At 28.5% G+C, this 134,264-nt stretch overlaps 10 protein-coding genes across 10 annotated transcripts; all 10 read left to right on the forward strand.

Moving 5' to 3' along the window:
- Positions 1 to 7,092: 7,092 nt before the first annotated feature.
- On the forward strand, positions 7,093 to 8,214 carry LOC129966304 (cuticle protein 14-like). The gene is made up of 3 exons (XM_056080723.1): positions 7,093 to 7,146; positions 7,286 to 7,339; positions 7,750 to 8,214. The coding sequence occupies exons 1-3, from the start codon at positions 7,093 to 7,095 to the stop codon at positions 8,212 to 8,214; spliced, it is 573 nt and encodes a 190-aa protein (XP_055936698.1).
- Positions 8,215 to 13,119: 4,905 nt separating this feature from the next.
- On the forward strand, positions 13,120 to 15,265 carry LOC129966305 (cuticle protein 16.8-like). Its single transcript, XM_056080724.1, has 3 exons — positions 13,120 to 13,131; positions 14,394 to 14,447; positions 14,855 to 15,265. The coding sequence occupies exons 1-3, from the start codon at positions 13,120 to 13,122 to the stop codon at positions 15,263 to 15,265; spliced, it is 477 nt and encodes a 158-aa protein (XP_055936699.1).
- Positions 15,266 to 20,985: 5,720 nt separating this feature from the next.
- Positions 20,986 to 23,231, forward strand: LOC129966306 (cuticle protein 14-like). The gene is made up of 3 exons (XM_056080726.1): positions 20,986 to 20,997; positions 22,309 to 22,362; positions 22,767 to 23,231. Exons 1-3 carry the CDS (start codon positions 20,986 to 20,988, stop codon positions 23,229 to 23,231), a joined length of 531 nt encoding a protein of 176 aa, XP_055936701.1.
- Positions 23,232 to 28,171: 4,940 nt separating this feature from the next.
- LOC129966307 (adult-specific rigid cuticular protein 15.5-like) lies at positions 28,172 to 31,154 on the forward strand. Its single transcript, XM_056080727.1, has 3 exons — positions 28,172 to 28,183; positions 30,233 to 30,286; positions 30,690 to 31,154. Exons 1-3 carry the CDS (start codon positions 28,172 to 28,174, stop codon positions 31,152 to 31,154), a joined length of 531 nt encoding a protein of 176 aa, XP_055936702.1.
- A 4,548-nt stretch (positions 31,155 to 35,702) lies between these two features.
- On the forward strand, positions 35,703 to 38,326 carry LOC129966308 (cuticle protein 14-like). Its single transcript, XM_056080728.1, has 3 exons — positions 35,703 to 35,714; positions 37,393 to 37,446; positions 37,865 to 38,326. Exons 1-3 carry the CDS (start codon positions 35,703 to 35,705, stop codon positions 38,324 to 38,326), a joined length of 528 nt encoding a protein of 175 aa, XP_055936703.1.
- Positions 38,327 to 45,023: 6,697 nt separating this feature from the next.
- On the forward strand, positions 45,024 to 46,410 carry LOC129966309 (cuticle protein 16.8-like). Its single transcript, XM_056080729.1, has 3 exons — positions 45,024 to 45,029; positions 45,552 to 45,605; positions 46,015 to 46,410. Exons 1-3 carry the CDS (start codon positions 45,024 to 45,026, stop codon positions 46,408 to 46,410), a joined length of 456 nt encoding a protein of 151 aa, XP_055936704.1.
- A 5,846-nt stretch (positions 46,411 to 52,256) lies between these two features.
- On the forward strand, positions 52,257 to 55,301 carry LOC129966310 (cuticle protein 14-like). The gene is made up of 3 exons (XM_056080730.1): positions 52,257 to 52,268; positions 53,466 to 53,519; positions 54,840 to 55,301. The coding sequence occupies exons 1-3, from the start codon at positions 52,257 to 52,259 to the stop codon at positions 55,299 to 55,301; spliced, it is 528 nt and encodes a 175-aa protein (XP_055936705.1).
- A 5,097-nt stretch (positions 55,302 to 60,398) lies between these two features.
- LOC129966311 (cuticle protein 14-like) lies at positions 60,399 to 63,148 on the forward strand. Its single transcript, XM_056080731.1, has 3 exons — positions 60,399 to 60,410; positions 61,596 to 61,649; positions 62,681 to 63,148. The coding sequence occupies exons 1-3, from the start codon at positions 60,399 to 60,401 to the stop codon at positions 63,146 to 63,148; spliced, it is 534 nt and encodes a 177-aa protein (XP_055936706.1).
- A 7,386-nt stretch (positions 63,149 to 70,534) lies between these two features.
- LOC129966312 (cuticle protein 14-like) lies at positions 70,535 to 74,231 on the forward strand. Its single transcript, XM_056080732.1, has 3 exons — positions 70,535 to 70,546; positions 72,311 to 72,364; positions 73,764 to 74,231. Exons 1-3 carry the CDS (start codon positions 70,535 to 70,537, stop codon positions 74,229 to 74,231), a joined length of 534 nt encoding a protein of 177 aa, XP_055936707.1.
- A 2,879-nt stretch (positions 74,232 to 77,110) lies between these two features.
- LOC129965410 (collagen alpha-1(II) chain-like) lies at positions 77,111 to 87,336 on the forward strand. Its single transcript, XM_056079262.1, has 3 exons — positions 77,111 to 77,235; positions 80,487 to 80,540; positions 84,936 to 87,336. The coding sequence occupies exons 1-3, from the start codon at positions 77,224 to 77,226 to the stop codon at positions 87,255 to 87,257; spliced, it is 2,388 nt and encodes a 795-aa protein (XP_055935237.1). The 5' UTR covers positions 77,111 to 77,223; the 3' UTR covers positions 87,258 to 87,336.
- Positions 87,337 to 134,264: the final 46,928 nt, after the last annotated feature.

The following is a 134,264-nucleotide window of genomic DNA, read 5'->3' on the forward strand; positions in this document are numbered from 1 at the left end:
TCTCAGATTCATCATGAACAGATCAATTAATTAATAATGTTTAATTTTAAATACGTCAAACACTAAGAAAATAAACAGAATCATTTAAAATAATCGGTCGAAAACAGGTTAAAAAAAAACTACTTAAAAAACAATGTACTTACTATAAGCATATGCAAAAAATATATAACTAACATAAATACAATTTAATTACAAAAGCATACAACTAACCTAAAAATAATTTAAATCAAATCCACATCCATTGAAAATAGTTGTCAACACAATGCGATTGCTTGAATTTTCAACTCCAGTTATGGTAACGCAAATGCTTGAATTTTTCTACGCCAGTTGGGGTAACGCTATGCAGATTAGAAATTTTTAATTTCCTTTATTCTGTTGTATTTTAATTAAAAAAATACTTTAGAATGAATCTGAAAGATCGATTCATTAACAATGTTTAATTTTAAATGCATCAAAAATTAAGAAAATAAACAAAATCGTTTGAAATTATAGGTCAAAAAATGTTAAGCCTAACCTCATTAGAGTGGGAAAAAATTGAAGCCTTACTCATTTGGCGATGGCGAAATGAAGTTTTTTGAATTAAAAATTAAAAGTCTGATTAAAAATTGAAAAAAAAGGGACCCCAGGTGCGCATTCCCGACCTCCAAGATATACATGTACCAAATTTGGTAGCTGTAGGTCAATGGTCTGGACTGTAGAGCGCCAACACACACACACACACACATTGAGCTTTATTATAAGTATATAGATTGCGAATAAACTGAGGATTAGGGATTGCAATACCGGACCAAAATTTCAATACCGGTATTCGGTATTTTTAAAATCTTAATACCGGGATACCGGTTTTAATACCGGTATTAGAAATTTTAGAAAAAGAAAGAAAACACAGATGATTCTTTTTTTTTTGCCAGTTTTGTTAGAGAGTGTAAATATCACAAAAAATAATTTTTAACTTATAAATTATAACAGTATATAATCACAAAAAAGTAAAGAAACATCTTATTTATTTAAATCACAAAAAAGTGTAAATATCACTATTCAGTCTGTGGTACTATTACAAATTTTGGAAATGTGATCTTATAAAACATAATGCATTCATTGTACTGTCATAAGCCTGAAAAATAATTTTGTGTAAAAATTACAAACTGTAGAAAACGCTCTTTCGGCATCTACGCTAGTTGGTGGTACTGTTAGCAATGCGCAATATACTTTTTCCAAGTATTTACCTCTAAATTCCTCATCTTCAAATAAATCGATTTCTCATCGGATGGTTTTGGATATAGCTAATTTTTGTATTGAATTTTGGTTCGTTTAAATTTTTTTTTATTTATCGCTTATTCTAATTTTTGTTCAAGAGACAATTCCTTTTCATTATCGACAGTAGTGACCTAATCTTCGATAATTAAACCGAATTCTTCTGAATGGGGATAGGTTTGTGGGTAAAGAATTTTAAGAAAATTTACTCTAAATTTAATCAGATTTGAATTGGTTCTTTTCTTTTCTTCTTTTTCATTTTCATTTTTAAAATCACTATAATTATGTAATACCATAAGACATTTTCTATTTCGGTATGCCTTTCTTCTGTGCGATTTTTTAATGTAATATATAATTCTTCAGATAGGGATGTGTGCTGTTCTTTCAGTGACTGCAACATGAAATTTATTGTTGCATAGCTGTTAATAAATTAGAATCTCTCCGACATAATGCCTCAGTAGTCAGTTTTATTGGAAGTAGAGCTGATATAGTTCTGGATATTAAGTCGAATTCACTATCTGAAAAATTAATTTACAGGTTTAAGTCGATTATTGCTTTTTTGATTGGATTTCTCAGTTTCAAAAATCGTTCCATCATTAGGAGTAAACGTTCCAACGTGTTTTAGAATCTAATATTAACATATATTCTGTTTTATTTTCCCTTTGTATATATTTAAGTAACATATCCATCTTATAGGGGAACGTTTAAATATCTTAACAATTTTTCGAACTTTATAAATTATAGAAAGCAATTCTTGATAGGTTAATATTTCATCCTCATTAGCAATATCTTCTTCAACAATTACATTGTCATTATCTTCATTGTCAATATCATTCTCACTCTTTTCAAAGTTGGAATCCGAAGTTTGTATATCCACAGTATTTGGATTCTTCTGTTCTTTATTTTTTTGGTATAATACATCTATTACTCCTAATTCAATTCCATGTGCATAGCACAACTGCTGATTTGCACCAATCACCTTTCCAACTTTTTTCATAATTGTTGCTCCATCAGTCGTTATGGATACAATATTTTCTTTCAGGGATAATCCATGTTTCGCTAATTTAGATTTAAGCAATTAATTAAGCCATTAATTAGCTAATTAATTTCTCCCGTTAGGCAGACATAAAAAAAACGTATACTATTTTGCTATGTTCGCAATACCTTAACATATAATGGAGACAATTTAAAAAATTTCTAGTAAATACCAAAAAACCGGTATTTAAACTTGTGAATACCGGTATTACAAAATTGTACAAATGTCTTCAAATACCGGTATTCGGTATCCCGGTATACCGGTATTGCAATCCCTACTGAGGATGCTAAACTTCTATAGCTTTAATATATATATATATATATATATATATATATATATATATATATATATATATATATATATATATATATATATATATATATATATATATATATATATATATATATATATATATATATATATATATATATATATATATATATATATATATATATATATATATATATATATATATATATATTGTATCTAATTAAAGCCCAAAATTTTCTTTAACATTGACTTATTTAAATTTTATAGTATTGCCATTTTTTTAAGAGATATAATTGAACAAATATAACAGAATTGGAGATATAATTCATAAGATGGTTTTGTTCTTAACTAAGAGTTATTTAAAACCTAAGAATTCAAGAAACTCTTATGGGCAAATTTTTTGAAAACTGTAAAAGCTTTTCCCTAATGTATCTTTCATATAAAAGAAAGTAAATAAAGAAATTCGAGAGAAATATATTTGGTAGAATGTAATTCCTACCACAGATTTTCAATGTGAAGTCCATAAACATTATAGCAGAGCCCATACAATCTAATAAAACATTCTTTGTGAGAACAATAAAGATTCAACTACGCAGACCTTCAATGCCGTCTTCAATTGGTTCATACTTTACGTTTCTTCAAACGAAGAATCAAACTTAGCGCATGCAAAAACCAGGCTTTTATCAATATATCCAGTCTTACTTTAGAGATGTCTCTCATTTAACAAATTATGTTTTATAATTCCAAGTCGCATCCGCACTCTTTATGGTGAACAGAAGACTTTTATAACAAATAAAGCAATACATTCTACAGAACATCATTACACAACAATCCTTAAGCTTCAATCAAAATACGAAATCTTTACTAAAAGCTATTTTGCTAGAAAGTGCTCAGATTAATTTCAGAATAAAAATATTCAACCTTTATTCTTAATTTAATCTATATTGTTTCTGATAATGTAAGTAAATAAATTTAACATGTGGCATCATAGTCACTTCATAGTCTCATGACCATTGTAACTACTGGGGCACCTAGATGCATAGCAAAATACTGCACTGTGTGACGCACTACACTTGAACGTTCGTCTAAAAATTTGAGCTGTGTAAAACTGTTGTTTACAATTTATACAATGAGTAGAAAATATATGCTATTGTTGAGCTTTTGCCAATTAAAATGCAAAAAAAAAGACAATTACTGAAAAGAATTTTTTCAAATTCACAATTAATATCCTGAATCTTTAAAGATATCGACTAAAAGATTTGAAAATCTTGAACATATTAGTTTGATAAGCATGTAGTTGTTTAAATGAACAAATATAAACACTCATAAGTAGTCAAAAGTAAAGAAATTATCAAAAATATTAATTAATTAAATTTCAACTTGAATGTAACTTCTACTGCACATCGCATCGATTTTAAATAACCATACCATATTACTTAAAAAAGATTTTATTCCTATCCCCTCCCCCTCGCACAAAATTATAAACCTTGGACAAAGCCGCGAAATCCAAAAGTTTTAGATTTTTACATGAGCATTTCGTGCTTTGTAATATGCTGGGGGGAAAACTTAAGACATGAAATGCCGTTTTTCCTTCTTTCCGGTTGAAAACAAATTTGATGTAGACTTACAATTGCAATAACAAGATCACAGCCATATTTCATTGATCTAAGTTGTGTTTTTGAGCTATTGCTTTTGCATGTTTGAGAAAGTACATACAGACAGATGATCAATACCTTTACAGATATGATATATCATTTGATACCGATAAACGCTTTAGATATTAAATCTATGCATTAAATAGTATTCATCTAATTTTTTACAATTTGAAGTTAAACGTGTTCCCTTGTAGAGGGACAGCCAGACAAACTTCCTGTTAAGTGTGTTTGCACTTCCTGTTAAGTGATTTTCATCAAAATTTTATCGAAACTAATAAGTTTATGGGAGAAAAAAAAACCTAAATAAATTCTAATCTAACCTAATTCACCTAACTATTTTGTATTATTGTGTTCACAGACAAGCATAATCCCAAAAATGTGTTTTCGGATCAAAAAAGGTCTGAAAGTGGAGGTTCCTCAAAATCTCAAGTTCAAATTCTTTAATGTTTACAGTATGTACTTTATTTTGCATACTTCGTAAAAGTAAACTTTACTTCGCATAAAAAAAGAAAGCAATTATTTCAGATCATAAATGAATTATTCTTATCTTTATAAGCAATTATTAATATTTGTTGGGTATTATTTTGTTATTTAATGCTCTCTCTGAGAGGGGATTGTTTATTTAGAATTTCCTCCAGCTTCAGAAAATCCAGCTTCAGACCAATAAGTGTATTACTAAACTGGGGTATAATAAATAGAAGAATATTGAAATTTTAGGATATAAAAAAATGGACGATTTGATTTTAAAAATTATTGTTTTCACTAATTTCAGATATCTTGAAATTATTTCAAAAACTGCAATTCCTTAGAAGTTAAAGTTGAAAAAAATAAATATCTCTTTTCTCAATTACATTTAACCTATGCTAGAAAGATCTCGTCGATTGTATTTTCTTCCATGTCTATCGTCCACAAAGCTTAAACTCATTTAAAAACCTGGTGGAATGGAAGGAATGAGATAAAATTTTCTTTTTATTTAATCACCGAAAACTTCTTTTAAAGCAATAATCTCTAAGGAGTTGCAGTTAACGAAGAATTTTAAAAACAGATGTTAATTGTTATGATGGGATTCCTATCCTTCCTACACTGTATATAAATAATCAAACAAAATTATAATAAAATAGAATCAAAATTACTGCAATTATCGTGTCCATGAATATGCTTTTCGTTGAGTCACTTTAAATTATGACATTGTTGACATGATGAATTAAAGAAGAACACTACTCTATCGATCTTATAAAAATTTTGCCTCGGAACACTTTCTTTTTTTTTCAAATCGAGTCAAATTATTTATACACTGAATCGATGGCAACTGTTCTTACAATTTTCTCCAAATGTTTCAGGTGCTAAATTTGTAATATTTTCAAGTATATCCAAAAGAGTATCACAATAGACCTATCACAATAGATTGATTCAGGCTTCCAAACTTTAAAAATATTTATTGAATGTAATTTATTTTGTTTCAAAGTTGATTAAAATTACATTTCATAAGATGTTATAGTGACCTTAATATAAAATATCTTTGAATCAACTCTTTAAAATAACCAAGAAAAAAATATGAATATTTTTTTTAAATATAATAATTAGATCACGATAACTCGTTATATTTTAAAATGTTCTAAAATAGCAATTCATTCATGCAGAAAGCAATGTGACCTTTCAATGTAATTAAAAAGTTTCATTCCATTCATGTTGTTGACATATAAATACTCCTGAAATCATGCATAATATCAGTTTGCTTTTACTTTCTTGGCAAATAAACATCACAATGATATCTCAGGTAAGATTTTGAATATCAAATTCTTAGAAATATATCTTTCTTTGTTTAATTTTAATTACAATTATTTTATTATAAAAATATATTTAAAAAGGATTTTTTTAAATATTTCATTATTATAACAAAAGAAATATTTCTTATTATAATGATTTTTTTTCTATTTTAATCCTTAATATAAAATTCCTTATAATAAATATTATTGAATCCTTAAATATATTATTATTATTTTTTCGAATTTACAAGATTATAATATAAAATGTTATTGAAATTTATTTGAATTTGTCGATTTGACAAATAAGCCCTGAAAATATTAAAACAGCGTAATGTTATTGCGAGTGTGCAAAGCTTCAAATTCTCGCATATCAGAAAAGGAGAGGAAAATTGATTACAATTTTCTATAACTTTAAACATGAAAAAATTAAATAAGATTGAAATGTAACAAGTTCAATTGCATTATACACATTTTCTCAACATAATTTTAAAATAAATTTTTAATATTTTATTACAATAGCTTAATTTGAACGAAATCTAGCTGCATTAATTGATAACATTAATCTGGCAATATCAATCAATTTGCATGATTTACATATAATCAGAGCAAAAAAAAACCCTCTTATTTTAAATTAAAGTTGAGCAATAAATAAACAGCATTTTGAATGCCATACAACAACAGCAAGATAATAAATTAGTTGGCGAAATTGGTGTTGAGGCGAGGAGTTAAAAGTTTCTTTTGTTATACTTTCTGAAAACCCTGAACAAAGGAGAGCAAATGGCCAATGATGACATATCTAAATTTTCAAGAGCTTTCAAATGAAATAAAAATTGACCAAATCGATGCAGCTGATGAGGCTGGGGGGGGGGGGTTCTGATGCAGTTTCCTCCTTAGAGAACTTACAGTGAAATAAAAAATATAAAATTCTACTCTACATCTATATAGTGGCTTAACGAGCAGGACAAAGGCGCAAGTCATACCGGAATTTACAGGAGAAAAATTTACTGCTTTTATTTCAATGTTAGCATCTTGAAGGGCTTAAAAATTAATGTTATACCCCCTTTTCGCTAAACCATTGATAAAGAATGCGGGAAGGAAGGAAAATCATAACATGTCCTCAGGAAACTCTTACAAAGCCATACGAATGAAAGTGAAGATCAGTCAGGTATCTGTATCTAGAAGTCATGAGCATTCAGAAGGAAATCAGAAAAATATTTGGGAATTGATTCCTTGGTTTTACAGCTTATTTTAACTATATACATGCATTTTAAATATTCTGAATGTTTTTTTTTCGTTCATAACAGGCTTTTATCTTGGCTGCCTTGGCAGTGGCTGCTTTTGCCAGCTTACATCATGAGGTAAGTGCCAAAACCATGAACTTTTTTTGCATTTTATCTCGCTCGTTCCTACAACTTAAAAGAAAATGTAATGTGGTCATATAAAAAGAAATTATATTAATGTCTTAAAAATATGATATCTTCAATAAAAATTTCATGCAAATTTTCTATTTCAGGTAAGAATATAATATTCAAAAGAAATAGCTGTTTGCTAAAAGTTTTATTGGTATAAACTTATTAGAAATGTATTCTGCAGCTATCAATATTTATTTTTATCAAATGACACTTTTTCCATTGTCGATAGTCAGTAAATAAAACTAAAACGATTGACTACAGATCTCATAAAAATACTGTAATTGCAAAAAAATTATAATCGGAAGAACATACTTATCTTAAATAAAAATTCTCACACATTTTCTTTTTCCTTTTAGCCTATCCACCATCCCCAACCCTTCAAGTTCGGCTACAGTGTAAAGGACAAGCACGGTGAACAGCATCGTGAAGAAGTCGGCGACGGAAAGAACGTGAAAGGAAGCTACGGATTCACCGATGCCAGGGGAATCAAGCGACAGGTCAACTACGTCGCTGACCATGCTGGATTCAGAGCTCAAGTCAAGACCAATGAACCCGGAACTGCCAACCAAAACCCTGCAGCCGTTCACATCATTTCTGATGCCCCCTACGGACATAGTGGATACGCCGGAGTTGGAGGTGCAGGATATGGATACGCCGGAGTTGGAGCAGCTGGATTGGGCTACGGATACGGTGGTCTTGGAGCAGCTGGTTTAGGATACGGATATGCTGGAGTTGGAGGATATGGTGGCCTCGGCTATGGAGGATATGGTCTTGGCAATGGACGCCTTGCAGGTTTAGGATATGCTCGTTACGGGTTTTAAACGTATATTTGTTATGCTTCTTATCTAGTTGTCGAATAAATGTTTATTTGTCACATTTCAGAGACGTTTCTTCTTCTGTCAACTGAAAATCTTCACAATTGTAATACCAATGTAATTTGACTCTAAAATGAAATATAAAAAGTTAAAGCAAAATTATTGAAATTTTAAAAGAAAATAAATTTGAATATAGTTTTAATAAGGCTTGAAAAAGGATAATAATGTCACAAAATTCAATTTCCCTTTTGGTTTATACTGAACTCAGAATTGTTTAAAGTCCTCTAAAGTTCTCTTTTAACCTAAATCGGCTCTATTTCATTTTTACAAATGATAAGATCTCTAAAAATATATAATATGAAATCAATAAGAATATTCGATTTGTTTTCATAAATAGAACTTTCAGACAGTTTTAATTGTATTTGAAATATTTAAAAAAATGTTTCATTTAATTTTATATTGAATGCTCATAAAACTTAAACCTTTCTGAATACATAAGCTAAAGATAACTTATAAAACATAAAATTTGTTTTTCCAAAATAATAAGTATTTTTTTTAAATATCGAGTTCTAAAAATGTGTTTAAAACTATGTATATACATGGAGATATAATTTTAAGAGGATTTTTTAGGGGGAAAAACTAACTTAAAATTATATCTCATTGTATATGGGATCATCTTTAGATATCTCTCTGGGAGATATTTAAAGCATAAAAATTCGGGAAATTCTCTTAGTAATTTTTTTAAATAATTTTTAAAGTTTTTCTCAATTTATCTTTCATATACTAGAAAGACAAAAACTTCTAGAGAAAGATATATACTGGAAAGCAGAGATTTTTGAAAACGATTCTCAAAATGAAGTTCATAAACTTTATTTACAACCTAATTAAACATAATTACAATTTTTTGGATAGCAAAGCAAAAAAGATCTTCAACGGCGTCTACAAATTATTTGCACTTTATATTTCTTCAAAAGAGGAAGTAAAACATATACGAATATAACGAAACCGAGAAAACGAAATATCCGAATATAGCGAAAACCTATCATTTTCATCTATTTCATCCAGTCTGACCAAGTATCACATTCAACAAATCATATTTCATAAGTGTATCTCATAATTCCAGGTTTCCATAATTCCATGAGCAAGCTTTATGGCGAACATAAGACTCTTACCATAAATAAAGCGATACATTCTAAAGAATATATTACACAACAATCCTTAAGCGTGCATCAAAATGTGAAATCTCTACTAGGAGCAGTTTTATTAGAAAGCTCTCAGATAAATTTTGGAGTACAACCTTTATTCCTAATTTATTTTGCTTCTTATAAAGTGAATAAGTGGATTTAACCTGTGGTATCATAATCATGTGACAATCTTAACTACTCTGGCAAACATTGCAGCTCAACAACTAGATAAATGGCAAAATACTGTCCATCACACCGTACTTGCATGTTCGTCTGAAAACATGCACTGTGCAAAAATGTTGTCTACCATTTAAACAATGAGTAGAAATTGTGTGATATTGTTCAGCTTTTGCCAATTAAAATGCAAAAAGAAAGACGACTGCTGACAAGAAATTTTTTCAAATTCCCAATTATCATCCTGAAGCTTTAAAAATATCGAATAAAAAATTTGAAAGGAAATTTTTAAATTTTGATCATACTAGTTTGCTAAGCAGATAGGATTTAAAGTAAATAAATTTTAAAAACCATATGAAGTCAAAAGTAAATAACTGATAAAAGACATCAGTATGTTTAAAGTTAAACTTGAATACAACCGAAGAATACTTCTAATGCACATCGCATCGATTTTAAATAAATATTAAAAACTGATAAAAGACAATAAATTAATTCCTTGCAGTAATTATTAGTTATCTTATCACACAAACACAGTATAAATCAAAAACCAGAAGAAGTGGTCGTCCCGCATCATTCTGTCATATTATTAAAAAAAAAAAGATTTTATCTCAACATCCCTTCCGTGGGCAAAACCGTGAACACAAAGAGTTTTAGGTTTTTACATTTTATCCCACAATTTTCAGATTTTTGTTTTCAGAATCTTGGAGCATTTTAGCATGAGCATGAGCATTTTATGTTATATAGTATATTGAATAAAAGACTTTAAAGGCATAAGATGTCTTTATTCCGCTTTCCGATTGAAAACAAATTAGATGGAGACTTACAATTGTAATACCAAGATCACATATTATATTTCATTGTTCTAAGTTCTTGTGTTATTGAGTAATTATATTAACATGCTTTAGAAAGTGCAGACAAACAGATGATCAATTCATTTACAGATATAGTACAAAATTTGATAGAGATCGACTTTATATGCTAAATCTGAGCGTTAAATTATATTCATCTAACCTTTTACATTTTGAAATTATTGTATTTCCTTGTACCGTGGCAACCAGACAAGCGTATTTCCTGTGTTTATTCAAAATTTAATAAAGGTCTCCAAGTTCGGTGGGGGGAAAACCACATATCAAATTTAATCTATCTAACTCAAAACGTTTTAGTGTTATTGTGTTCATAGACAGAAATAATTCCAAAAATGTGTATTTCGGGCCCAGAGAGATTTGAAACGTGTAGGTTTGTCAAAATTACAAGATCAAATTCTTTAATGTTTACAATACTTTATCTTAGCATACTTCGTAAAAGTAAACTTTACTTCGCATAAAGAAAGCAATTATTTCAGACCATAAATGAATTATTCTTAATTTTATTAGTAACGATTAAGATTTTTTGAACATAATTGTGTTATTTTATGCTCTGTCTTTGAGTTGATAGTTTATTTAGAATTTTACCGAGATTAAGAAAATGCGTCAATAAGCTTATTACTGAATCTAGATATAATATTGCCGCATTGAAAAAAAGCAATAGACTTTCTATAGCCGAATGGTCATCACACTGGTCTTGTAAACAAGAGATCGCGAGTTCGAATCCCGATAGATGCAAATAAGATTCCAAAGTTGTGTAAATATTTTTTCTTGATTTATGTTCGTTATTTCGTGTTCCAGAAGATTCTGGACCTTTCTTACTGTCTCCAGAAAAGTATTCTGGAACCTTCCCTGCTAGTATAAAAACCGAAAATCTCTCAGACACGGTGTTGTGAATTCAAAGTTGAGTTAATAAATTGGCTTAGCTCTATTTCTTGTGTGTCATTGAGTTCCACACTAAAGTACCCACGTGACAATATAAATAAACAGATAAATACTGAAATTTTAGTATATTAAAGCAATGGAAGATTTGGTTTAATGAAGCAATAATAAGGTTGTAATTGTTTTTTTAATTTGACACATAAATTAATTCTTTGACAAATATTTATGGAAAAGAAATACGATAGTATCATCGTTTATCTATTGACCAATTCAAAAAGAAGAAAATGATTTAATGTGCCTTTTTTACACATATTTTTTGTAACAGGAAGAACTTTGCAAATCCATGTATGATTTGCAACTCCTCATTGGGATCCTTGGGAACATTGGTTTTATTTAATTTCGATTAAATAGATGTTTTTAACTTCCAAATTTTCAGTATTAAAGCCATATTATTTTGATTATGTTACATATCTTATCATCATTGTTTATGTCAACTTTTCTAATGAAGACCAGTGCCATGACATCATAGCGCTGCTTAAAATTTAAATGTGCTGTTTCTCTTTCTCTTAAATTTCGCTATATTGTAACCCTTTTTTTTTTCTTTTGTATTCATCTAATAAATTGCATAAATCTTAAAAAAGAAGCTTACATTTTTATTTTTCAGCAATGGGAGAAAATAAAGCGTTTGAATATTTGATGAAAGAATGAAAACGGTTAGAATTTCAGGACAACAAGGTAGTCTATTGTTGGAAATGCGACTAATTTTCTGAATTTTGGAAATGAAGCAAAAATGTTTTTTTTAAATTTCCAAAATTTTGGAAATTTTGCACAATTATTAAATTTTTATCATTAAAAGGACACATTTTTAAATTCTGGAAAGTGTCATTTATTCATTGTTGTTCAATGCTGTTTTCGAAAGTTATCTCAGGAAAATAGCAAAAAGTCCTTTATATTTAATTACTTAAAATTTCAAAAAATCTGTCCATCAGTTACTTTAAAAAAATAACATCTAGATTATGATCCAAATCAACTTTTGAAGATAATCTAACGATAAATGGACAGTCCATCGGTCTTCATTTACGCATACTTGTAAACGTGATATGTGTAAAGGAAAAACGAATGATTCAAATAAATGATATTTGGTACCATATCTTTTAATTGTAATTGTAGTTTTATATAAAATTTCGGTTCCAGTCAGCTGGGACATAAGCGTCTAAAATATATTTGATTTTCGGGTACTGCGTATTAACTGGATGCCAGTGATTCATTCGCCAATGTCATGTCAGGAAATTACGGTTTCATACAAAATCCACAATTTTTATGCGGGAAAAGGGAAAATACCTTCATTTGAAATTTTGCGAGACAGATTTAGGCAGACACTGCCACAAGTTTAAAATATTTTCAAATATATCCAACAGAGTTAAATATAAAAAGCAAAAAAAAAAAATCTTCCTTTAAATTGATTTTCCAAATCCTAAGAAAAATTCTGATGAATGTATCTGGTTTCGTTTCAAGGTTGATTAAAACTGCATTCCAAAATATGTGATAATGCCCTTAATAAAAAGTATTTGCATCTATGAATTAAAGCAACTAAGAAAAAAAAATTTTTTAATCTAATAATTAGATCACGATAACTCGTTAAATTTTAAAATGTTCTAAAATAGCAATTCAGTCATGCAGAAAGCAATTTGATCTTTCAATATTATTAAAGAAAATGTTTCATTCCGTTCATGTTCTTGATATATAAATACGCCTGAAAATATGGATAATATCAGTTTTCGTTTACTTCTTGGCAAATAAACATCACAATGATATCTCAGGTAAGAGTTTGAATATCAAATTATTAAAACTGATCTTTTTTCGCTAATTTTTAATTGCAATTTTTTTCTTATAAATATGATTTTTTTTAATTATTTTTTTAAATACATCTTTATTAGAATACCAAAGGACATATTCCTTATTTCAATCATTGTTTCTATTTTAATCTATAATCTGTAATTCATCATAATAAATATTATAGAATCCTTAAATCTTTTTTTTTTAATTTAGAGCGATTTAGTAGAGAATGTTATTAAAATTTATCTGCATATCAATATGGCAAAAAAAGCCCTAAAAATATTAAAATTGCATAATGTCATTGATAATTTACAAGTGTAGAAGGCTTCAAATTCTCGCATATTAGAAAATGAGAGAAAATTTTTTAAAAGATCATGTCTTTTTTTAAACATGAAAAAAGAATTGAAAAGAGTGAAATGGAAAACGTCAAATTAAATTGCATTATAGTCATTTTAGCGAATTTGTATTTTAATATCAATTTGTTATATTTAAGAAAAATAATTTAATTTTTACAGCGTATTTGAGCAAAAAAAATCTTTTTATTTTTAATTAAACTTGAGCTCTAAACAGAGAGCATTCTGAATACTATACAGTATCTGAAAAGTAATAAAATTTAGTAGGCGAAATCGGTGGGCGTCGGACATTTATTTTGTCATATTTCTTAAAACTCTTGAACAATGGGTGGGGAGACAAAGGCACTGTTTTATATCTAATTTTTAAGAGCTTTCAAATGAAATAAAAATTGACCAAATCGGAACAGTCATTTGGGTTTAGGGAATCTGATTCAGTTTTCTCCATAGAGAACTTACAGTGAAATTATAATTTTTGAAATGTTTTTTTCAAAGTGTATATAGTAACATAACTACCAGGGCAAAGAAGTAGGGTATAGATGATTTAAGCCCCAGTCTTAGTAGGCATCATAGTTATATTTATTAAATTAGTGCACTTATTATATATTTTTTAAGAAATGCACAATGAGGGGTGCCAAAAATAAAGTTATATCTAGGTTTGCTAAGCCATTGTTGACTAATGCGGGGAAATTCTATATTAAAGTTTTGCAAAACCATTGATGACCAATGAGGACCAATAAAAAGAAGGCAAAAATCACATGACATTTAAGTATTTACCATTCAGAAGGAAATCAGAAGTGTTTCGGATTACAGAACTGGTTTATTGGTTTAGCCAATTATTTTAACTTTATACGTGCTTTTCAAACATTCTGAGTAATTTTTTTCTCTTATAATAGGCTTTTATCTTGGCCGTCTTAGCAGTAGCTGCTTTTGCCAGCTTACATCACGAGGTAAGCGCTTCAACTATGAACTCTTCTGTCCTGTATTTTGTCCTTTTGTATTTCCCCAAAAAATGTTAAATTGTCGCAGCATAAAAAATCTTTTTATCAATATCTTTATTATTGTTCTCGTAATATTTAATAAATATTTTATGGCATATTTTCTATTTTAGGTAGGATTAGCCATTCAAAAAAAAATTGCCCGGTTATTAAGGAAAATTATTTATATAAATTTATCAGAAATGTATTCTACATCTATTAATAATTCTTTCCATGAAATGCCTTATTTGCGATTTTCATAATTCAGTAAATAAAACTAAAACGACTGACTACAGATCTCACAATAATATTTTAATTTATTATTGTGAGAACAATATTTTAATTAAAATCAATGTCCTTATAATTTTTATTCCTTCTAGCCTAACCACCATCCACAACCCTTCAAGTTCGGCTACAGTGTGAAGGACAAGCATGGTGAGCAACATCGTGAAGAAGTCGGCGACGGTAAGAACGTGAAGGGAAGCTACGGATTCACCGATGCCAGGGGAATCCATCGACAGGTCAACTATGTAGCTGACCATGCTGGATTCAGAGCTCAGGTCAAGACCAATGAACCCGGAACCGCCAACCAAAACCCCGCAGCCGTTGACATCATTTCTGATGCCCCCTACGGACATGGTGGATACGCCGGAGTTGGAGCAGCTGGATTGGGATACGGATACGGTGGTCTTGGAGCAGCTGGTTTAGGATACGGATACGCTGGAGTTGGAGGATATGGTCTTGGCAACGGACGCCTTGCAGGTGTAGGATATGCTCGTTACGGATTTTAAATGTATATTTGTTATGCTTCTCATCTAGTTGTCAAATAAATGTTTATTTGTCTCATTTCGGAGAAGTTTCTTCTTCTGTCAACTGAAAATCATCACAATTGTAATAAAGAAGCAAGCTCTAAAATGGAATATAAAAGGTTAAAGCAAAATTATTGAAATTTTTTTTAAAAATAAATTTGAATATAGTTTTGATAACACTAGGCAAAGGATAATAAGGTCACAAAATTTTATTTTGAGAATTTTATAACCGTTTCTAATTTTAACTTAAGTGTTGAAGTTTAGCATTTCATCTATGTTTGTTAATGTCTGATTTTCATTCATTCATTTCTTTTGGTTTATAATGAACTCAGAATTGTTTAAAGTCCTCTGAAGTTCTTTTTAAACCTAAAACGGTTTTATTTCATTTTTAAAAATGATAAGATCTCTAAAAATATATAATATGAAATCAATAAGAATATCCGATTTATTTTCATATATATAACATCCAGACAGTTTTAAATGAATTTGAAATATTTAAAAAAAATGTTTTATTTAATTTTATCTTGAATGCTCATAAAATTTAAACCTTTCTGAATATATAATCTAAAGATAACTTAGATTATATATTCAGAAGGAAAGAAATAAAATATTATATATTCAGAAATAAAAAACTGACATGTTTATAATAAATGCTTATTATAACTTCCAAAATAATAAGCATTTTTTTAATACTGAGTTCTAACTAAAACTAAAACAAGTTTATTTAAAACTATGTATATACATGGTGATATAATTTTAAGATGAATTTTAAGGAAAAAAAAACTAACTTAAATCTACATCTCATTGTATATGGGATCATCTTTAGGTATCTCTCTGGGTGATATTTAAAGCACAGAAATTCAGGAACTTCTCTTGTTAAATTTTTTAATAATTTTTAAAGTTTTTCTCGACTTATCTTTCTTATACTAGAAAGGAAAGACAAAAACTTCTAGAGAAAGATATATGCCGGAACGCAATACAGAGATTTTTAAAACGATTTTCAAAATAAAGTTCATAAACTTTATTTACAACCTTATTAAACATAATTACAATTTTTGTATAACAAAGCAAAAAAGATCTTCAACGGCGTCAACAAATTATTTGTACTTTATATTTCTTCAAAAGAGGAAGTCAAACATATCCGAATATAGCGAATCCGAGAAAACGAAATATCCAAATATAGTGAAAACAAAGCGTTTTCATCTATTTCATCTAGTTTGACTAAGTATCACATTCAACAAATCATATTTCATAAGTGTATCTCATAATTCCAGGTGTCCAAAATTCCATGGGCAAGCTTTATGGTGAACAGAAGACTCTTACCACAAATAAAGCGATACATTCTACAGAACATCATTACACAACAATCCTTAAATGTCCATCAAAATGTGAAATCTTTATTGGGAGCAGTTTTATTTGAAAGTTCTCAGATAAATTTTAGAGTACAAATGTTCAACCTTTATTCCTAATTTATTTTGTTTCTGATAAAGTGAATAAATGGATTTAACATGTGGCATCATAATCATGTGAAAATCATAACTTCTCGGGCAAACATTGCCGCTTAACACCTAGATAAGCGGCAAAATACTGCATTGTCCATCACACATACTTGCACGTTCATCTAAAAACATACAAAAATGCTGTTTACAATTTAAACAATGAGTAGAAAATGTGTGATATTGTTCAAATTTGCCAATTAAAATGCAAAAAGAAATACGATTGCTGACAAGAAAATTTTTCAAAATCCCAATTAACATCCTGAACTTTAAAGAATCGAATAAAACTATTTAAAAGGAAATTTTTAAATTTTGATCATACTAGTTTTCTAAGAATATAGGCTTTAAAGTGAATAAATTTTAAAAATCATAAGAAGTCGAGAGCAAATATATTATCAAAGACATCAGTATGATTAAAGTTAAACTTGAATATAACCGAAGAATACTCCTAATGCACATCGCATCAATTTTAAATAAATATTGAAAAAACAATAAAAGACAAAACATTCATTCTTTGGTGTAATTAATAGTTATCTTATCATACAAACACAATATAAATCAAAAACCAGCAGAAGTGGTCGACCCGAATCATTCTGTCATATTATTAAAAAAAAATAAGATTTTATTTCTACATCCCTTCCATTCTCCCACAAAATTATGGACCCTGGACAAAACCTTAACACAAACAGTTTTAGATTTTTACATTTAGTCCCAATATTTTCAGAGTTCTGCACATGAGCATTTTGTGCTATGTAGTATATTGGGAAAAAAACCTAAAGGCATAAAATGTCTTTCTTCCGTCTTTCCGGTTGAAAACAAATTGCAGACTTACAATTGTAATGCCAAGATCACATATCGTATTTCACTGATCTAAGTTCTTGTGTTATTGAATTATTATATTCACATGCTTTAGAAAGATCTTGTGTTATTGAAATATTATATTTACATACTTATTAATTCATCACACAAACAAATGATCAATTCATTTACAGATATAGTACAAAATTTGATAGAGATCGGCTTTATATGCTAAATCTGAGCGTTAAATTATATTCATCTAACCTTTTACATTTTGAAATTATTGTATTTCCTTGTACCGTGGCAACCAGACAAGCGTATTTCCTGTGTTTATTCAAAATTTAATAAAGGTCTCCAAGTTCGGTGGGGGAAAAACCACATATCAAATTTAATCTATCTAACTCAAAACGTTTTAGTGTTATTGTGTTCATAGACAGAAATAATTCCAAAAATGTGTATTTCGGGCCCAGAGAGATTTGAAACGTGTAGGTTTGTCAAAATTACAAGATCAAATTCTTTAATGTTTACAGTACTTTATCTTAGCATACTTCGTAAAAGTAAACTTTACTTCGCATAAAGAAAGCAATTATTTCAGACCATAAATGAATTATTCGTAATTTTATTAGTAACGATTAAGATTTTTTGAACATAATTGTGTTATTTTATGCTCTATCTTTGAGTTGATAGTTTATTTAGAATTTTACCAAAATTTAGAAGATGCACCAATAAACTTATTTCTGAATTGGGATATAGTATAAATAAACATAGAAATACTGAAATTGTAGCATATTAAAGCAATGAAAGATTAGGTTTTATGAAGCAATAATAAGGATGTAATTATCTTTAATTTGACACATAAATTAATTCTTTGACAAATCTTTATGGAAAAGAAATACGATCGGATCATCGTTCCTCTATCGTTCCGCTTTCCGATTGAAAACAAATTAGATGGAGACTTACAATTGTAATACCAAGATCACATATCATATTTCATTGTTCTAAGTTCTTGTGTTATTGAGTAATTATATTAACATGCTTTAGAAAGTGCAGACAAACAGATGATCAATTCATTTACAGATATAGTACAAAATTTGATAGAGATCGACTTTATATGCTAAATCTGAGCGTTAAATTATATTCATCTAACCTTTTACATGTTGTGTTTCCTTGTACCGTGGCATACAGACAAACGTATTCCCTGTGTTTGTTCAAAATTTAATAGAGGTCTCCAAATTTGGTGGTGGGTGGTGGGTGGGAAACCACATATTAAATTTAATCTATCTAAATCAAAACGTTTTAGCGTTATCGTGTTCATAGATAGAAATAATTCCAAAAATGTATATTTCGGGCCCAGAGAGATTTGAAAGGTGTAAGTTTGTCAAAATTACAAGATCAAATTCTTTAATGTTTACAATACTTTATCTTAGCATACTTTGTAAAAGTAAACTTTACTTCGCATAAAGAAAGAAAGCAATTATTTCATAAAGCATAAACGAATTATTCTTAATTTTATAAGTAACGATTAAGATTTGTTGAACATTACTGTGTTATTTAATGCTCGCTCAGCTAGTGAACAGTTTATTTAGAATTTTACCAAAATTTAGAAGATGCACCAATAAGCTTATTTCTGAATTGGGATATAGTATAAATAAACATAGAAATACTGAAATTGTAGCATATTAAAGCAATGAAAGATTAGGTTTTATGAAGCAATAATAAGGATGTAATTATCTTTAATTTGACACATAAATTAATTCTTTGACAAATATTTATGGAAAAGAAATACGATAGTATCATCGTTTATCTATTGACCAATTCAAAAAGAAGAAAATGATTTAATGTGCCTTTTTTACACATATTTTTTGTAACAGGAAGAACTTTGCAAATTCATGTATGATTTGCAACTCCTCATTGGGATCCTTGGGAACATTGGTTTTATTTAATTTCGATTAAATAGATGTTTTTAACTTCCAAATTTTCAGTATTAAAGCCATATTATTTTGATTATGTTACATATCTTATCATCATTGTTTATGTCAACTTTTCTAATGAAGACCAGTGCCATGACATCATAGCGCTGCTTAAAATTTAAATGTGCTGTTTCTCTTTCTCTTAAATTACACGGTATTGTAACCATTTTGTGTTTTTTTTGTATTCGTCTAATAAATTGCATAAATCTTTAAAAAAAAACTTTTTATTTTTATTTTTGAGCAATGGGAGAAAATCACGCGTTTGAATACTTGTTGAAAGAATGAAAACCCGCTAGAATTTCAGGACAACAATGTTGTTGAAAATTGACTACTTTTCTGAATTTTGGAAACTAAGCAAAAATGGTTTTTTTTAACTTTCAAAATTCTGGAACTTTTGCACAATTATTGAATTTTTATCATTAAAAGAACACATTTTTAAATTCTGAAAAGTATCATTTATTCATTGTTGTGCAATGCTGTTTTTGAAAATTATTGCAGGAAAAGAGCATACATTCGCTTATATTTTAATTACTTAAAATTTCAAAAAATCTATCAGCCAGTTACTTAAAAAAAAGATAAGATCTAAATTATGATCCACGTCAAATTTTGAAGATAATCTAATGAGAAATGGACTGTCTATCGGTCTTCATTTTCGCATACTTGTAAACGTGACACGTGTAAAGGAAAAACGATTGATTCAAATAAATGATATTTGGTACCATATCTTTTAACTATAATTGTAGTTTTATATCGAATTTCGGTTCCAGTCAGCTGGGACATAAGCGTATTTGATATTTGATTTATATTTGATTATTTGAAAATTTGATTATTTCATAATATATTTGATTTTCGGATACTGCGTATTTAACTGGATACCAGTTGATTCGCCAATGTCATGTCAGGAAATTACTGTTTCATACAAAATCCACAATTTTTATGCGGGAAAAGGAAAAATACCTTCATTAGAAATTTTGCGAGACAGATTTAGGCAGACACTGCCACAAGTTTAAAATATTTTCAAATATATCCAACAGAGTTAAATATAAAAAGCAAAAAAAAAAAAATCTTCCTTTAAATTGATTTTCCAAATCCTAAGAAAAATTCTGATGAATGTATTTGGTTTCGTTTCAAGGTTGATTAAAAATACATTACAAAATATGTGATAATGCCCTTAATAAAAAAATATCTTTGCATCAATGAGTTAATGCAACTAAAAAAAATATCGACAAAAAAAATTTTAAATCTAACAATTAGATCACGATTACTCGTTATATTTTAAAATGTTCTAAAATAGCAATTCAATCATGCAGAAAGCAATTTGACCTTTCAATATTACTAAAGAAAATGTTTCATTCCGTTCATGTTCTTGATATATAAATACGCCTGAAAGCCTGGATAATATCAGTTTGCTTTTGTTTCTTGGTAAATAAACGTCACAATGATATCTCAGGTAAGAGTTTGAATATCAAATTATAGGAAAAAGATCTTTCTTCTCTTATTTTTAATCGCAATTTTTTTTATATAAATATGATTTTTTTAGTATTGTTTTAAACACATCTTCATTTGAATACCAAAAGTCATATTTCTTATTTCAATTATTGTTTCTATTTTAATCTATAACTTGTAATTCATCATAATAAATATTATAGAATCTTTAATGTTTTTTTTTTTTTGTTTTTTTAATTTACAGCGGTCTAGTATAGAATGTTATTAAAAATTATCTGCATATGTCGATATGGCAAAAAAAAAAACGAAAATATTAAAAATGCATAATGTCATTAATGATTTACAAGTGTAGAAGGCTTTAAATTCTCGCATATTAGAAAATGAGAGAAAAATATATTACAAGATTGTGTCTTTTTAAACATGAAAAAAGTATTGAAAAGAGTGGAATACGTCAAATTAAATTGCATTATAGACATTTTCGTGAATTTGTATTTTAATATCAATTTGTTATATTTCAGTAAAATAACTTAATTTTTACAGCGTATCTGTGCAAAAAAAAATCTTCTTATTTTTTTTATTAAACTTGAGGTCTAAACAGAGAGCATTCTGAGAAGTATCTGAAAAGTAATAAAATTAGTATGCGAAATCAGTGGGTGTCGGATATTTACTTTGCTATACTTCTTAAAACTCTTGAATAAAGGGTGGGTGGTGGGTACAAAGGCAATGTTTTTATATTTAATTTTTAAGACCTTTCAAATGAAATAAAAATTGACTAATTCGGAGCAGCCATTGGGGTTTAGGGAATCTGATTTAGTTTTCTCCATACAGAACTTGCAGTGAAATAAAACTTTTAAAATGTTTTTCAAAGTACATATAGTAACATAACGACCATGGCAAAGGAGTAAGGTATAGATGATTTAGGCCCCAGTCTTAGTAGGCATCATAGTTATATTTATTAAATTAGTGCACTTATTATATTTTTTTAAAGAAATGCACCATGAGGGGGTCTCAAAAATAAAGTTATATCTAGGTTTGATAAGCCATTGCTGACGAATGCGGGGACATGCTATATTAAAATTTTGCAAAACCATTAATAACCAATGAGGAAGAAGGAAGGAAATTCACATTATGATCCCAGGGATCAATTTCTAGGTCAATAAAAAGAAGGCAAAATTCACACGACATTTAAGCATTTAGCATTCAGAAGGAAATCAGAAGTGTTTCGGATTAAAGAACTGGTTTATTGGTTTAGCCAATTGTTTTAACTTTATACGTGCTTTTCAAACATTCTCAATGATTTTTTTTCTTATAACAGGCTTTTATCTTGGCTGCCTTAGCAGTGGCTGCTTTTGCCAGCTTACATCATGAGGTAAGTGCTTAAACTATGAACTCTTCTGTCCTGTATTTTGTTCTTTTATATTTCCCCCAAAAATGTTACATTGTCATAGCATAAATAATCTTTTTATCAATATCTTCATAATTGTTCTCGCAATATTTAATAAAAATTTTATGGCATATTTTCTATTTCAGATTGGAATAGCCATTCAAAAAAATATAAAGTTACTAAGGAAAATCATTTATATATATTCATCAGAAATGTATTCTACATCTATTAATAATTCTTTTCATGAAATGCCTCATTTGCGATTTTCCTAATTCAGTAAATAAAACTAAAACGATTGACTAGAGATCTAACAATAATATATTAATTTATTATTGTGAGAACAATATTTTAATTTAAATAAATGTCTTTATAATTTTTATTCCTTCTAGCCTATCCACCATCCGCAACCCTTCAAGTTCGGCTACAGTGTAAAGGACAAGCATGGTGAGCAACATCGCGAAGAAGTCGGAGACGGCAAGAACGTGAAGGGAAGCTACGGATTCACCGATGCCAGGGGAATCCATAGACAGGTCAACTATGTTGCCGACCATGCGGGATTCAGAGCTCAGGTCAAAACCAATGAACCCGGAACTGCCAATCAAAACCCCGCAGCCGTTCACCTCATTTCTGATGCACCCTACGGACATGGAGGATACGCCGGAGTTGGAGGTGCAGGATATGGATATGGTGGTCTTGGAGCAGGTGGATTGGGATACGGATACGGTGGTCTTGGAGCAGCCGGCTTAGGATACGGATATGCTGGAGTTGGAGGATATGGTGGCCTCGGCTATGGAGGATATGGTCTTGGCAACGGACGCCTTGCAGGTTTAGGATATGCTCGTTACGGATTTTAAATGTATATTTGTCATGCTTCTTATCCAGTTGTCGAATAAATGTTTACTTGTCTCATTTCGAAGACGTTTTTTTTTTCTTCTATCAATTCAAAATCATCACAATTGTAATAACAAAGCAATTTGATTCTAAAATGAAATATAAAAAGTAGAAGCAAAATTATTGAAATTTTAAAAGAAAATAAATTTGAATATAGTTTTGATAACACTTTAAAAAGGTTAATAATACCACAAAATTTTATTTTCAGTATTTTATATCAGTTTCTAATTTTAATTTAAGTTTTGAAGTTTAGCATTTCATCTATGTTTGTTAATGTCTGATTTTTATTGAAATTTTGCAACTAATATTAATGTTTTTTCTTGGTAAAAATAGCATAAACAAGAACTATTTAAATCCTTTCTAGAAATAATTATTTCAATTTATTTCTAGATTAAATATATTTATTCGAATAATAATACTTTTTAAAATTTAGATTAAAATATCGTTGCATAAAAATGATATGCTTTTGAAATCAATATAATTTCAGATATCCTATAACATATTAATTATTAATCCTTTTTTCCCAATGATTCTTATAAATGGTAAAAGTTTGAGTAAAAGCTAAGATATGTTTAACTCTATCAATTACAATGGAAGGACTAATTTAAAAAATATTTATAGAATAATAACATATTCCACAAATTTCAACGGCTTTTAGCTCCATTTCATTCATTTTTTCACAAAAGTAACCATTATCAGTTTTATTTTATTTTTTAAATTCTGACTACACAGAATCTAAGACTGAAATAAATTATTAGATTCTTCTTTCCGGAAGTTTTCCAAAAGAGAATGGATTTACGAACTTGAAAACTTAGTACTTTGTATTCAGAATTAAATGCTGTGTTATATTAATTTCATCAAACAAATACCAAAGAAATAGTAAAATCTTTGTTTGTATCTTTCAAATATTTTAAATGAGAGAATTGCGTATTATTTATACATAAATTTTAGAACAAAAGTAAATGGCATCTACTTTTAAAGAAATGACTTCTATACAAATAAAAATAATTGATTACGAAAATGAAATTTCTAAATTTAAGAATAACAATATTTTCATATTTCTTCTTGCATGTAATACAGGATTCATTTAGAATTATTACTACTTCTGAATTCAAAAAAAAATCTTCTTAATAAAAGAGAACCTCATGAGCAATTTTATGATTGTTACTATTTGAAATAATCTTTTGTGGTAACATTGAAAATAGTATTGCAGAAATTTATTAAAAATGAAAATTTTCACTGATATAAATAATTGAAAAATTATTTGAAACAAAAATAAAACACATATCATTTTATATAACTCAAGGTAAGCAATCTACTATAAGATAGCAAGAAGGAATCATTATTTATAAAGTATACATTTAAAATGACAAAAATGACAAAAAGGTATTATTAAGTCAAAATAAAAAGGCGATAAAACATTTAATGAATTAAATGCAATCAAACTTCGTTGCATCTTGACTTTCATTAAACATAATCAAATTGGCATATTTTTAAATTGGCATTGGCATATTATTAAATTGTTGGTTATATTCAATTAAAATGAGCCATAATAATTTTGAACATTTGCAGAAAGTACTTTTTGCTCTGTTATTTTTTTTAATTAACTGATACTTTAATTTATCCATCTGCAACATTATTGAGCATTTAAAATATTAATTAAAATCATTAAAATAATAAATACTTATTTGAATTTATTTCATTCCGAAGACCAATTATTAATAATGATAAAAAACTTCTTTTAACTAATTTTTGAAAATAATTATAATAAAAAAAATTATGTTAAAATATTATGCCTTCATTAAAAAAATATTATTTTGAATTTAAAAATAAGATAATTTCTGTTTGATTAATTGTTCAAAAATGTTTAATGGCCAAACAGACTTATTTGCTGTGCAAGGATGTTGTTCAAAATTGATAAAAACCTGCAAATTTTTGGTGGGAAACTACAAACTAAAATTAATCCGCCTAATTCAAAATGCTTCAGTGTCATCGTGATCAGAAACAGACAGACATAACTCCAAAATCGTACATTTCAGATCCAGAGATATTTAAAACATGAAAGTTCGTCAAAGCATCAAGTTCAAATTTTTTAATACTTTTACTTTTGCATTGTAAAAGTAACTTTGCATAAAGTAAAAAAGCAATTACTTCAGACTATAAACGAATCATTCTTAACGTTACAAGCAACATATTACTAAGCTGGGAGAAAATATAAATAAATAGAAGAATACTGAAATTTTAGCATATAGAAAAGAAAATCCATATAAGATTTGGTTTTCTGAAGCAATAATAAAGTTATCATTTTCACTAATTTTACATATCTTGAAATTGTTTCGACAACTGCATTTTCTTAAAAACTAAGGGATAAAAAAAATGAATATCAATCTCTTTTCTCAACTACATTTAGCCTATGATTGAAAAATCTCATCAATTTTATCTTCTTCCTTGTCTATCATCCACAAAGCTCAAACTCTTTTAAAAATCACGGGTACAAGTGTAGGAGTGAAACTAAATTTTTTTTTATTTAATTATTGAAAATTTCTTTTTAACTAATAAATTTGGAATAGTCGCGGTTAGCGAAAAATTTTAAAATCAGATGTTAATTGTTACGTTCAGGTATTTATTCTATGAATTAGAATTTTCTATCTATTTACAAAAATACATGAGATGTTGTGAAATGAGAATTTCAACCCAACATCACCATCATACTCCATTCCTCTATGACTTAGAGAGGTCCAGTACGAAATCAACTGACATTTTCATCCTTCCTGTACCATATCCAAATAAACAAATAGAATTAAAATCTAATAGGATCAAAATTACTGTAATTATTATGTCCATATATATGCTTTTGGTCGAGTCACATGAAATTATGAAATAATTGTCCTAATATAGAAGAACACTTCATTGTCGAGCTCATAAAAATATTGCCATAAAACAATTTTTTCCAACTCAAGGCAAATTATTTATAGACAGAATTGGTGGTGTCGGTTCTGGCAATTTTTGCCCAAATGTGATAGACGCGAAATCATTTATGAATATAAAATGAAAAATTTCGTAAAATAGAAGCATTTCTTCATCACGTGACATAATTTAAAAGTGCCACGCAACTTTCATCTTAGAAGCTACTGAGCATCTTAAAAAAAAAAGCGCAGACCGTCACTTTAAAACACATAACAATTTTTGTTGGATTGTTCTATGATATGTATTGTCGTCGTGTTGCACAACATGAATACGCACCATGGTCACTCTTTGATGAAAAGAATAAGATTATAGCATCTATATGCTATTGATCAACCAAAAAGTAATAAAAATCGAAAATACCATTTTCGAACACCATTTATCTAACAGGAAGAACTTTGAAAATCCGTATAAAATTATTAAATACTAGCTGGGGTCGCTGTGAATATTAGATATATTTAATTTTAGTAATATATATATATATATATTCACGTCCATGATTTCCGCCAAACTGTCAGTATTAAAATCGTATTATTTAGATATCATATACATATCAACACTTTTAGACATATATACTACATATTTAGAAATCATATTACATATATCATGTTCATTGTGAATATATCATATATCATGTTCATCATCTAGTGAAGATCAGTTCTATGCCATCCCATCGCTACTAAAAAAATAAACGTGCGGTTCATCTTTCTTTTAAATTTCGCGGGATTGTGATTTCATTATTTTTATTCACCTATAAAATTACATAAATCCTCAATAGAATCTTTCATCTCTAGCTTTCGACAAAGTAAGAGAATCACGTGGTAAAATATTTTATGAAGGAATGAAAACGGCTTGAATTTCAGGGCAACAATATAATCTATTGTTGGAAATGTGGCCAGTTTCCTAAATTTCTGAAACTAAGCCAAAAAAAATATTTTTTAAAAATTTCTAAAATTTAGGAAAATTTGTGTCATTACAAGGACATTTTTTTTAATTTGTAAAAAGGTCACATATTAATTGCTGTGCGATAATTTTTTCTAAAATTATTGCAGAAAAAAAAAGAAGCGAAAATGTCTTAATTAACTAAAAATATGACAAAATCTCTACAATAATTATTTAAAACACGATAAATTTGATCTACATTACACATACACGACAGATTTTGAAAGCAATCTTTCAAGAAATAGCCTCTATGTCTGTCTATATTTTCGCATACATGCAAATGTGATGCATGCAACGCAAAAACGAAAGATTCAAATCAATGATACTTGGTAAGAGTTGTTTTGATTACAATTAAAATTTTATATCAAATTGAAAAAAAGGTTCTAAATACATAGTCAAGTTTCGGGTACTTGTGTATTAACCAGATGCTAGCGATTCGCCAATGCCATTCAAGGAATTTATGGTCCACAGTTTTTATGCGGTACGAAGAATATCACCTTTATTTAAAATATAACAACTTTATATAAAATATATGAGCGTTTTCCAAAAAATCCGAGAAAGGTTTAAGCAGACACTGCCACCAGTTTATAATATTTTGTAATACATCTAAAACAACACAACAAAAAAAATCTTCCCTTAATTCAGTTTTCCAAATTTAAAAAAAATTAATAAAAGCTATTTATTTTGTTCAGGTTAATTAAAATTGCATTACATAATATACGATATTGACCTTAATAAAGATATTTTTGAATCAATGCCTTACGTAACTGATAAAAAGAACTCGACAAAAAAAATTTTTAATCTTACAATTAGATCATGATAACTCGTTATATTTTAAAATGTTCTAAAATAGCAATTCAATCATGCAGAAAACAATTTGACCTTTTAATATTATTAAAATAAAGCTTCATTCCTTTCATGCTCTTGATATATAAATACGCCTGAGATCATACATAATATCACTTTGCTTTTACTTTCCTTGCAAATAAACATCAAAATGATATCTCAGGTAAGAGTTTGAATATCAAATTATTAAAACTGATTTTTCTTCGCTAATTTTTAATTGCAATTTTTTTTCTTATAGATATGGTTTTTATAAATATTTTTTAAGGTGTATATACACACTTGAAACTTCGAAAATCGTTCAAAATATCGAATATTTTTTTTATTGCTTAATAATGTTCTCTGATCCTTTAGCTTTCAAACGATACCAAGACGTTGCCAATATTCCAAATATTTCTGGAGTTATAATTATTTTTCTTGAGGTGCTTTCATTGAAAACTCTAGTTACGGTGTTTTCAAAACTCATTTTATGAAGAATGATATTTTTCCACTATTTTGCTTCATTCAAACAATCATAACTCAACAAGAAATGAACCAAATACAGTTATTTATATATCAAAATAATCTGTATGAAATAGCGGATGCTTTGTGCTTCAATCAAAGCTATATTTATGGAAACAAATTTTTAATAGTTGTTTAAAAGTTAAAATTACAGAAAAAATCTCGCTTTTCATCGTCGATGAAAAATATGTAAAAAAAAAAAAAAAAAAACTATATATTTTTATAACTTAATTGAGGCAGACAATATGAATACTAATATTAGGCATAATTTCCAACTAGAATTGTGTGTCTGTACAAATTAGAATTTAAGATATCATGTTTCAAAAAATAGGCTAATTAGCTCATTAAATATTATTTAATTAATTAATAATTAGTGTAATATGTTTTTTTCTCACTAAAATGAGTTTAAACATATATAAATAACCTACTATGAAAAAAATGGATTTTTAAAGTTAAAATTTGAAAAAAAATATTCAAGTGTGTACGTACACCTTAAACACATCTTTATTAGAATACCAAAGGTCATATTTCTTATTTCCATTATTGTTTCTATTTTAATCTATAACCTGTAATTCATCATAATAAATATTATAGAATCCTTAATGCTATTTTTAATTTACAGCGGTCTAGTATAGAATGTTATTAAAATTTATCTGCATATGTCAATATGGCAAAAAAAAAAAAACTGGAAATATTAAAATTGCATAATGTCATTAATAGTTTACAAGCGTAGAAGGCTTCAAATTCTCGCATAATAGAAAATGAGAGAAAAATTTATTGCAAGATTGTGTCTTTTTTAAACATGAAAAAAGAATTAAAAAGAGTGAAAGGGAAAACGTCAAATTAAATTGCATTATAGACATTTTCGTGAATTTTAATATCAATTTGTTATATTTAAGTAAAATAATTTAATTTTTACAGCGTATCTGAGTAAAACTAAATCCTCTTATTTTTAATTAAACTTGAGCTCTAAATAAAGAGCATTCTGAATACTATACAGTATCTAAAAAGTAATAAAATTAGTAGGCGAAATCGGTGGGTGTCGGATATTTATTTTGTTATACTTCTTAGAACTCTTGAACAATGGGTGGGGGGGACGAAGGCAATGTTTTTATATCTAATTTTTAAGAGCTTTCAAATGAAATAAAACATGACTAATTCGGAGCAGTCATTGGGGTTTAGGGAATCTGATTCAGTTTTCTCCATACAGAACTTGCAGTGAAATAAAATTTTTGAAATGTTTTTCAAAGTACATATAGTAACATAACGACCATGGCAAAGGAGTAAGGTATAGATGATTTAGGCCCCGGTCTTAGTAGGCATCATAGTTATATTTATTAAATTAGTGCACTTAATATATTTTTTTAAAGAGATGCACCATGAGGGGTCTCAAAAATAAAGTTATATCTGCGTTTGCTAAACCATTGCTGACGAATGTGGGGAATGCTATATTAAAGTTTTGCAAAACCATTGATGACCAATGAGGAGGAAAGAAGGAAATTCACATTATAACCCCAGGGATCACTTTCTAGGTCAATAAAAAGAAGGCAAAAATCACACGACATTTAAGCATTTAGCATTCAGAAGGTCATGAGCATTCAGAAGGAAATCAGAAGTGTTTCGGATTAAGGAACTGGTTTATTGGTTTAGCCAATTGTTTTAACTTTATACGTGCTTTTCAAACATTCTGAGTGATTTTTTTTTCTTATAACAGGCTTTTATCTTGGCTGCCTTAGCAGTGGCTGCTTTTGCCAGCTTACATCATGAGGTAAGTGCTTAAACTATGAACTCTTCTCTCTTGTATTTTGCTCTTTTATATTTCTCCAAAAATTGTTAAATTGTCATGGCATAAATAATCTTTTTATCAACATCTTCATAATTTTTCTCGCAATATTTAATAAAAATTTTATGGCATATTTTCTATTTCAGGTAGGAATAGCCATTCAAAAAAAATGCACTTTTACTAAGGAAAATTATTTTTATATATTCATCAGAAATGTATTCTCACCTATTAATAATTCTTTTCATGAAATGCCCATTTGCGATTTTAGTAATTCAGTAAATAAAACTAAAACGACTGACTACAGATATCGCAATAAAATTTTAATTTATTATTGTGAGAACAATATTTTAATTTAAATAAATGTCCTTATAATTTTTATTCCTTCTAGCCTATCCACCATCCGCAACCCTTCAAGTTCGGCTACAGTGTAAAGGACAAGCATGGTGAGCAACATCGTGAGGAAGTCGGCGACGGCAAGAACGTGAAGGGAAGTTACGGATTCACCGATGCCAGAGGTATTCATAGACAGGTCAATTATGTAGCTGACCATGCTGGATTTAGAGCTCAGGTCAAGACCAACGAACCTGGAACTGCCAATCAAAACCCCGCAGCCGTTCACATCATCTCTGATGCTCCTTACGGACACGGAGGATATGCCGGAGTTGGAGGTGCAGGATATGGATACGCCGGAGTTGGAGCAGCTGGATTGGGCTACGGATACGGTGGTCTTGGAGCAGCTGGTTTAGGATACGGATATGCTGGAGTTGGAGGATATGGTGGTCTTGGCTATGGAGGATATGGTCTTGGCAACGGACGCCTTGCAGGTTTAGGATATGCTCGTTACGGATTTTAAATGTATATTTGTTATGCTCCTTATCTAGTTGTCGAATAAATGTTTATTAGTCTCATTTCGAAGACGTTTCTTTTTCTATCAATTCAAAATCATCACAATTGTAATAACAAAGCAATTTCACTCTAAAATGGAATTTAAAAAGATGAAGCAAAATTATTTAAAGTTTAAAAGAAAATAAATTTGAATATAGTTTGGATAACACTAGAAAAATGATAATAAGACCACAAAATTTTATTTTCAGCATTTTATACCAGTTTCTAATTTTAATTTAAGTGTTGAAGTTTAGCATTTCATCTATGTTCGTTAATGTCTGATTTTTATTGAAATTTTGCAGCAAATATAAATGTTTTTCCTTGTAAAAATAGCATAAACAAGAACTATTTAAATCCCTTCTAGAAATTTAATTAATTTCTAGATTAAATATATTTATTCGATTAATAATACTTTTTAAAATTTAGATTATAAAATCGTTGCATAAAAATGATATGCTTTTGAAATCAATGTAATTTCATAGAAATGAGTGATCCTTATTTCCCAATGATTCTTATAAATGGTAAAAGTTTGAGCTAAAGCTAAAATATGTTTAACTCTATCGATTACAAAGGAAGGACTAATTTTTAAAAATATTTATAGAACAATAACATATTCTACAAATTTCAATGGCTTTTAGCTCCATTTCATTCATTTTTTCACAAAAGTAACCAAATCAGTTTTATTTTCTTTTTTAAATTCTGAGTACACAGAATCTAAGACTGAAATAAATTATTGGATTCTTCTTTCCGGAAGTTTTCCAAAAGAGAATGGATTTACGAATTTGAAAACTTAGCACTCGGTATTCAGAATTAAATGCTGTGTTATATTAATTTCATCAAACAAATACCAAAGAAATAGTAAAATCTTTGTTTGTATCTTTCAAATATTTTAAAGGAGAGAATTGCGTAATATTTATACATAAAATTTAGAACAAAAGTAAATGATATCTACTTTTAAAGAAATGATTTCTACACAAATAAAATAATTAATTGCAAAAATGAAATTTCTAAATTTAAGAGTAACAATCTTTTCATATTTCTTCTTGCATGTAATACAAGATACATTTAAAATTATTACTACTTCTGAATTCAGAAAAAAAAATCCTCTTAATAAGAGAGAACCTCATGAGCAATTTTATGTTTGCTACTATTTGAAATAATCTTTTTTGGTAACATTGAAAATAGTATTGCAGAAATTTATTAAAAATGAAAATTTTTACTGTAGTAAATAATGGATTAATTATTTGAAACAAGAATTAAACATATAGCATTTCATATAACTCAAGGTAAGCTACTACGAAATAGTAAAAACCCATCGTTATTTTTAAAGTATGCATTTAAAATGAAAAAAAATGTATTATTAAGTCAAAATAAATAGGCGATAAAACATTTAATGAATTAAATGCAATCTAACTTCGTCGTATCTTGACTTTCATTAAACATAATCAAATTTGCATATTCTTTATAAGGAAATTTATTAAATTGTTGGTTATATTCAATTAAAATGAGCCATAATAATTTTGAACATTTGCAGAAAGTGTTTTTTGCTATGTTAATTATTTTAAATAATTAACTGACACTTTAATTTGGCATCTATAACATTATTGAGCATTTATAATATTAATTAAAATTATTAAAATGATAAATATTTATATGAATTTATTTCATTTGGAAGACCTATTACTCATAATGATTTAAAACTTTTTTTAACTAATTTTTGAAAATAATTATAATAAAAAAAATTGTGTTAAAATGTTATGTCTTCATGAAAAAAAAATATTATTTTGAATTTAAAAATAAAATAATTTCTGTTTGATTAATTGTTCAAAAACTTTTAATGGCCAAACAGATTTATTTGAAAGGATTTTGTTCAAAATCAATAAAAACCTACAAATTTTTTGATGGGAAACTACGTACTAAAATTAATCCGCCTAATTCAAAATTCTTCGGTGTCATCGTGATCACAGACAGACAGACGTAATTCCAAAATTGTGCATTTCGGATCCAGAGATATCTAAAACATGGAAGTTCGTCAAAACATCAAGTTCAAATTTTTTAATGCTTACAGTATTTACTTTTGCATTGTAAAAGTAACTTTGCATAAAGTAAAAAAGCAATTATTTGTATAACGTAAAAAAGCAATTACTTCCAACCATAATTATTCTTAACGTTACAAGCAATGTAATACTAAACTGGGAGAAAATATAAATAAATAGAAGAATACTAAATTTTAGCATATAAAAAAGAAAATCCATGGAAGATTTGGTCTTCTGAAGCAATAATAAAGTTCTCATTTTTACTCATTTTACATATCTTGAAATTGTTTCAACAACTGCATTTTCTTAAAAACTAAGGGATAAAAAAAATGAATATCAATTTCTTTTCTCAACTACATATAGTCTATGCTTCAAAATTCTCATCAATTGTATCTTCTTCCATGTCTATCATCCACAAAGTTCAAACTCTTTTAAAAATCATGGGTACAGTTGTAGGTACAGTTGTTACAAAATTACTGTAATTATTATGTCCATGTATATGCTTTTGGCCGAGTCACATAAAATTAGGAAATAATTGTCTTGATATACGAGAAACTGTCGTCTGTCGAGCTCATAAAAATATTGCTTTAAAACAACTTTTTTCCAACTCAAGGCAAATTATTTATAGACAGAATTGGTGGTGTCGGTTCTGGCAATTTTTGCCCAAATGTGATAGACGCGAAATCATTTATGAATATAAAATGAAAAATTTCGTAAAATGGGAGCATTTCGTCATCACGTGACATAATTTAAAAGTTCCACGCAACTTTCATCTTAGAAGCTACTGAGCATCTTAAAGAAAAAAGCGCAGACTGTCACTTTGAAACACAAAGCAGTTTTCGTTGGATTGTTCTAAGATATGTATTGTGTTGCACAGCATGAATACGCACCATGATCGCTCTTTGATGAAAAGAATAAGATATCTATATGCCATTGATCAATTCAAAAAGTAACAAAAAAGCGAATGTGTCATTTTTGAACACCATTTATCTAATAAATAAGAAGAACTTTGAGAATCCATATATAATTATTAAATATTAGCTGGGCTCACAGTGATTATTAGATATATTTAATTTTATTTATATATATATATTTTCAAGTCCATGATTGCGCCAAACTGTCAGTATTAAAATCGTTATTTAGATTATCTTACATATATCATGTTCATTGTGAATATATCATATATCATGTTCATCATCTGGTGAAGACCAGTTCTATGCCATCACATCGCTACTAAAAACATAAACGTGCGGTTCATCTTTCTTTTAAATTCCGCGGGATTGTGATTTCATTATTTTTATTCACCTATAAAATTACATAAATCCTCAATAGAATATTTCATCTCTAGGTTTCAGCAAAGTAAGAAAGTCACGTGGTAAAATATTTGATGAAGGAATGAAAATGGCTTGAATTTCAGGACAAGAATATAATCTATTGTTGAAAATGTGGCCAATTTCCTAAATTTCTGAAACTAAGCCAAAAAAATATTCTTAAAAAAATTTCTAAAATTCAGTAAAATTTGTGTCATTACAAGGAAAATTTTTTTAATTTGTAAAAACGCCAAATATTTATTGTTGTGCAATAATATTTTCTAAAATTATAGCAGGAAAAAAAGCGAAAATTTCTTAATTTCTAATTAAATGAAATTTTAACTAAAAATATGACAAAATTGCTGCAGTAATTATTTAAAACACGATAAATTTGATCTAAATTATACATCCAAGGCAGATTTTGAAAGCAATCTTGCACGAAATAGTTTCTATGTCTGTCTATATTTTCGCATACACGTAAATGTGATGCATGTAACGCAAAAACGAAAGATTCAAATCAATGATACCTGGTAAGAGTTCTTTTGATCACAATTGTAATTTTACATTAAGTTGAAAAAAATCCTAAATACGAAATCGAGTTTCGGGTACTTGTGTATTAACCCGATGCTATCGATTCGCCATTGCCATTCAAAGAATTTATGGTCCACAGTTTTTATGCGGAAGTATAACACCTTTCTTTAAAGTGTGTGAGCGTATTCCAAAAAATCCAAGAAAGGTTTAAGCAAACACTGCCACCAGTTTATAATATTTTCAAATATATCTAAAAGAATAACAGAACAAAAAAAATCTTTCCTATATTCAGTTTTCCAATTAGAAGAATTAATAAAAGCAATTTATTTTGTTCAAGTTGATTAAAATTGCATTACACAATATACGATATTGACCTTAATCAAAATATTTATGAGTAAATGCATTAAGTAACTGATAAAAAGAACTCGACAAAAAAATTTTTAATCTTACAATTAGATCATGATAACTCGTTATATTTTAAAATGTTCTAAAATAGCAATTCAATCATGCAGAAAACAATTTGACCTTTTATATTATTAAAATAAAGCTTCATTCCGTTCATGCTCTTGATATATAAATACGCCTGAGATCATACATAATATCAATTTGCTTTTACTTTTCTTGCAAATAAACATCACAATGATATCTCAGGTAAGAGTTTGAATATCAAATTCTAGGAAAAAGATATTTCTTTATTTAATTTTAATTACAGTTTTTTTGTTTTAGAAAGAGTTATTTTTAAAATATATCTTCATTACCAAATCAAATTACATATTTTTTATTATAATTATTTTTTCTATTTTAATCCTTAATATATAATTCATCATAATAAATAATTTAGAATCAATCATTAAATATTTTTTTCAAACAATAGTATAATGAAAACTTTTATTAAATTTTATATGTCGATATGAAAATCTAGTTTAGCTTAACTATATTAACGTCCCGTTTTAAAGCAAAGCTAGAGTTATTTTGGGACGGACCTTGTAATTCTGGGCCGCGGTCAGATGACGAGAACGACACCTGAACTGGCAATCCTTCTCCTGGCTTTGGCATCACGCCAGCGGAAGGTCGTTTGGCCCCAACGTATTTAGGGTGCACCAGGCCCGCTTATACGACGGTTTCTTCGGTGGAATCGGGCTTCGAACTTGAAACCCTCCGGTTCTGAAGTCAAGATTTTACCACCAGACCACGACGACTCTGCCAATGTGTAAAATAAGTCCTGAAAATATAAAATAATGTAATGTCAATGCTAAATTAAAATTGTCGAAAGCTTAAAATTCCCGCATATAGAAAATGATAGAAAAATTTGTTACAAAATTCAACTTTTTACATTCATATAAAAAAAAATTTCTTTGAATGATGAGAAACGAGTCAAGTTAAATTACATTATATGCATTTGTGCAAAATAAATGTTAATATTAATTAGTAATATTTAAATAAAGTCGCTTGATTAAACAAAATGTGTCTGCATTCATCTACCAGTTGTTCGCTCACTCTGTTAATAGATGGCATTAATCTTGTTATGTCAACCAATTTTCATAAAATACTTCTTATCTCATACAAAATTTATTGTTTTAAATTAAACTTGAGCATTAAACAGAGAGCCTTCCAAATGCAATATAATATCTGAATAAGTAATAAAATTAATTTACGAAGTCGGTGTTTTGACAAGGAATCATAGATTTATTTTCTTACATTTCTTAAAACTGTTGGACAGTGTAGGACAGGTGGCCAAAAATGTATGTAAATTCAAGTTCATCTACATTCAGTATCTAACATTCAAGAAGCTTCAGATGAAACAAAAATTGGTCAAATTGGTGTAATGACTGCGGCAAGGCTGGTTCGGATGCCATTTTCTCCTTAGAGAACTTATAGTTAAATAAAAAAGTTAAAATATTTCTCTCAGTGTATACAGATGCTTAATGAGAGGGACAAAGACGACCGTTTTACAGCCAATCACGAGGTCAAAGTTTTAATTCATTTATTTCAATGTTTAATTAGTAGTATCATGAAAAGCTTAAAAAATAATTTAATATCCCAATTTTGCTAAACATTGATGAAGAATACGGTAAGGAAGGAAAATCACATTATGACCGCAGGAACCATTTATTAGGTCCTTAAAAGGATGGTAAATATTAGACGTCAATTGCTCAGATCTTTTAGATGTTCGTGACAATCTGGAGGTTATGAGCATTCAGAAGGAAATCAGAAGAGTGTTTGGGCTTGCAGAATTGGTTCACTGACTTTGCCATTATTTTAACTTTATATGTACTCTAAACATTTTGTTTCTTCTTTTTAAAAAAAAATTTTTTTTCATTCATAACAGGCTTTTATCTTGGCTGCCTTAACAGTTGCTGCTTTTGCCAGCTTACATCATGAGGTAAGTGCTCAAACTTTGAATTCTACTGTTCTGTGTCTTGCTCTTTCGTATTATTAAAAAAAATATTAAGCTGTTATATCATGAATACAATTTATGACAATATCTTTACAATTCTCTTGCAAGATTTAATAAAAGTCCCATGGCAAAATTTATATTTCAGGTAAAAATATAAATACAAAAGAAATACCAACTCACTAAGAAAAATTATTTCTATACGCTTATTAGAAATAAACTCTTCAACTGTTAATATTTCCTTTCATGAAATAACACTCTATCGATTGCCTTAAGTCGGTAAATAAAACTAAAAGAACTTACTAAAGATCTCACAATATTGCTGTAACTGTGTAAGCACATATAAACGGAAGTCCATTTGTTTTACTTTAAATAAAAATCCTTATTGTTTTTGTTTTCTTTTTAGCCTATCCATCATTTTCAACCTTTCAAGTTCGGCTACAGCGTGAAGGACAAGCACGGTGAACAGCATCGTGAAGAAGTCGGCGACGGCAAGAACGTGAAGGGAAGCTACGGATTCACCGATGCCAGAGGAATCAAGCGACAGGTCAACTACGTTGCTGACCACGGAGGTTTCAGAGCTGAGGTCAAGACCAACGAACCAGGAACCACCAACCAGAATCCAGCAGCCGTTCACATCATCTCCGATGCTCCCTACGGACACGGTGGATATGCCGGTCTCGGATACGCCGGAGTTGGAGGTGCAGGATATGGATATGCCGGTCTTGGAGCAGCTGGATTGGGCTACGGATATGGTGGCCTTGGACAGGCTGGCTTAGGATATGGATATGGTGGTCTTGGCTATGGAGGATATGGTCTTGGCAACGGACGCCTTGCAGGTTTAGGATATGCTCGTTACGGATTTTAAATGTATATTTGTTATGCTTCTCATCTAGTTGTCGAATAAATATTTGCTTTCATCATTTTGGAGACATTTCTTTATCAATTTAGCAAGTTTTCATTTTTTTTTCTTGTCTGTAATGCATGATACATTTGTTCAGAATCATTATTACTTCTGAATTCAGAAAAAACAAAATCATATTACTTAAAGGGAACCTCATGTACATTTTTCTGCTGACTGTTATTTGAAATAATCTATTTTGGTAAGACATAATTACAGAAATGTATTAAAAATGAAAAAGGTTATCAAAACAAATAATTGATTAATTATTTGAAACAGAATTAAAACACATGACATTTTATGTAACTCAAACCACTGAAATACGAGATATTTAAAAAACATTATTTATAGAGTATGCCTTTAAAATGAAAAAAAAATGCAGTATTAAGTAAAGAATAAAAAGGCAATAAAAATTTTAGTAAATTAAATACACTCAAAATTCGTCTTATATTGACTTTCATTAAAAATAATTGAACTTGAAAATTCTGTATAAAGAGATTTCACAAATTTTTGGTTATATTAAGTTAAAATAAACATGAACAACAATAATTTTGAGCATTTGTACTGAAAAAAAGAAATATCAAGCTCTTTTCGCAACTACATTTACGCTATTGTTGAAAAATCCCATCAGTCGTATTTTCTTTCATGTATTTCGTCCACAAATCACAAACTTTTTCAAAAATCATGTGTGCAGTTGTAAGGCTGAAATAAAATTTTCGTTTGAGGCAAATTTTAATTTTTAAGTTTCAAATTTCGTTTAATAGCAAATGTTAATTTTTACGTTGAGGCAAATATTCTATCAATTAAAATTATCTATTTTCAAAAATACAAAAGATGTGTTGAAATAAGAAGTTCAACCTACGATCACTATCATACACCATTCCTTATGATCTATATAGACCAAGTACAAAATCGAGCGAGATTTTCACCCTTTCAGCATCATATCCACACAATCAAACAGAATTAAAATCAAATATGAACAAAATTTCTGTAATTTCTAAAATTACTGTGTCTTATATGTACTGTTCGTTGAGTCACAAAATTATAGTTATATTGTGCTATAGAGCAATATAACTATCAATCTTGTAAAAAAGTTGTCTTAAAATAATTTTTTCAAATCAAATTAAATTATTTATAAACAGTATTGATAACTGCGGTTCTTACAATTTTTATTCATATGTGTTAGATGGGAAAATATTTATGAATATAAAATGAAAAACTTCATAAAATGAAGACATTTTGTCTTCATGTGACATAATTTAAAAGTGCAATGCTACTTAAATTTTAGAAGCAACTGTGCATCTTGAAGAAAAAAACGAACATGCCGTCATTATGAAGTCAATCCATTATGACGTCAGTTTTCATTAGATTGCTCTACGATATGTGTATTTGTGTTGCGTCTCGTGAATTCACTCCCTGTTCAGTCTGTCAGGAAACGAAATAACATTATATAATGAATATGTGATTGGCCCATTCAAAAAGCCGAAAAGGAGTTATATACCATTTTCCATCATATTTTCTGTAACAGGAAGAACTTTGTAAATTCATATATGATTAGTACAGCGTTTCTCAACCTTTCAGTATTCGAGACCCAGTTTTCAATCATAATTTTCATCGCGCACCCCGATTACAATAAAGTGTATACAACAATAATGTATATTGAGTATTCTGGATTCTGTTTTTAAATTATTTTTAACTAACTGCCAAAACAAGAGTAAAAGCAAGCCAAAGTTGGCGAGAAACCACATCTGGCATTTTGCGAAGCGGGCGGTGAATAGATGAAGCGAATGAAAGCGGGGAAAATTTAAATATTATATTTGAAATGAAAGCCAAACAAGGAGATAAAGTTAAAAGAATATGAAAGTAGAAAAATTCGTTAATAAAAATTAACTTAGACGGGGTGAGCTAAATTTAGAAATTGGGAATACATTTTTTCGAATAATAAAAGAAATAAAACAAAAGCATGACTAAACAAAAGAGAAAAAAATAAGTAATATTTGTGGAAGGGAATCCACACGACCGATGCCGTCTCGAGCATGCGTAGAGCAAATTTTTTTCTCATATGAAGAAGGAAAATGTTCGATAACGCAAATTCCAATTCCAGCTAGTCTCATTCGAGTCGATCCTTCTATTGCTATAGAATCTATCGTGAATGTGTATGTTATATATGTTTTCGTGTTAATTGCAATTCAACGTATTAAATATTCACGGCCGCAGATTTATGCAGACTCATGGATTAATTTTTAAGCGGAAGTAAGCACGCATTAGACGATAGTCAAGCCTCAACAAGTACACAGACGAACTTGGTTCCGAAAATAAAATCAAGAAAATATTCTCAAGAATACTTAAATTTTGGGTTTACCAGTACTGAAGTAAATGAAGAAGAGAGGCCTCCGTGTATCATTTGTTCAAAAATGTTGGCCACAGACAGCATGAAACCTAATAAATTTAAACGAGATTTGGAAATGCTTCATAGTGAGTGCGTCAACAAACCCAGAGAATTCTTCAAAATAAAATTAAAATCATATAAAAAGCAAAAATCATTTTTTAAAGAAACTTTGTCTGTAAATAAAAAAAGTTTTAATTGCATCTTACAAAGTTTCATATAAAATAGCCAGATGTAAAATCCTCACACCATTGGTGAAGAGTTTATTTTGCCAGCAGCAATTGAGATTGTAGAAATTATGTTTGGAGATAATTTTTCAAAACAATTGCAGTCCATACATCTTTCAAATAATACTGTTGCTCGTCGAATTGGTGATATATGTCAGCTTGTCTCGAAGTTACGTGACAAATTGTTTCCAATACAGCTTGATGAAGCAACAGATAGTAATAAAGATGCTCATTTAATTAACTATGTTCGATTTTGTGATAATATATCAGTAGTAGAACTACTTTTCTGCAAACCAATAGAACTCAAATTAACAGCGCTCGCATTATTTACTATTTTAAATGATTTTATGAACGAGGCAAACATAGAATGGACAAATTGCGTCGGAATATGCACCGCTTGTGCTCGTTCAATGTCCGGAAGATTACAAGATATACAAGCACTTGCAAAACCAAAATCGCCTCTGTGCGTCTGGACACATTGCATGATCCACAGAGAAGTTTTGGCTTCGAAAGAAATGAGTCCTGGTCTCAATACTGTGTTAACTACGGTTGTAACCGTAGTAAATTATATAAAAATGAGACCCCTGAAATCGAGAATCGTTTCCGCTCTTTGTAAAGACATGAGTTCAGTACATTCAGCGTTACTATTTTATTGCGAGGCAAGAAATCGTGTGGGAAATTTTTGCGACGTGTTTATGAATTACGAGAAGAAATCCCCATTTTCCTAGAAGAAGAAAGCGAACAGAGGTCGAGAATTTTCGCAATGGTTTATTTGTGATGAAATTCGGCAACTTGGTCGACATATTCGAGAAATTAAATGAATCTTCAACTCCAAGGAGAAAATACACTTATGTTGGATACGACTGATAAAATTAATGCTTTTTGTAGAAAATTGGAATTGTGAAGCAGAAATTTAAAGCAAAGAAAAACTTAACAGTGTTTGCAAATGTGAGTGATTGTATTAAAATTTACAAGGCTGAAGAAGAACATGATAATGTTGTTTTTGTAACCATTGAAAATCATTTAGCCATGCTGGCAAAGAATCTTAAAAAGTATTTTCTTGCTGACGACAAACTGATAAGCAAGTTACGAGTGGATTAGGAAGCCATTTCATAAGACTCCCGAAGGACTCTCAATTTACAAGGAAAAAAAATTCATAGACTTCACGACAAGTGGCGAAACTAAAAAAAAATTTAGTAATAAATCATCATTATTTGAATTTTGGGCAGAAGTAGAGGATGATATTTCTGCCCTAAAACCAAGGGCATTTCGCATTCTATTACCATTTTCAACATCCTACCTTTATGAAATTGGATTTTCTGCTGTAGCTTTTTTGGAGACAAAATATAGATCTGAAACCTATAGATCTGAAATCTATAGTTCTGATATAGATCTGATATCTATAGTTCTGATATAGAAACAGAACTGAGGATGGCAATTTCTAATATTAAGCCATCCTTCGAAAAACTCTGCTTTGCAAGACAGGTCCAAGGAAGTCACTAATAATTATTAAATTTCTTTTTAATTTAGTATGTTTTGATTAAGTAAGTTATTTTATTTTAATAAGTTATTAAATATGTCGAAATGTATTTTGTTTTCTATGTGTATGTGTACTTTCCTTTCAGTCAGTTAATCATTTTTTTAAATAATATTTTCTTTTGGATATTCTCGCGTTCCCCCTCTAGTGCTCTCGCGCCCAACAGGTTGAGAATCGCTGGATTAGTAAATACTTACCGTGCTCACCGGGGTTCGTGATTATATTTAATGTCAATTCAATCGTTCAAATGCATTTTCACGTCCATGATTCCACCAAATCCTCAAACTTAAAGTCATATTATTATCTTACATATATTCTCTTCATTGAATAATCATTCCTTTAATAACCTTTCTAACGTAGACCAGTCCCGTGACATCACAGTTCAGTTAAAAATGTAAACGTGCTACTCATTTTTTAAAAAATAATTCTCAGTATACTAACATTAGTTTTTCATTGATCTTGTAAATAATCATCTACAAATCTAACAGAATCTTTTATCTTCAGCAATGGAAGAAAATAACACTATTAAATATTTGATGAAAGAATTAAAACGGCTCTAATTTCAATACAATAGCGTAATCTACAGTTGGAAATGCATTAAATTTCCAGAATTTTGGAAATTAAGCCAAAAAAATATTTAAAAAATTTACAAATTTGCACGATTATTAAATCTACATCATTAAAATAAAAAAATTTTTTCGAATTTGTAAAAGCGATATTTATTTATTATTTTGCAATACTTTTTCGAAAGTAATAGCAAAAAAAAAATCGCTTTATATCTAATTAATTGTAATCATTTTATATAATTTTATCTAAAATTTCACAAAATTGCTGCAATAATTATTTAAATCTAAATCTAAATTAGATATAAATTATATTTCCATTTTAGGTTTTGAAAATAATCTTACAAGAAATGGACTGTCTGTCGGTCAGTATTTTCATATACATGTAAACACGATACCTGTAATGCAAAAACAAATAACTCAAATTAATGATATTTGATAAGAGATCTTAATAATTGTATCTTTATATCAAATTTTAAATCTAATCGATTGGGGAAAATATATCCAAAATAAATATAAGATTTCTGGCTACTTGTGTATTAACCGGATGATAGCCATTCGACAATGCCATGCAAGAGTTTTAGTGCTGTATCCATAGTCCACAATTTATTTTTTTCCCGGGAAATAAGGGATAATGCTTTTATTAAAGAAAATGCGAGAAAAGTTTAGATGGATACTTATACTAGTTTATAATATTTTTAAATATTTCAAAAGAGTAAAAAATTCCTTTAGTTCAATTTCTTTTAAATTTTAAGATAAAATTGTTACGAATACAATTTAAATTGTTTCCAGGTTGATTAAAATTGCATTCCATAATATGTGATAATGCCCTTAATAAATATATATCTGTATCAATGAATTAGTGTAACTAAGAAAAAATTTCGATGAAGAAATGTTAATCTAATAATTGGATCACAATAACTCGTTATATTTTTAAATGTTCTAAAATAGCAATTCAATCATGCAGAAAACAATTTGACCTTTCAATATTATTAAAAAAAATGTTTCATTCCATGCATGCTCTTGATATATAAATACGCTGGAAAGCATGCATAGTATCAGTTTGCTTTCACTTTCTTGGCAAATAAACATCACAATGATATCTCAGTTAAGATTTAGAATATCCAGTTATTAAAATGATCTTTCTTCATTTAATTTTAATTGCAATTATTTCTCTTATAAATATAATTTTTTTTAAAGAAATTAGTTTTTAAAATACATTTTTATTAGAATACCAAAGGTCATATTTCTTATTTCAATTATTGTTTATATTTTAATCAATAATCTGTAATTCATCATAATAAATATTATATAATCCTTAAATCTATTTTATTATAATTTACAAATGTAAAGTATAGAAAATTTTTAATATTTATCTACATATATCAGTATGACAAATAATCCCTGAAAATATAAAAATAGCGTAATATCATTCTTAATTCGCAAGTGTATAAAGCCTCAAATTGTGTCAAATCAGAAAATGAGAGAAAAATGGATTATAAGATTCTGATTTTTAAGCCTGAAATGATCCAATTTCAATAAGAATGCGGAGAAACAAGACAAGTTAAAAACTACATTACATGCATTTTCTCAACTTACATTTTAAAGTTTTTTTAAAAAACAGTTAAATTTGGAATAGCTTATTTAATTTAATTTTAAAAATTTAATTAAAATAACAGTAACATATCTTAATTTGAACAAAAACTACACGCTCTTGGCGAACAGTTGTTCCCTTACTATACTATTAAATGGCATTAATCTGGTCATGTCAACCAATTTTTATGAATTATATCTTATTTCATCGAAAAAGCTTATTATTTTAAATTAACCCTGGACATTAAACAGAGAGGCGATATACAGTGTCTGCAAAATAATGAAATTTCTTGGTAAAATCGTTATTGTGATGGGAATCAAAGTTTCATTTTCTTATACTTCTTAAACCTCTTAGATAATGGAGGCAAGTAGCCAGTGATGGCCCATCAAGTAATCAAGAGCTTTCAATGAAATAAAAATTTACCAAATTAGTAATGGTTGAAGCTGGGAGATTCTGATATGGTTTTCTACCTCGAGAAATTAAAGTGAAATAAATTTTTTTAAATATTTCTCGAAGTGTATACAATAGAGTAATGAAGGGCGGCCAATATTAAAGGGCGTCATGGGGACAAAAAGTTAGCGTAATTATTTCCCTTTTATAAGCAAAACATCATAAGGATCTAAAAAATAATCTGTACCTTAATTTTGCTAATCCATTGATGACGAATGTGGAGAGGACGGAAAATCAAATTATGACCCCAGGTATCACTTACAAGGTCATGAGAAGGAAGGTGAAGATCAGACGACATCTGTGTATCTAAAGGTTATGAGCATTTAGAGGGAAATTAGAAAAGAGTTTCGGACTAGGGAATTTGGATTTGCCAGTGAATTTAACTATAGACATGCAATCTAACATATTGACTGTTCTTTTTTTCTTTCATAATAGGTTTTCATCTTGGCTGCCTTAGCAGTGACTGCTTTTGCCAGCTTATATCATGAGGTAAGTGCTCAAACTATGAACTCTTCTTCCCTGTACCTTATTCCTTCGTATTACTAAAAAGAAAATGTTATGTGATCATATCATGAATATATCAATATATATCAATATCTTTACATTTGCTCTATCAAAAATACATAAAAATTCAATGATGTATTTCGATTTCAAGTAAAAATATGATCTTCAAAAGATATATCTGTTAGCGAAAAAAAATATACATACTTAATAGAAGTGTATTCTCCCACTGTTAATATTTCCTTTCCACTTCTTTTATTGTCCTAAGTCAGTAAATAAAACAAAAACAATTGACTATAGATCTCGCAATACTACTTGTAATTGTAAAATAATATATAATCGGAAAAACATTTTTTTACATTAAATAAAAATCCTAATAATAATTTTTTCCTCTTAGCCTATCTACCATCCCCAGCCTTTCAAGTTCGGCTATAGCGTAAAGGACAAGCACGGTGAACAACATCGTGAAGAAGTCGGCGACGGAAAGAACGTGAAGGGAAGCTACGGATTCACCGATGCCAGAGGAATCCACCGACAGGTCAACTATGTAGCTGACCATGCTGGATTCAGAGCTCAAGTCAAAACCAATGAACCCGGAACTGCCAACCAAAACCCCGCAGCCGTTCACATCATTTCTGATGCACCCTACGGACATGGTGGATACGCCGGAGTTGGAGCAGCTGGATTGGGCTACGGATACGGTGGTCTTGGAGCAGCTGGCTTAGGATATGGATACGCTGGAGTTGCAGGATATGGTGGCCTTGGCTATGGAGGATATGGTCTTGGCAACTGACGCCTTGTAGGTTTAGGATATGCTCGTTACGGATTTTAAATGTAAATTTGTTATGCTTCTCATCTAGTTGTGGAATGTTTATTTATCTTATTTCGGAGACGTTTCTTCTTCTATCAATTGAAAATCATCACAATGGTATCAACAAAGTAATTTGATCCCAACACTGGAGTATTAAAAGATAATGCGAACTTATTTATACTTTAAAAGTGTGAATATTCATACTATTCATTTTGAGAGACCTGCTATCATATTTTCTGTATTCTGTATCAGTTTCTAATTTTGATTTAAGTATTTATCTATATTTGTTAATGTATTATTCCTGATTTTTGACTAAAATTTCACAGCTGATATTTATGTTTTTATCGGTAAAATATAATATAAACAAGAAATATTTTTAAAAAAACCTGTAATAAATATTTTAACTAATTTCAAGGTTAAATATATTTATTAGAATAATAATACTTCTTGAAATTTTTAGTTATATTATCTTTGCATAAAGCTGCAATGATTTTGGGAGTAATAAAAGTTTAGAAATATTTGACAGACTAATTAGTGACGCTTGTTATCCAGTGTTGCCTATAAATGTAAAATGTTTGAGCTAAAGCTAAAAATGGTTTAATTCCATCGATTATAGAGGAAGGATTAATTTGAGAAAAAAAAATATTTATAGGAATAGTACATTCCATAAACATAATCGTTTTGCTCCATTTCGAATATTTTTTTCGCAAATGCATTCAATATTTTTTTTTTCAATTTAAAATGTAAATAATCTAAGACTAAAGTGAATGATTAGATTTTTCTTTCCCTGAGTTTAACAAAAAAGAAAGGATTTACGAACTTCAAAACTTCTTAATCTTTATTCAGAATGAAATACTATTTTATATCAACTTTTTTAAAATTTAGTTATATTTTAAATTTAACTAAATTGAGTTATCTTAAGCCTTTCCATTAATGAAATGTTCATTAGAAAATAGGTACTTAAAATTGCAACTATAATAGACCAAATTCTTCATCTTGTCTGAAGATTTTGCCTTATATTATTCGAAGCTCTTTTAAAGCTAAAACATATCACTAGAATTAAACGAAATGAGTTATCTAATATCAATTCTTTTAGTAATAATTATAAACATAATTTTTATCACATCAGGATAAGAATAAAATTTGATGTTTCTTTTGATTTGTACTTAATTCAAAATTGTTTAAATTTATTTGAGGATTTCTTCTCACATAAATTAGGTCAATCTCATTTTTAATAATAATAAGTGCTCTAAAGCAATTATTTAAAAATATGGTATGAAATCAGCACGAATATTCTTTTTGTGTTTATAACTAGGACTTTCAAAAAGCTTTCAGCTTTTCAGCTTCAAAAAAAAAACATTCAGCTTTAAATAAAACATTTCAGCTTTCTTCTTGATAAAGTTAAGCCTGTAATAATCGAAAGTAAATCTTATTTATTAAAGATAACTAAAAAAACATGAAATATTTCTTTCCCAAAAATAATAAGCATTTGTTTAAAAACAAAGAATATTTTTAAGAAATAATTATTTGAATTATAAAAATTAGAATTAATAATCTGATAAGAACAAGGAGCAAAAAAAATGGCATCTACTTTAAAAAAATTGACTCCAACACAGATAAGTGATAATTAATTGCAAAAAATCAAACTTCTAAATTTAAGAGTAACAATATTTTCATATTTCTTCTTGCTTTTAATACAGCATACATTTAGAATTATTACTACTTCTGAATTTAGAAGAAATAAATTCCTATTATTAGAAAAAAAATCTCATGAACAATTTTATGTTTGCTGCTATTTGAAATAATCTTTTTTTGGTAATATTGAAGATAGTATTGCAGAAATTTATTAAAAAGGAAAACGCTTACAGATATAAATTATTGATTAATTATTTGAAACAAAAATAAAACATATCACATTTTATTTAGTTCAGCCTAAGAAACTACGAAACATTAAGAAGGTATCATCATTTATAAAGTATGCATTTAAAAAGAAAAAAAATTAGAATGGTATTATTAAGTCAAGATAAAAAGGCTATAAAACATTTAATGAATTAAATGAAATCAAATTTCGTCGTATCTTTACTTTTATTGAGCATAATCAAACTTGCATATTCTTTATAAGGAAATTTATTAAATTTTTGGTTATATTCAATTAAAATGAGCCATAATAATTTTGAACATTTGCAGAAAGTGCTTTTTGCTATGTTATTTTTTTAAATTAATTCACACTTTAATTCAGCCATTCGCAATATTATTGAGCTTTTAAAATGTTAATTAAAATTATTAAAAGGATAAATATATATTTGAATTTATTTCATTAGAAAGAACTGTTATTAATGATGATAGAAAACGTTTTTAACTAATTTCTGAAAGTAATTTAAAATAAAATGTGTATGTTCATTTATTTGGCTTCATAAAAAAAGAATATTTTGAATTTAAAAATAAAATTATTTTTGATTAATTGTTCGAAAATTATTAATGATAAGACAGACATATTTCCTCTGAATTTTTGATTTTGTTCAAAATTTCATAAAAACCTACAAATTTGACGGTGGAAAATCACATACTAAATATAACCCATCTAACTCAAAACGTTTTGGTGTTTAAATTTAATCCGTCTAAATTAAAATGTTTTGGTATTATTGTGTTCACAAACAGGCATAAGTCCAAAAATGGTATTTTGGTCAGAGGCATGAAATGTCGAGGTTCATCAAAATTTCCTATTCTAAGTTTTTAATATTTACAGCACTTTATTTTGCATAAAAAATAATCTTGTATAAAGCAAAAAAGGAATTATTTGCATAAAGCAAAAGAGCAATTATTTACATAAAGAAAGAAGGCAATTATTTCAGACCAATTGTTCTTAATGTTATAAGCAATTATTAATATTTGTTGAGTATTGTTTTGTTATTTAATGTTTTCTCTGCAAATGGATTATTTATTTTGAATTTTGACACCTTTAGAAGATGCGTCAATAAGTATATTACAAAACTGATAAATAAATAGAGGAATACTGAAATTTTAGCATAAAAAAGGGAAAATCAACCGTTTGAATTTTTCGTTTTGACTCATTTTATATATATTGAAATTATATCGAAATTATTTCAAAAACTACAATTTCTAAAAAGCTAAGGAATGAAAAAATGAATATCAATATCTTTTCTCAACTTTTACGTTTGATTTACGTTATTCTTGAAAATTCTCGTCAGTTGTATTTTTTTCGTCGTCTCTCGTCCAAAAAGCTCAAACTTTTTCAAAAAACACGGCTGCAAATTGTAGGACTGACATGAAATTTTCATTTCAAGCAAATGTTTATTATTACGTTGAGGTAATTATTCTATCAATTAAAATTGCGTATATATTTTCAAAAATACAAAGGATGTAATAAAATGAGAACTTCAACCTACCATCACTATCATACTCCATTCCCTATGACCTAGATAGGCCAAGTACAAAATCTGCCGAGATTTTCAACCTTCCTTCATCATATGCAAACAATCAAAAAAAATTTTAATCAAGTAGGATTAAAATTGCTGTAATTACTTAAATTACTGTGTCTTATATGTACTGTTAATTGAGAAACATAAAATTATAGTTATATTGTGATGTAGAACACTACTCTATCAATCTTGTAAAAATGTTGTCTTAAAATAATTTTTTCGAATCAAATTAAATTATTTAGAGACAGTGTTGGTGGCTGCAATTCTTGCAGTTTTTATTTAAATATGTTAGGTGGGGAAACATTCATGAATATAAATGAAAAATTTCTTAAAAAAGTAAGCATTTCGTTTTCAGGTGACATAATTTAAAAGTGCAATGCTACTTACATTTTAAAAGCAAATGTGCATCTTGAAGAAAAAACGAGCGTGCAGTCACTATGAAAATAAGACAGTTTTTTTAGATTGTTCAACTATATGTGTAGTTTCGTTGTGTCACTTGAAAATCACTCCGTGACCAATCTATGAGGAAAAGAATAAAATTATAGCATCGATATACGATTGATCCATTCAAAAAGAAGAAAAAGAGTTATGTGCCTTTTTCAATCATAATTTCTGTAACAGGAAGAAATTAAAGATTAATAAATATTTACCGGGCTCATCTGGAATCACGTTTGTATTTAATTTCAATTAAATCGTTTAAATGTATTTTTACATCCATGATTCCGCCAAATCGTCAGCATTAATGCCGTATTATTATCTTAAATATATTCTCTTGATTGAATAATCAACCTTTCTGATGTAATTTCTTCCGAGTGACATCATAGCGCTACTAAATGTAAACGCACTTCATTTTTAAAAAACTTCGCAGTATTCTAACTTTATTTTTTCATTGATCAAGTAATTATTCTTTTACAAATCTAACAGAATCTTTCATCCTTATCTTTCAGCAATGGAAGAAAATCATGCGATTAAATATTTGATCTACATTTGGAAATTGGATTGTAATTTACAGTTGGAAATACGACAAATTACCTGATTTTTTTTAATTAATTCAAAAAATATTACAAAAAAAATTGACAAGATTCAAGAATGATTTGCACGATTATTAAATTTGTATCATTAAAAAGGCAATTGTTTTTAATTTTCAAAAACGCCATTTGTTTATTGTTGTGCAATACTGTTTTTGGAAGCAATGGCAGAAAACTTTTAAAAATTCGCTTAATTTCTGATTAATTGAAATTTTAACGGAAATTTCAAAAAAAAATAGCTGCCATAATTATTTAAAGCACATTAAAATAAACCTAAATTATAGATCCATATTAAATTTTGAAAACAATCATACGAGAAAAGAACTATATATCGTCGGTATTTCAGCATATTTTTTAATGTGATGCATGCAAAGCAAAAACGCATGATTTAAATCAATGATACCTGGTAAGATATATTTCATTACAATTAAAATTTTATATCAAATTGAAAAAAAAAGTTCTAAATATATATCCAAGTTTCGGATACTGTGTATTAACCGGATGATAGTGATTTGCCAATGCCCTGAAAGGAATTTCTGGTTTTGTGATGAAAGAGGGACAAGTCCTTTATTAGACAGTAAAAGAGTGAGGTAAGGAGACTCTGCCTGTTGATCTGTAGGTAAACGCGATATGTAAAATGCTAAAACGAATGTCTCAAATTAATGATACTTAATAAGAGATCTTTTGACCACAATTCTGGTTTTATATCAAACTTTGAATCCAATCAGTTGGGGGGGAAAGCATCCGATATATCTATATATATTCGATTTTTGGTTACTTGTGTATTAATCGGCTGATAACGATTTGATAATGCCATGCAAAGAATTTATGGCTTTATCCAAATTTTTATGCCGGAAAAAGGGATAATACTTTTATTAGAGAGTATTTGAGAAAGTTTTAGAGGGATACCCATACCAATTTGCAATATTTTCAAATATTTCAAAAGACTAATGCCTGAAAACGAAAAAAAAAAAGAATGTCTCTTTAATTAAATTTTTTAAACCTTAAGAAAAAATTGTTACGGATGCAATTTGTTTTATTTAGAGGTTGATTAAAATTACATTTCATAATATGTAATAATGCATTTAATATAAATATCTTTGTACCAGTGTATTTGTGTAAAAATAAAATTAGTGTAAATAAGAAAAATAGTGTCGATGAAAAAATTTTAATCTAATAATCAGATCACAATAACTCGTTATATTCTAAAATAGCAATTCAGTCATGCAGAAAGCAATTTGACCTTCCGATATTATTTTTTAAAAAAAACTTCATTCCATGCATGCTCTTGATATATAAATATGTCTGAATTCATGCATAGTATCAGTTTGCTTTTACTTTCTAGGCAATAACATTCATAATGATATCTCAGGTAAGATTTAAAATATCAGATTTTAAGAATAGATCTTTCTTCATTTAATTTTAATTATAATTTTTTATAAAAAATTTAAAAACAATTATTTTTAAAATACGTTTTTATTATAATATTAATTTCATTAAAAATGAAGTGGAAACAATTCAAGCTAAACTGCATTATATGCATTTTCTCAACATATATTTTTATATTAATTTGTTGTATTTAAATAAATAGCTTAATTAAAGGTGATCTGACTGTATTCAGTTGCCTGATGTTCGCATACCACATTAGTAGATAATTTTGATCAAGTCATGTCAAATAAATTTTCGTAATCTTAGCAAAAAATAAAATATATTATTTTAAATTAACCTTGAGCATTAAACAGAGAGCATTCTGGAAGATATACAGTATCTGAAAAGTATTTAAATTAACTCACGAAATCGAGGGTGTGGCTAGAAGTCAAAGATTTATTTTGTTGTGCTTCTTTAAACTCTTGGACTCCCGCTGGTGTGGTGTTGTGCGTGCTCAGGTGCCGTCCTCGTCATCTGACCGCGGTTCAAAATTACGAGGTCCGTCCCAAAATAGCCCTAGCGTTGCTTCAAACGGGACGTTAATATAAACAAACCAAACCAACCTTAAACTCTTGGACAATGAGGCCTAGTGGTCAGTGATGACAAATATAATGTTCAAGGTTTTTCAAATGAAATAAAAATAGGTCAAATCGGTATAGTGATTGGGGATGGGAGATTCTGAGACGGTTTTCTCCTTAGAGAACTTACAGTGAAATAAAATTTTAGAACATTTCTCGAACGAAACGTATACAGCAGCGTAATGAAAGAGCAAAGTCTGGGATGTACATGTTCTCGGAGCCTGCCTTAGAGACCACCATGGGCACAAAAACTAAGTGCATTTATTTCACTGTTTAAAGAAAAGCATCATAACGGATCTGAAAGGTAATGTAATATCCTAATGTTGCTAAATTATTGATGATGATACGAGGAGGAAGGAAAATCACATTATGACCCCAAGAAACAATTACAAGGTCATTAGAAGAAAAGATCAGGAGAAAACTGCGTCTCTAGAGGGCATGAGCATTCAAAAGAAAATCGGAAAAGGGTTTGGAAAAGGGGAAATGGTTCTTTGATTTTGCTGATTAATTTTACTCTACATGCATTCTAAAAATTCTAAGTGTTTATTTTTCATTAATAACAGGTTTTCATCTTGGCTGCCTTAGCAGTGGCTGCTTTTGCCAGCTTACATCATGAGGTGAGTGCCCAAATTATGAACTCTTCTGCATTGTACCTTGCTCTTCCATATTACTAAAGAGAAAATTTTATGTGGTTATATCATGACTATATCATTATCTTTACTTTTGCTTTTGCAAAAATTAATAAAAAATTCAATGACAAATTTTCTAATTCAAGTGAGAATATGATATTCAAAAGAAATATCTGCTTGCAAAAGAAAATTATTTATACATACTTAGTAGAAATCTATTCTTCAGCTGGATCTTACAATACTACTATAATTGTAAAAGAATATATAATCGGAAATATATTTTTTACATTAACCCTTAATTAGGGAGATGAAAATTTAGGACTTTACTGGGGAGCTGCGGTCTGCGATACCGCATTTTCTTCACATTCAATTTATAATTTCTAATGAAAGTATTAATATGAAAATCAACCAATATATTCTGCAAATATTTTTCTTGATATGTAAATATGTTTTAGAAATTATGCAAAATATATTATCATTAAAAAAAGTAATTGCGTTTGAACATACGTTTTCTTCTTAAATTACATGTTACAACAAATAATATTCTTTAAAAAAATATATTACTTTTCACTTTTTAAATCATATTTATTTTTCCAGTATACAAAGGTATATAGAAAACAATAAAATGGAAAATTCAACATTTATATGAAAAATAAGAAAAATTACCCATTCTTTAATCGGCATCATTTTTACGCAGAAATTTGTGGACATTCGTAGCACGGTTTTCGAGAGTATTTTCAACATACAGGTTAAGTACTAGTATAAAAATCAGCCTGTAAATTCTGTTGATATTTCGCTTCGTATATTAATATTTTTTAAAAAAATTTCAATATGCATTATCACTAGAAAAACTAATTCTATTTGAACGTGTATGTCAGAATCAGTCGAATGCGTTCTTTCATCAAAAAAATTACACGTTAATTATCCACATCACTAAAATCACTTTCTGCTTCATTTAAAAGTCTCTGGAACTCTGCTTCATAATGAGGATCAGAAGGTTGGATGAATATCGAGGACCAAGTTTTAGAGCCATCTTCTAAGAGTTGTATTCTGATGGAACATTAAAAGAGAGGCGCGGTCTCACAGACATCGAGCAAAGAAATAGCTGAAATATTTAAAGAAAGCATCCGCTGAAAAAGGTTGAAAAAGTGTACGTGTAGTGAAGGTCACGAAACATGAAGCTATAAGCTCAATCATTTCGATTGAGCTAAAAATAAAATAGGAGTGACAGAAAATCAATCCTGAGATACCGTATTACCCCAGTTAAGGGTTAAATAAAAATCCTTCTAATATTTTTATTTCTTTTAGCCCATCCACCATCCCCAACCTTTCAAGTTCGGCTACAGCGTGAAGGACAAGCACGGTGAACAACACCGTGAAGAAGTTGGCGATGGCAAGAACGTGAAGGGAAGTTACGGATTCACCGATGCCAGGGGAATCCACCGACAGGTTAACTACGTAGCTGACCATGCTGGATTCAGAGCTCAGGTCAAGACCAACGAACCCGGAACCGCCAACCAGAACCCAGCAGCCGTCCACATCATTTCTGATGCTCCCTATGGACATGGAGGATATGCCGGTCTCGGATACGCCGGAGTTGGAGGTGCAGGATTGGGATATGCAGGTCTTGGAGCAGCTGGATTGGGCTACGGATATGGTGGCCTTGGACAGGCCGGCTTAGGATACGGATATGGTGGTCTTGGCTATGGAGGATATGGTCTTGGCAACGGACGCCTTGCAGGTTTAGGATATGCTCGTTACGGATTTTAAATGTATATTTGTTATGCTTCTCATTTAGTTGTCGAATAAATATTTGTTTGTATCATTTTGGAGACGTTTCTTTTACAGTTCAGCGGTATCAACGAAGCAATTTGATGCAAAACAGGAATAAAAATTGACAAAGGAAACTTATTGAAATTTTAAAAGTTATGAATATTCATATTACTTATTTTGAAAGGACTACCATTTTATTTTCAGTATTCTCTATCAGTTTCTAATTTTAGCTTAAATATTTAAATTGAGTAATTTCATTTATTTTTGATTTTTGATTAAAATTTTACTGCCTTTATTAATGTTTTTCCTTAATAAAAACTAGTATAAACAAGAAATATCTGAAACCATTTGCGAAATATTTGTTTTTACTCATTTCAGAGTTAAATATATTTACTTCAACAATAATACATCTTAAAATGTTCAGTTATAAATTCGCTGCCTGAAACAGAAATGATTTTGCAAACAATATAATTTTAGAAATCTATAGCAAATTAATCAGTGATACTTATTTCCCAATGTTTCTCATAAACGTTAAAAGTTTGGGTCTGAAGCTAAAATATTTTTCATTCCATCGATTACAGAGGACAGACTAATTTGAAAAAAAAAAAGTTTAAAGGAATAGTTACATATTTCGCAAATGTAATAGCTTAGGTACATTTCTTTCATTTTTTTCACAAATGTAGACAATTTATTTATTTTTTCAACTTTGATTGTACAGAATATAATGCAAAAATGAATTATTACGTTTTTCTTTTCCGAAAATTTCCAAAAGAGACAGAATTTACGAACTTTAAAATTTCGTATTCTGTATTCAGAATTAAATCTTACGTTATATCAATTTTTAAAGTTTAATTATATGTTTTTAATTAATTAAAATGAGTTATATTAACTCTTTTCCTATAGTAAGTGTTAATTAGGAAATGGACATATAAACTTGCAATCATAAAAGATCAAATTCGTCATCATATCTGCTAACTTTGCCTCATATTGTTCTACACTCTTTTAAAGTTAAAGCATATTACCAGAGTCAAGCGAAATGAGTTATCTAATATTACTTCCTTATTAATAATTGTAAACATAATTTTGATCACACGAGGATAAGGATAAGAAATCCTCAAAATTCAGAATTTCTTTTGGTTTGTACTGAATTCAGAATTGTTTAAATTTCTCTGAGCCTCTCTTCTCCATTAAATCAGTTCCATTTCATATTTATTAACAATAAATGTTCTAAAAATTAATTAAAAATATAATATGAAATCAGTAAGAATATTCTATTTGTATTTATAATTATGACTTTCAAACAGTTTTCATTTAAAAAATATTTCAATTTCTAAAATACTTTTTTAAAAATTCAACTTTTTTCTTCACAATCGAGGTGAATTTTCAATAATCTAGTTCACGCGTTAATTGTATTGTTTGTATTTAATTATTACTTGAATACCTCAAAATTTAAACTTACTGAATATAGTAACTAAAGATAACTAATAAGACATGACATTTGCTTTTCAAAAAAAAAACATTAGTTTAAAATCTAAAAAATATTTTTTAAATATTAATTTGAATCCTAAAAATAAGTAATCATTGACAAGGACATCAAAAAACGAAATGGTAAAGAAGCAGAAAAACATTTGTATCTTTCAAATATTTTAAATAAGAGCATAGCATGATATTTATAAATGTAATTTAGAACAAAAAAATAGCATTTACTTTTTTTAAAAAAACTGACTTCAACACAATATAACAACAATTAATTTCAAGAATAAAACTTGTATATTTAATTTTAGCAAAATTCTGTTAAATAATGGAATTTTTATGTTTTTTCTTGCTTATAACACCGTATAAAAATTATAAAATATTAATTAATAATACGGTAATTATAAAATATTAATTACCATATAAAAATACATACCTTATATAAATTTGTACAAAAGGATTACTACTTCTGAATTCAGAAAATACAAAATCTAATTACTAAAAAGAGAACCTAATGAACAATTTCCTGTTTGCTGCTTTTTTTGAAATAATCTTCATGTGTTCCATTTAGTTGAAATCCGACTGTTCGAGTACAAGTGAACTCGATAGTTACAAAACATTAAAAATTAGACAGATAAAACTTGATACACAGGTGTAGCAGCTAAAATATATATCCCTATCAAATTTTGAACCAAATCCGCCAAAGGATTGGTCATCTTTCTCTTTGTACTTTCGCATGCATGCAAACACAATAACTCGTAAACTCAATGACTTAAACAATGAAATTCAGTATGTGATTTCATTACTGCAGGCATATTTCAGCGTTAAATTTTGATTTCAGTAGATGGAAAAAAAGTAACCAAAATACATATTCGCACGAAAGATTAAACAAAAATGCTAGATTCACGTCTAATGTCTATATTTCCTAAAATTTCTTCGACAATGCCGTTTAAAACATTTGAGACCTTATCCAAGTTCCATAATTTTATGGAGGGCGCGGAAATAAGACCCTTATTGGGCAGTATTTCAGAAGGTGATCTGGAGACCAATCTTGCTTATTTGTTTCATTTTAAAAAGGAATAACACTTCTTCACAATTATTATTTTTTGCTTCCAAAAATTGAAATGGCACTTTAAAACCAATTTTAAAATTGAAATGACTAAAGTAACTGAAGTAATTAAAGTCTCTTAATCGATACGCATAAATCATTAAACTTCAGCTCAGCTAATATTTTTATAAAATGTTTCTTCTAGAATTTTTCATCAACTTAGATAGCCAGCTTTCCACTGGTGTGGTTTCGAAGTTTGGAAAGAGCACGCCAAGTTAATTATAGTTATTTTATCTGACGCAGTTTCAAAATTGCGAAAAGAATCTTAATATAGCTTACATAGAGATGCAAAATGTATTTAACCCTTTAAAGGGCCATTTTTTTCTAGTCATTCCTTAAAATATTTTTAGGCTTGAAATTAGAATAAGAAAAGGGATTCTTTTAACGTATTAGATAAATTTATATTGATTAATTAATTAATTTGGTTAGTTAATAATTAAGTAACAAATCAAGACACGTCATTTTGTGTAAGATAAAGAACTGAAGAATCTAACTTTCTATCTTTGTAAAAAAAAATGCCAGAACTTATGCCAACCTACATATTTTCATACAAATATTGATAAATTTGGTGGGAAGCCTACTTCCCACGGCCGTAGAAAGGGTTAAACCAATCTAATCTCGATTCAATAATAGCGTTTGTTTTTCTGTAGTTTGTAGCGTTTGTTTGTTCAATAATAGCGTTAATTTTTGTTTCATTGAAAAAGAAACTATGCATTTTTCATGAATTTATTACTTTAAATTTACTTTTCAATCGCCATATAAGTAAGATATTATGGTTTGTTGATAAATCAACGAATACAAAGGGTTATTAGTATTATTATCAAGACAAACAAAAACTGCAATGCAAGTCTGATAATTTGTCTATAAAAAGATAATTCAAAAATGTGACGAAATTCAAAATACATATTTTACTCTACAAAACTTTAGATCTTCATCCAATTTCTGACTAAATCCTTCAATTGGGAAATTAGCTGTCAGTTTGTCGATTAATTTATGTATATGAGGTGATAATTTTATTTTTGATTTTTGTTTGATTTTTAAATAAATCAATAAAATATAATACAAGAACAGAAATAGTCTTTCTATTTGTTAGTTTGTCTCACACAATTATTAAAAAGCTCAACGAGTTTGAAAATGAAATTTTATTTGTGATAATAGCATCAAAATTGAAATTATGAGTTAAATTTTGGATCCAATCTGTCTGGAAGAGGAGTTGAATCGATACCTAGTTCATTTCATAATTATGGCAAAAATAAATGCAACATGCTCCATATTTGGAAATATAAAGTCGAAAGGAGTGCACTCTTACAAAAACTAATCGCCTTTGGCGACCAGTTATCTATGTAAATATCAGTTCTATTTAATTTAATGCAATTTGTTTCGATATTAAATTCATTTCAATTTTCTGCCAAATTGTCAAAAGTTAGAACTCTATTAACTTAATTGTCTTACATATGTTCTGCTCATTGCATACATGATCCTTTCTAATTTAAACCAGCAATAGCATCATAGTGTTGTTAAAACATAAATATCCAGTTAATCTATCTTCTAAATTTCACAACACTGCAATTTTCCACTTTTTTATTTGTCTTGCAAACTACATAGATATTAAACAGAATCCTTTTTCTTTAACTTTGGATAATGAAAAAAATCACGCGATTTAAATTATGATGAAACAACGAAAGCAGTTTGAATTTTAGGCAGCATTATAATTTATTGTTAGAAATAAATATTTTTTTAAATTGCTAAATTAAAAAAAAATTGCATGTATATTAAACTGATATCATTCAAAAGAAATTTTTTGTAACGATGTAAAATCTATTTTATGCAATAATATTTCCGGAAATTATTGTGGAAAGCACCAAAATTCAATTTACTCTTTAATTAATTAAAAATTCAAAACTTCTGCTTCGAGATACACATTTTTCACTTCCTAAGGTATAGATGTACTGCTTTTGGTTATTGTAAGACAGGTGTAAGTAGACACATACACATTCATTATTTCGATAGCTACATTGGTATAGTTTTTTAATTGCTACAAAAAACTACTTTTTCATGCTGAGAGTATGAAAAAAAAGTTTTATATGAATATTTCGGTAGCAATAGATTAATTTACAAACAAGATAAATGTTCCATTTATTGAAATAATTATAAATTCATTTTTCACAACTGATTAAGTTTTCAAACAAGAGAAATGTTCCGTTTATGGAAATAATTATAAATTCATTTTTCTCAATGTTTAAAAATCCACTTGACCTTATAAAAGAATAAAATATTCTTTGGTGCAACTTCTCTAGCACAAGCGAGATGTTGACATAGAGGTGATTTATTTTAATAATCGGGTCGCGAGCTCCTGATGGGATTAAAATGAAAATTCACTCATGCAGAAAAAAATTTCATTTCTAAATCAGGTACAAAATAGGTTTTCATATTGAATTTTGGATGTATAAATACGCCGGAACTCAGTAGTACAGTATCACTTGTTTCAAGTTTCTTGACAACTCAACTTCAAAATGATCTCTCAGGTAAGATTTATATAGAAGTAGTCAATTTATTAGAATAGAATTTTTAAATAATTCTGAATCGATTTTGCAGTGCATAATTTAATTTACCTGATTTCAGTGGGAAAAACTTGTTGTACCAATTAAGAGAAATTTATTTGGAGGAATTAACATAATTTTTCATTATTTCCTTTAATAATTTTGCTCAAATTATTCTAAAAGTGCTTAAACTTTTTTATATTGCACTAAAGAAAATACTCAACCTAATTTTCTTTATTTTGCTACAAATCGTCCCTGATTTGTTAAATATTCTATAATCACACAATTTGTATGATTATTTGAACTAAAAAAATATTTTTTAAGTGTTTTTTTTAAATATTTATTTAATTTACGTCAGTGGAAAAAAATGGGACTTTATAGTTCTGATTCAATACCGACATGCTTGAATTTCTGCATTTTTTTCACCCCCAAATCTGTAATGTGTAGATTTGTATAATGCAAACTCTTATATTTCTCCAATTTGGTTTTTTTAACAATTGTTAACAATGAGAAGCATATAAACTCATTTACTTTTAAAGCTTGAATACCAGTTTTCTTAAAACATAACACTAAACAATTTTTTTAGGTGTTCAGGTTTCAAAATGGTTAGAAACATTGTGAAATGAGTTAACAAATTCTAAATAATTTTTTTAAAGTTAAATTTTTTTGCTTCTTTAATTAAGTAATTTACTTCTTTAATTAAGTAAGTTTTTTTATATATATATTCAAGAAAATTCAAGAGAATTTTATAAATTCAAGAATCAAGTTTTTTTATATATTCAAGAAAATTCAAGAGAATTTTATAAATTCAAGAAATCAAGTTTTATATATATATATATTAAAAAATTTTTATATATTCAAAAAAATTTATAAATTCAAGAAATTAAACATCAGTATATGTAACATTCTGAATTATTTCGCCTTAAGTTATTTTAAAGTTGATTGTTAAGAGTTGTTAGTTAAAGTTGCTAGTTATAACGCTGCTCTGGGAGCCTTGTCTAGTTATTTGATAGTTACTAATGTGTAGAGAAGACAAAATAAAAGACAACTGAAAATTTTCTTAAACTGAACTGGAAACAAATATGTAATATGGTTTTTAGGTACTTCTATTATTTTTTTAAAAACTTGTATTAAATTTCTGAATATTAAATATATTTATATTTTTATTAGGTTTTCCTTTTGGCTTCTTTGGCAGTGGCCGCCTTCGCCAGTCTACATTATGAAGTAAGTATACATTTCAATAACCTGCAATTTTTATGCTTTCTATGTATTTTTATATAAACTCATAATATAAGTTTTTTATGAGTTCTTTAAACCATAATTTCTTGACATTCATTACAAATTTAACTTCTCGTTATGATTTACCAAAAACTGAACAGTAATTTTCAGTTTTCTGTTGATAATTAGTAATAATACTTTTGCCTATGAATTGGAAGAAAAATCTAATATCGTTGTTTGATTTGTAAATTAATTATGAAATTTATTATTTTTAAAATGCTTATGAAAATTTCGCTAAATTTTAGTTTGCACTTTTGCCGTAGACAAACTTAAAGTATCACACTTATCAATAAATTATAAATTGCTGAAAAAATTAATAATTTTTATCTTAATAATTATTAAACGAATAATTAATTAATAACCTCCAGGAACTTAAATCGTATGACTTTTTCCAAAAAAAAATATACTAAACAATATCTCTTCCCTGCTAAAATTTCTGAAATAAATATCATAATATTTGCGTTAAAAAGAAAAAGCGAGGCTTATTTCTGAAAAACAGGATTGTAATTCCGAATTCTAATTCCGAAAATTCTGTAAAGAAAATTTTATTGATGACGTTTATATTCAGCCAAGAAGCGCGTTAATTTTTAAATAAAATTGCCTACCTGTCATTGGACGAATAAAAATGAAAAATGTAACTGAAAAACAATTGAAGAATTGACAAACAAACTGCAATGGCTAAAAATTTACAAATCGAATAATAAGTTGAAATTTGATTAATATCAATTATTATTTCACAGCATCTTACTACAACCATAATTTATCTCAGAGCAAGTTTAAATAAATAAATCTAATGCAAATATTCCAAACTTTACTTCTAAAAAAATCAAATATAATAATATATCAAAAGATACAACTTTACCAACATATATAACATTAATTTTTTCAAAACTGAATATGGGTTGCACTAAAACATGTCAAAGGAACAATATTAAATCTGCGATTTAATTTATAATTTTTATTATTCTCCCTTTTAGCCTATCCACCACCCCCAACCTTTCAAATTCGGCTACAGCGTGAAAGACAAGCATGGTGAACAGCATCGTGAAGAAGTTGGCGATGGCAAGAACGTTAAGGGAAGCTATGGATTCACCGATGCCAGGGGTATCAAGCGACAGGTCAACTACGTTGCCGACCATGGAGGTTTCAGAGCTGAGGTCAAGACCAACGAACCCGGAACCGCCAACCAGAACCCAGCAGCCGTCCACATCATTTCCGATGCTCCCTACGGACACGGAGGATACGCTGGAGCTCCCGTACTTGGATATGCTGGAGTTGGAGGATATGGATATGGAGGTGTTGGAGCAGCCGGTTTGGGATATGGATATGGCGGTCTGGGATACGGATATGGTGGTCTTGGAGGATATGGAGGTCTCGGTTATGGAGGATATGGCCTTGGCAACGGGCTCCTCGGTGGCTTGGGATATGCACGATACGGATTTTAGGTCAATAATTTTATAGTGTTTTGTTCGTTGAGAAATAAATGTTTTTCTGCATTTAGAATTGTCTTATTAGTTCATTTTTTTAAATTTAGATTAACTAAAACTAAAGTTCGATCCACAACTTGTTCCCGTTTGTTAACAACTACATAGAAATACTTCATTTAGTTCTGGATTACTCATTGAGTAGTTTATATTTCAATATCAATATTAAGCACTGTTCTTCTAAAATAATAAAGAAACATAAATTGTAAATTAAATTTCGTGAGTTAAGACAGTTATCGAGAGTGCATACTAGAATAATTCATGTATACAGATATGTAATTAGTTGGAAATATTATCCCATTTGATTTTAAAGGAAAGAATGAGAATATTAAAATTAATTTTGATATTCAAACAACCGTAATTACTTTTATGCCGTTGCTAAATATATAATTATAACTAACAAAATAATAATAATTAGTAGAGAAATAGGCAAAAAAATTTTAATGGAGTAGTAAATTACTAAATTACTACTGCATTACTAATTATATATTTACTACATAATTTTAATTATGCATTTAATTATAACTAACAAAAAAATAATTATCAAAATTTAAAGTCAAAAAAATTTTAAGTGCAGTAGTAAATTATTTCAGTAGACAAAACAGTTTCATTTTCATTTCAATGACATTTGATGGAGCATGAGTCTTTAGTTCAACACTCTTATTCTGATGGCATATCTAAGAGCTAAAAAAAAGTAGGTATCTTCAGTATCTTTATAAGAAACGACAAAGTCACAATTTCACTTAGTCGCATTAATGCAGTTACCGCAATTTTGTCGAACTAATTTGATCAATTAAGGCTCTTTTCTACAAAAACAATCTTATTAAATTGTGAATTCTTTATTGCGCTTAACACCTTTTTTTCTTTTTTTTTTTTTTTTGCAATTGTTGCAGCAGTTAATTGTAATAGTTTGGATAGCAATGGACTGGATTTAATAGTTTTGTAGAAATTAATTTTAATACTTTTGCAATTAATTTTAATAGTTTGGTTATCATTAGGAATTGCTGTCATTTGGTTAACTGCATTAGGAAAACAAGGCTCATATTTCTGTTATTTAAAAGTTAAAACTTCTTTCTTTGAATTCCACTCCATAAAGAAAACATTTAATCAATCTATGAAAAAGTAAAAAAAAAAATTTCGTCAATTTACTAAATGCTAATTTCTATACCCTTACTTGACTGAAAGAGTTTGATATCTACTTCCTAGTTTTAGTCAATAGAGATCCAGCTATTGACAAAACACATCAAATCACCAATGATAAGAACCAATATGGTGGCATATAATTCCAATATAAATATAATTTCATTTAAACTGTTTTGACGTGTCATATTGGTGGGGGAATTTATGGTACTGGAAAGCCGATATCAATTTAGATACAGACACGAGAAATGGCATTTGCAAATGTGATGTAGTTAATTTCCAACTTTTCTTTGTGTTCAAATACTTTTTAAAGTTTTAATGCAATTAAATGAAAGTTTAGTTGACACACTCATCTCATAATTTTGAGCTGTGTTCAGAGACAGGAACTTCCCTCCAGTTTTCTTACTGTCCAAGAAAGATATTCAATGAAAACAGTTCTGAAAACATACTTTTTACTATACTTCTTTACTCTAAAAACTTAATTTCTGTTTTGTTATAATATTTTGTATTATAAATACTGAATGCTTTTGATCTTTAATTTATAATTTTTTACTATAAATATTATGGATTTTTTTTTCGATTTCACTACCATGTAACATTGACATGAAGAATAAAAATTTTGATAAAAATTATTTATTAATAAATAATTATTTTTGGAACCATTAAAATAGTGCATTGTCATTTAGAATATATTGAAAATCTGAAGTTATTGAAAATCTGATCAAGAAGATAATGAAAACATATCAATAAGTGAAAAATTGATTAGAAAATTTCACTTTTACAAAAATTAAACAAGTCAAATGAAATAGAAGTGATTATAAATCATCAATTTCCCCAAAGTGTTTTCTTCATGACTTTTGGAAAAATTGCCGAGATGTTGAGGTTTTAAAATCAATTGTTTTACTCTTTAGTAATCCCATAAAGTATACTGATTCTAAATGTGCATAGAATATTAAGCATTATCACTTTTGAGATAACGCTTAGACATTGTGATTGAAATGAAACGCAAGAGTGAGCTCAAATAAAAAGCAAACCATTTGGCAATTTAGATATCACAGACACATTTTGGAGGAAGTTGACATTGAAATCAAAAGCTTTAATGACCGAGATAACGCTTTAAGCGCAAAGAGGGAGAGGGAGATAGTGCAATTATCAGCGCAATAAATTTCAAAGCTATTCTAATGAAAATATTGAACACCTTTATTTGTATAGGTGTTATTATGGCTATAATGGACATAAAGCGTAAATGCAATGGAGCATGTCGTGCAACATTTAATTAGATATAAACATATAATGTCTTGTGACCTTTTGTCTTGTGATGCTGTGTGAATGAGTAAGACGAGGTTCAAATGAGTATGAATCAATTACATTATAAATATTTTTTAATTTTGTTTTTAATAAAAAAAGGTTCGACAATCGATTCCGACATAAATGAAAACACTTTTTAATAATTGAAGGAAAGCACAAAAAATTATTTCTTCTCATAATTATTTCTAGGGTTATCGACGGCTGACGAACAAAATACAAAAGAAAAAAGCAGTTATGATAAATTGCCAGCAGTAAAGATAATTTTGAATTAAAAATTTCTAAATTCATTGACAGTAAATATATTTTAAGAAAAAAAATTTATTGAAACCAATAGACTCTGATCAATTACTTAAAAATTATTTTTAACCAATAGATTATAAGTAATATTTTGAAATATATAATGAAATCAAGTGGAAAACACTTCAGAGTTTTAAACATTAAAAACAATAATAACACTTTGGCAAGTAGATCAAAAAAAATTCTTACTTTGTCATATACGAAATTTAAAAACTGAAAGCATTGCAATCGTTTGAAAATTTGATCACAAAATTTTTATAAATCTGCACATTTCCGAGTTGAAAACATATTTTTGAAATTATGCCTTTCTTTGAATACAATGACTCAAAATCGCTTTAAGGTTGATGAATGAAATTTGATATGTTGTCTTCACACCAAATTTACAAATTTCCATCAACTTTTCAACGAAATTCATTCGCAATATGTTTGGCTGTACGATACAAAGGAATACTTTAAATACAAAACAAAAAGAGTTAGACATATAGAATTTAGCATCTAAAATATAGACCTGTATGAAAGTTTAAGCCAGTTCAGTTAAGGGGTTAATGCTCTGTCGGTTTGAACTTTTGTATGAAATGTGATGATTCAAAAATGGTACAATTTTCATCAATTCGTTTGGTATGTGATCTCTTTACTAAAGTTGTAACTTTTTAACAAATTTTGGTTTCTGTCAGTGAATGGTCCAAAATGCATACTCGATTTTCTTCACTATATTAAGAAGCATGTAAAATTCACGTGCGAAATTTTTACCAATGGTATCCAGTTATCGAGAAGATACCACCTGCTGATATTATGTTTAAAACACTACAGTTTTAGCAAGTAAACTCTTGTGTAACGCTGTAATTCTTGCATAATGCATTATTTGCTATTTAAGCACTTTATAGAAAACCATACATAGTGGGAATTTTCCAAACATAATACAAAGCATATAAATCCAACTACGCATCTAAAGTCGATTTTTTTAACATCTCGCGTAACACACCAGCTAATATTAATGCAATGTTAAGTTGCGAAAATGTTCTATATCTGTTTCGCTTCAATACTTAAATTACTATCAGTTCCTGTCAAGTAAATTTAATTTTTAAATCCGAATAATTGCTGCATTTTATTCCTGACGAGGCATTGCATGATTTAAATAAAGTATTCGGAATGTTTTCCCAGCAGTATAAGAATTCATGTCGCAGGTAAATACAAGAATTAACGGTAAAATAACGTTACTTTTGGAGCTGCTCGTAATATCTTAATCTTTCTGAAATATAAACGTTCTGATGCTAGAAATCTAAACACGTTTTATAGAGACATTTTTGCAAATTAATAAAAAGTTATTTCTTAGAAAAAAATGAAGGATTAGTTTATAATTAACTATAAAATTTTTAAGCCGCCATCCTAGCATAGGGGTAGCGCGTCTTCCCCGTCATCTGGGCGTCCTGATTTCGAGTCCCGGTTCGGGCATGGTTCTGTCTATGGGTCTGTTCTATCAGTGAGATGTGTGAATGTGCCCCCCTGTAAAAAGGGGTTGTGCAAGCGAATGTGATGCGTGAGTAGCTAAGATGTACTCTTGGCCCTAGTTGGCACTACTAAAACAAGAGACGCTCCCTTGACTTAAAATCGTTGACATCGTCAGCGAGCTTATCCATGGCAAGTGCCATTATAAACAACAACATAATTTTTAAAATGTAAAAGCTATGTTTCAAAATGTTACATAACCTTTCCTTTATTGCTTTTAGGAATTAACAAAACGGTATTTGTCTCGAATCGTAGCTGAAACACTCAGTTAAATATAGTCTTTTCTATTAAATTTACACGAAAAAACGAATTATAAAAAAAGAAATATAAGTTTATCATTGCAATTACTATGAAAAGGATCGCAATGGCGATTTAATAAAGCGTACGCATTTTAATCAGATTTAAGTACAAAAACAAGTCAGTTATTTTAGTAGGTTTGAATAAAATTATAATATCTTTGAATAAAAATTTTAATCGTTCGTTATTTAATAGTAAATTAGTTATTTAATTCTTAAATCCTACAAATGCACTGGAGCTATTTAAGAGCAACATTCTTCCAAAATTTATTTCACCTCATTTGTGATAATTTGTTTTGCAAATATGCTCCTAATATGTCCTTCAATAATTCCTTAATTAGTTAAAGAAATAAGTATCTCTTAACTTAAAAATTATTTCACTCATTCATTAATTAAAGTATTAAAGTTGTCAAAGAAAATTTTTTGAAAACTGTCTTAATTTTCACCATTTTTTTTTTCCTCAAAAATTTATGAAAAAATTTCACAATCCCCATAAATACTGTTTGCAAGTTTTATCCTTAGTACTGTAAAACCAAGCTTTAGAATATTCTTTAATTTTAATTTGTTAATTCATTAATGCTAATACACTTATTCATATCGACGTCTACACTTAGATAAAAAAAGATCTGTAGTATTTTGGATTTTGATTGTCTGATATATTTTTACACAAAAGAAATATTTATTCAGCGAGATCGAGATCAATTACTCCAATTTTTTCCGACAATCAACTGATAAGAAAATTCTCTAAAATCATCTAAGATCGCTTTAACTACCTTTTTCAGAAATATTAATTCGTTGTTAATTTTGATTTCATAATTTTGGCTTTCACATTTTTATTGCTAGAAATGTATCCGAGGAAAGAATTTCAATATCATTTTCATATTTAAATAATGTATTTATTCAATAATAATAATTTTGGATGTAGGACATTTTTTTTATTTCCTTTATTTCCTCATATTATAATTTTAAATATAATTACTTTAACTTGTACATAAATAAAGGAATCTAATATAAGTGCATATAAATAAAGGCTACAACAGTAAATGTATATGATATTTTCCTCCAATGTCAACGGCAACAATCAAATAAATAATGCATTTATCCAAAATATTTAAAATGTTTTCATTTATTGTTAATCTCAACAATTATGATAAAGAAATGGAAAGAAATTCAAATTCTTAGAAATAAATCATATGCCTTTGAGTAATTTCTTAAAATAAATATAAATTAGTGATGATAAAATGGACACAAAAAGGTAGTTAGTAAGTAGTACATAGCACAAAGCATATGCATAAAGCATTAAGAGTTATAAAAAGTATTATTAAGAAAATTCTTAAAATATTTTTTAATTTATTAAGATTAAAGAAAAACTATATAGAATAAAACTGATATCACAGAAAAGTTAAATTCTTGAATTTAAAGAAAATGAAAGAGTAAATTTTAATATGAGAATTCAAATCTATCGACGAAAAACATTCATATTATTTCGATTAATTTTTAAGTAAAAATACGATCAAAATTTTTTAAAAAACCCTTTGTTTAGTAAGCGCCCAAAAGGTAGGTATCTATCAACTTTGGTACCTCTAGACGAATTAGTCAAATCTATATAGAGTTCTGCTTGATTTTTGGGCTATGCATGTCACATAACGCACATATGTTCACATGACAGATTTTGCTTATAATATGCCAACTTACAAGCACTATCATGTTAAAAAAGCTTTGCAAATATGATCTTTTTTATGTAGTTGCATAAGAATTTGAGATATTAAATATGCCTTTACGAATAGTGTTACTTGTTTTTGACGTTATCCGAAAATTGACACAAATCTATAACTTTGGAGTAAGGACAACATGTCTTATATTAGAACTATATGAGAAAAATACAAGAACACCATACTAATTTCTTTTACTGCTTGCAACGGTATTAGCGTAGTAAATGGGCTTTGATCCTTGTGAGAATCTAATACTAAATGCTTATTTCTGTTTTTTTGCATTACATTTCAAATAAACTGAATTTTTAATGCCAATATGTTCAATATTTTAAAGGTTTCTAACGTCAATTGTTTTATTGTTTCTCTTGATAGAAAGAATTTAATGAATTTTTGTCTTTAAAAAATAATTTATATTATTTTTTTGAAAATATTTGTTAATGCAATAATATTCTTTTAATTAAGCAGAGAATGCCCATGAAATTATCCATCGTGAATTATTTTTTGAACAATATTTATTATAAGATATTGCACTTGAAATTGAAACATATAATATAAATATAAAATATTTAATTTAGGATGCATATAGAGTCGGCAATGCACCAAAAAACAAAATGATATAATTATAAGAATAAAGAAAACTCAAGTATTTTTAAAAGGGTGAAAAAAACAAAAACATTTAATTGGAAAATCTGGGGTTTAATGCGCATAAGCATCTATGCTAAAAAGTTTGTACTCAACAAAAGTTTGTACTACTTTTTTTAATTTCTCAATATGAACAAATTGATATTTTTACTATATTTAGAAACGAACTTGACATTTTAAGGAGATTAAATACATTTAGGTAATTCTAATCGGAGAAATTGGTCAAAGTAAACCCTGACGTAACTGCAATTTCTTTTGAAAAAATTGGGTCGCGAACTCCGATTGGAATTTTGAATATTCTAAAATGACAATTCAGTCATGCAGAAAATAATTTGACTTTTCGTCTAATCAGAAGTTAAGTTTCATTTCGGTTTCACGATATAAATACTCCGAAACTCAATGCCATAATATCAGTTGTTTCAAGTAGTTTGATAATTCAACACACAATGATCTCTCAGGTAATATTTTTATTAGTTTAAATGTATACTCTTATGCATAAATAGTGTTCTTCGGGTTCTTATTTTTGAATAATAATTTAATTCTCACATTCTTTAAATTAAAGTTAATTGCCTAGAAAAAGGAATTGTAAAGAATGAATTAAAATAATGCAAATATTTAGGAATTTATTTAGATGTTTGGAAAATATTTTGTTATAGAGAGAGATTTTAAGAGTTTTAGATATTTATTACAAATTTAAATAAATATTATTTTCTAACATAAGTCCTTTGAACACGTAGTTCAGAGTATTTTTCGAAAACTAACATGTCATTAATTTCATAAATATTTGATTACATTTCTTGTATTGTGTTTTTATAGACACTACCTGCAGAATTTCATATAGGCATGTAGGTAATAACAAATTCAAAAAAATTAATATGTTTTTTTGGTTATCACTAGTTTAATAAATGTTTGGTTAAACTTCTTGAATTAAGCTTACCTAAGAACTGTTTTCAAACCATGCATTTCGCAACTGATTCATATCATTAAATTTTCCTTTAAATCAAGGTATCATAAACGTTTTTCATTCTTGATTACATTTTTACCACAAGCATATCATCTAGTTAAGATGCTGGAAATAATTAATAAAAAGAAGCATTATTAAATCATAACGAAGAAAAAATTCTAATAAAAATGAATACTTTTAAAAATGTTGATGATTATTTTAAAATTAAGGCACTTATTTTTTGTTACAAATGTTGAAGAACGTGAAAGAAAAAGGGCTCTTCAAAATGTGCAAGTACAATCTTTAATTTCAGAAGGCCTAGTTTAAACTCATTCTTAGGAAAAGAATATGTAAAGATACTTTATTCATTAGTTGTTTTATTGTATTTTTGATATTTAAAATAGATCTACAGAAATTTATGATTTCATCAGAACGTAGAAATTATTTTAGCAGAGAAATTCAATTAAACCTTAATTTTTTATCAGATTATCCAATGCTACATAATACTAAAACGTCGTCTCGAAATATTCATTTCACTATTTCAGTTAAAAGGTTTGGATAACATTGTTATAAATTTTCTTAAATCTTAATTCACATTTTTAATTTTTCTTATTTATAAATGAAAGATGAATTTCACACCAGTCTGAGTCGTTTTATAAAAACGTACACGAAATACTCTTTTACTCCTAAAGAATTAGAAATCAACAACTTTTTCTAGAATTTTAAATTAAATAGAAACTATATTAATTGTTTTAATTTTATTTCTTATGCTATAATACATGAACCAATACACGTATGAATAAATACGAAAAATAGGTAATTCTATAGCTTTCCACAATAATGATTAACTAACTATAACGAATCATTTTAGTGTATTTTATTGCTTTAATATTTAAATTAAACCAAGTGTAATAAGAAGAAGAACTAACACATATGTAATAATCGAGTTTTTCATCCTATTAAGCATAACAATTTAAATTTTTCAGATTTAAATTTTAATTTTTTAGATTTAATTTAATTCGTCAGATTTTTTCAGATTTTAATTTTTTTAATAAGAAATCCTAAAGATAGCTATCAGATTAATCCTAAATCCTAAGATAGCTATCAGATTATGTTTAGTAAGAATATCTCTTCTTATTGTTCAAGTACCTCCTTTCCAAGCAAAATTACAATATATAATTCAAAAAATGAATTTTATTGTAGAATTAGTTCTTGTTGAATTAATTTTAGATAAGAAATTTAATTATTGATTTGTTTATATAAGAAATAATTTTTACAGGCTTTTATCTTGGCTGCTTTGGCAGTGGCTGCTTTTGCCAGTTTCCATCATGAAGTAAGTTTAAAGCTTTTCCTCATTTTTCTATTATTTAGGTTTTTGCTTTCTCAAACCATTGAACTGTTTTGATAAAAGATTTCTTGATTAATTTTAAAAGTTTTAATTTAATTTAATTATTCTAGAATCGCTACACCCTAATATGATCGATTTTAAACTTTATCAATAAATATAAATATCAAAATTTGATAAGTAAGAATATTCTAGCATTATGAGGAAAAAGAAAATATGTAAGCGATATATGAAACATAATATAAAAAAATAAAGAATTTGTTACTTAAAAATTTCTTGGCATGAAACATTATAAAATATATCGAGGAAAAACTTGGAAAAAGTGACTAACAACGCTGGAAAAAACAACGTATAGATGAAAGCTAACCATTTTGTTTATTTTTTTTAGTAACCATTACTTTGGCAAAAATTGATAATCTTATGCTTTTTAATTAGGTTTATAACTATTTAACAGCAATGGAAAAGATCTGGAATACCGAAAATCCTTATTTTTATATTCTCTATGTAACATTATGTACTCATATATTATTTTTTAAAAAGGAATTTATAACTTAGAAACATGAATACTGTTATTATATGTTAGTTAAAACAGTAAAAAACTAGTCATAAAGAAAAAAAAGCTCTAATATATTTCATATATCTTATGATACATATCTCTTTCAATATTTTTTAATAATCCATTAAACAAATTCTTATAATAGAATAGGGAAAATCTTGTAATTGTGTCTCGGAACAAAATATTTATTTCCAACGAAAGTACAGAATCAGAAAATTATTCCTTTGAATGCCTTTAACACACAGGATTTTGAATATGTTAGATCAGATAATTTCTATAGCAATTTTTAATTTCTAGACAATGATCTCATAAAATAACGTTCATTAGAAGGACTTGTTATATAGAAATGTTTATTAGATGGATTATTAATGTTATATATTTCAGTAATTTATACTGGTCTTAAATTGATTGTAAATTTCAAAAAAATAATTGTTTTATTATCGATAATTGCAAGATGGATTGGTATTTTTTTCCTATTCCACCGTTTAATATTTCATTATACTGTAGAAGCCTTATGTCATTGAATATCTCTAGTTTAAATTAGTTTTATATTCATAATGCATGCTTTAAATTATCAATCGTTTTTATTACTTTCACGCATGCAAATGAATAGGATTAAGAGCCCCATCTACTTTGTAATCAAAGCCTAAACGCATCATGAAATCTATTCATTTGTTTATTACGGTATTAGAGAATCTCAGAACCGGAGAAAGAATTACAACAAAAAATATTCGAAAAAATATTTCATATTTGATAAATAATGAAACATTCATTTATCTCCGCTTAAATAAAAAAATAATAATAGTGCTTTTTTTTTCCTCTCTCTTCCAGCCTATCCACCATCCCCAACCTTTCAAATTCGGCTACAGCGTGAAGGACAAACATGGTGAACAGCATCGTGAAGAAGTTGGTGATGGCAAGAACGTGAAGGGAAGCTACGGATTCACCGATGCCAGGGGAATCCACCGACAGGTCAACTACGTAGCTGACCATGGAGGTTTCAGAGCTGAGGTCAAGACCAACGAACCCGGAACCGCCAACCAGAATCCTGCAGCCGTCCACATAATCTCCGACGCTCCCTACGGACATGGAGGATATGCCGGTGATGCCGGACTCGGATATGCCGGAGTTGGAGGATACGGATATGGCGGTCTTGGAGCTGCCAATCTGGGATATGGATATGGCGGTCTGGGATACGGATATGGTGGTCTCGGAGGATATGGAGGTCTCGGCTATGGAGGATATGGCCTCGGCAACGGACTCCTCGGTGGCTTGGGATATGCACGATATGGGTTTTAAATCAGTGTTTTCTGTGATGTTACTTTAACTAAGAAATAAATGCTTGTACAGTTCATTTTGTTTTTCTTATTTATAAAAAATATTTCAAACATATGCAATTTAAATTTACTTTGTTACGAGCTAGGGAAATTTGTCCAAAAGTTACTTATAACGAAGTTTTCTTCGCATTGAAAATTATGTAATGAGCAAATAAATTTTTTTTAAAGGATTAGTAAAAGGGATTTTTCATTTATAAATTTTTCCTAATAATCTGTCAAAGTAATCAGTTTTCATTATATAACTCCCTTTTCGGTTAAGTAGTATATTCCACAGTTACTTTTTTTTAGCTTAAAAAAGGCAATGTTTAGTTCTATAATCACATATATTCTTATAGCTGACAAACAGTCGACATTGTGAAAGAAACCTATAAAATCTTTCAATCTTATAAAATTATTTGTTCTCAATAGAATCAATGATAATACTTCTCACATTTTTCACAATTTTATACACATTCAGTATATAAAACATACATTCAGTGTATAAAAGATACATTCAGTGTATAAAACGTACATTCGGTGTATAAAACATACATTCAGTGTATAAAACACAAAATCAGGGTGAAAAATTCCTTTTTAAGAGAACAGTTGTAAAAAAAAAAAAAATTCATCCAAAAGAGCCACTCAGATGTAAAGTATTGCTGGATGTAACAATAATCTACCTTCAGTTGGAAGAATAGCAACACCGGAAACCGGAATGAGTACCAAGATTTATTAGCTTTTTACAAAGTTTTTGCAATTTTTTTTATTCTTAAATCGTATGAACAGCGCTTCAATTAAAAAATATCTAACGTAAAGAAATGATTATCAGAAAAATGCACATGAAAACAAAATATCAGACAATAAAGTTCTAAGAATTTTGCTTTTATTTTTTAACACATTATCATATTCATTGCTAAATAACGCTTTTCAAATACATAATAAATTATTTCTAGTGCATACTTTGTGATTCATGCACCATTAAATTTATCGGACAAAGATTATATATTTGTATATAAGACATATAAACATTCATCTTTATATAGATAGATTATATAGAACACCATTGTAATGCATGTGCAAGACTACTCAGTCAACAGTCCAAATATTTTTAGTGCAAATCAATAATTTATTACTATTGCACACATCACAAACACTAAAATATTAAATATTATAATTTAGTTCATATAAATTTTAGAACTTGTACTTCTATAAATCTCCTATTAACTTTGAACAATTTACATAGAATTACTCTTTGCTACGTTAACGGGCCGAGGGGGCCTGGTGGTAAGGTCTCGGCTCTTGAGCCGTAGGGTTTCAGGTTCGAGACCCGATTCAACCGAAGAACCGTCGTGTAAGGGGGTCTGTTGCACGTTAAATCCGTCAAGGCCAAACGTCCTCCCTCTGGTGTGGCGTGGTGTGGGAAGGGGGGTGCCAGCTCAGGTGTCGTCCTCGTCATCTGACCGAGGTTCAGAATTACGAGGTCCGTCCCAAAATAGCCCTAGTTTTGCTTAAAACGGGACGTTAATATAATTAACTAACTCTGCTACATTAATTTAAAGACAGGCGTTTGGGACGGAGTTCATAGATTCTATCCCTGCTGATGTTAAGAGAGGGCATCTCAGATAAGGAGTACTCTAGTTCTAAATACATTCACATATTTTATTTTATATATTTATAATTAACAACAGGGTCATTTAATTGAGAATGATTTCACTAATAAAAGCCTTTCACAGGTATAATTAAATTTTTGTCACCATTTTTCCTTCTTACAAGCATCTGTTCTGCTTTACTTTGTGAATATTATTCGACGATCATTAATATACAACGATTATAAAATTTTATCTACATTTTTAAGATTTCCGTCGAAAATAGAAGTGGATGATAAGCAACTATTGATGATATATTTAAGAATGATGAGTCTCGAAATGAGATAAAAAAATTGGCGAAATTAAGTTTGGGAGCCGATTCTTATTTATTTTAGATATATAGATTTTTCTAGTATTAATGCAAGCAATGACTGAAGCTTTTAAAAATAGAAACTAATTTAAAAAATTATTTAAATAGATTATCAACAATTCTACCAATCGGGGAGCAAGAAAAATTATATTGTAATTCTGTATTTTACATTGCAAATAAAAGATATTTTTATTGATGTTATTTTTTTATTTTGAGTACTCTATGTAACTTATGAATGAAGAATTGATTTTGCCTTCCTTCCCGTGGTGACAAAAACCGCAGCTACACTGATGATATAAATGTGAATTATATTCGAAAAAACTGTCATATATATTTATATAACAGTTTGTACTAATATAATATGAGAGTTTTTATAGTGTGTGTGTATATTATTTGGCTCATATATTCAAAGAATTGTACAATTCTCATCCTAGTTTACATGATTTAGTTTTATAAATGCATGAGAGACATAATTCGTATACTTTCAAGAAAGATGTCACAACTTCAGCTTCGGTCTTTATTACCGGAAGAACAATAAATCTAAATAGACAAACTTTAAAAGCCGATGCTGTAAAATTCCATTTCTGGCATTGTGAGGCAACTTTTAAGTGAACAATATGAAATTGCAAATGTGTATTCATCTGCTACTTGTTACTTAGAATTATTCTATAAACGTCAATACAAAGGCATTGTAATGCGCATAGAAAGTTCGAAGTTTATTCGTCATTCGTATTTTAGTAACCGTTTTACCGTTTACAACAAAGAAAAATTCTACATTACACAATTTTAAGATTCCCAGAATTAGTCTACTTAGGAAATAATAAATCATATTCATTTATTAATTTAATCGCATTTCTGAAGTGCACTCAAAATGATTGGGAAATCTCTACTCCAGCCAGGTGTATGTTAAACATGCAATTCAAATATTTAATTTTTCTGTTAAGCTTACAAGTATAAATAGGAGAACGCGGCAACATTTGTTATCATTTCCTCCTGTTCTGTGAGAAAGCAGTTCCAAAATGATTTCTCAGGTAACAAATTTTCATTTCATTTTGTGTTAATCAAAATATCAACCCTAACCCTTCGTATTTACCACAAATCTGCAGACTAAAAATTAAAATAAATAAATTAAATAATAAATGTTAAGCAAGTTAAGTTAATATCCATTATAAATAAGTTGATTTTAAATTGTATTTTACCCTGTATCATCCCTATTAAGCTGCGTTTTTAGGTAGATCCCTTATATGAAGATATGCAATGATTCTCATGATACGACATCAGGAAAAGTTCTGCGAATCTTCACCGACTTATAGTACTTAGAAACAAAACCCTTCGTTTAAAAGTTTAAAAGTTTATACATATATATAAACTTATGTTTATTGTATATATATCCATTATACATACGTTTTGTTACCTAAATGAGTTTTTATTAATTTAGTTTAATGTTTGTCGTGTTACTGAGAGTACACTGTAATAAAAAATTGCAATCTTTATAATTTTTACCCAACTATGGGTACTTGTATTAACCGCATAACAGCGATTAACCAACAATAAAAGATTGCCAAAGATATAATGTCATTCTATTGAAGATGTTCGCTAATGACATGCGAATAAGCCTAAAGTTCTAGTGGAATGAAGTTACACAAGTAACGATGCATATTTTAAAAACATTATACATTCCATTAATAGTTATAATTAAAATAATTAAAAGTGCAACAGATAAGATCATAGTTTTAAAATTAATCAACAAAAGCAGACGAATTTTTACCTCCAGTATAATTGAAAAATCAAACGATAAATTCCTATACTTTTTATCATAAAATGGTATTATCTGCATTTAAGGTATCCGACTAGGTTGTAAAGATGCTTTTCCCAGACAAATTTGATTTTTTTTTTTATGATTTGAAAATAAATCCAAACCTCGAAGATTCTAAAACAGACTTTTTTAATATATATATGATAGAGCTGTAGATACAATAATTTCAATTATACACAACAAATAAAAATGAAAACGGAAATAATGATATTTTTAACCGAAAATGAGTGTTTTATTTTATTTTTACCGTAAAATTATTCAAATAATATTTGATATGTTTATATAAACTCTCTTCTTACTCAGTCGTAGTTTACTTATTTTTGGCATTTCTGTTAAAAATGCGTGAAAACTATATTTGTTTCCAGCGCATTTGGATGAATTAATTTACAAGTACAATATCTAAACGCATTTTCTGAAGAATGAATGTTTCACAGTGATTGATTATGACCAGAATAGTAGATTTTGATGGAGAGCCTGGTCGATTAGCCTATAATCTCCGCTCCCTAAAAATGCTATTGAAAAATTAACTGTGCAACAATAATATAACATAATAATGTAGTGCATAGTGAAATAGAATTTTTAAGAACTTGTTAGGGTGATTGATTATCGAAAAACAGGATATCTCAAAATCAATTCAATAAAATTTCATGAAATTTGATATGCAAATATCCAAAAGCTTTGCAGGTGTGATATACAGCGGATTTTCAGATGGCTTCATTTAGTTTTACAAAGTACAAAACATAGAGAAATTTTCACAAAAAAAATCGTTAATGGTAACTTCAAATACTTATAAAATTTTTATTTATTAAAATAATTCTTATCTTAGGGTCTGTTACATTTTATGTAGTTTGAACTATAATAATATATAGTATATATTGGTGAAATAAAATTTAAATATTCCCATTATTTTACTCTGTTTTTCATAACATTGAAAATTTCGCTAAATTTTCATTAAATAAGCAGTTTTTTCTTTCAAAACCTAAGGCAATGAGTGTATTTTTTTCTTCTAATAGTGACCTTTCGAGTTTGTTTCATCTATATGGTATAATAAAAAGTGTTTATGTATCATTTTTTTTAAAATTTGTCTCCGAACCTGGTCGGATACCTTAATTGAAAGAACCATAATTGCAAATGATAATTAATTTCTACAAATATATTTGCAATGCGAAAATAAACTTTTAGTGCTTGCCAACTGATGCAAAACTGTGGCATTTGCATTTGCTTAAAAACTTCAAAGCTTTCCAATGATATAAACTTTCTAAAAAAAGAGTGTATTTGTATATTATTTTATAATATTTGTTTTCTTAAAATTATCTATTTGGTAATAAATATTGAGTTGTACTATAGCAATAGAATTATTAACTATGATTGCTTCAAAATTTAATATGCCGTTGTTTTTCTTGAAGGTTAAAAAAAGAATTCGAACAATAACTTAAATTATAAAGAACATTTGCCTTTCAGCTTGCCGAGAGGAATTTTAATACGCTATTGTTCTAAAAAAGAGACACTAAACAAGTAATAAATATTTCAGTGGAGGTATATAGTGGAAGTAAGAAGTTCGGAAAATTTATCAAGGAAAGGTAGAAACAGAAGGAATTATTGAAATTTCAAAAAAAAGTTGATTAAGGTTTAGTAACTGATCGGTAATTTCATGACACCAGCTTTACCCTTCATCAATCTTATTCTACGATTAAGAATTTATCAAACGAAATCTTCCAAGAAGTAGCAAACTTTATAATTTTACATGGCCACAGTTTTTTTCATGTTCTTTTTCTTTTGTTCAAAATTATCCAAGAAATTTCGTATCTTTTCAATTTTTTTTTTTTTTTTTTGTTTTGATGCATATGTTTAAGAAACTATTAAATACAATTATGAATAAATGATTTCATACTAAGCAATTAATAGTTTTCATAATTAGTACTGTTTATAAATAATATCTTAAAAATGGAATACAGTATAAAATCAAAAATAATTCTAATTCGACTCCGTTGAATCTAAAACTGATCTAAGCCTTTAATATTACTAATAAAAATATTAGATTTTTAATACTAAAGGATGGATTTAAGGAAATAAAAAGACTAGTCAAGGAACATGGACGAATCGCTTTTTGGCATGGATATGCATTTTACATTTTTAGTTGAGAAATTTTAATACAAATGAATTGAGCATTTAAAAATTACTTAGTAATTACTAATCATTAAAAATATCCATCATTCATACTTCTTTTATTCAAAAGGTAAATACAGTTTGTTACCATTATAAATAACCCTTATAACCATTGTAACAATTATAATTCCTTTCAGGAATGCTTTGCTCTTTAGAATTAAAACTAATTTAGATTAATTTCGTTATGGATTAATAAAAAATATTTACTTTCTCCGAGTATCAAAATGCGTTATTGCCATTTTAAAAGCATTTACTTTTTGATAATAAATTAAAAATTGTATATTTATTTATATGTTACAGGTTTTTGTCTTATCTGCTTTAGCGGTGATTGCTTTAGCCTATGGTCAGTATGAAGTAAGTCATTCTTTCCTTTCCAATTTTCCTGCTTTTGTAGTAATTTACCTCGTGCTTCATTAAAAATAATTTGATTTAATACAGAAAATTTAAGTTTAAAAATTTCGGAGGTATTTATCGTTCATTCTCTCAAGGAGTCTAAAACTAGGTCGAAATTCAATCTGAAGAGTATTATGTCATAATTGAATGAATGAAGAAAAAAGCCCCTTTAAAACATTTTTATTGCACAATGCATGGTAGAATAATTACCTCGTAAAATTTTGCTTATTGCATAAAAAATATATACAAATTTTAATTAGTACGTTTGAGGTTCGGGTGGTTTGAAAGTAGACTTTCAATTGCGACATCTGCAGATTCTTTGGTATATAAACCTGGTATACATCAAATTTGATATCAATGGTCAAAAGTATTTTTAATTAAATGCCACAATGATTTGGAAAGTATGTGAAGAGGAGCAGACTCAGATGTCCTACATGTCCTCTGACCCTGATTCAGAATTGCTAGCACCATCCCAAAACAGCCTCTATCTATTTTCAATAAGTGAATATAACTGAAATAATGTGACATCATTTATATTTATTGTTATTCTATTAGGGGTAAGATTATTAAATAATCAAGCATGTTTATATATGGGGATTCTTATTTCGTTTTAACCGAAATCCTGTGAATATGACTGCAAGTTGCTGAAATGCAGCCCTCTTTCCTGCTAATACTAGGGCACTACAAAGATCATAAGTCACCAAAAAGACCAATTGAAAGCCTCTTTTACCTCAAGAACTTCCAGAATTTATTTCCGGGGTGACAATAGAACAATCTCATCTGGAATATCTAATTAGGTCAATCCATTCGCCAGCAGGTCATCAGTTCCACTGACAATCATGTATTTGAAAAGCAGTTATATGAAGGATCAAGTAAATAAAGAACAAATGAGCAACAAGTAAACATGCTCTAACTAAATAATTCTTATGAAAGGCATAAATTTAAAACTGTCTTAAGGAACATAGAATTTTCAAAATAACCAAGTATTTAGCATAAAAACAAAAAATAAATTAAATTTCTGTTATTAATAATTAATTTTCATAAATTAATTTTAAATTTTTAAAAAAAAACTTAAAATGATTATAAAGTAAAGTTTTAACTTTATAAATTGAAACAGAAATAGAAAAATATGAAATAAATTATTTAAGAATTAAAATTTAAAAACTATAAATGATAAATTAATTAATTAAAAAATAAAAAATAAACTAATAAATTAAGTATAAACAATGCTACAAGTTATTCAAAACACTGTGAACTTCGCCAAACTGTTAGTTAAATATATGCAGTAAAAGTGAGAAAAATTTAAGCATATAGGTGTGCAAATGTTTCATTTTCAACTAGAAACAGGATTGATTTATTAGAAATAGAATAGAATATTTCTTCTATAAAGTAACATAATGCAAAAATATTTTGATTAATGGATACTTGATTTTCTATTATAACATCCGCGTTGTCTACTCCAGTCATAGTCAAGATAATTTTTTTAAGCCTTTGGAAATATGCATATACATCAATTTAAAAAATACTTCAAATGATATAAAGAAAATGCTTTAAATGATATAAGAGAGCAATTTTAAGTTATGTGAGTTAATGAATGTGCTTTTTAAAAATTAACTTTCCTTTCAATCGTATTTAATAAACTGTTCTTGACACATTAACACTTTTTAAATAAAACAAAAAACCTACTCTTCTGCGACTAAAACTTCGAATTATGAAGATTTAAATATCTTTGTTTTAGACAATTTCACTAAATACGTAGAGGAAGATACGAAGAGGATAATATTTCCGGAAGACTGCATATGCCATTTTATTACCATTTGGAACATTGTCCCGATGTTAGAAATGTATGATTCTAATAGCTTAGGCATTAGCTATTGAATCATTTAGAGTATATACCATATATATTCATTTAAAACTTATTAATTGCGAAAAAAATGTCTTTTTATCAATCAAATATTTTGCTATCCTAATAAAAATTAATAAATTTTTCACCGTTTTTTACAAAATAGAGGAAATGATCTTATTTTTCGTGTTTTTAGTAATTATAATCAAATAAAATATCGTTGTGCTTTCTTCAAAAATTAAAAGAATAGAATCAATAAAAAATTAGCACTTTACCAAATTAATGTTTCATGTCCTTTATCGACCCTTCTAATCGGATTATTTTTAGCATTTAATGCATAATCTTATTAATATATAGATTTATTAATATGTAGAACCATATCATCTTTGTTAATAATAAAAATGGATTTTGTATTCAAACTCTTCACATAGATGTCACTACGAATCAACCCTTCATAATTATAAGTTATGTCTCTCTTTTTTCCACACTTTTCATACATTATCAATTGAATAATGAAAATTAGGCACCAAATAATTAGTTAATTATCAACATCTAATTCTCATTTAAAAATTGGATAACTGAATTAATAATTTACTAAATAATTAGATAATATATATTCGAATTTAAAGTATTCTTATATCGGCATATGACTCTGCATTTGAAAGTGCAAATTGTAAACACGCGATACGACACAAAATAAACATTTTTCTCATTCTAGGATATTACTACCAACGACTGAAAGTGTTTTTAAAAAGAATAAAATTAAAACACAGACTACATCAATTCCAAGTGACAGCGAGTATCTCACCCGTTCTATTTTAATAAAACAAAATCCTCGTTGCCAGATTCAACAGCAGAAAAACAGTTTAATTTAACACAAAACAATATTTAAAATATTTTTGCAGCAATTACTTCTAAAACAAACATGAACAATTTTAACAATTAAACAAATACAGAACGCCAACAATTATTTATAATATTTAGTTACGTGTGAACCACAATGCCTTGCGATGATGAGTTGCGTTACTCACAACCTGTTCCTGCTCTTATTTCTTTTTTAAATTTACACTTTATAAAATCAGCAAAATCAGCTTTTATGAAACTAGAAAAAGAAAAAAATCAAAAGAGAGAAAAGAATGAAAAAAATTGAGCTTTTTCCGGATGATTAATCGGTTTAAACAGATATTCAACTCTTTTAGAATTTTTTTCTAAAAAAGAAAATTTTATTATTTTTAAAATATTAAAAATATCGATCTTGCTATATAATTTTTTTAAATATTAGATACATCACTTAAAGGTATAAAATATTACATAAAATTCTCCCTGAAAAATTTAGTGTTAGAAAATTATGATGCTGTTAGGTTTCAAATAAATATCTACACGCCAGAGGTTTCTTTCTTTTTTTTTTTTTTTTTTTTTTAATTTTCCTAAAAAATGTGGATTGCATTCTACAACGAAGGAGATTTTTATAAAAACTTTCTTAACCAATTATTCCAATCAGTTATAGAAAAAGAATGGAACTTCCTGTTAAAAAAAAGTAAAATCAGTTGAAATCGGCCAAAAATATAAGTGCAAGCCAGCACAACTTTCCCTCATTCTATGCAGTATCAGAAAGAACTCACATTAGCGTAGAGTAACGTTAGAATGTTTTTCTAATTTAGAAAGTGTTTATTGAACTCATGATTTTTAGATAATTATCTTGAATAATAATTATAGCTCGATTATCATCATTCTCTAAAGAACATATACAAGGTAATCCAAATTAAAGTATCTCTGTTTGAGACAGTTTCGCAAGATAAGACATTGACATATCGTCTTCCTATTTGAAAGGTATATATATATCAGGCCATTGGAAATTAATTGGTGCAACAAAAAAAAATAGTTCAAACAGCGTCCTCTTGATAAAAATGAGGAATTACAGTAGCCGCACTATTTGGCAGCGTTGTTATCGTTTTGGTAGAAACACGGGTAGAGATATTTGGTTGAATCATTTAATAGCAAAGCATGCCCCGGTAACGACAGATGATCAAAGAATGTTCAAAACCCTCTATTTTATCCGTTACAACGGCCCTTTTGGAAATTTTGTTCGCAATCACTGCCCTCACAGACGTATAATTAAAATCATTTCTACTTAAAGAAATGTAATAATAAAGCTAATTTCCTATTCCTCATATTTTGATAGTTATAGGTTGAGCTATCTTATATTTTCCTTACATTTAATGAATCACAGCGTTTCATTTTCATGTAGAAGCACCTGTTTACACTTTTTTACACAAATCATTTTTCCACGGTCTGATACATGTATCCTCTAAGTATGAAGAAATAACGTCTGCTGCTTATTTGGCCAAGGCGCCATTAACACAGTACTTTAAGCTGAGTCATCCTGTTCAATGAATTAAAAAAAGTCTCATAAAATAAAAATTCAGCGAAATATATTGTCTAAAATATTTTAAATTTTACCGTAATATATATTCCATGAAAAAAAGGGTGAAAAATCATTCTGCCTTTTTTAGACTGTTCATCAACCCCAACCTTATAAATATGGATTCAATGTGAAGGATGAAGATGGCAAACATCATTATGAAGAAGTTCGCGATGGCAAGGACATGAAGGGAAGGTATGAAACAACGGATGCCAGAGGAATCCACCGACAGGTCAACTACAAAGCTGACAAAGAGGGTTATAAGATACATTATAGGACCAATGGACGCAGAACCGCTTACCAGAACTCTGCTACCAGTCCCATAATCTCAGACGTTCATTACAGACATAGAAGAGATGCCGAACCTGAGAACTCAGACTCTTCCGATAGGAAAGGCAGATATGCCGAGTCCGAGAACTCAAGCTCTCCCAACAGGCATGGAGGATATGGCGGGCTCGAGAACTCAAGCTCTTCCAATAGGAAAGGAGGATATGACAGGCCCGAAAACTCAGGCTCTCCCAACAGGCACGAAGGATATGCCTGGCCCGAGAACTCAGATTCTTCCAATAGGAAAGGAGGATATGACGGGTCCGAGAACTCAGACTCTTCAAATAGGAAAGGAAGATATGGCGGAACCGAGAATTCAGGCTCTCCCAACAGGCACGGAGGATATGCCGGATCCGAGAACTCAGATTTCACAGATAGGAAAAGAAGATATGACGGCCCCGAGAACTCGGACTCTTCCAATTGGAAAAGAGGATATGACGGTCCCGAGAATTCGGACTCTTCCAATAGAAAAAGAGGATATGACGGGCACGAGAACTCAGACTCTTCCGATAGGAAAGGAAGATATGACGGGCCCAAGAACTCGGACTCTTCCACTAGGAAAAGAGGATATGACGGATCCGAGAACTCGGACTCTTCCAATTGGAAAAGAGGATATGACGGTCCCGAGAATTCGGACTCTTCCAATAGAAAAAGAGGATATGACGGGCACGAGAACTCAGACTCTTCCGATAGGAAAGGAAGATATGACGGGCCCAAGAACTCGGACTCTTCAAACAGGAAAGGAAGATATGGCGGAACCGAGAATTCAGGCTCTCCCAACAGGCATGGAGGATATGCCGGGCCCGAGAACTCAGACTCTTCCGATAGGAAAGGAAGATATGACGGACCCAAAAACTCAGGCTCTTCCAACAGGCACGGAGGATATGCCGGTCCCGAGAATTCGGAATCTTCCAATTGGAAAAGAGGATATGATGGGCCCGAGAACTCCGACTCTTCCAATTCGAGAAGAGGATATGATGGGCCCGAGAACTCGGATTCTTCCAATAGGAAAAGCGGATATGACGGGCCCGAGAAGTCAGGCTCTTCCAACAGGCACGGAGGATATGCCGGGCCAGAGACCTCAGACGCTTCCGATAGGAAAGGAAGATATGACGGGCCCGAGAACTCAGACTCTCCCAACAGGCACGGAGGATATGACGGGCCCGAGAACTCAGACTCTTCCGATAGGAAAGGAACATATGACGGACCTAATAACTCAGGCTCCCCCAACAGGCACGGAGGATATGCCGGGCCTGAGAAAGACTCTTCCAATAGGAAAGGAAGATATGCCTGGCCAGCGACCTCAGACTCTTCCGATAGGAAAGGAAGATATGATGGACCCGAGAACTCAGGCTCTCCTAATAGGCACGGTGGATATGCCGGGCCAGCGACCTCAGACGCTCCCAATGGGCAAGGAGGATATACCGGACCTATAATCTCAGACGCTCCCAACGGGCAAGAAGGAAATGCCATCCCTGTGATCTCAGGCACTCCCAACGTGCAAGGAGGAAATGCCGGACCCGTGATCTCAGACGCTCCCAATGGACAAGTAGGATATACTGAACCCATAATCTCAGATGCTCCCAACGGGCAAGGAGTAAATGCCATCCCTGTGATATCAGACGCTCCCAATGAACAAGGCGGATATACTGGGTTCTTGACCTCAAATGCTCCTAACGGGCAAGGCGGATATGCCGGGCCAGTGACCTCGGACGCTCCTAATGGGCAAGGAGGATATGCTGGGCCCGTAACATCAAACATTCCCAACGGGCAAGTAGGATACATCGCACCTGTAATCTCAGACGCTCCCAACGGGCAAATAGGATACATCGCACCCGTATTCTCAGATGCTCTCAACGGGCAAGGAGGAAATGTCATCCCTGTGATATCAGACACTCCCTACGGTCAAGGAGGAAATGCTGGGCCCATTATTTTAGACGCTTTCAGTGGACAAGGAGGAAATGCCGGACTAGGACTTGCTGGTCCTGGAGCTGTAGGGCAAGGAGGTGTTGATGTTGGAAAAACAGGATTAAGTTTAGCTGCTGAAGGATATGGAGATTTTGGTACCATTGGTCCAACTGTTTAAAATGTATTCATCATATTTAAAAAAGCAATATTTGTTAGTGATTGTAAATACTTTTCAATAAACTTATTGCTTTTGTTCATTTGTTTTTATTAATAGTTTTTCTTATAATTTAATGAGCAATGAGGTTTTTAACTTTAATATGCAAGAAAAATCAACCTCGCTTTTTTTCACTTTCAAAAACTAAATCACCGTAAAGTCACAAGGAAATTGCTTTCATATGAAGTAACGTTAATAGCATTTCATTAAGCATCGCAATGTCTTAATATTCCTTTCTCTGAGAGTTTTAAAGCTATTTTCATATAATTATATATTTATGACAAATAAGAATCCTAATATTTGCATTTTCATATCTCCGACGATAAGAAAAATTCATGAAACATAAATAAAACTTTTTCCTAATACTTCTATTTTAAAGGGGTTGTTTCTTATTTTTTTCTGCCAAATAGATTTTTATAATTTAAATAAAAAGTATATTGCAAGTTTTTATTTATAAATTTCGGCATCACAGCTTCTTTTCTGGTTGTTTCAACAAATTTGATAAAATTTCGAATATAACATCAAAAGAAAAATTTTAGTGATGAAAAGTAAATGTGTATATGCTATTAGTATTAAAGAGAATTCTGACATAAGAATTTCGAAATCTTAGAGTTTTTCGTTATTAATAACTTTTTTTCTTAAGCTCAAGAATCTGCTCAATCCATGGCAAATCCATGCAATCCAAAATGGAAATTAAAGAAAAAAGTTAAACTGAAAAAAAAACCATAAAATGTATTGCTGTAAATGAATGAATATTAAAATGTAAAAAAATGCCAAAAGAATTTATTATATGCAGGATGTTTACACTAAACTATGTCCAAAAGTCAATTTTTAGCGATTAGAAGTAGGCATACACTTCATTTGCAACATGCAATTGTTGAGGATCCAATTCATCCCAATGTTCCGATATCTGCAAAAGTGATTTCTTTCTCTTATCTGAGAGAAGGTAGAAGATCCTAAGCTTTTTTAAGATGAGTGTCAAGAGCTCTGCGCATTGAGTCTTAACTCCTTATTCAAGAGAATATAAAATAATATTGTTATGATCAAGATTGGGTCTCGTGAACCCAAAGAAATCTGGCTTTTCTGAAATGTGTTGAGTGAGACATATAATAACCACCTGTAATTGGGAATAAAAGCCGTTCTCCACTAGGCGCTTGCAGGCAGATGTAATATAGACGCGGCAAGAACATCCATGCAAAACTCATCAATTGTTATATTTCTTAAGATTTACTCCTTTTATTTTTCTTTGCATTGCATGACAGTCATTTGTGGAGATGATTTTTGAAGAGCACCGCTGATAATCATAGTGATTGTTTCTACAGTTTGGACCTAATTTGATGAATATCATCATTAGAGCCATTCACTCATTTAGCAAAATGTGGGAATTTGTTATTTAAGTTCACTAAATAAACATTGGTTCAAGGGGATAGAAGTGCCGCTTTCTTTGGTGTTCCTACAAACAACGTTATATCTTTTGATTGGTGCTGGTTTTTAAAAAAAAACATAGAAAAATGCCCTTTTCAAGCAGGCCAGCTGAAAACCGATGACTACTCGTTTCAATCTATAAACTATGTGATTCCAAAAATTAATTTTAATTATATCTTGCTATTTTGTTTAGAAGAAGGTTAAGATGATTCTAAAAATGGCAATGGAAACATTTAATTAAATAATTAAAATATATGTCAAACTTTAGTAATTTTGCTCGACTTTAACTATACATCATCTTGTTGCAGCTATCTGAAATAATTATTGCAAGAAAGTATTTTATGTTCGAGTTTAAAGCGTAAATATTTATTTTTTCAAAGACCTGGTTAGAATACTGTGGGGCGTATTGCTTAATTTTCATTGATTTTTAAATCGTCCTTGTTGGTGTTAGGTCATATGACGTTAGTGAATCCTTTACCTATCGATGGAGAAAACATTGTCGCCTTTGGCAATCAGCTATTGATTGCCAAATATTGATTGTATTGGATATTGATTGTATTTTATTGAGGATATTGATTGTATTTTATTTCATTTAAATCTTATAAACATAATTTCATGTTCATGACTCGTCAAATTATCAGACAATAAAGTCATGTTATTTTAATTATCTTATATTGGCTCCGCCATTGTGTACAAGAACCTTTCTAAAGAAGATCAATCTCATGGCATCACATAGCACTATGAAAAATGTAAATGTCTCTTCATCCGTCTTCTAAATTTCACGGTACTTTACCTTCCCTTTTTTTTTTATTCGTCTCATACGCTATACTTAAACAAAATCTTTCTTCTTTAGCTTTTAACAATAAAAGAAAGTTATATGTTCAAATAATTGAAGCGGCTCGGACTTCAGGGCAATAATGTGATCTACTGTTGGAAATTGAGCAAAATAAATAATTTTACAAAATTACAGAAATTTAATAAAAGGTTTCCAACATTATTAAGTTGGTATCAATAAAAAGAAAATTCTTTAAATTTTGAAACTGTGTAAAACTTTTCTGCAGCAATATTTCCGTAAGTTACTTTTAAAAAATACCGAAATCCAGTTTAATTTGTAGTTCGTTGAAATTCTAGTTAAAATCTGAAGAAATTCGCACACAGGTGTACATTCCCGCCCTCTAAGTGCCAAATATGGCAGCTCTAGGCATAACGGTCTGGTTTGTAGAGCGCTAACATACACGCACACTTTATTATTAGAATAGATATATTTCCGAAAAGAGGCAGAAAAAAATTAAGATACAAGCAGTTCAGACTCCTATTGAATCATTTTTAAAATACCAAGAGTCTTTGACAGTCAAAAAATAAAAAATATTTAAAAATTTGAAATTGATTAAAAAATTTCCAATTATAAAAAATGCAATAATATAGCAGGATAATACAAAAACTTGATTCGCGAATAATAAGTTATATTATACAAAAGATAGATATTCTTTTATGGAATAAGGTCCTACTTCCAACCGTTTATGAAAATGGAAATATATCTTCCTCTCTCTAGTACTTCAGACGTTAAGAAGGATACTTATGGCCGTAAAATGTGCTGTGCATCTCTCAATTTTATTTATTATTTTATGACAGCCTCAGATGGCACTAAATATTGTTACGAATCTGTAATGCTGCTTCCCAGCATAGTTGGTTCCACCATCGGAAAGAATGTTTTACAGTCATCTGTATTGGACGGAGCCCGGTGTCGCGTCGGAGGTTCTAGAGCTTGGCGACAAACTTGGAGACCATTTGGCGACTTGGCGACGAATTTGGCGACTTTGGCGCCAAAATAGATTATACCCGAAACATCGAGAATTTTCCCGATCCGTCCAGTAGGAACCGAGTTACGCCTCGAACGTTCCTGATTGGTTGAGAGGCTACTAGCCCTGCCTCCTGAGACCTATAAAAGGAGCTGCAGCTGCCGGGGAAGAGTCGTGAATTGGGTCGTCGTCGGAAGCGACAGAGCAGAGTAGTCGGAATCGACGGTAAAGAACTGGCCTTCCAGAGATAAGCGGAGCAGCGACGGAGTGAAGCTAGTACTGAACTAAGCTGTGCGCTACTGCCTGCAGTAGAGTCTTATTGTGTGCTGTTGTTGTATGCTGCTGTGTATGCTGCACGTCTCGGCTGAAGATAATCGTCTTCTATGCTGTATATAGTTGTCGTTTTTGTGCTGTCCTGTGTGTCTTCGTGTAAATAAACGTCGTTGTTTCTTTTTCTACTGCCGCCTGCTGATTGAGCGTTCTCCACACTATATAACTTCCACTATCCAAATGAACCCTGGAAATTTCGTAACAATATATTTAAAATTGAAACGCAATTAATAAATTTCATTTATTCATTTCAAATGATTTTTTCCTTAATCTTTATATTATAAATGAACATTTTAAACTGTGGATTAAGACTAGAAAATCATTTCATATCTTTTTAATCGTAACTACCTAATAACTATCCTCCATTTCTTGATTAGCTGTAAATGTATCTCTCATATTAATGGTGGCACTAGGAATTTTTTTAAAAAATGTAAAATTGTCAGTACATTAATTAGACTCTCCTACAAATTAGTTCTTCAAAAAGTGATTAGAGGAATTCCTACAGAATATGAAGATTGTATTGTTTCCTTAAACATATGAAAAGAAATTCTAGCATTCTTCTTTACTACTCACAAGTGAAAGGGAAAAGACAAAATCAATTCTAAATTTAAAAATCTGCTAGAATTCTGTCTCTTTCCATTAATTATTAATAAATGAATATTAAGAAGCATATTTTCTTTACTAAAAATAAGAAAATATTTTTTTATATTAAAAATCTGGTTATGAAAACAAAAATGCTCGCCTAAGAGAGACGATGATAGAAATCTTTTAAATGAATTAGAAAATCAACCATATTTATAATATATTTATTTTCTAAAGAATATTTAGGGATGTTCTATTTTATGATGCTTATTGTGGATGTATTCCTTTTTTCAACTCTTTGTGCTTTTGCGATTTTTTTTCACCTCTAGATTTTCCAGAAAAATAATCATTATCTAATTTTAGTGTTCTTTTCTTATTTTGATTTATATTTTTTTATTTTTAAATTTTTAATATATTTTATAATTTATTACAGCTATAAGGAATTCTTGAAATAGGTTTTAATCAAATTCAGTAGCCTCTCTTTTCTACCTCTCTTTGAATTGAAAATTTAATTCAAATTAAACAATTAATTAATAAGAAATTTTTGAAATTGTTAAAATATCACATTATGCCATTCAGAACATAATGTATTAAATTTCAGAATTCTAATACGACAGAAACAGAATTAAAGAAAGATGATAAAATTTCATCTTTTCAGACATGAAGGAATTTCAATGTATATTAAAATTCCCCACATGAAGATTAACATGATTCATGAAATTTATTACTTTCTCGTATACGTAGCAAATAGAAAAAAAAATAGCAATAGACAAAAAATTGGAACTAGAAATTTTGATTAATCTCCACTTTTTAGACCTCTCTGTGTTCGAAAAACACATTTTTGAAAAATGTCTGTCTCTTCATCTGTCTGTGACAATGATAACTCCAAAACGTTTTAAACTACACAAATGAAATTTGGTATACGATCTTTATACCAAATTTATAGATTTCTTTCAAATTTTGAGCAAGATCCGTTATGAGGAAGTCTGTCTGTCCGGCGTTTCAAATATAATTTAGCACGAGAACTGCAAAAAAAAAATTATCTAGATAGATAAAATTTGATGCACAGAATTAACATCTATAGTATAGACACCTATCAAATTTTGAGCCAAATCCAACAAGGGATTGACTGTCTGTCGGTCTGTACTTTTAGAAGCGTGTGAAAGAGATAACTCAAAGATGCAATGACTTAAAATATATGAAATCTGACGTGTGATTTTATGACTACAAGTGCAATTTCATGTCAAATTGTGGTCTTAATCAGTTGGGAAAACGCATCCAAAATGCAAATTCGATTTTCGGATACTATTAACAGCATGTCAGGGATTAATCGCCAAATAATTCGCCTATGATGATACTATAGATGCATTAAAAATGGTAAATTCAAGTCAAGGGTTAATATTTCGTAACTATTCTACACCAATGCTAGGCAAGACGTTCTGTGGAAGAATACCTTTATTAGAGAATATGCAAGAATGTTTTAGGGTGACCCCCCCCCACTGATTTTTCTTTTAGAGCTGTAACGATTCCATCGAACAGTTTTAATTTCTACCCATATACCTGATAATTCGATTGTTAATTGAATGATATATTCTTAAAAATATTTTGAAATAACAATATTTTAATAGAATTTTGACATCCATGGTACCTTTATGCTTTTAATCAAAAAATGAAATTAATCCTTTAAATATCTCGCTAATAGTTTTGACCCTCATAACAAACACAATGCATGTTGCGTAAGTAAAACATTGAAATCTAACGTATATTTCGAATTCCAAAGTAATTGCTTTTTTTCTTTCAATGTTCAAATAGCAGCTTTAAATTGCACTTCGAAATAGCCCTAAAACGATGATATCAATGAAGCGTGAACATTTTCATCACACAACTTATGTTCGAGTTTTATTTTTCTTTCAAAACTTTTAGTATAAATAGAAGGATACACAAATACTTGTTATCACTTGTGAAAAGTTATCTGTGATAAAAGAACTCCAAAATGATTTCCCAGGTAATATAAGTTTTTGAATTGTTTTCAATATAATATAATTTTAATAAACTGTTTTAACCTTTAAATAATAACATATTAGGAAATAAGATTAAAAACTGAAAAAAAAAACATGAACTACTTTGTAATTAAAATTATGCATTTATTCCAGATTAAAAATTAATTAATTGCATCTAGATTAATTAATTAAAACTATTCATTTATTGTACTCATATCGTATATTCGTTTAAACCTCATCAAATCTTCTCCAGACAAAATTAGATGTAGAATTACATACAAAATTAAATTATTTCGGGGCTAATTTTATAATTTTACTATATATTTTATAATTTTACTACTATATTTTATAATTTTTTTACTTTGGAACTTGAATTAAAATTGATGAAAAACTATTATAATATGAAATAATTAATTTAATCTATGTATTAATTTAAACTTAAAAGTAGAATTTTTGATTTAGTAATAAGAATTATTTTAATTCATTTATAAGAAAAAACATAATGTTGCACATAGGATAATATTCATTATATAAAAGAAATTTTGTACTCTATATATTCAAAAATATTATGAGCTAAATTAAAATAATAGCAAATATTTGTAGAGAAGTTCAATGAATTTATGACTAGTAATTACATGCAAACAGTGTTACAACAGCTTAAAGGTTTTTTCTTGAAAGTTTATACGAAATTTTATTTAATTACATTCATTTCTTCATTCCGTTGTTTCAAAGCCTTTATCAAAATTTCTTTAACTATATCGTCAACCACCACTTTTCAGATGAAAAAAAATTTCGTTGTACCAAATATGTGAAAAATATATTAAAAAGGGCGTCTTTTCAATTATATCGAAAGGAATGAAACTTAATTCCGTCGTTTAATAAATTCATCCTGATATCGAAAGGAATGAAACTTAATTTCGTCGTTTAGTAAATTCATCCTGATATCGAAAGTAATGAAACTTAATTCCGTCTTTTAGTAAATTCATCCTCACTCATCCTTTAGTATTCCTCATCCTCACAGTTCATTATTAGCTCACTCATCCTTCTCATCCTCGCTTTTTATTTAGAAAATAAACATCGAGGATAAACTTCATCTCCTCGATGATTTAGGGAAATATTTTATCGGAAGGATTTTGTGAAATTATTTCTGTGCGAAATATTGAAAAAATTTGAAGAAAAAAACAGTAATTTGAAAAAAACAGTAAAAAATTTCTCTCTTCGAATATTGTTTCCCATGACACAGCTTGACGTACCATCTTCCTTTTTTAAGAAATTCTAATAAATGAGTGAAATGAATCAATATGAAAGCAACGCCAATATATGGATAGTTTACAAATGCAAGAGGAGTCATCAAATTTTCAGAATTCACATATATTTGACAATGATTTTTGGCTGTAAAGATGTGTTATAAATTTCTTTTAATATTAATTCATCTTACTTAAAATCTAAAATATATTATCACTTTCAATACTTACTGTTTTCCACGGAGATGGCGACAAACTCTCATGTGCAGAAGAGTAAATGAATTACTTTTAATGATTTTTTGTCTATCTTTCATGTAATAAAAAAAAATAATGAAAGAATGATGAAAATCGTTGATAGTTCAGGAACTTTTGGTTATTTTTGCTGCAGAAAATGTTCAACAATATTGGTTTTCTTTTAATTAGAAAAAGTTTTCTTTTTAAGCTACAGGAGAATTTAGGAATAATTGGCTTTGGATATATTTTTTATTACCTCAAAGCCGGAATTGCTAGATTTATGAAATAAGGACGTTGTCTTTGTCAAATTTTATTTTAGAATAAATATATCATCTAGAGAATTTCTAGTTTTAAAAAGAATAGTGAATTATTCTTTACTTTATAACAGGTTCTAATGTCTAATGTCTATTAGATAATCGTTTCAGATTTCAATTTTATATCTGAAAGGCTAATCATAAATCTGCTGTCTATATATGAATGTTTTATTAATCATATTAAATTTTCATTTGTTAGCAATGAAAAAGATAAATGCAGCAATGCTTAAATTAAGATTACCCCCTTAAAAAAAATTTAAATGCAATTGAAACATATACATTGAAACATATGATGATGCATTTCTTGAAGAATTAGAAGCTACTACATCATGAAAATTATGCTTTTTTTCCTACAAATTAAATTGTCATAAAATATGTATCTACGCATGCACCTAAAAATAAGTATTTAAATTTAAATCAGAACTTTTATGCAAGAATTTCGGAAATTTCTAATGCTAAATCTCTATCAAATCACGAGAATGGCATTTAAAACATCAGTCATTCTCTTACCTTCCCCAGGTCACTTAACATTTCCCTTTCTACGATTGATTCAACTTACTCTAATGCTAGTATATGAATAATGGATTTCCAATATAATCCTGACTTGAATCGAAATTAAACAATCACATCGTATTCCTGCCTTCAGATCTGTAGAGATTCTAAGTTCCGCTATTAGTAAAAGATATTGTACTATATATCCACGATGCTATGCGATATTCTGAATACCAGCCAACATCTTGAAGATGGCGAATAATGTTGTTTGTCATTCTGTTCTGATAGTAGCAGTTTAGTTGTAGTACAAAGTGTATTTTCATAATGCAAATATGTTTAATTTTAACTAATCAACATAATTTTTATGAAAACTGCTTGGTAAAACACAAACAAAAGTGAACATTATTTCGCAAAATTTTTATATGATTTCATTCTGTAAAATGCTTTGTCACGTCTAGACCAAGTCTGTTTTCTCTGTTTCAGCTTTTTGTTTTGGCTGCTTTGACTGTAGCTGCTTTCGCCAACCTTCATCATGAAGTAAGTATAACACAAACTATTTTCTCTCTTACAATTTTAAAGATATTTTTTAATATGTTATATAATTTTTTTTTCCTAAATAGACCTGTAAAATCTTCCTTGAAAGTAAAAACTGTTTCTAGTTACAAACAGTAACTCTCTTTAAAAACAAGTCATTATAAAGATTAGTTTCAACATATTAATTTTTGACTGAAAGAAATTCTTATTGAAAAATAAACCTGATAATTCAATTATATTTCATTCTTCTTAGCCTATCCATCATGCTCCACAACCATATAAGTTCGGATACAGCGTAAAGGACAAGCATGGAGAACAGCATCGTGAAGAAGTTGGTGACGGTAAGAACGTGAAAGGAAGCTACGGATTCACCGATGCCAGGGGAATCCACCGACAGGTCAACTACGTTGCTGACCATGCTGGCTTTAGAGCACAGGTCAAAACCAACGAACCCGGAACCGCCAACCAGAACCCAGCAGCCGTCCACATCATCTCCGACGCTCCTTACGGACATGGAGGATATGCCGGTGCTGCCGGAGTTGGAGGTGCAGGATATGGATATGGAGATCTTGGAGCAGCCGGATTGGGATATCCTGTTAATGGAGGCTATGGTGTTGGCTATGGACTTCTGGCTTAGTGTGTATTTGCTGTATTTCATTAATGAATGTTTTAGTTTTGTGAAACTAAGAATAAAGAGTTAAATTTTCACGTAATACTTTCATTTATTTAATCAGAAATAAGAAAAAGGCTTAAATGCATTAAAAGATTTCTTTGGAATCGGGACAAATCTATTTCTGTTATTAATTTTATTAATATTAACTCAGAAATATTCAATTTATAAATAAAATCTGTCTGGAAAGTTGCATCAAAATGAATTTCTAAGTCTTCTTGTTTGTTTTTATGAATAGTGATTTATAAATACATAAGTATTTCGTAATTCTGAAGATAAACATTATTCAAAAGATTTAACAAATTATATACTAAAGATTTTTTTGTACTGTGAATACCTTATGAAAAGAATAATCATAATTATTGGTTATGACAGCGACTGCTTTATGATATATCATAATTCATTCTCTTAAACATCGTGTTTGATTTTTTTTCCGTTATTTTTTATCTATATGAAAGTTTTCAGATGATTATCTATATTTCTAGAAATTAATTAATATTTTGTTTCTGTTACAAGAATTTATAAAAAAATAATCGAAAAGGTAAGAAATGGTATTGCAAAAAAATTAATTAAGACATCAGTTTCGGACATAAAATTTATATAGTCACAGAAATGGATCCAGTATTAACTTTTGATAAGAAGATGAAATAGAATGCATTTTAAAAATTCTTATCTTCTAAATTATATATCAAATAATCAAGCTTGAAATATAAGTTTTGGATTATCTGAATTAACTGAATGTTAAATATAACATTCGGAAAAATAATATTTTAGTTTTCTTGAATTTGCAAAAATTTCCATCGCAATATTTTTATTTCAATAAATATTAATTTCAAAAAAGGCCAGATTTTTTATAAGAATTATTTCTATTTTTAAATTTTTTTCAGTTATATTGCAAAATAGAGTATTAAAAGATTAAATCCAATATATGATGTAATCAACTAGCTTCTATAGATGGAAGTTAGTATTGATATATATCGAAATTTCAAAACACCTTTGATTTTTTCTTCCAGGTGATTATCCTACTTTGATTTTTTCTACAAATTAAATTCTAACAAAATAACAAATTTAAAAAAAATATTATCATTTGATCAAAACAAAGCTAAATTATCCTGTTGATATGTACTGAAATAATTTTAATTCGAAGTTTAACATAAATTCTTCAAGTGCATTGTCATGTTCACTACAATTTTCATTTGTTATTTCACCTCTAAATTTAAATATATTTTAAAAAGTTTGTTCTTATACTACCTACTAATAATAACTACAGCACATAAAATTTTCTAAATATAGTCAACCATCTTATCTACAATTGTAAAATACTATGTAAAAATTAAAATCTTAAAAACATGAAATTCTAATAATCAAGGGGTTATTAAACGTGCCATATTATTTAATAATTAGTAATTGTATTTCTTTGATTTTTTTTAATATCGAGAAAGTTTTCGTATGTCACATTTCATTTTCAAACGCCAGAATATCTTTGATTACTATAACACCATTCTTAAAGATAATTTCAGTTTTCGTGGGAGCATTTAAGACCAAATAATTCTGAAGAAAATTATTTGGACCCCTATTTAAAAAAAAACTATTATAATCGTAGGTATGCTGCCTATTAAATATATTGAAATTCAACCTCTCATCTTAATAATGTGAAGCGATATGGAAACTTAGAGAAAATGGGTCGATCTGATTAAACAGACCTTTGATTTAAAAATTACGAAATTTTTTAATAATAACTCTGATGTAACTTCTAACATGAAAACTCATTTCATCAATTCACTAGCTTTTTAATCCCATTAAAATGTTTAAATAATTATTTATTGTTAAAAAATATTTTGACATGAAAATGTTGATTGGTTGACATACAATCTCTAAATTGAGCGATGAGACATGTAAGGGGTGGGGGGTGGGGGAATCACTCAACATGTTATACATGCCTCGAGGTACCATTTTATCTCGTATTTACTTCTAAGGTAAAACATCATTATTAAAAGTGGTTTTTCAAAAGATTTTATTAAATTCTTAAGCAGATATTTAAAAAAAATTAAAAATTTTCTCTATAATTTCGAAACATATAATTGCACAAATTCCCTTTTTTCGCAATTTTCGAATTCAAAAAAATTATTTATGGCATCAATTTTATTTTTATTCATTTTTCACTAATTTTACTAACTTTAATAAAATATTTTAAGCATGTTTTGTAATAATATTGCTATTACTAAAATCATACTCACGGTCATTGCAGCTACATAAAACACGTTTTTATGTACACATTATATAGTATAATTAAGAACAAGTGTAAAAAAGATCCATTAAAGATAGAGGAATAAGTCTAAGATATTATCGTGTAACGATGTTTCGTACAAACATTTTAAATCTCTTTTAAATTTCTTAATTTGAAACATGATGAAACAAATTTTGTTATATTAAACGCGAGACACATTTTATGTTGTGCATGATTGTTTTTAATATTTGAAACAAATTCAAGTAAAAACACTAAAAGTCTGTATATATAAATTTATTTATTTTTAAAAAGCAAACATATCACACAATCATATTTAATGTAAATTACAAAAAAAATTATTACTAATGCATTGAATAACAAAATTCCATGAGTGAACATTATTGTCGTCTCTTCCGGCCATTACATTATTATTAACTGATCAAAATTTTAATACTTCATTTTCTAATCCCTCTTGGAAAATAAAAATAGAAAAAGTAGCTAATTTCGTCAAATATCGCATAAATATAATAATAATAATAATAATAATGAAATACATAATGACATTAGGAGAATGTAAATAAATAACATGCTCATGAAATATTTTTAAAATAAATTAGATGAAACATAAGAGATAACAAGAACTCAAATTTTATAACAAACAAGAACGGTTATATATCACCAGTTTATCACAACTTAATTTGTTTCGTTTCTCATAAGCATTGGATTGTTCAGTACATAAATTAAGCATAATAAATTAGATGAAGCAGAAATAATAACAAGGACATGAAATTGATAACAAAGAAGTACAGTTATATATCACAATTTAATTTGATTTGTTTCTCATAAATACTGGATTGTTCAGTACACAAGTTAAGCATATTTGAGAGCAATTATGCACATTGAGAATCTTTAATCTTTCCAAAATACACATTTTGTGAAATAGTTATTTCTTAAAAATTTTGAAGAAAAAATTCAAATGCGACAAGTTTCATAATTAATTTCTACAATTTAAATAGTTTACAATGTAACGGCTTAATGTTGATTAAATATGTTATAATAAAATCCTTAAATTTAATTGTAATTTTGAAATATAGAATGCAAAACCCGTAAAATGGTATTTATTTCCTGATTTCATAATTGCTTCCATCTCAGAAAAATGTCACTCAATTCTTTTTTCTAGCTGCAACATTTTAATAGTATATGAAATGTATTGTTCTAATATTGTCGCTTGGCTCTGACGAGTTAGCTGATCTGAAGCAAGAATTATATAGACGTGTCATAGACAAGTTCATTCAGATAAATTAGGAGAAGTACGTTTCCCCCCTTAATAATCCACATTCAACAGGGCATCAAAAATTATAAATAAAAAAATAATTCCATTCAATTGAATTTTATTTATTTTAACCCCATTACTTGGTCGCAACCCGTCATCCGTTTCATACTTTTCTCCCTCTCAGAACACAATTTTATATAAGGTCAGCTGCCAACTCGTCAGAGCCAAAGAATATAAATATTCTTACATATTTCAAAAACAGCAATTGGTATAAATCCCAATGAAAAAATTAAAAAGTAGCTACATTTTCAGAAATTAAAGTGATAAATTCCTTTGATTTTTATATTATACTCATTCATTGACATATTTTTGAAAAGCTTAATTCTAAAACACAGTCACCATAGCACCATTTTTTTTAATTATTGCAGGAAAAAGAATTTATTATTTATTGGAAAAATTAATGAGTTTAACGCATGAAAAACACGCTTGTATTAAAAACAAAAGGTAGAAATAATTTTTATTTAAAATGTTTTCTACATTTTAACTTTAATTCATAACTCATCGTAATAAACATTTTGGAATCTTCATATCAATTTTCATTTCAAGTCCACTACTAGATGGCGCCACATGTACGAAAAATAATATTCAATTAAAATGATCTAATGAATGATAACTATGTCTAAAAACATTAAAACAGTGTATTGCCATCGAGAACAATCAAACATACAAAATTTCAAATGAAATACAAACATGAAAATAAATTAAAATTTGATTAAAAATTTCATTTTCACAAATATGAAACAAATGAAGTTAAATAAAAAAGACTAAAAAGTATATCACAAAAAATAATACAGATGATAATAATAATTTATTAGATACAGTACTTAATGGATTATATCTAAACAAAATATGTTTAGTTCAGATTTTTATAATTGTGTGGAGTTATTGAACAAGAAATGAAATTGCACATTTTCTACCTTAAACAGTATTAAGTACTTTAATGTATACACAAGTATTATCTTTTCTACCAATCGTAACATTCAAAATTTTGAGAATTAAAAATAAATTAAAAAGAAAAAGAATCCCATTGTTCTATCTGGCAATTAACTAGTAACAAACTTGTTTTAACTTGTAACAAAAACTAAAGACCGAAAACACGAAATTGATCACAAACAATAACTATAATAAAAGTGTAACAACCATAAAATAACAGTTTAATAAATGTCAAAACCGTGGATCTAATATAAACTTCGCTGATGCTAAACAAAAAGAAAACCTACAGAAAAATAATACCATTCTAAGCAACTAAGTGTAGATTTCTATTTGGTAACATTGAATAAGTCATCGAATACATTAAATAAATTGACAGTCAAAAAAAGATCGGCATATAATAAATATTGTAAAAAGATTTCATATATAATTTTATTCTCAAATTAATATAGAGATACAGCAATAAAGAAAAAGGACAAGTAAAAAAATTATTACAAAAATGGAAAGATGTATTTGATATCATAAATCAATTTTGCCTTCTCATATTCTAAATATATGCTAAAAAAATATTAACCATCAAAAATTTACTTTCGAGATAAATCCATGTTCTAGAACTGAAAGTAAACACATCATATTTAGGAAAGATTATGTCTCTCATGAGAAGCGCAAGAAAATAACCGAGAAAAAAATTACAAAAAAAAATCAATGAAATATTTAGTGCGAGTTGATAAAAGTTTAATTTCTAATAATAATAAAGGGGAGTGTGGGCGTGTATGCGTCTGAGTATGTGATAGCTCTAAAGAGATACCATTTGGCTTAACGCTGCCATTTTTGACACAGATCTCATTCCAATTTCTTTTAAATTTGAATTAACATTTATATTAATTCAAAATTAAACTTTATTTTGCACTTTCCCGCGATAGTGCCTTTAAAAGTTTGTTACGCTAAATTGAATTTTATAGCACTTTAAAGTTTTTTAAAAATTGTCTTTTTAATGATGCCACTTTATTTACCTAGCAAATTTTTCTAGAAATTTAGAAAGTGCATAAAAATATATTCTGCATAAATTCTGAATATAGATTTCATTGTTGGAATGAAACTCAAACCGTTGTCAAAGATACAGGAAATGTTTTATCATTGAAAGCTAAGAAAATATATTCCATTGTTGAAAGCTAAGGAAACCAGCGGGAGTGGTCTCTTCAAAACTTTCTCGTATACTCTCTAAAAGACTTGTCATGCCAGAGAATGCCTTGCACGACGCTGGTGTACAATAACTACGAAATATAAACTTTTAGCTTGAATTTGGCCTTTTTACTGAATCTATCGTGTCATCATTGGCGAGTTTTTTGGCGATTAATCCCTGGCATGCGGTTTATAGTATCCAATAATCAAATTTGTGCTTTAGACACATTTTTCTCTATCGATTGAAAAAAAAAGATTCGAAATTAAATTTGTAAAAATTTTACTGCATTTGTAGTCACAAAATCTCATACCTAATTTGAAATATTTAAGTCATCCTTTTTTTTTTAATTATCACGTTAACATGCTTGTAAAAGTACAGAACAGCCGGTCAACCTTTTGTTGGATCAGAGGTGTCTAAATTATAGATGTTAAATCTGCATACCAAATTTTATCTATCTAGCACTCTTTGTTTTGTAATTACCGTGCCAACTTATATTCTCTAAACAGATTTTACTCAAAATTTGATAGAAATCTGCAGGTTTAGAAGAACCCTATACCAAAAGTCATCCTTCTAGCTCAAAGCGTTTTTGAGTTCTCCTTGTCACAGAGAGACAGACAGACAGACATTTTCCAAAAATGTATTTTTCAAACTCCGGGTGGCCTAGAAAGTGGAGATTCATCAAAATCTCGAGTTTGAAATCTTTGGCGATTACCATATTTTTTCTAAAATTTGTATATAAAAAAGTAAAAAGATTTCGGTTGTTGACAACACATTTTACATGATGAATTACGAAATGAAATACCAAAAAATACACGGCTCGATTTGAAACAAACTGCGTACGAACTTTTTAATGATCTCTACAGTGTCATAGAGTAGATTCCGATGAATATTTACTGTTTTAAGTCTGTATAAGGCTCTAGCAAATGTTAAAAATGTCATAAAGTTCACAGACATGGAGTTTTGAAACCTTCAGAAAGAATTGATACATTTTATTCGCATGAGCATAACGCAGACAAATAATGCATTATGTACGAAAACTCATTCAATATTATCGTCTCCGTTTTCACAGAGAAATAATACATTATTTATTTAAAAAATAGGAAAAATGGGGCGAGTAAAGGCAATACTAATACAAAATTAGGATTTGGATTTAAGTGGGTTGCATGGTATCTTTATATATATATATATGCAGATATATAAGAAAACTATTTTTTTACTTGAATATTTACTGTTTTTAGTCTGTATAAGGCTCTAGCAAATGTTAAAAATCTAACGTCATAAAGTTCACAGACATTGAGTTACGAAATCTTCCGAAAGAATTGATGCATTTTATTCGCATGAGCATTACGCAGACAAATAATGCATTATGTACGAAAAACTCATTCAATATTTTCGTCTCCGTTTTCACAGAGAAATAATACATTATTTTTTTAAAAAATAGGAAAAATGGGGCGAGTAAAGGAAATTCTAATACAAAATTAGGATTTGAATTTAAGAGTGTTGTAGTGTAACTTTATATATATATGTAGATATATAAGAAAAATATTTTTTTAATTGAATATTTACTGTTTTAAGTCTGTATAAGGCTCTAGCAAATGTTAAAAATCTAACGTCATAAAGTTCACAGACATGGAGTTACTAAATCTTCCGAAAGAATTGATACATTTTATTCGCATGAGCATTACGCAGACAAATAATGCATTATGTACGAAAACTCATTCAATATTTTCGTCTCCGTTTTCACAGAGAAATAATACATTATTTATTTAAAAAATAAGAAAAATGGGGCGAGTAAAGGCAATACTAATACAAAATTAGGATTTGGATTTAACTGGGTTGCATGGTATCTTTATATATATATATATATGCAGATATATAAGAAAACTATTTTTTAATTGAATATTTACTGTTTTAAGTCTGTATAAGGCTCTAGCAAATGTTAAAAATCGAACGTCATAAAGTTAACATACATGGAGTTACTAAATCTTCCGAAAGAATCTATACATTTTATTCGCATGAGCATTGCACAGACAAATAATGCATTATGTACGAAAACTCATTCAATATTTTCGTCTCCGTTTTCACAGAGAAATAATATATTATTTATTTAAAAAATAGGAAAAATGGGGCGAGTAAAGGCAATACTAATACAAAATTAGGATTTGGATTTAAGGGGGTTGCATGGTAACTTTATATATTTATATGCAGATATATAAGAAATTTATTTTTTTAATTGAATATTTTCTGGTATAAGTCTGTATAAGGCTCTAGCAAATGTTAAAAATCTAACGTCATAAAGTTCACGGACATTGAGTTACGAAATCTTCCGAAAGAATTGATACATTTTATTCGCATGAGCATTACGCTGACAAATAATGCATTATGTACGAAAACTCATTCATTATTTTCGTCTCCGTTTTCACAGAGAAATAATACATTATTTATTTAAAAAATAGGAAAAATGGGGCGAGTAAGGCAATACTAATACAAAATTAGGATTTTGATTTAAAGGGTTGCATGTTATCTTGATATATATATATATATATATATATGCAGATAAATAAGAAAACTATTTTTTTAATTGAATATTTACTGTTTTAAGTCTGTATAAGGCTCTAGCAAATGTTAAAAATCTAACGTCATAAAGTTCACAGACATGGAGTTACGAAATCTTCCGAAAGAATTGATACATTTTTTTCACATGAGCATTACGCAGACAAATAATGCATTATGTACGAAAAACTCATTCAATATTTTCGTCTCCGTTTTCACAGAGATATAATACATTATTTATTTAAAAAATAGGAAAAATGGGGCAAGTAAAGGCAATACTAATACAAAATTAGGATTTGGATTAAAGGTGGTTGCAGGGTAACTTTATATATAAATATGCAGATATGTAAGAAAACTATTTTTTAATTGAATATTTACTGTTTTAAGTCTGTATAAGGCTCTAGCAAATGTTAAAAATCTAACGTCATAAAGTTCACAGACATGGAGTTACTAAATCTTCCGAAAGAATCGATACATTTTATTCGCATGAGCATTACACAGACAAATAATGCTTTATGTACGAAAACACATTCAATAATTTCGTCTCCGTTTTCACAGAGAAATAATACATTATTTTTTAAAAAAATAAGAAACATGGTGCGAGTAAAGGAAATTCTAATACAAAATTAGGATTTGAATTTAAGGGCATTGCAGGGTAACTTTATATATATATATATATGCAGATATATAGGAAAACTATTTTTTAATTGAATATTTACTGTTTTAAGTCTGTATAAGGCTCTAGCAAATGTTAAAAATCTAACGTCATAAAGTTCACAGACATTGAGTTACGAAATCGTCCGAAAGAATTGATACATTTTATTCGCATGAGCATTACGCAGACAAATAATGCATTATGTACGAAAACTCATTCATTATTTTCGTCTCCGATTTCCCAGAGAAATATTACATTATTTATTTAAAAAATAGGAAAAATGGGGCGAGTAAAGGACATTCTATTGCAATATTACGATTTGGATTTCAGGGGGTTGCAGGGTAACTTTATATATATATATGCAGATGTATAAGAAAACTATTTTTTAATTTAATATTTACTGTTTTAAGTCTGTATAAGGCTCTAGCAAATGTTAAAAATCTAACGTCATAAAGTTCACACACATTGAGTTACGAAATCTTCCGAAAGAATTGATACATTTTATTCGCATGAGCATTACGCAGACAAATAATGCATTATGTACGAAAACTCATTCAATATTTTCGTCTCCGTTTTCACAGAGAAATAATACATTATTTATTTAAAAACTAGGAAAAATGGGGCGAGTAAGGCAATACTAATACAAAATTAGGATTTGGATTTAAGGGGGTTGCATGGTATCTTTATATATATATATATGCAGATATATAAGAAATCTATTTTTTTAATTGAATATTTACTGTTTTAAGTCTGTATAAGGCTCTAGCAAATGTTTAAAATCTAACGTCATAAAGTTCACGGACATGGAGTTACTAAATCTTGCGAAAGAATCCATATATTTTATTCGCATGAGCATTACGCAGACAAATAATGCATTATGTACGAAAAACTCATTCAATATTTTCGTCTCCGTTTTCACAGAGAAATAATACATTATTTTTTTCAAAATTAGGAAAAATGGGGTGAGTAAAGGCAATACTAATACAAAATTAGGATTTGGATTTAAGGGGGTTGCATGGTAACTTTATATATTTATATGCAGATATATAAGAAATTTATTTTTTTAATTGAATATTTTCTGTTTTAAGTCTGTATAAGGCTCTAGCAAATGTTAAAAATCTAACGTCATAAAGTTCACAGACATTGAGTTACGAAATCTTCCGAAAGAATTGATACATTTTATTCGCATGAGCATTACGCAGACAAATAATGCATTATGTACGAAAACTCATTCATTATTTTCGTCTCCGTTTTCACAGAGAAATAATACATTACTTATTTAAAAAATAGGAAAAATGGGGCGAGTAAGGCAATACTAATACAAAATTAGGATTTTGATTTAAAGGGTTGCATGGTATCTTTATATATATATATATATATATATGCAGATATATAAGAAAACTATTTTTTTAATTGAATATTTACTGTTTTAAGTCTGTATAAGGCTCTAGCAAATGGTAAAAATCTAACGTCATAAAGTTCACAGACATGGAGTTACGAAATCTTCCGAAAGAATTGATACATTTTTTTCACATGAGCATTACGCAGACAAATAATGCATTATGTACGAAAAACTCATTCAATATTTTCGTCTCCGTTTTCACAGAGATATAATACATTATTTATTTAAAAAATAGGAAAAATGGGGCGAGTAAAGGCAATACTAATACAAAATTAAGATTTGGATTAAAGGGGGTTGCAGGGTAACTTTATATATAAATATGCAGATATGTAAGAAAACTATTTTTTAATTGAATATTTACTGTTTTAAGTCTGTATAAGGCTCTAGCAAATGTTAAAAATCTAACGTCATAAAGTTCACAGACATGGAGTTACTAAATCTTCCGAAAGAATCGATACATTTTATTCGCATGAGCATTACACAGACAAATAATGCTTTATGTACGAAAACACATTCAATATTTTCGTCTCCGTTTTCACAGAGAAATAATACATTATTTTTTAAAAAAATAAGAAACATGGTGCGAGTAAAGGAAATTCTAATACAAAATTAGGATTTTGAATCTAAAGGCATTGCAGGGTAACTTTATATATATATATATATGCAGATATATAAGAAAACTATTTTTTAATTGAATATTTACTGTTTTAAGTCTGTATAAGGCTCTAGCAAATGTTAAAAATCTAACGTCATAAAGTTCACAGACATTGAGTTACGAAATCTTCCGAAAGAATTGATACATTTTATTCGCATGAGCATTACGCAGACAAATAATGCATTATGTACGAAAACTCATTCATTATTTTCGTCTCCGTTTTCACAGAGAAATAATACATTATTTATTTAAAAAATAGGAAAAATGGGGCGAGTAAAGGCAATACTAATACAAAATTAGGATTTGGATTTAAGGGAGATGCATGGTATCTTTATATATATATATGCAGATGTATAAGAAAACTATTTTTTAATATAATATTTACTGTTTTAAGTCTGTATAAGCCTCTAGCAAATGTTAAAAATCTAACGTCATAAAGTTCACAGACATGGAGTTACTAAATCTTCCGAAAGAATCGATACATTTTATTCGCATGAGCATTACACAGACAAATAATGCTTTATGTACGAAAACACATTCAATATTTTCGTGTCCGTTTTCACAGAGAAATAATACATTATTTTTTAAAAAAATAGGAAAAATGGGGCCGAGTAAAGGAAATACTATTGCAATATTATTATTTGGATTTAAGGGGATTGCAGGGTAACTTTATATATATATATGCAGATATATAAGAAATTTATTTTTTTAATTGAATATTTTCTGTTTTAAGTCTGTATAAGGCTCTAGCAAATGTTAAAAATCTAACGTCATAAAGTTCACACACATTGAGTTACGAAATCTTCCGAAAGAATTGATACATTTTATTCGCATGAGCATTACGCAGACAAATAATGCATTATGTACGAAAACTCATTCAATATTTTCGTCTCCGTTTTCACAGAGAAATAATACATTATTTATTTAAAAACTAGGAAAAATGGGGCGAGTAAGGCAATACTAATACAAAATTAGGATTTGGATTTAAGGGGGTTGCATGGTATCTTTATATATATATATATGCAGATATATAAGAAAACTATTTTTTTAATTGAATATTTACTGTTTTAAGTCTGTATAAGGCTCTAGCAAATGTTTAAAATCTAACGTCATAAAGTTCACGGACATGGAGTTACTAAATCTTGCGAAAGAATCGATATATTTTATTCGCATGAGCATTACGCAGACAAATAATGAATTATGTACGAAAAACTCATTCAATATTTTCGTCTCCGTTTTCACAGAGAAATAATACATTATTTATTTAAAAAATAAGAAAAATGGGGCGAGTAAAGGCAATACTAATACAAAATTAGGATTTGGATTTAACTTGGTTGCATGGTATCTTTATATATATATATATATATGCAGATATATAAGAAAACTATTTTTTAATTGAATATTTACTGTTTTAAGTCTGTATAAGGCTCTAGCAAATGTTAAAAATCGAACGTCATAAAGTTCACATACATGGAGTTACGAAATCTTCCGAAAGAATCTATACATTTTATTCGCATGAGCATTGCACAGACAAATAATGCATTATGTACGAAAACTCATTCAATATTTTCGTTTCCGTTTTCACAGAGAAATAATACATTATTTATTTAAAAAATAGGAAAAATGGGGCGAGTAAAGGCAATATTAATACAAAATTAGGATTTGGATTTAAGGGGGTTGCATGGTAACTTTATATATTTATATGCAGATATATAAGAAATTTATTTTTTTTAATTGAATATTTTCTGTTTTAAGTCTGTATAAGGCTCTAGCAAATGTTAAAAATCTAACGTCAAAAAGTTCACAGACATGGAGTTACTAAATCTTTCGAAAGAATCGATACATTTTATTCGCATGAGCATTACGCAGACAAATAATGCATTATGTACGAAAAACTCATTCAATACTTTCGTCTCCGTTTTCACAGAGAAATAATACATTATTTTTTTAAAAAATAGGAAAAATGGTGCGAGTAAAGGACATTCTATTGCAATATTAGGATTTGGATTTCAGGGGGTTGCAGGGTAACTTTATATATATATATGCAGATATATAAGAAAACTATTTTTTTAATTGAATATTTACTGTTTTAAGTCTGTATAAGGCTCTAGCAAATGTTAAAAATCTAACGTCATAAAGTTCACAGACATTGAGTTACGAAATCTTCCTAAAGAATTGATACATTTTATTCGCAAGAGCATTACGCAGACAAATAATTCATTATGTACGAAAACTCATTCATTATTTTCGTCTCCGTTTTCACAGAGAAATAATACATTATTTATTTAAAAAATAGGAAAAATGGGGCGAGTAAGGCAATACTAATACAAAATTAGGATTTTGATTTAAGGGGATTGCATGGTATCTTTATATATATATATGCAGATATATAAGAAAACTATTTTTTAATTGAATATTCACTGTTTTAAGTCTGTATAAGGCTCTAGCAAATGTTAAAAATCTAACGTCATAAAGTTCACAGACATGGAGTTACTAAATCTTCCGAAAGAATCGATACATTTTATTCGCATGAGCATTACACAGACAAATAATGCTTTATGTACGAAAACACATTCAATATTTTCGTCTCCGTTTTCACAGAGAAATAATACATTATTTTTTTAAAAAATAAGAAACATGGTGCGAGTAAAGGAAATTCTAATACAAAATTAGGATGTTGAATCTAAAGGCATTGCAGGGTTACTTTATATATATATATATGCAGATATATAAGAAAACTATTTTTTAATTGAATATTTACTGTTTTAAGTCTGTATAAGGCTCTAGCAAATGTTAAAAATCGAACGTCATAAAGTTCACATACATGGAGTTACGAAATCTTCCGAAAGAATCTATACATTTTATTCGCATGAGCATTGCACAGACAAATAATGCATTATGTACGAAAACTCATTCAATATTTTCGTTTCCGTTTTCACAGAGAAATAATACATTATTTATTTAAAAAATAGGAAAAATGGGGCGAGTAAAGGCAATATTAATACAAAATTAGGATTTGGATTTAAGGGGGTTGCATGGTAACTTTATATATTTATATGCAGATATATAAGAAATTTATTTTTTTAATTGAATATTTTCTGTTTTAAGTCTGTATAAGGCTCTAGCAAATGTTAAAAATCTAACGTCAAAAAGTTCACAGACATGGAGTTACTAAATCTTTCGAAAGAATCGATACATTTTATTCGCATGAGCATTACGCAGACAAATAATGCATTATGTACGAAAAACTCATTCAATACTTTCGTCTCCGTTTTCACAGAGAAATAATACATTATTTTTTTAAAAAATAGGAAAAATGGTGCGAGTAAAGGACATTCTATTGCAATATTAGGATTTGGATTTCAGGGGGTTGCAGGGTAACTTTATATATATATATGCAGATATATAAGAAAACTATTTTTTTAATTGAATATTTACTGTTTTAAGTCTGTATAAGGCTCTAGCAAATGTTAAAAATCTAACGTCATAAAGTTCAAAGACATTGAGTTACGAAATCTTCCGAAAGAATTGATACATTTTATTCGCAAGAGCATTACGCAGACAAATAATTCATTATGTACGAAAACTCATTCATTATTTTCGTCTCCGTTTTCACAGAGAAATAATACATTATTTATTTAAAAAATAGGAAAAATGGGGCGAGTAAGGCAATACTAATACAAAATTAGGATTTTGATTTAAGGGGATTGCATGGTATCTTTATATATATATATGCAGATATATAAGAAAACTATTTTTTAATTGAATATTTACTGTTTTAAGTCTGTATACGGCTCTAGCAAATGTTAAAAATCTAACGTCATAAAGTTCACAGACATTGAGTTACGAAATCTTCCGAAAGAATTGATACATTTTATTCGCATGAGCATTACGCAGACAAATAATGCATTATGTACGAAAACTCATTCATTATTTTCGTCTCCGTTTTCACAGAGAAATAATACATTATTTATTTAAAAAATAGGAAAAATGGGGCGAGTAAGGCAATACTAATACAAAATTAGGATTTTGATTTAAGGGGGTTGCATGGTATCTTTATATATATATATATATATATGCAGATATATAAGAAAACTATTTTTTTAATTGAATATTTACTGTTTTAAGTCTGTATAAGGCTCTAGCAAATGTTAAAAATCTAACGTCATAAAGTTCACAGACATGGAGTTACTAAATCTTCCGAAAGAATCGATACATTTTATTCGCATGAGCATTACACAGACAAATAATGCTTTATGTACGAAAACACATTCAATATTTTCGTGTCCGTTTTCACAGAGAAATAATACATTATTTTTTAAAAAAATAGGAAAAATGGGGCCGAGTAAAGGAAATACTATTGCAATATTATTATTTGGATTTAAGGGGATTGCAGGGTAACTTTATATATATATATGCAGATATATAAGAAATTTATTTTTTTAATTGAATATTTTCTGTTTTAAGTCTGTATAAGGCTCTAGCAAATGTTAAAAATCTAACGTCATAAAGTTCACACACATTGAGTTACGAAATCTTTCGAAAGAATTGATACATTTTATTCGCATGAGCATTACGCAGACAAATAATGCATTATGTACGAAAAACTCATTCAATACTTTCGTCTCCGTTTTCACAGAGAAATAATACATTATTTTTTTAAAAAATAGGAAAAATGGTGCGAGTAAAGGACATTCTATTGCAATATTAGGATTTGGATTTCAGGGGGTTGCAGGGTAACTTTATATATATATATGCAGATATATAAGAAAACTATTTTTTTAATTGAATATTTACTGTTTTAAGTCTGTATAAGGCTCTAGCAAATGTTAAAAATCTAACGTCATAAAGTTCACAGACATTGAGTTACGAAATCTTCCGAAAGAATTGATACATTTTATTCGCAAGAGCATTACGCAGACAAATAATTCATTATGTACGAAAACTCATTCATTATTTTCGTCTCTGTTTTCACAGAGAAATAATACATTATTTATTTAAAAAATAGGAAAAATGGGGCGAGTAAGGCAATACTAATACAAAATTAGGATTTTGATTTAAGGGGATTGCATGGTATCTTTATATATATATATGCAGATATATAAGAAAACTATTTTTTAATTGAATATTTACTGTTTTAAGTCTGTATAAGGCTCTAGCAAATGTTAAAAATCTAACGTCATAAAGTTCACAGACATTGAGTTACGAAATCTTCCGAAAGAATTGATACATTTTATTCGCATGAGCATTACGCAGACAAATAATGCATTATGTACGAAAACTCATTCATTATTTTCGTCTCCGTTTTCACAGAGAAATAATACATTATTTATTTAAAAAATAAGAAAAATGGGGCGAGTAAGGCAATACTAATACAAAATTAGGATTTTGATTTAAGGGGGTTGCATGGTATCTTTATATATATATATATATATATGCAGATATATAAGAAAACTATTTTTTTAATTGAATATTTACTGTTTTAAGTCTGTATAAGGCTCTAGCAAATGTTAAAAATCTAACGTCATAAAGTTCACAGACATGGAGTTACTAAATCTTCCGAAAGAATCGATACATTTTATTCGCATGAGCATTACACAGACAAATAATGCTTTATGTACGAAAACACATTCAATATTTTCGTGTCCGTTTTCACAGAGAAATAATACATTATTTTTTAAAAAAATAGGAAAAATGGGGCCGAGTAAAGGAAATACTATTGCAATATTATTATTTGGATTTAAGGGGATTGCAGGGTAACTTTATATATATATATGCAGATATATAAGAAATTTATTTTTTTAATTGAATATTTTCTGTTTTAAGTCTGTATAAGGCTCTAGCAAATGTTAAAAATCTAACGTCATAAAGTTCACAGACATGGAGTTACGAAATCTTCCGAAAGAATTGATACATTTTATTCACATGAGCATTACGCAGACAAATAATGCATTATGTACGAAAACTCATTCATTATTTTCGTCTCCGTTTTCACAGAGAAATAATACATTATTTATTTAAAAAATAGGAAAAATGGGGCAAGTAAGGCAATACTAATACAAAATTAGGATTTTTATTTAAGGGGGTTGCATGGTATCTTTATATATATATATATGCAGAAATATAAGAAAACTATTTTTTTAATTGAATATTTACTGTTTTAAGTCTGTATAAGGCTCTAGCAAATGTTTAAAATCTAACGTCATAAAGTTCACGGACATGGAGTTACTAAATCTTGCGAAAGAATCGATATATTTTATTCGCATGAGCATTACGCAGACAAATAATGAATTATGTACGAAAAACTCATTCAATATTTTCGTCTCCGTTTTCACAGAGAAATAATACATTATTTATTTAAAAAATAAGAAAAATGGGGCGAGTAAAGGCAATACTAATACAAAATTAGGATTTGGATTTAACTTGGTTGCATGGTATCTTTATATATATATATATGCAGATATATAAGAAAACTATTTTTTAATTGAATATTTACTGTTTTAAGTCTGTATAAGGCTCTAGCAAATGTTAAAAATCGAACGTCATAAAGTTCACATACATGGAGTTACTAAATCTTCCGAAAGAATCTATACATTTTATTCGCATGAGCATTGCACAGACAAATAATGCATTATGTACGAAAACTCGTTCAATATTTTCGTCTCCGTTTTCACAGAGAAATAATACATTATTTATTTAAAAAATAGGAAAAATGGGGCGAGTAAAGGCAATATTAATACAAAATTAGGATTTGGATTTAAGGGGGTTGCATGGTAACTTTATATATTTATATGCAGATATATAAGAAATTTATTTTTTTAATTGAATATTTACTGTTTTAAGTCTGTATAAGGCTCTAGCAAATGTTAAAAATCTAACGTCATAAAGTTCACAGACATTGAGTTACGAAATCTTCCGAAAGAATCGATACATTTTATTCGCATGAGCATTACACAGACAAATAATGCTTTATGTACGAAAACACATTCAATAATTTCGTCTCCGTTTTCACAGAGAAATAATACATTATTTTTTAAAAAAATAAGAAACATGGTGCGAGTAAAGGAAATTCTAATACAAAATTAGGATTTGAATTTAAGGGCATTGCAGGGTAACTTTATATATATATATATATGCAGATATATAAGAAAACTATTTTTTAATTGAATATTTACTGTTTTAAGTCTGTATAAGGCTCTAGCAAATGTTAAAAATCTAACGTCATAAAGTTCACAGACATTGAGTTACGAAATCTTCCGAAAGAATTGATACATTTTATTCGCATGAGCATTACGCAGACAAATAATGCATTATGTACGAAAACTCATTCATTATTTTCGTCTCCGATTTCCCAGAGAAATATTACATTATTTATTTAAAAAATAGGAAAAATGGGGCGAGTAAAGGACATTCTATTGCAATATTACGATTTGGATTTCAGGGGGTTGCAGGGTAACTTTATATATATATATGCAGATGTATAAGAAAACTATTTTTTAATTTAATATTTACTGTTTTAAGTCTGTATAAGGCTCTAGCAAATGTTAAAAATCTAACGTCATAAAGTTCACACACATTGAGTTACGAAATCTTCCGAAAGAATTGATACATTTTATTCGCATGAGCATCACGCAGACAAATAATGCATTATGTACGAAAACTCATTCAATATTTTCGTCTCCGTTTTCACAGAGAAATAATACATTATTTATTTAAAAACTAGGAAAAATGGGGCGAGTAAGGCGATACTAATACAAAATTAGGATTTGGATTTAAGGGGGTTGCATGGTATCTTTATATATATATATATGCAGATATATAAGAAAACTATTTTTTTAATTGAATATTTACTGTTTTAAGTCTGTATAAGGCTCTAGCAAATGTTTAAAATCTAACGTCATAAAGTTCACGGACATGGAGTTACTAAATCTTGCGAAAGAATCGATATATTTTATTCGCATGAGCATTACGCAGACAAATAATGCATTATGTACGAAAAACTCATTCAATATTTTCGTCTCCGTTTTCACAGAGAAATAATACATTATTTTTTTCAAAATTAGGAAAAATGGGGCGAGTAAAGAAAATTCTAATACAAAATTAGGATTTGAATTTAAGGGTGTTGTAGTGTAACTTTATATATATATGCAGATATATAAGAAAACTATTTTTTTAATTTAATATTTACTGTTTTAAGTCTGTATAAGGCTCTAGCAAATGTTAAAAATCTAACGTCATAAAGTTCACAGACATGGAGTTACTAAATCTTCCGAAAGAATTGATACATTTTTTTCGCATGAGCATTACGCAGACAAATAATGCATTATGTACGAAAACTCATTCAATATTTTCGTCTCCGTTTTCACAGAGAAATAATACATTATTTATTTAAAAAATAAGAAAAATGGGGCGAGTAAAGGCAATACTAATACAAAATTAGGATTTGGATTTAACTGGGTTGCATGGTATCTTTATATATATATATATATAAGCAGATATATAAGAAAACTATTTTTTAATTGAATATTTACTGTTTTAAGTCTGTATAAGGCTCTAGCAAATGTTAAAAATCGAACGTCATAAAGTTCACATACATGGAGTTACTAAATCTTCCGAAGAAATAATACATTATTTATTTAAAAAATAAGAAAAATGGGGCGAGTAAAGGCAATACTAATACAAAATTAGGATTTGGATTTAACTTGGTTGCATGGTATCTTTATATATATATATATATGCAGATATATAAGAAAACTATTTTTTAATTGAATATTTACTGTTTTAAGTCTGTATAAGGCTCTAGCAAATGTTAAAAATCGAACGTCATAAAGTTCACATACATGGAGTTACGAAATCTTCCGAAAGAATCTATACATTTTATTCGCATGAGCATTGCACAGACAAATAATGCATTATGTACGAAAACTCATTCAATATTTTCGTTTCCGTTTTCACAGAGAAATAATACATTATTTATTTAAAAAATAGGAAAAATGGGGCGAGTAAAGGCAATATTAATACAAAATTAGGATTTGGATTTAAGGGGGTTGCATGGTAACTTTATATATTTATATGCAGATATATAAGAAATTTATTTTTTTAATTGAATATTTTCTGTTTTAAATCTGTATAAGGCTCTAGCAAATGTTAAAAATCTAACGTCAAAAAGTTCACAGACATGGAGTTACTAAATCTTTCGAAAGAATCGATACATTTTATTCGCATGAGCATTACGCAGACAAATAATGCATTATGTACGAAAAACTCATTCAATACTTTCGTCTCCGTTTTCACAGAGAAATAATACATTATTTTTTTAAAAAATAGGAAAAATGGTGCGAGTAAAGGACATTCTATTGCAATATTAGGATTTGGATTTCAGGGGGTTGCAGGGTAACTTTATATATATATATGCAGATATATAAGAAAACTATTTTTTTAATTGAATATTTACTGTTTTAAGTCTGTATAAGGCTCTAGCAAATGTTAAAAATCTAACGTCATAAAGTTCACAGACATTGAGTTACGAAATCTTCCGAAAGAATTGATACATTTTATTCGCAAGAGCATTACGCAGACAAATAATTCATTATGTACGAAAACTCATTCATTATTTTCGTCTCCGTTTTCACAGAGAAATAATACATTATTTATTTAAAAAATAGGAAAAATGGGGCGAGTAAGGCAATACTAATACAAAATTAGGATTTTGATTTAAGGGGATTGCATGGTATCTTTATATATATATATGCAGATATATAAGAAAACTATTTTTTAATTGAATATTTACTGTTTTAAGTCTGTATAAGGCTCTAGCAAATGTTAAAAATCTAACGTCATAAAGTTCACAGACATGGAGTTACTAAATCTTCCGAAAGAATCGATACATTTTATTCGCATGAGCATTACACAGACAAATAATGCTTTATGTACGAAAACACATTCAATATTTTCGTCTCCGTTTTCACAGAGAAATAATACATTATTTTTTTAAAAAATAAGAAACATGGTGCGAGTAAAGGAAATTCTAATACAAAATTAGGATGTTGAATCTAAAGGCATTGCAGGGTTACTTTATATATATATATATATGCAGATATATAAGAAAACTATTTTTTAATTGAATATTTACTGTTTTAAGTCTGTATAAGGCTCTAGCAAATGTTAAAAATCTAACGTCATAAAGTTCACAGACATTGAGTTACGAAATCTTCCGAAAGAATTGATACATTTTATTCGCATGAGCATTACGCAGACAAATAATGCATTATGTACGAAAACTCATTCATTATTTTCGTCTCCGTTTTCACAGAGAAATAATACATTATTTATTTAAAAAATAGGAAAAATGGGGCGAGTAAAGGCAATACTAATACAAAATTAGGATTTGGATTTAAGGGAGATGCATGGTATCTTTATATATATATATGCAGATGTATAAGAAAACTATTTTTTAATTGAATATTTACTGTTTTAAGTCTGTATAAGCCTCTAGCAAATGTTAAAAATCTAACGTCATAAAGTTCACAGACATGGAGTTACTAAATCTTCCGAAAGAATCGATACATTTTATTCGCATGAGCATTACACAGACAAATAATGCTTTATGTACGAAAACACATTCAATATTTTCGTGTCCGTTTTCACAGAGAAATAATACATTATTTTTTAAAAAAATAGGAAAAATGGGGCCGAGTAAAGGAAATACTATTGCAATATTATTATTTGGATTTAAGGGATTGCAGGGTAACTTTATATATATATATGCAGATATATAAGAAATTTATTTTTTTAATTGAATATTTTCTGTTTTAAGTCTGTATAAGGCTCTAGCAAATGTTAAAAATCTAACGTCATAAAGTTCACACACATTGAGTTACGAAATCTTCCGAAAGAATTGATACATTTTATTCGCATGAGCATTACGCAGACAAATAATGCATTATGTACGAAAACTCATTCAATATTTTCGTCTCCGTTTTCACAGAGAAATAATACATTATTTATTTAAAAACTAGGAAAAATGGGGCGAGTAAGGCAATACTAATACAAATTTAGGATTTGGATTTAAGGGGGTTGCATGGTATCTTTATATATATATATATGCAGATATATAAGAAAAATATTTTTTTAATTGAATATTTACTGTTTTAAGTCTGTATAAGGCTCTAGCAAATGTTTAAAATCTAACGTCATAAAGTTCACGGACATGGAGTTACTAAATCTTGCGAAAGAATCGATATATTTTATTCGCATGAGCATTACGCAGACAAATAATGAATTATGTACGAAAAACTCATTCAATATTTTCGTCTCCGTTTTCACAGAGAAATAATACATTATTTATTTAAAAAATAAGAAAAATGGGGCGAGTAAAGGCAATACTAATACAAAATTAGGATTTGGATTTAACTTGGTTGCATGGTATCTTTATATATATATATATATGCAGATATATAAGAAAACTATTTTTTAATTGAATATTTACTGTTTTAAGTCTGTATAAGGCTCTAGCAAATGTTAAAAATCGAACGTCATAAAGTTCACATACATGGAGTTACGAAATCTTCCGAAAGAATCTATACATTTTATTCGCATGAGCATTGCACAGACAAATAATGCATTATGTACGAAAACTCATTCAATATTTTCGTTTCCGTTTTCACAGAGAAATAATACATTATTTATTTAAAAAATAGGAAAAATGGGGCGAGTAAAGGCAATATTAATACAAAATTAGGATTTGGATTTAAGGGGGTTGCATGGTAACTTTATATATTTATATGCAGATATATAAGAAATTTATTTTTTTAATTGAATATTTTCTGTTTTAAGTCTGTATAAGGCTCTAGCAAATGTTAAAAATCTAACGTCAAAAAGTTCACAGACATGGAGTTACTAAATCTTTCGAAAGAATCGATACATTTTATTCGCATGAGCATTACGCAGACAAATAATGCATTATGTACGAAAAACTCATTCAATACTTTCGTCTCCGTTTTCACAGAGAAATAATACATTATTTTTTTAAAAAATAGGAAAAATGGTGCGAGTAAAGGACATTCTATTGCAATATTAGGATTTGGATTTCAGGGGGTTGCAGGGTAACTTTATATATATATATGCAGATATATAAGAAAACTATTTTTTTAATTGAATATTTACTGTTTTAAGTCTGTATAAGGCTCTAGCAAATGTTAAAAATCTAACGTCATAAAGTTCACAGACATTGAGTTACGAAATCTTCCGAAAGAATTGATACATTTTATTCGCAAGAGCATTACGCAGACAAATAATTCATTATGTACGAAAACTCATTCATTATTTTCGTCTCCGTTTTCACAGAGAAATAATACATTATTTAATTAAAAAATAGGAAAAATGGGGCGAGTAAGGCAATACAAATACAAAATTAGGATTTTGATTTAAGGGGATTGCATGGTATCTTTATATATATATATGCAGATATATAAGAAAACTATTTTTTAATTGAATATTTACTGTTTTAAGTCTGTATAAGGCTCTAGCAAATGTTAAAAATCTAACGTCATAAAGTTCACAGACATTGAGTTACGAAATCTTCCGAAAGAATTGATACATTTTATTCGCATGAGCATTACGCAGACAAATAATGCATTATGTACGAAAACTCATTCATTATTTTCGTCTCCGTTTTCACAGAGAAATAATACATTATTTATTTAAAAAATAGGAAAAATGGGGCGAGTAAGGCAATACTAATACAAAATTAGGATTTTGATTTAAGGGGGTTGCATGGTATCTTTATATATATATATATATATATATATATATATATATATGCAGATATATAAGAAAACTATTTTTTTAATTGAATATTTACTGTTTTAAGTCTGTATAAGGCTCTAGCAAATGTTAAAAATCTAACGTCATAAAGTTCACAGACATTGAGTTACGAAATCTTCCGAAAGAATTGATACATTTTATTCGCAAGAGCATTACGCAGACAAATAATTCATTATGTACGAAAACTCATTCATTATTTTCGTCTCCGTTTTCACAGAGAAATAATACATTATTTATTTAAAAAATAGGAAAAATGGGGCGAGTAAGGCAATACTAATACAAAATTAGGATTTTGATTTAAGGGGATTGCATGGTATCTTTATATATATATATGCAGATATATAAGAAAACTATTTTTTAATTGAATATTTACTGTTTTAAGTCTGTATAAGGCTCTAGCAAATGTTAAAAATCTAACGTCATTAAGTTCACAGACATTGAGTTACGAAATCTTCCGAAAGAATTGATACATTTTATTCGCATGAGCATTACGCAGACAAATAATGCATTATGTACGAAAACTCATTCATTATTTTCGTCTCCGTTTTCACAGAGAAATAATACATTATTTTTTAAAAAAATAGGAAAAATGGGGCCGAGTAAAGGAAATACTATTGCAATATTATTATTTCGATTTAAGGGGATTGCAGGGTAACTTTATATATATATATGCAGATATATAAGAAATTTATTTTTTTAATTGAATATTTTCTGTTTTAAGTCTGTATAAGGCTCTAGCAAATGTTAAAAATCTAACGTCATAAAGTTCACAGACATGGAGTTACGAAATCTTCCGAAAGAATTGATACATTTTATTCACATGAGCATTACGCAGACAAATAATGCATTATGTACGAAAACTCGTTCAATATTTTCGTCTCCGTTTTCACAGAGAAATAATACATTATTTATTTAAAAAATAGGAAAAATGGGGCGAGTAAAGGCAATATTAATACAAAATTAGGATTTGGATTTAAGGGGGTTGCATGGTAACTTTATATATTTATATGCAGATATATAAGAAATTTATTTTTTTAATTGAATATTTTCTGTTTTAAGTCTGTATAAGGCTCTAGCAAATGTTAAAAATCTAACGTCAAAAAGTTCACAGACATGGAGTTACTAAATCTTTCGAAAGAATCGATACATTTTATTCGCATGAGCATTACGCAGACAAATAATGCATTATGTACGAAAAACTCATTCAATACTTTCGTCTCCGTTTTCACAGAGAAATAATACATTATTTTTTTAAAAAATAGGAAAAATGGGGCGAGTAAAGGACATTCTATTGCAATATTAGGATTTGGATTTAAGGGGGTTGCAGGGTAACTTTATATATATATATGCAGATATATAAGAAAACTATTTTTTTAATTGAATATTTACTGTTTTAAGTCTGTATAAGGCTCTAGCAAATGTTAAAAATCTAACGTCATAAAGTTCACAGACATTGAGTTACGAAATCTTCCGAAAGAATTGATACATTTTATTCGCATGAGCATTACGCAGACAAATAATGCATTATGTACGAAAACTCATTCATTATTTTCGTCTCCATTTTCACAGAGAAATAATACATTATTTATTTAAAAAATAGGAAAAATGGGGCGAGTAAGGCAATACTAATACAAAATTAGGATTTTGATTTAAGGGGGTTGCATGGTATCTTTATATATATATATATATATGCAGATATATAAGAAAACTATTTTTAATTGAATATTTACTGTTTTAAGTCTGTATAAGGCTCTAGCAAATGTTAAAAATCTAACGTCATAAAGTTCACAGACATGGAGTTACTAAATCTTCCGAAAGAATCGATACATTTTATTCGCATGAGCATTACGCAGACAAATAATGCATTATGTACGAAAACACACTCAATATTTTCATCTCCGTTTTCACAGAGAAAAAATACATTATTTTTTAAAAAAATAAGAAACATGATGCGAGTAAAGGAAATTCTAATACAAAATTAGGATTTGAATTTAAGGGCATTGCAGGGTAACATTATATATATATATATGCAGATATATAAGAAAACTATTTTTTTAATTGAATATTTACTGTTTTAAGTCTGTATAAGGCTCTAGCAAATGTTAAAAATCTAACGTCATAAAGTTCACAGACATTGAGTTACGAAATCTTCCGAAAGAATTGATACATTTTATTCGCATGAGCATTACGCAGACAAATAATGCATTATGTACGAAAACTCATTCATTATTTTCGTCTCCGTTTTCACAGAGAAATAATACATTATTTATTTAAAAAATAGGAAAAATGGGGCGAGTAAGGCAATACTAATACAAAATTAGGATTTTGATTTAAGGGGATTGCATGGTATCTTTATATATATATATGCAGATATATAAGAAAACTATTTTTTTAATTGAATATTTACTGTTTTAAGTCTGTATAAGGCTCTAGCAAATGTTAAAAATCTAACGTCATAAAATTCACAGACATTGAGTTACGAAATCTTCCGAAAGAATTGATACATTTTATTCGCATGAGCATTACGCAGACAAATAATGCATTATGTACGAAAACTCATTCATTATTTTCGTCTCCGTTTTCACAGAGAAATAATACATTATTTATTTAAAAAATAGGAAAAATGGGGCGAGTAAGGCAATACTAATACAAAATTAGGATTTTGATTTAAGGGGGTTGCATGGTATCTTTATATATATATATATATATATGCAGATATATAAGAAAACTATTTTTTAATTGAATATTTACTGTTTTAAGTCTGTATAAGGCTCTAGCAAATGTTAAAAATCTAACGTCATAAAGTTCACAGACATGGAGTTACGAAATCTTCCGAAAGAATTGATACATTTTATTCACATGAGCATTACGCAGAAAATAATGCATTATGTACGAAAAACTCATTCAATATTTTCGTCTCCGTTTTCACAGAGATATAATACATTATTTATTTAAAAAATAGGAAAAATTTGGCGAGTAAGGCAATACTAATACAAAATTAGAATTTTGATTTAAGGGGGTTGCATGGTATCTTTATATATATATATATATGCAGATATATAAGAAAACTATTTTTTAATTGAATATTTACTGTTTTAAGTCTGTATAAGGCTCTAGCAAATGTTAAAAATCTAACGTCATAAAGTTCACAGACATGGAGTTACGAAATCTTCCGAAAGAATTGATACATTTTATTCACATGAGCATTACGCAGACAAATAATGCATTATGTACGAAAACTCATTCATTATTTTCGTCTCCGTTTTCACAGAGAAATAATACATTATTTATTTAAAAAATAGGAAAAATGGGGCGAGTAAGGCAATACTAATACAAAATTAGGATTTTGATTTAAGGGGGTTGCATGGTATCTTTATATATATATATATATGCAGATATAAAAGAAAACTATTTTTTAATTGAATATTTACTGCTTTAAGTCTGTATAAGGCTCTAGCAAATGTTAAAAATCTAACGTCATAAAGTTCACAAACATGGAGTTACGAAATCTTCCGAAAGAATTGATACATTTTATTCGCATGAGCATTACGCAGACAAATAACGCATTATGTACGAAAAACTCATTCAATATTTTCGTCTCCGTTTTCACAGAGATATAATACATTATTTATTTAAAAAATAGGAAAAATGGGGCGAGTAAAGGTAATACTAATACAAAATTAGGATTTGGATTAAAGGGGGTTACAGGGTAACTTTATATATAAATATGCAGATATGTAAGAAAACTATTTTTTAATTGAATATTTACTGTTTTAAGTCTGTATAAGGCTCTAGCAAATGTTAAAAATCTAACGTCATAAAGTTCACAGACATGGAGTTACTAAATCTTCCGAAAGAATCGATACATTTTATTCGCATGAGCATTACACAGACAAATAATGCTTTATGTACGAAAACTCATTCAATATTTTCGTCTCCGTTTTCACAGAGAAATAATACATTATTTTTTTAAAAAAATAAGAAACATGATGCGAGTAAAGGAAATTCTAATACAAAATTAGGATTTGAATTTAAGGGCATTGCAGGGTAACTTTATATATATATATATATGCAGATATATAAGAAAACTATTTTTAATTGAATATTTACTGTTTTAAGTCTGTATAAGGCTCTAGCAAATGTTAAAAATCTAACGTCATAAAGTTCACAGACATGGAGTTACTAAATCTTCCGAAAGAATCGATACATTTTATTCGCATGAGCATTACGCAGACAAATAATGCATTATGTACGAAAACACACTCAATATTTTCGTCTCTGTTTTCACAGAGAAATAATACATTATTTTTTAAAAAAATAAGAAACATGATGCGAGTAAAGGAAATTCTAATACAAAATTAGGATTTGAATTTAAGGGCATTGCAGGGTAACTTTATATATATATATATGCAGATATATAAGAAAACTATTTTTTTAATTGAATATTTACTGTTTTAAGTCTGTATAAGGCTCTAGCAAATGTTAAAAATCTAACGTCATAAAGTTCACAGACATGGAGTTACGAAATCTTCCGAAAGAATTGATACATTTTATTCACATGAGCATTACGCAGACAAATAATGCATTATGTACGAAAAACTCATTCAATATTTTCGTCTCCGTTTTCACAGAGATATAATACATTATTTATTTAAAAAATAGGAAAAATGGGGCGAGTAAAGGCAATACTAATACAAAATTAGGATTTGGATTAAAGGGGGTTGCAGGGTAACTTTATATGTAAATATGCAGATATGTAAGAAAACTATTTTTTAATTGAATATTTACTGTTTTAAGTCTGTATAAGGCTCTAGCAAATGTTAAAAATCTAACGTCATAAAGTTCACAGACATGGAGTTACGAAATCTTCCGAAAGAATTGATACATTTTATTCACATGAGCATTACGCAGACAAATAATGCATTATGTACGAAAAACTCATTCAATATTTTCGTCTCCGTTTTCACAGAGATATAATACATTATTTATTTAAAAAATAGGAAAAATGGGGCGAGTAAAGGCAATAATAATACAAAATTAGTATTTGGATTAAAGGGGGTTGCAGGGTAACTTTATATATAAATATGCAGATATGTAAGAAAACTATTTTTTAATTGAATATTTACTGTTTTAAGTATGTATAAGGCTCTAGCAAATGTTAAAAATCTAACGTCATAAAGTTCACAGACATGGAGTTACTAAATCTTCCGAAAGAATCGATACATTTTATTCGCATGAGCATTACACAGACAAATAATGCTTTATGTACGAAAACTCATTCAATATTTTCGTCTCCGTTTTCACAGAGAAATAATACATTATTTTTTAAAAAAATAAGAAACATGATGCGAGTAAAGGAAATTCTAATTCAAAATTAGGATTTGAATTTAAGGGCATTGCAGGGTAACTTTATATATATATATTTATGCAGATATATAAGAAAACTATTTTTAATTGAATATTTACTGTTTTAAGTCTGTATAAGGCTCTAGCAAATGTTAAAAATCTAACGTCATAAAGTTCACAGACATGGAGTTACTAAATCTTCCGAAAGAATCGATACATTTTATTCGCATGAGCATTACGCAGACAAATAATGCATTATGTACGAAAACACACTCAATATTTTCGTCTCTGTTTTCACAGAGAAATAATACATTATTTTTTAAAAAAATAAGAAACATGATGCGAGTAAAGGAAATTCTAATACAAAATTAGGATTTGAATTTAAGGGCATTGCAGGGTAACTTTATATATATATATATGCAGATATATAAGAAAACTATTTTTTAATTGAATATTTACTGTTTTAAGTCTGTATAAGGCTCTAGCAAATGTTAAAAATCTAACGTCATAAAGTTCACAGACATGGAGTTACGAAATCTTCCGAAAGAATTGATACATTTTATTCACATGAGCATTACGCAGACAAATAATGCATTATGTACGAAAAACTCATTCAATATTTTCGTCTCCGTTTTCACAGAGATATAATACATTATTTATTTAAAAAATAGGAAAAATGGGGCGAGTAAAGGCAATACTAATACAAAATTAGGATTTGGATTAAAGGGGGTTGCAGGGTAACTTTATATGTAAATATGCAGATATGTAAGAAAACTATTTTTTAATTGAATATTTACTGTTTTAAGTCTGTATAAGGCTCTAGCAAATGTTAAAAATCTAACGTCATAAAGTTCACAGACATGGAGTTACGAAATCTTCCGAAAGAATTGATACATTTTATTCACATGAGCATTACGCAGACAAATAATGCATTATGTACGAAAAACTCATTCAATATTTTCGTCTCCGTTTTCACAGAGATATAATACATTATTTATTTAAAAAATAGGAAAAATGGGGCGAGTAAAGGCAATACTAATACAAAATTAGGATTTGGATTAAAGGGGGTTGCAGGGTAACTTTATATATAAATATGCAGATATGTAAGAAAACTATTTTTTAATTGAATATTTACTTTTTTAAGTATGTATAAGGCTCTAGCAAATGTTAAAAATCTAACGTCATAAAGTTCACAGACATGGAGTTACTAAATCTTCCGAAAGAATCGATACATTTTATTCGCATGAGCATTACACAGACAAATAATGCTTTATGTACGAAAACTCATTCAATATTTTCGTCTCCGTTTTCACAGAGAAATAATACATTATTTTTTAAAAAAATAAGAAACATGATGCGAGTAAAGGAAATTCTAATACAAAATTAGGATTTGAATTTAAGGGCATTGCAGGGTAACTTTATATATATATATATATGCAGATATATAAGAAAACTATTTTTAATTGAATATTTACTGTTTTAAGTCTGTATAAGGCTCTAGCAAATGTTAAAAATCTAACGTCATAAAGTTCACAGACATGGAGTTACTAAATCTTCCGAAAGAATCGATACATTTTATTCGCATGAGCATTACGCAGACAAATAATGCATTATGTACGAAAACACACTCAATATTTTCGTCTCCGTTTTCACAGAGAAATAATACATTATTTTTTAAAAAAATAAGAAACATGATGCGAGTAAAGGAAATTCTAATACAAAATTAGGATTTGAATTTAAGGGCATTGCAGGGTAACTTTATATATATATATATATGCAGATATATAAGAAAACTATTTTTTTAATTGAATATTTACTGTTTTAAGTCTGTATAAGGCTCTAGCAACTGTTAAAAATCTAACGTCATAAAGTTCACAGACATGGAGTTACCAAATCTTCCGAAAGAATTGATACATTTTATTCACATGAGCATTACGCAGACAAATAATGCATTATGTACGAAAAACTCATTCAATATTTTCGTCTCCGTTTTCACAGAGAAATAATACATTATTTATTTAAAAAATAGGAAAAATGGGGCGAGTAAAGGCAATACTAATACAAAATTAGGATTTGTATTAAAGGGGGTTGCAGGGTAACTTTATATGTAAATATGCAGATATGTAAGAAAACTATTTTTTAATTGAATATTTACTGTTTTAAGTCTGTATAAGGCTCTAGCAAATGTTAAAAATCTAACGTCATAAAGTTCACGGACATGGAGTTACTAAATCTTGCGAAAGAATCGATATATTTTATTCGCATGAGCATTACGCAGACAAATAATGAATTATGTACGAAAAACTGATTCAATATTTTCGTCTCCGTTTTCACAGAGAAATAATACATTATTTATTTAAAAAATAAGAAAAATGGGGCGAGTAAAGGCAATACTAATACAAAATTAGGATTTGGATTAAAGGGGGTTGCAGGGTAACTTTATATATAAATATGCAGATATGTAAGAAAACTATTTTTTAATTGAATATTTACTTTTTTAAGTATGTATAAGGCTCTAGCAAATGTTAAAAATCTAACGTCATAAAGTTCACAGACATGGAGTTACTAAATCTTCCGAAAGAATCGATACATTTTATTCGCATGAGCATTACACAGACAAATAATGCTTTATGTACGAAAACTCATTCAATATTTTCGTCTCCGTTTTCACAGAGAAATAATACATTATTTTTTAAAAAAATAAGAAACATGATGCGAGTAAAGGAAATTCTAATACAAAATTAGGATTTCAATTTAAGGGCATTGCAGGGTAACTTTATATATATATATATATATGCAGATATATAAGAAATCTATTTTTAATTGAATATTTACTGTTTTAAGTCTGTATAAGGCTCTAGCAAATGTTAAAAATCTAACGTCATAAAGTTCACAGACATGGAGTTACTAAATCTTCCGAAAGAATCGATACATTTTATTCGCATGAGCATTACGCAGACAAATAATGCATTATGTACGAAAACACACTCAATATTTTCGTCTCCGTTTTCACAGAGAAATAATACATTATTTTTTAAAAAAATAAGAAACATGATGCGAGTAAAGGAAATTCTAATACAAAATTAGGATTTGAATTTAAGGGCATTGCAGGGTAACTTTATATATATATATATATGCAGATATATAAGAAAACTATTTTTTTAATTGAATATTTACTGTTTTAAGTCTGTATAAGGCTCTAGCAACTGTTAAAAATCTAACGTCATAAAGTTCACAGACATGGAGTTACCAAATCTTCCGAAAGAATTGATACATTTTATTCACATGAGCATTACGCAGACAAATAATGCATTATGTACGAAAAACTCATTCAATATTTTCGTCTCCGTTTTCACAGAGAAATAATACATTATTTATTTAAAAAATAGGAAAAATGGGGCGAGTAAAGGCAATACTAATACAAAATTAGGATTTGGATTAAAGGGGGTTGCAGGGTAACTTTATATGTAAATATGCAGATATGTAAGAAAACTATTTTTTAATTGAATATTTACTGTTTTAAGTCTGTATAAGGCTCTAGCAACTGTTAAAAATCTAACGTCATAAAGTTCACAGACATGCAGTTACCAAATCTTCCGAAAGAATTGATACATTTTATTCACATGAGCATTACGCAGACAAATAATGCATTATGTACGAAAAACTCATTCAATATTTTCGTCTCCGTTTTCACAGAGAAATAATACATTATTTATTTAAAAAATAGGAAAAATGGGGCGAGTAAAGGCAATACTAATACAAAATTAGGATTTGGATTAAAGGGGGTTGCAGGGTAACTTTATATGTAAATATGCAGATATGTAAGAAAACTATTTTTTAATTGAATATTTACTGTTTTAAGTCTGTATAAGGCTCTAGCAAATGTTAAAAATCTAACGTCATAAAGTTCACGGACATGGAGTTACTAAATCTTGCGAAAGAATCGATATATTTTATTCGCATGAGCATTACGCAGACAAATAATGAATTATGTACGAAAAACTGATTCAATATTTTCGTCTCCGTTTTCACAGAGAAATAATACATTATTTATTTAAAAAATAAGAAAAATGGGGCGAGTAAAGGCAATACTAATACAAAATTAGGATTTGGATTAAAGGGGGTTGCAGGGTAACTTTATATATAAATATGCAGATATGTAAGAAAACTATTTTTTAATTGAATATTTACTTTTTTAAGTATGTATAAGGCTCTAGCAAATGTTAAAAATCTAACGTCATAAAGTTCACAGACATGGAGTTACTAAATCTTCCGAAAGAATCGATACATTTTATTCGCATGAGCATTACACAGACAAATAATGCTTTATGTACGAAAACTCATTCAATATTTTCGTCTCCGTTTTCACAGAGAAATAATACATTATTTTTTAAAAAAATAAGAAACATGATGCGAGTAAAGGAAATTCTAATACAAAATTAGGATTTCAATTTAAGGGCATTGCAGGGTAACTTTATATATATATATATATATGCAGATATATAAGAAATCTATTTTTAATTGAATATTTACTGTTTTAAGTCTGTATAAGGCTCTAGCAAATGTTAAAAATCTAACGTCATAAAGTTCACAGACATGGAGTTACTAAATCTTCCGAAAGAATCGATACATTTTATTCGCATGAGCATTACGCAGACAAATAATGCATTATGTACGAAAACACACTCAATATTTTCGTCTCCGTTTTCACAGAGAAATAATACATTATTTTTTAAAAAAATAAGAAACATGATGCGAGTAAAGGAAATTCTAATACAAAATTAGGATTTGAATTTAAGGGCATTGCAGGGTAACTTTATATATATATATATATGCAGATATATAAGAAAACTATTTTTTTAATTGAATATTTACTGTTTTAAGTCTGTATAAGGCTCTAGCAACTGTTAAAAATCTAACGTCATAAAGTTCACAGACATGGAGTTACCAAATCTTCCGAAAGAATTGATACATTTTATTCACATGAGCATTACGCAGACAAATAATGCATTATGTACGAAAAACTCATTCAATATTTTCGTCTCCGTTTTCACAGAGAAATAATACATTATTTATTTAAAAAATAGGAAAAATGGGGCGAGTAAAGGCAATACTAATACAAAATTAGGATTTGGATTAAAGGGGGTTGCAGGGTAACTTTATATGTAAATATGCAGATATGTAAGAAAACTATTTTTTAATTGAATATTTACTGTTTTAAGTCTGTATAAGGCTCTAGCAAATGTTAAAAATCTAACGTCATAAAGTTCACGGACATGGAGTTACTAAATCTTGCGAAAGAATCGATATATTTTATTCGCATGAGCATTACGCAGACAAATAATGAATTATGTACGAAAAACTGATTCAATATTTTCGTCTCCGTTTTCACAGAGAAATAATACATTATTTATTTAAAAAATAAGAAAAATGGGGCGAGTAAAGGCAATACTAATACAAAATTAGGATTTGGATTAAAGGGGGTTGCAGGGTAACTTTATATATAAATATGCAGATATGTAAGAAAACTATTTTTTAATTGAATATTTACTTTTTTAAGTATGTATAAGGCTCTAGCAAATGTTAAAAATCTAACGTCATAAAGTTCACAGACATGGAGTTACTAAATCTTCCGAAAGAATCGATACATTTTTTTCGCATGAGCATTACACAGACAAATAATGCTTTATGTACGAAAACTCATTCAATATTTTCGTCTCCGTTTTCACAGAGAAATAATACATTATTTTTTAAAAAAATAAGAAACATGATGCGAGTAAAGGAAATTCTAATACAAAATTAGGATTTGAATTTAAGGGCATTGCAGGGTAACTTTATATATATATATATATGCAGATATATAAGAAAACTATTTTTAATTGAATATTTACTGTTTTAAGTCTGTATAAGGCTCTAGCAAATGTTAAAAATCTAACGTCATAAAGTTCACAGACATGGAGTTACTAAATCTTCCGAAAGAATCGATACATTTTATTCGCATGAGCATTACGCAGACAAATAATGCATTATGTACGAAAACACACTCAATATTTCCGTCTCCGTTTTCACAGAGAAATAATACATTATTTTTTAAAAAAATAAGAAACATGATGCGAGTAAAGGAAATTCTAATACAAAATTAGGATTTGAATTTAAGGGCATTGCAGGGTAACTTTATATATATATATATGCAGATATATAAGAAAACTATTTTTTTAATTGAATATTTACTGTTTTAAGTCTGTATAAGGCTCTAGCAACTGTTAAAAATCTAACGTCATAAAGTTCACAGACATGGAGTTACCAAATCTTCCGAAAGAATTGATACATTTTATTCACATGAGCATTACGCAGACAAATAATGCATTATGTACGAAAAACTCATTCAATATTTTCGTCTCCGTTTTCACAGAGAAATAATACATTATTTATTTAAAAAATAGGAAAAATGGGGCGAGTAAAGGCAATACTAATACAAAATTAGGATTTGGATTAAAGGGGGTTGCAGGGTAACTTTATATGTAAATATGCAGATATGTAAGAAAACTATTTTTTAATTGAATATTTACTGTTTTAAGTCTGTATAAGGCTCTAGCAAATGTTAAAAATCTAACGTCATAAAGTTCACGGACATGGAGTTACTAAATCTTGCGAAAGAATCGATATATTTTATTCGCATGAGCATTACGCAGACAAATAATGAATTATGTACGAAAAACTGATTCAATATTTTCGTCTCCGTTTTCACAGAGAAATAATACATTATTTATTTAAAAAATAAGAAAAATGGGGCGAGTAAAGGCAATACTAATACAAAATTAGGATTTGGATTTAACTTGGTTGCATGGTATCTTTATATATATATATATATGCAGATATATAAGAAAACTATTTTTTAATTGAATATTTACTGTTTTAAGTCTGTATAAGGCTCTAGCAAATGTTAAAAATCGAACGTCATAAAGTTCACATACATGGAGTTACTAAATCTTCCGAAAGAATCTATACATTTTATTCGCATGAGCATTGCACAGACAAATAATGCATTATGTACGAAAACTCATTCAATATTTTCGTCTCCGTTTTCACAGAGAAATAATACATTATTTATTTAAAAAATAGGAAAAATGGGGCGAGTAAAGGCAATATTAATACAAAATTAGGATTTGGATTTAAGGGGGTACATGGTAACTTTATATATTTATATGCAGATATATAAGAAATTTATTTTTTTAATTGAATATTTTCTGTTTTAAGTCTGTATAAGGCTCTAGCAAATGTTAAAAATCTAACGTCAAAAAGTTCACAGACATGGAGTTACTAAATCTTTCGAAAGAATCGATACATTTTATTCGCATGAGCATTACGCAGACAAATAATGCATTATGTACGTAAAACTCATTCAATACTTTCGTCTCCGTTTTCACAGAGAAATAATACATTATTTTTTTAAAAAAATAGGAAAAATGGGGCGAGTAAAGGACATTCTATTGCAATATTAGGATTTGGATTTCAGGCGGTTGCAGGGTAACTTTATATATATATATGCAGATATATAAGAAAACTATTTTTTTAATTGAATATTTACTGTTTTAAGTCTGTATAAGGCTCTAGCAAATGTTAAAAATCTAACGTCATAAAGTTCACAGACATTGAGTTACGAAATCTTCCGAAAGAATCGATACATTTTATTCGCATGAGCATTACGCAGACAAATAATGCATTATGTACGAAAACTCATTCATTATTTTCGTCTCCGTTTTCACAGAGAAATAATACATTATTTATTTAAAAAATAGGAAAAATGGGGCGAGTAAGGCAATACTAATACAAAATTAGGATTTTGATTTAAGGGGATTGCATGGTATCTTTATATATATATATGCAGATATATAAGAAAACTATTTTTTTAATTGAATATTTACTGTTTTAAGTCTGTATAAGGCTCTAGCAAATGTTAAAAATCTAACGTCATAAAATTCACAGACATTGAGTTACGAAATCTTCCGAAAGAATTGATACATTTTATTCGCATGAGCATTACGCAGACAAATAATGCATTATGTACGAAAACTCATTCATTATTTTCGTCTCCGTTTTCACAGAGAAATAATACATTATTTATTTAAAAAATAGGAAAAATGGGGCGAGTAAGGCAATACTAATACAAAATTAGGATTTTGATTTAAGGGGGTTGCATGGTATCTTTATATATATATATATATATGCAGATATATA

This window comes from Argiope bruennichi, chromosome 4, assembly GCF_947563725.1.
Source record: "Argiope bruennichi chromosome 4, qqArgBrue1.1, whole genome shotgun sequence".
NCBI lineage: Eukaryota > Metazoa > Arthropoda > Arachnida > Araneae > Araneidae > Argiope > Argiope bruennichi.

What these genes read in the sequence shown, in the direction of transcription:
- LOC129966304 (XM_056080723.1), top strand. Translation starts at nt 7,093, where the DNA reads ATGTCCTCAGGAAACTCTTACAAAGCCATACGAATGAAAGTGAAGATC. An exon ending in TGAAAGTGAAGATCAGTCAG is followed by an intron (nt 7,147 to 7,285) that starts GTATCTGTATCT and finishes CGTTCATAACAG; the next exon opens with GCTTTTATCTTGGCTGCCTT. An exon ending in TTGCCAGCTTACATCATGAG is followed by an intron (nt 7,340 to 7,749) that starts GTAAGTGCCAAA and finishes TTTTCCTTTTAG; the next exon opens with CCTATCCACCATCCCCAACC.
- LOC129966305 (XM_056080724.1), top strand. An exon ending in TTGCCAGCTTACATCACGAG is followed by an intron (nt 14,448 to 14,854) that starts GTAAGCGCTTCA and finishes TATTCCTTCTAG; the next exon opens with CCTAACCACCATCCACAACC.
- LOC129966306 (XM_056080726.1), top strand. An exon ending in TTGCCAGCTTACATCATGAG is followed by an intron (nt 22,363 to 22,766) that starts GTAAGTGCTTAA and finishes TATTCCTTCTAG; the next exon opens with CCTATCCACCATCCGCAACC.
- LOC129966307 (XM_056080727.1), top strand. An exon ending in TTGCCAGCTTACATCATGAG is followed by an intron (nt 30,287 to 30,689) that starts GTAAGTGCTTAA and finishes TATTCCTTCTAG; the next exon opens with CCTATCCACCATCCGCAACC.
- LOC129966308 (XM_056080728.1), top strand. An exon ending in TTGCCAGCTTACATCATGAG is followed by an intron (nt 37,447 to 37,864) that starts GTAAGTGCTCAA and finishes TTTTCTTTTTAG; the next exon opens with CCTATCCATCATTTTCAACC.
- LOC129966309 (XM_056080729.1), top strand. An exon ending in TTGCCAGCTTATATCATGAG is followed by an intron (nt 45,606 to 46,014) that starts GTAAGTGCTCAA and finishes TTTTCCTCTTAG; the next exon opens with CCTATCTACCATCCCCAGCC.
- LOC129966310 (XM_056080730.1), top strand. An exon ending in TTGCCAGCTTACATCATGAG is followed by an intron (nt 53,520 to 54,839) that starts GTGAGTGCCCAA and finishes TATTTCTTTTAG; the next exon opens with CCCATCCACCATCCCCAACC.
- LOC129966311 (XM_056080731.1), top strand. An exon ending in TCGCCAGTCTACATTATGAA is followed by an intron (nt 61,650 to 62,680) that starts GTAAGTATACAT and finishes TCTCCCTTTTAG; the next exon opens with CCTATCCACCACCCCCAACC.
- LOC129966312 (XM_056080732.1), top strand. An exon ending in TTGCCAGTTTCCATCATGAA is followed by an intron (nt 72,365 to 73,763) that starts GTAAGTTTAAAG and finishes TCTCTCTTCCAG; the next exon opens with CCTATCCACCATCCCCAACC.
- LOC129965410 (XM_056079262.1), top strand. An exon ending in TAGCCTATGGTCAGTATGAA is followed by an intron (nt 80,541 to 84,935) that starts GTAAGTCATTCT and finishes TGCCTTTTTTAG; the next exon opens with ACTGTTCATCAACCCCAACC.